General features: G+C 32.5%; 5 protein-coding genes and 2 long non-coding RNA genes across 14 annotated transcripts; 3 read left to right on the forward strand and 4 right to left on the reverse strand.

Moving 5' to 3' along the window:
* Positions 1-344: 344 nt before the first annotated feature.
* LOC127739192 (N-alpha-acetyltransferase 40-like) lies at positions 345-35,813 on the reverse strand. 3 transcript variants are annotated; one of them, XM_052250810.1, is made up of 10 exons: positions 35,706-35,813; positions 34,248-34,292; positions 32,931-32,981; positions 31,568-31,620; positions 30,538-30,633; positions 29,810-29,968; positions 21,326-21,409; positions 16,481-16,558; positions 11,670-11,770; positions 345-464 (listed from the first exon to the last, which is right to left on the reverse strand). In XM_052250810.1, exons 1-10 carry the CDS (start codon positions 35,709-35,711, stop codon positions 391-393), a joined length of 747 nt encoding a protein of 248 aa, XP_052106770.1. In that variant the 5' UTR covers positions 35,712-35,813; the 3' UTR covers positions 345-390. The 3 variants fall into 3 exon arrangements, with proteins under 3 accessions (XP_052106770.1, XP_052106772.1, XP_052106769.1); XM_052250812.1 differs by lacking the exon at positions 11,670-11,770 and having other exon boundaries at positions 345-565; XM_052250809.1 differs by lacking the exon at positions 345-464 and having other exon boundaries at positions 11,410-11,770.
* A 2,397-nt stretch (positions 35,814-38,210) lies between these two features.
* LOC127739190 (uncharacterized) lies at positions 38,211-56,429 on the forward strand. 6 transcript variants are annotated; one of them, XM_052250808.1, is made up of 8 exons: positions 38,211-38,367; positions 47,701-47,848; positions 48,050-48,064; positions 50,327-50,490; positions 51,278-51,369; positions 52,577-52,786; positions 53,902-53,944; positions 56,121-56,429. In XM_052250808.1, exons 1-7 carry the CDS (start codon positions 38,312-38,314, stop codon positions 53,934-53,936), a joined length of 720 nt encoding a protein of 239 aa, XP_052106768.1. In that variant the 5' UTR covers positions 38,211-38,311; the 3' UTR covers positions 53,937-53,944; positions 56,121-56,429. The 6 variants fall into 6 exon arrangements, with proteins under 6 accessions (XP_052106768.1, XP_052106765.1, XP_052106763.1 ...); XM_052250805.1 differs by lacking the exon at positions 53,902-53,944 and adding an exon at positions 54,587-54,639; XM_052250803.1 differs by lacking the exon at positions 53,902-53,944 and adding an exon at positions 54,713-54,803.
* Positions 56,430-63,867: 7,438 nt separating this feature from the next.
* LOC127739215 (uncharacterized) lies at positions 63,868-65,627 on the forward strand. Its single transcript, XR_008000317.1, has 3 exons — positions 63,868-64,196; positions 64,533-64,735; positions 65,204-65,627. It is a non-coding gene; the product is annotated as an uncharacterized LOC127739215 (long non-coding RNA).
* Positions 65,628-72,224: 6,597 nt separating this feature from the next.
* LOC127739216 (uncharacterized) lies at positions 72,225-74,240 on the reverse strand. The gene is made up of 2 exons (XR_008000318.1): positions 73,932-74,240; positions 72,225-72,594 (listed from the first exon to the last, which is right to left on the reverse strand). It is a non-coding gene; the product is annotated as an uncharacterized LOC127739216 (long non-coding RNA).
* Positions 74,241-76,765: 2,525 nt separating this feature from the next.
* On the reverse strand, positions 76,766-84,391 carry LOC127739198 (small nuclear ribonucleoprotein Sm D2). Its single transcript, XM_052250818.1, has 3 exons — positions 84,268-84,391; positions 80,169-80,348; positions 76,766-77,310 (listed from the first exon to the last, which is right to left on the reverse strand). Exons 1-3 carry the CDS (start codon positions 84,270-84,272, stop codon positions 77,136-77,138), a joined length of 360 nt encoding a protein of 119 aa, XP_052106778.1. The 5' UTR covers positions 84,273-84,391; the 3' UTR covers positions 76,766-77,135.
* Positions 84,392-84,439: 48 nt separating this feature from the next.
* LOC127739206 (peptidyl-prolyl cis-trans isomerase FKBP2-like) lies at positions 84,440-91,065 on the forward strand. The gene is made up of 5 exons (XM_052250828.1): positions 84,440-84,572; positions 86,969-87,137; positions 88,403-88,515; positions 89,154-89,236; positions 90,426-91,065. The coding sequence occupies exons 2-5, from the start codon at positions 86,970-86,972 to the stop codon at positions 90,485-90,487; spliced, it is 426 nt and encodes a 141-aa protein (XP_052106788.1). The 5' UTR covers positions 84,440-84,572; position 86,969; the 3' UTR covers positions 90,488-91,065.
* An 11,206-nt stretch (positions 91,066-102,271) lies between these two features.
* On the reverse strand, positions 102,272-117,234 carry LOC127739195 (AN1-type zinc finger protein 3-like). The gene is made up of 6 exons (XM_052250815.1): positions 117,095-117,234; positions 114,502-114,542; positions 109,992-110,054; positions 107,457-107,679; positions 104,835-104,971; positions 102,272-103,815 (listed from the first exon to the last, which is right to left on the reverse strand). Exons 1-6 carry the CDS (start codon positions 117,145-117,147, stop codon positions 103,664-103,666), a joined length of 669 nt encoding a protein of 222 aa, XP_052106775.1. The 5' UTR covers positions 117,148-117,234; the 3' UTR covers positions 102,272-103,663.
* Between the last annotated feature and the right edge of the window lie 26,945 nt (positions 117,235-144,179).

Here is a 144,179-nt window from a genome sequence, read left to right on the forward strand (position 1 = left end):
TAATAGCTAACTCATAAATGTCATAATTCAGCAGTTTTTTTGCTTGTTTTGTTTTGTGTTTTTTTTGGGGGGGGGGGAGGGGGTGTGGGGGGGGGGGGGATTTGTGGTATAGTCATCATTGCACTCTCTAATAGAATCTTGTCAATCAGTAAATTGAAAATACCTTTGTAATGTGATTGACCTATTAACTTCCAAACCATCATGAAAATGTAACAATTTTATTTTTGAAATGTACATGATCAATGAAATACACAGCTCTTACAAAATTGTATCTCAATGTATGTGGAATATCACAACCATCTATAGATGTTAAATATTGAGTGAATTTTGTCTTTTGAATGAATATTCATTCATATTCTTGTCCAATCAGATCAGGCCTTTATGCGTCTGCTATGATGCTTTGACAGGTGACGTCTGCATTGGTTCTACAACAGCTTTATTTGATTGGGCGTTACTGGCATCACCTGTCTTGTTTGGTTTCTGTTTGATTGGTTTACTGAGTATTTTATAATGATAGCCCTCCTCAAACAATGGATCTTCTGGTGAGATTTCATCTATGACGTACCTGTAAAATTGTAACACAATAGATGCATAAAGATGATTTATTTTGTTATGTACTTGCTTAATTATAAATTTTATGAATTTTTATAAGTATACAAATAATTGTTAATTATTAAAATGGAATGTAATTTAATAAAAATTCAAATTCTGTATACATAAAGAAAAATTTCTATGTAAATGAGAGGTACTCTCTCCAATACTTCCAATGAAATCAAACCAGTACTATATAGACATTGTACCAACCAAGTCTGGTCTATTCAGCCAGTCAAGGTTGTTACTAACCATCCTAGTAATACAAATTCATGAAATGATAATAAGTAATAACATTCTCTTCATGCCTATGACTGAATGGAGAAATAATTTCTTTCACTGCAACAATGTAAACAGAACACAGTATAAAACAAAACCAAAAAAAATCAACATTCTGAATATTTCTTCCCTTGTCAAATTTCCTCTTTTTATAACAGTTTTCAAAACTTGCATTTTACATCTACGTTCATTTATTAGCCATCTTGGTTGGCGGGCGGGGTCATCGGACACATATTTTAAAAATTATACCGCAATGATGATTGTGGCAAAGTTTGGTAAAATTTGGTCCAGTAGTTTCAGAGGAGAAGATTTTTGTCAAAGTTAACGGCGACGGACGACGACAGACGACAACAAACGACGGACACCAAGTGATGAGGAAAGCTCACTTGGTCCTTTGGGCCAGGTGAGCTAAAAATGAGACTATTTTCTCTCATATTAATAGTGTTTTATTCTATCCATACACCCTTTACTTTCAAGCTGAAAGTCAATACGATGTTGCAACATGGCTCAGTATTCTCAAACTCAATGTGTAAACAGTTTTTTTCCTAACAGGTAACAGAAAACCATCCATCAAACATAATCATATCAATTTCAGAAAATATCAAATTTTGAGACATAAAATAGTAATTGATTAGATTAACATATTAACTTACTTCATTGAGTTTTCAAAGAAACCCCGAGCCACTTTGTTATATTTAAATGTTGTTACCTTACTTCATTGTGTTTTTAAAGAAACCCTGAGCCTCTTTTTTATGTTTAAAGTATGTACGTACTTAAGTACCCTTTTAAATATTTTGAATGCTTGTTTTGAGGTGTTTAATTTATATAATAAAGAATTTCAAAATTCAGATCAACACCCTTAATGGTAAAAATCCCTATAAATTGTGTAAGTTGGCAGGTCTGTATCATATGATAATGTAACCAGTAAAACATATTAAAAACCATAATAATATTCTATTGTTAAAAAGAGTAAAGACTGCTTCAGGACATTTCAATCATGAAAATTGTCCTTCTCTTATAGTCGTAGCCAGCTGTTACCTATTTCTCACATGAAGAAATATTTCTTGTATCACACTGCATGAAGTATGATATAAAAAAGTCATATGAAAAAATGTGTTAAATAGATTAGCGTATCCAACATCATGAAACAGTATTGAAACATTTCCATTAGTTATTCGTTAGGTCATTGATGAATTTCAAAGGTCAAAACGATGTTCCTTTCCTCCATGACAAGCCAGATAGGTGTTTTCTTCAATAATATACAAAACACACACACCTTTTACTTGAAAATCTTATTTTTGTCAAATTTTATTAAATTCTAAAGTGTACAAAAATTAAGTTATAAAATGTCTGATGTTAAAGTTTGACTCTGGAACATGATATATGACGTTATACTGGTATGTGCAAAACACAAGATCAATGAGTCAAACTTCTATATTTAACACAAAGAGAATGTTTACCATTAGATAAATAGGTTTAACAACTCATGAACATTGTATATTGCTTGACATCAACTATCGTTATTCAATTTAGCTAGTAATATTAAATTTGCATAAGGCTCGTTTATTGTTATATTGAAATTAAATAACTCAAGTTAATATCAAGTGATATCCAATTCTAACTCGTTATGAAACATATAAATAGCAACTAAGTCATAAGATGACATCTAATTATTGCAATTGAATGAGACTGAGGAATGAGATGTCTGATCCAATTATAATTCTTTTGTTCTCTCCTACATATTTCGATATAGCTTGTACTGTGGACTCATTATTATTCATTGGATACAAATTTTCGTAGATTTCGTAGATATAGGTGAAACACAAATTACAAATTTTCTATAGGCTTTGTATGCACAGATTGGCAAAACCACGAAATCAAATATCCATGAATACAAGTTTTCCTCAATTCACTAAAACTGATACCCACGAAAAACAAATGAATCCACAGTATTAGAATGTTTTTACATGTCAAACCTTAACTCCATTGACACCTGGTACTTATGGTTACAAGAGCGCAACTATTTGTTTTCATTTTACCACTGAATTTTTTCTCATCAAAAGCATATCTATTTAGGTTTAAAATATCAAAAAAAATAAATTCAAATTCTACAAAGTGTAGAAAATACATTTATTTTTATGTACGAAGGATCTATTAAAAATGCCTTTACCATTAAGCGAAAAAAATAGACGTTTTTTCAACTACATTTTAAGTTAACTTTTGCTGAATGATCATATATATTGTTTTGGCTGTTATATAACGCTGATAGTTCTAGTAACATGAACAGCTACCCATATTTGTGTAGTTTGTGTAGAAACAAGAAATAAAATATGGAACACCACTGGTGCCCTATAAAAAATGCAATACGAATAATTGTGCCCTTGTAACCTTATAGATGTGTCTATAAGTTATCAACTAATGGGAGACAACTTTTGAAAATTTTGAAAACGAACATATTTTGGTTCTTATATTAACTGACTTAAACAGCTCTTATTTTCATTTTCACATTAGAATATCTATACTTACTGATATGCAATTAATTCTAATATCTGTACATTAAATTTCCCTGTGCCTTTTCTTCTGACATCATCTATAACTTGGATTTCACAGTTAAAAACATGAAAGATTCAATTATTACTATATCATGGTTTTTAAAAAATGTGTTCATGCTCCAAAATGAAACAAAGATGTGCTAGTTTGAGAAAACAATTGTTCCTCCTGATTAAAACCCTGCTGAACTACACATAAGTCATGTATTACTTTTACTATTCGTGTAGTGTCTAGCTGTACGTTTATGAGAAATTGACCTGCATGCAAAACTAAGTTACTTAAAGACAAAACCCCTCTATTGTTTATGAACAACAGTCTAATATATGCCATCAACAGTTTAGGACATTGTGATTTCGACGAAAACTGAAAATGTTTTATAAGAGTTATTTCTGTTTGAAAAGATGAAGAGCAATTACAATCATCTTGAAATGTTGATTTGCCAAGAACAGCATAAAATTTGTCTGCTGATTATTGAAGAATCAGCAGTGTTTCTCAATTTGGAAAAAAGTTTAGGAAAAATAAGAAATAAACATAAAAAAGATGCATACAAGGAAAAAGGAAAAAGGAAAGGGAAGAAATATAAAAAAAGCAAATAAACATCCTAGAGCAGGTGTTTTTTGTCCATAGGAAGAATTATAAAGCAGACAAATGGATGGAAAGGGTCTTCTTTTTATACAAATAAAAGGAAATATGAGGTACATGTTATTTGACATCGACCCAACAACAAAAAAAAACCAAAAGAGAAAGTCAAGTCAAAAAAAAAAAAAGGAAATACGTCAATAAGATGGGTCTTTCAAACTGTTATATTATGGAATAACGTTGATGATTTGCAGATAAGTCATTTCAGAATTTTTGGACTTAAAACCTCAAAAACTTGGCAGTTCTTTTTTTAAAAATTTTTATGATATCACCTAATTGCAGAAATAATAATGTTTTGTCAATACAATGTTACAAAAATTGTTTGTCAATACAAATTCAATTAGTAGTTTTGAAAAAAAAAATGATGTAAGGCAGTGCACTTTAATTCTGATTTTTGCATCATGTGAAGGTCTGTTCCTTATGTAAATGTTATCTGTAAGGTCAAATTTCACCCCATCTCCCCTAATCAGCCTCAAAAACTGAAAACAGATGTGCTTGGAGTATACAACATGTGTGTATTACAAATATCATTATTTTGAAAGTCTTCCGTATGAAAAATTTCTAACATCAGGAAGTAGTGTTAGAATAGGATATAAACACATGGACATGTCTGAGTCGTAATATCCTATTTACAGAACATTCCTCAAAATTTCATTTATTGTTCCCTGTTTGTAAATTATATATGAAAGATTATTTCATTGATAACCATGGTAAATACTTGAATAATCATGTGAGATAGTATTTTCCAGTTATAATGAGAAAGAAAAGCTGAAATTTATAAATTTAGATTCTAATAATGGCACTATCAAAATCTCTTCAGAGGGGACAAGTTCCGTTGTCCTGCCAGATGTGTGAGGAATCTAATGAGATCAAGTGGAAATGTATACAGTGTGACTTTCTTTTGTGTACAAAATGTCAAAAACTTCATAAAAAAGTGAAATCTACCGACCAGCATACAATTGTAGACATTAAAGACATTGCTACATATCAACAAGAAGTCAATGATCAACCAGATATAAATAAGAACCCATGTAGTGTTCATGTTGGACAAAATTGTTGCCTGTTTTGCCAGACATGTGAAGAAGTTATCTGCCCTTTATGTATTCTTAAAGCCCATAATAAACACAACATGACAGGATTAGGTGAAGGCTACAAGTTGACAGTGAAAGCTGTCAAAAATTCGCATACTGAAGTTGAAGAAAACATTTTACAAGTTGAGAAAGGATTATCAAAACTGGGTTTAAAGCAAACTTCTGATGAATCAAAATACGAAACAGAAAGGCAGAAAATTCTGAACAGGGAAAAAGTTTTAAAGAATGAAGTTGAAAAGCATACACACAATCTTTTGATTGACCTTGATCAACGAAGGGATCTTCTAATGAAATCAGTGCATGATGAACAACACCGATCACAGAAGATTAAAAAAGATTTAGAAAATCGTAGAGAGAGCCTAAGTAAATCCCTTAGTCAAAACAATGCAAATAAGGTTTTCAATATATTTAAACAGGAAAGAGCACTTAGAGCAGACAGGAAACAGAAGGTAGAACCAGTAAACACTATGTTTAAGGGATTGCCCCAATATGTACCAGGAAATCAACCAATTTTGAAAACTCAACATGGAGAATTAATTGAGTTTAAAGATGAAAACAAACAGGACAAATTTCGATTTAAAGTGCTACAGCAATTTAAAACTAAACTACCAATTGTAGAAAGTGTAGTATGCTGTGAAGATGGAACACTGTAGATATCCTACTGCTTTACTTATACAGTACAGAAGATGCAACTAAACAAAGGATCGGTACCAGTACAGGTCCTTAAGAAACTAAAAGAAAATTCATTGGACATGGCTTTATTACCAACAGGAGATTTACTGATATCCTCAATGGAACCTGTCCTGTAAATACTTTCCAATGCAACTGGAGAAATAAAACAGGCAACATACAGTTTTACACCTCTTCAAACCACAGCTGTTCATGTAACCAAAGCTAACCAAATCATAGTAGGGGTAAGAGAAAAAGGAGAACCATTTCCAGTCAAGGGTCCTAGACAGGTCATTGTGATGGATATGGACGGGAGGAAAGAAAAAGTGTACCATTTAGACAATGATAGGCAATCCATCTTTACAGTTCCCATAAGAATAATTTCAGACAATGACAATAACATTTTTGTTCTAGATTGTCTCAAGGCAGACGTAAGTGGTAGAATAGTGGCATTAAATAAAACCAATGGAATAAGATGGGTGTATAGTGGTCAGTTAGATATAAAAAAAACAAAAAACATTTCAGCCTGGAGATTTAGTGGTGACCAAATCAGACAATATTATAATTACAGATAGAGATAATCACTTGATTCATATCCTCAATACTTCAGGACAGTGCATTCATTACTTGAACACCAAAGATCAGTTAGGTTTTGAGTTACCATTCTCTTTAGATATTGACAATAAAGGTTCATTATACATAGGCTGTAGTACATACAACAGTAAACCTGAGGCAAAATTATATACTGTTCAAGTTTCAGGATTCTGAAATTGTGAGTGTGGTAATTTGACTATATTTAAAATTAAACAATTTTATAAATACAGAGACTGACATTCACATTAACACTTCAGGACAGTGAATTCATTACCTAAACATTATTTTACTGTAAATTCAGAAATTAATGAGATGTTTTTATTATTGCGAAAAATGCGACAGGGTTGTAATTCCAATAATTTAAGCTCGCATTTTGGATTTTTTTTATATGAATGGAGCCGAATTTTTCCCAGAATTGCAAAAAATGATAATCGCATATTGGTCTAAAATGACAAAAGAGCAATGATGAATGCACGCAATGATTTCTGAATTTACAGTACCATACTCTGCAGACATTGACAATACAGGTACACTGTACATAGCTTTACTGTAGTACTTCAAGACTAATGATGGTTTTCAATGAGAGGGTGTTTCTAAGCTACAATCTCATCCCAAGGCGAGATGTGGCCGAGAAACATTCTCGAGTTTGAAAGACCATTGATAATCTGTTTATCACTATTTTGCCAATTGGAATGACATTGTTGATGTTTACATTGATAACGGCACATGCACCCTTAGTTTCTGACAAAATTTTCCATCTCAAGCGAAAGGCATAATAAAAAAAAGATCACAAAAAACGATGAAAGGAAAAATACACAAAAAAGCGATAAATACAAATATAAAACCTAAACTGTCAGAAAAGGTTAAAATGTGTACTTGTGTTTGGATTCTGATTTTGATTACTCCCTTGTATTAATGTTTTTACTTACAATAAACTGTATTTCATATTCATAAAGTATTATGTGGGTTATTTAAAAGCTGAGTTTAAAAGCTACAACTGAACAACTGAAAAAAGGCTGATCTTATAAAGTGTCTGATGAATCTATTCACAATTTTCCAAGAATTTGGAAAAGTCCGAGATTGACATATTATACAATTGTTTTTTTTAAGACCATGTATAGACCCTTAGATCTTTATTTTTTTGGTTATATTTGGTTGATGTATCTCCCTTCATTCACAGAATAATAAACTGTAATTTAGGAATTGCTATACATACCAATAATGTTATCAGAATTTAAAATGGATCTGTATATTTTGCATTAATAAATTTAGGCAACACAATTTTACCAATGTTTAAAGCTTACAAATCATTTATGAAGACAATTATATATAGTTAAATCAAGACAAAATCTAAGGGAATAAAATGAACTTTAAGAATAGCAAGACTGTGCGCGTCTACAAGGTAGGCATCTTTTGCTATGCATGCATCCCAGGATATGACTCACAGAAACAAAATGTAATGCATGAGAAATATATTAAAAAGCAGGATCTATGAAATGGTTATTTCGGATATAACATCTCAATGCTACTGGCAGAGAATTTCATTCAACCTTCTGCTGCACACATACAAAACTATCAAAATCATTTCATATCTAATGGATTTACATATAACAATAGTGCACACGGTGAAATGTCTCGCCTGCTTTACTGACAATGATTGGTTTTCTGTTGAAAGTCTTAGAAATAAAGTTTCACTACAAACATTCCATAAACGCACATTTATTAATGATCCATGACTATGAGGTCAAGTTCTGATAATCCCTGCCAGACAGACCTATATACCGTACAATCATTCGATACACCAAATATAGTTGACATATTGCTTATATGTTGTTTTGTATACTGATGTTTGTCTTTTAGTCTTTTATTTTTTGCCTTGACAGTTTATTTTCGACTTTATGAGTTAAAATGCCCCTTTGGTATCTTTCGTCTCACTTTTATAGCATCCAAGAAACAGACCAAACCATGAAAACCTAATATTGAGGGTGAATTGAACTATGTCTGACGGACATGTAAACCTTGCAAGGAACCCATATACCAAATATAGTTATTCTATTACTTATAATAAGTGAGAAATTCACATGACAAAAAAAATATATATTTTTTAAACAGTCGCTTAACCATGAAAATAAGGTCAAGTACAATGGACATATGACAGATGAAAACTTCGTAACATTATGCATCTGTATACAAAGTATGAAGCTTCCAGGTATTCTACCCTCTGAAATATAAAGCTTCATACAAATAATTTACGCCGCCGCGGATAGTCACCCTTTTGTTGCTCATTCTGCGCAGGCAAGACAAAAAGCATCCGAAAGTAACGTTATTTGACGAGCAATATTCAATTCCAATGACAACTGCCTGTGCATTTATGATGAATTCATAAACCAAACACGGACCGTATTGTTACTGTGTAGACTTTTTATTGTTTCTTACTTGTAGTACCTATCTGATGAGTCCAGCCATTTTAAACTTACTTTTAATGTTCCTTTTAAGTGCTGATACACAACTGTCCGAAGTCTGAAGGGAGTGTTGGAGGCTCACAAACATACTAAAAACCCTATCACATTCTTTATGAGGCATGCAATCCAATGATTATCATTGGTTTTAATGGCATAATTTTAAGAATCTCTCGAGCTTTTGAATAGTTTAACATTTTTTGTGATCTCAGGGTCTTTTATAATTACTAAACAGCATGATTTTTACTTATTGTTGAAGACCGTACAGTATCCTGTAAGTGTACACTTCATTGTCCTTTGGTCTCTGATTCATAGTGGTTCATTGGCAATCACATATTTCCTTTTTGTTTCACCTGCGACGAAAGCGGCAGATGCGAAACACATGGGTGCTAATCTGGCAGCAATGGCATTAACCTTTTTCTGTAGAAAACTTTATTCTTTAGAAGGTGCAAGACCTGGATATTTCATATTACAATAGAAAAGAATGGATATGGGGTATCCATCCATGTAACACTATATAAGTCAGTCATTTGACTGTGACCTCATTTCATGGTCGGTTCAGTGACTAATTGAAAGCTGTTTGGGTATTTTTTAATCATGCACATTTTCTATATTTGATATAAAGAAGCATTGCAAAGCATATATTTGTGTCTGACAGACTTCATTTGACCTTCTATATTATAAGGTATTAAAGTAGGGTTTGTTTTGATAGTACTTAATCATCATGTCATTTTAATGACCTGAAATGTGTGACTGTTTAAGGCAAAAGGTCGGGTCAAAAAGATCGAACTTCCAATTTTTTTTAAATTCTGTTAAAATGACCGTCTCTTAAGGAAGCCTTAAAAACTAAAAGTAGATGACCGTTTCAGGCTTTTCCCAGACAGACAATGTCCGGTAAATTTATAAATGTCCGGAATATAAGACCGTTTTGAATTAGGTTTGTTTCTCAGAAACTTTAGCAGTAAGTAAACTTTAGTTGGTATAGCGTACTCAATGTCTGTCTGGTGGGATTCATGTAACCATGGCCTTATTTTCATGGTTCATTGTCAATTTTCAGATTTAATGATTAGATACGTTTCTCAGACACTATAAACAATTGGACCACTATATTTGGAATATTCAAGAATGAATGCAAGGTGTATAAAAAAGGCATGTCCGACTGTCTTTGACGTCATCTTCACGGATCATTGATAGTGTAGCTGTTAAGTTCAGCTGAAACTTGTTGTAAGATTTTGTAAGTCCACAAGTTGTATGCAGAAAGAAATGCAACTCAATCCGAACTTACCTGCAAACACCATTTGAACCTGGCTGGGATAAAACCAAAGACCTTCACACTCGAGGTAAGCACACTACCACCAAGGCGGTTCCTTGATTTTAAAAACTTTCACCATACATGTGCACTATTTAATTATACTAGTATTACAAGGTTCTGATTTTTTCGAATATTTTCATTCGAGTATACCTCTTACAAATAAATATTTTGAAATGAATACATTAAAAGTGTGTGTTATGTTTTTTTCAAAGAAAACTCTTAAAATAGCTCGAGAAAACAAGATTTCCCAATTATTGCCTCCTATGTCGCGGGAAAATCATTTTCAAACATTTCGAAAAAGCTTAACAAGGTTTTCCGATTATTTCATATACAGATCAGTTAGAGGTAACAGCTCTGACCAAGTACAAATATTTGTCTTCTGTTTCATTTGCAAAACATAGGTTTTATAACTGATTTGGATTATTTTGGACACTCAAATTGTTACTTCTGCAACAAAATTCCATTATCAGAACATTCAATGGTCAATATCGAGTCCTAAAATTTCCCCCTTGAAAACCGTATCGTATAATGGTTTTGTTTATATATATATATAAATCAAGAATGCACACGCTGAAATGACTCGCATGCTTAGGTCTAATTTTATGCTGAAAGTCTCTATTAAGGTCTTACCACATATATCACAGAAACTTAACATAATCAATGATCCATGAAAATTAAGTCATGCAAGATGGACATGTACAACGTAACGTGATTGTATACAACACATATAGATGACCGCTGTAACTTAAACTGAGCATCTGGTGCAATCAGGAAAACTTGTTTATCAATTACTATTTAAACGAGGTAAATGTAAAGTGAAACCGGCCAGACAGTATGTTGTAAACTCAAATCTGAGGAATTGAGTCATTCAGTGGGCATGAATTTGGCAGCTCATGTCACATTAATATTTGGAATTAAAAAATTAACAAAAAAATTTATTTGTTTTACCAAAGACTATGATACCCCCTTACAAAAAATTAATAGCTAACTCATAAATGTCATAATTCAGCAGTTTTTTTGCTTGTTTTGTTTTGTGTTTTTTTTTTTTTGGGGGGGGGGGGGGGGGGGGGGGGGGGGGGGGAGGGGGGGGGGGAAGGGGGGGGGGGTTGGGGGGGGGGGGATTGGTGGTATAGTCATCATTGCACTCTCTAATAGAATCTTGTCAATCAGTAAATTGAAAATACCTTTGTAATGTGATTGACCTATTAACTTCCAAACCATCATGAAAATGTAACAATTTTATTTTTGAAATGTACATGATCAATGAAATACACAGCTCTTACAAAATTGTATCTCAATGTATGTGGAATATCACAACCATCTATAGATGTTTAATATTGAGTGAATTTTGTTCATGGAATGAATATTCATTCAAATTCTTGTCCAATCAGATCAGGCCTTTATGCGTCTGCTACGATGCTTTGACAGGTGATGTCTGCATTGGTTCTACAACAGCTTTATTTGATTGGGCGTTACTGGCATCACCTGTCTTGTTTGGTTTCTGTTTGATTGGTTTACTGAGTATTTCATAATGATAGCCCTCCTCAAATAATGGATCTTCTGGTGAGATTTCATCTATGACGTACCTGTAAAATTGTAACACAATAGATGCATAAAGATTATTTATTTTGTTATGTACCCGTTTAATTATAACACAATAAGCATTAAGTTAATTACCCTTTTGAGTACCTGTAAAATTATAACACAATATGCATTAAGATGATTTATTTTTCTAATATACCTGTAAAATTATATCACAATACTAAAAATTCATAATTTTTTTGAAATATATTCATTATTGTGAAAATTGTGATGTGCATCTTCATGTTAGGAGCTTGTACAAAGTTTCACGAACATCTGATGAAGCACATAGGATGAATTGTGTCCACAAAGTGCATGGTGAATAGTATAAAAAAATTATAAAGTTCAAATAGGCATAACTCCAGAATGCCATTCTAAATTGTACATGAAAAATGTTACGATCTTACACTGTACAAAGTTTAATGAACATCTAATAAAGCACGCAGGAGATGTTGCATCTACAAAGTGCATACTGAATAGTATAATTAGGCGGCCCAATTCTGGAAGTACTAAAGAGACCAAAAGAATCATTTGTGCTTCAAAGTTGACCATAGTAATCTGTACTTGTACAAAGTTGGTCTAAATTGAAACTAGAGGCTCTCAAGAGCCTGTGTCGCTCACCTGTATTTACTGATGCTTTGGAAATCATGCAAAATAAGGTTAAAATCATAATTAATAGTATTAGATATTAGATATTTTAATGATATCTAAATTAATAACAAAAAACTGTAAAATTTCTGTAAAATTACTAACTCGAGGGCAGCAACCCAACAACGGGTTGGCGGATTCGTCTGAAAATTTCAGGGCAGATAAATCTAAATCTGATGAACATTTTGCCACCTGTCAGATTTGCTCTAAATGCTTTAGTTTCAGAGATATAAACCAAAAACTGCATTTTACCCCTATGTTCTATTTTTAACCAAGTCAGCCATGATGGTTAGAAGGCGGGGTCATCGGACAAATTTTTTAAACTAGATACCCTAATAATGATTATGGCCAAGTATGTTTAAATTTGTCTCAGTAGTTTCAGAGAAGAAGATTTTTGTAAAAGATTACAAACATTTACAAAAAATTGTTAAAAATTGACTATAAAGGGCAATAACTCCTAAAGGGGTCGACTGACAATTTTGGTCATGACAACTTATTTGTAGATCTTACTTTGCTGAACATTATTGCTGTTTACAGTTTATCTCTATCTATAATAATATTCAAGATAATAACCAAAAACGGCAAAATTTCCTTAAAATTACCAATTCAGGGGCAGCAACCCAACAACAGGTTGTCAGATTTGTCTGAAAATTTCAGGGCAGATAGATCTTGACCTGATAATCAGTTTTATCCTATGTCAGATTTACTCTAAATGCTTTGGTTTCAGAGATATAAGCCAAAATCTACATTTTACCCCTATGTTCTATTTTTAGCTATGGCCGCCATCTTGGTTGGTTGGCGGGGTCATCGGACACATTTTTAAAACTAGATACCCTAATGATGATTGTGGCCAAGTTTGGTTAAATTTGGCCCAGTGGTTTCAGAGGAGAAGATTTTTGTAAAAAGCTAACGACGACGGACGCCAAGTGATGAGAAAAGCTCACTTGGCCCTTCGGGCTAGGTGAGCTAAAAAGGGCTCAAAAGTTAGTTTGGACATATACACAGACAGACAGGCTGATTCCTATATACCCCACACAACTTTGCTTGTGGAAGGTATAATTATAAGTTATAAGTTATGTATGAAAGACAAAGATGAAAAGCTGTAAAAAATAAATTATTTATAAGGAATCCAATCATTTTAAAAATGAAACTATTCTCTCCCAAATTAATGGTGTTTTTATTCTATCCACACACCCTTTATTTTCAAACTGAAAATCAATACGATGTTGCAACATGGCTCAGTATGCTCAAACTCAATGTGTAAATAGTTTTTCTCCCAACAGGTAACATACAAGAATGCACATGCTGAAATGTCTCGCCGGCTTTACTGACCATTGATTTTATTTTGAAAGTATCACATAAGCTTAACATTTTTGAAGATCTATGAGATGAGGTCAAGGTCAGATAAATCCAGTCAGACAGACATATACACCTTACAATACAACTTATATATGTCTCTGTTGTTCCAGAATTACTATTGGATGTCTCAAAATTTAATATTTTCTGAAATTGATATGAATATGTTTGATGGATGGTTTTTGTCTCGCCTGCGACAATGGTATTTTTAAAAACCAAATATAGTTGACCTATTGCTTAAGGTAATTGAAAAACAATCCAAAACACAAAAATGAATGTGGTCAAAGAACTGAAAAATTTGAAATTGGACATTTACCTATTATGGTCCAATATCCAAAATCTAAGTACATTGTTAGAATCAGCATATCAAAGAACCCCAAGAATTCAATTTTTGATGAAATCAAACAAAAGTTTAATTTAGAACCCTTTGGACCTCAATGTTGACCAATTTGATAAAGGAGCCCAAAATCCAAAATCTCTAAATACATGGTTAGATTCAGCATTTCAAAAAACCCCATAAATTTAATTTTTGTTGAAATCAAACAAAGTTTAACTTTGGACCCTAATTTGGACCGACTTGAAAACTGGGCCCAAAAATCCAATATTTAAATACAGGTTTAGATTCAGCATTTGAAAGAACCCTATATATATTTAATTTATGTTGAAATGAAAGACAGTTTAATGTTATCCATATACTTATTAATTTTCTAATCAAAGGGAAATAACTCAAACTGAATAAATTATAAACAAATAGTTCTCTAAAATTAGATATGATGTTATATATTTTCAAATTATAATCAAATATATATAGCATTCAGAAAATAAGTTTATACAGAATAACAAACAAACCAACCACAAAATTCTTCAAACAATTTACAAAAGAAAAGAAGAAAAAAATACAAAATGTCATTTATCATCATACAATATCTATTAAAAATCTATAAAACTTATCTGTAATTATCTTCAAAATGTCTTATAATGAACAGTAAATTTCAAACTTTATTTATACAGTCCTACAGATCTTATCATTAACACTAAGGAAACAGAAAATTTTCAAATAAATCTGTCACTCCAATTATAATTGTGTGATAAGATATTTACCAGATGCTTTGTTATCTATTAACAGGTGAAAATTATTTAAAAACACTTAGTGTAAACAAACTTTATATATATAATTAACAGTTCCCAATATTTTTTCTTTCATTTGTCACAAACTAATTAATATAGATCTGCAACTTATCTATCAATGGCAACAATTTTAGCTACACAATGTAATGTAATGAAATATATCCTTTAATAAAAATAGATTATTATCTAACGAAAATGATATTTGCAAATCACAATTTCTGTTCAAAGGGAAATAACTCAATCACATAATAATTATAACTTCTGGATACTAAAAAGTCGACAACTCAAAAACGAGAAAAGCTAAAATTGTGAAAATTGAACTTGACCTTCATTTAGTCACAGGAAACAACATATCAAAATTTGAAAAAAAAATCGTCAAAGGGTTTGAATGATAATTAACGGACACAGTTTGGCAGCCGCCCGCCGGCCGTACATCCCCAAATCAATAACCGATTTTTCCTTCGAAAATCCGGTTAAAAACATAACATTGACCAATGAACCATGAAAATGGGGTCAAGGTCAGATTATACCTGCCAGACATACATGTACACCTTACAGTTATTCCATACAGTAAATATAGTTGACCTATTACTATTATTATTTGAAAAACAGACAGAAACACAAATACTTAACATTGACCAATGAACCATGAAAATGAGGTCAAGGTCAAAGATATCTGCCAGACAGACATCTACAACTTACAATCGTTCCATACACCAAATATAATTGACCTATTGCTTATAGTACTTGAAAAACAGGCCAAAGCAAAAAAACTTAGCAATGGCCAATGAACCATGAAAATGAGGTCAAGGTGAGATGAAACTTGCCAGACTGACATGTACCCACTAAAATCATTCCATACACCACATATAGTTGACCTACTAGTACTGCTTATAGTATTTGAGAAACAGACCTAATCACATAACTTTAACCTTGATGACTGATCCATGAAATGAAGTCAAGGTCAGGTGAACCCTGTCTGGCAGACATGTAGGTGTTGCAAGGAACCCATATACCAAATATAGTTTCATATCCTATTACTCATAATAAATGAGAAATTCACATGACAAAAAAACTATAATTTTTTTTCATACATTCCCTGGACCATAAAAATGAGGTCAAGGACAATGGACATATGACAGATGGAAACTTTGTAACATAAGGTATCTGCATACAAGATATGAAGCATCCAGGTCTTCTACCTTCTGAAATATAAAGCTTTATACAAATAGTTTACGCCGCTGCCGGATAGTAATACCTTAGTCTTGCATACGGAGACAAAAACCATCCATCAAGCATATGATAATGATATCAATTTCAGAAAATATCAAATTTTGAGACATCCAATAGTAATTGATTAGACTAACATGTTAACTTACTTCATTGTGTTTTTAAACTTTTTTAAGTTAAAATTAAAGAAACCCTGAGCCACTTTGTTACGTTTAAATGTTGTTAACTTACTTCATTGTGTTTTTAAAGAAACCCTGAGCCACTTTGTTATGTTTAAATGTTGTTAACTTACTTCATTGTGTTTTTAAAGAAACCCTGAGCCACTTTGTTATGTTTAAATGTTGTTAACTTACTTCATTGTGTTTTTAAAGAAACCCTGAGCAACTTTGTTATGTTTAAATGTTGTTAACATCACCTTTACCATCTCTGTTCTGAAAAAAATAAGAATAAGAAATATCAATATATGAATACCTACCAAATTTTCAAAACCTCCATGGGGGATTTTATGGGAAAGAGGACCTAATACATATTAATCAAAGAGCTGATTGCTCTGAGGTGGAAGAAGATGCATAAAAGGTAACTTGAATTACAATAAAAGCAGCCCCCACCAACCCAGCCTGCTTTGTCCCATTATTGCTTTCGACGTATTTTTTTCTTCCAAAAATAATAATACTCATAACTCAACCAAAACTCACTATACTTAACATAAAAATCTGCAAATACTGTTGATTCAAATTAAATTTTCTATAACTAAATTCCATACATTCGTCTCAGCATGGTCAACTTGATGCAATGCAATTTCGCCAAGCAATTATAACAGTAATTGATTTGGTTTCACTTGAAAGTTTTCTGTCAAAGGCAGATAGTTAACTTGAAAAAAAACTGGCCACCAAGATTTTAGTCAACTTTGCTTAAACTAGGGTTTTTCATTATAAACAAATATTGAAAAATTCTAAATATATCCAATACAGATATGTGTCAGGCCACGGATTGACTGGTCATGTCAGGTGATGACCTTGCTATGTTATAGCGATAATTTAGAGTCAAGCGCACACGTGAATCTGCTGGTGTTTTACACATCAAACGATGCACCGTCAGTTGACAGAATCACGTGTGCGCTTGACTCTTTTAGCATTTCAAACCCCTTCATTTAAAGTGCTTGACCCATATATATGATATTTGTTTTTCGTCTAATATTTTTACACAAAAATATGAGGGTAGGAATGGCATTTTCCGTCAGGAGTCACACAGGCCTTTTCTGAAATTTTTCATGAAAATAAAACTATTGACAGTAACGAATTACTAGTTCCGTACTCGAGCCTCAATAATGTGTGTACCTTAATGACGAATAATGGTAAAGAGCTGGACTATTCAGTTCTTAAATCCCGTTTTTTATCACTTCTAAAACTTTGAAACGTATTAAGGCAATAAAGGCAATCATAGTGGGGACATTCCGACAATGATCGACATGAAAACTACGTACTTTCGAAATGGAATCCGTCAACAGACATTAGTTTGTACATTGATATTTCTGTCAACAGACGGTGCATCGTTTGATGTGTAAAACACCAGCAGATTCACGTGTGCGCTTGACTCTTTATTATCACAATAACATGCTTAAATATTCTAACTTTCGTTTTAAAAAGCACATGTTGTCTAAAACTGGAATATGATTTAATTGATTGCATTAAAGATCTGAACGCAGACGGAACAACTAAATCCGTGTATTTTTTCAAGCATCATTGATTTGAAGTCGTACTCTCCACGTATATACTTGACTTTAACTCAAGATGGATTGTATGAATATATGACAATTCTGTTTATCATTATTTTGAAACTTTCAGATGCACAGTTAAATTTCCCATTTGTGCACATGCGCAGATACGTAACCAACGTGGTTCTGAATTTCGAGAATTTATACCATATAAATATCCGAATAAGTTTATTAAACTTTGATACCCATAATATTATTATTTTTTAATAATTGCAAGAACGTATAAAACGTCCTTGATAAAAGCAGTCAATATAATACTTCCACGATAAAAGTAAGGAGAAGGAACCCAGGGTGAATGTACTCTATGGGGACGAACTCAGGGCGAACGGACCAAGGGCGAACATGTAATCAGGGCGGTTACAGTAAATAAATAACGTTCATGTAAGATCAGATGAAATCTAATAATTTACATAAATAAAAGGGTTGATATTTATACATTAAAACATGAGAAATTATAACACTAACGATAGTGATCGTTTTTCAAGCCTAACTAATAAATTAAATGATGCAGATGCTTAGATCATGTGTAAACATCGGTGTCAAGATATGGCACGGAAGTTATTATGAAATTGTAAAGCACAGAAAGGGACACGGCATACGTCCTGGTGACGGTTCAATGATTTTACAGCCGGCAGTAAAGGCTCTCAGAAGACTTGAAGTCTTCTTCCACCAAAAACCAAAATCATAATAATATCATATTCTATTGTTAAAAGAGTAAAGACTGCTTCAAGACATTTTAATCATGAAAATGTCTTTCTCTTATGGTCGTAGCATGTAACCTATTTCTCACATGAAGAGATATTTCTTGTATCACACTGCACCAAGTGTGATACGAAAGAGTGGTAGGAAAATATGTGTTAATTTGATTGGCATATCCAGCATCATGAAACAAAATTGCAACATTTCCATTTGTTATTCGTTAGGTCATTGATGACTTTCAAAGGTCAAAACGATTTATTTTCCCCCATGGCAACCCAGATAGGTTATTTCTTCAATAATATACAAAACACTCACACCTATCACCAGAAAATCTTATTTTTGTCAAATTTTATTACATTCTAAAGCGTGCAAAAAGTTATAAAATGTCTGAGGTTAAATTTTGATGCCGGAACAGGACATATGACGTCATACTGTTATGTGCAAAAGATCAATGAGTCAGACTTCTCTATTTAACACAAAGACAATGTTCACCATAAGAGAATTGAGAATTGGATATCACTTGATATCAACTATAGTTATTCAATTCAAATAGTAATAATAAACTTGCATTAGGCTCATTTATTATTATATTGAAATTAAATAACTTGAGTTGATATCAATTGATGTTCAATTCCAATTCGTTATGAAACCTTTAAATAAAATAAAAGCTTGACGCTGGAACAGGATATATGACGTCATACTGGTATGTGTAAAAGACAAGATCAGGCAAAAAAAAAAAATATATGTCTGTTTACGGTTACCCAACCGACCCTAAGTCATTTTATTTTCTGTTGTAAAGAGCAAAGTGTTGCCAATAAATTTAATCAATTGCCTGATACATCCCAATCGTGAATATGACAGCCGTTTCCTTAAAGAAACTCGCGACTCGTTTGATGAAATGAACACTTTGTCACCATTTTTTTCCAACCAATAACCAAGGGAATAATAAAATCATTAAAAATATGGGTCAACTCGGGCCATGGACAACTCGATCCACGACAATATGAACCGCACACTCAAAATCATGTCGCAAGAAATAAAATAGAAATACCGATCTACCTACCTATCTTTTTTTATGATGTAACCTCTAAACAGACATATATTTTATTTTGCCTCAATCAGTCAAAGAAAATTTTTTCCATAAGAGAAATAGGTTTAACAAGTCATCAAAATTGGATATCGCTTGACATCTACTATCGTTATTTAATTCAAATAGTAAAAATAAACTTTACTGTAGTATTATTATATTGAAATTAAATAACTTGAGTTCATATCAAGTAATATCCAATTCTAACTCATTATCATGAAACCTATAAATACCAACCAAGTCATAACCATTCTACAATGTCATTTATTGCAATTGAATGAGATGTATGATCCAATAAAAATTCTTTAGTTCTCTCCTACATATTTCAATACAGCTTGTACTAGTATTAAAATTTTTTGATATGTCAAACCTCAACTCCATTGACACTTGGTACTTATGGTTACAACAAGTTGGGGAAGATCCTCATAAATGGGTACTATCCCCATTGATGGGAATTATACTCAAAATCAGGTATCAGTTTACAGTGACAAAATATCAAATTTTGTAGTTCATCATGATAGCTGTCATGGCGCAAATATTTATATGAATGGCAACATTTTTTCCTGTAAGACCATAGTTTAAATGAGAACTGAATACAAGGATAATGGCCTCCAAAAATCCTTATTTTTAAAGGCTGTTAACTTTTATCCTGATGATATTTCAGTCATGGTGTGACTGTCTTGAGGCAAAATGTTGTCCTTTAACTGAAAGTTTGTGCCATGACAGAAAATATCTGTAAATCCAAAGTTTATATTTTTATCACTGAAAATTGATACCCGTTTTGAGGTATAATACCCATAAATGAGGATAGTACCCATTTATGAGGATCCTCCCCATCCTGTACCAGAGCCTATTATTTATTTACATTTTACCAGCAAGTATTCAACCCCAAGATCATGGCAAGATGGTACTTAGAATAAAATCGTGTGCGGCTCCTGAGTGGATGATTCTGGGTTGGAATTACTTCTCATCAAAAACTTATCCATTTAGGTTTAAAAAATAAAAAAAAATCAATTCATATTGTACAAACTGTAGAAAATACATTCAATTTATGTATATATGAAGGAGCCATTAATAAAATGCTTTTCCCATTTAGCAAAAAAAATGCATTTTAAGTAAACTTTTGCCCCATGACCATATATATTTTTTTGGCTCAGTCATTCCAAAGGTCTCCAGACATTTGGCAAAGGCCGATAAAAATTGGTTTGGTCCAGTTAAGTGATATGAATTTATGGATCAAATTTTGTCCAAATCATAAGTGAAAATGTCCTGTAAAAAAGAGTCTGGTCCAGTTAAGACGAATGGTTACTGGACCAAATGTCCAGTTGAATTCTCAAAGCCATGGGAACCACTGATGGCTGTTATATAACGCTGACATTTCTTGTAAAATGAACTGCTTCCCATATTTTTCTAGTTTGTGTGTAGCCTTCAAGAAATAAAATATGGAACACCACTGGTACCCTATGGAAAATGTGTTACGAATAAAGGTGCTCTTGTAACATTATAGATGTGCATATATGGTATTAACTAATGTGAGACAACTTTTGAAAATTTTGAAAACCAATATATTTTGGTTCTTGTTTTAACTGACTCAAACAGCTCTTATTTTCTTGTTCACATCAGAATAGTTATACTTACTGATATGCAATTAATTCTAATATCTGTACAATAAATTTCCCTATGCCTTTTCTTCTGACATCATCTATAACTTGGATTTCATAGCTGAAATGATTAAAGATTCAATTATTACTATATCATGATTAACAAAAAAATGTGTTCATGCTCCAAAAAGGAAAAAAATATGTGCTAGTTACAGAAAACAATTGTCACTTCTGGACAAAACCCTGTTCAATTACACATCATTCATGTATTACTTTTACCATTCAAACTATATTAGTGTCTAGCTGTACGTTAATGACAAATTGACATGCATGCAAAACTTTTAAGTTACTTAGAGACAAATCCCTCTATTGTTTATGCACAACAGTCTTATGCCATTGACCATTTAGGACATTATGATTTCCACAACACTGGATCAGTGTTATGAGAGATATTTGTTTGATGAGATGAATACAATGACAACCATTTTGACAGGTTGATTTTCCAAGAAGAGCATGAAATTTGTCTGCTGATTATTGACGTGTTTCTCAATTGGGAAAAATATTTTGTTTGTTTCCCTTTTCCAAATGTTTTCAGAAAACAACAAAGAAAAAAGTTTTGGAAAAATAAGAAATGAAACATAAAAAGATGTATACAAGGAAATAGCAAGAGCAAAAAACAAATACCCTACAGGAAGTAGATTTTGTCTATAGGAAGGATTAAGCAGACTTATGGATTGAAAGGGTCTTCTTTTTTATATGAATAAAAGGAAATAAGGGGTATAAGTCAATTAGACATCAATCCAACAACAAAAAAGCCCCCAAAAAACAAGAAAAAAAAATTTAATTAGGAAATAGGCATGCGCAGTGCACTTTAATTCTGATTTTTGCATCAAGAGATGGAGGTCTCTTCCTTTTTTAAATGTTATCTGTGAGGTCAAAATCTCCCAAAGTACTGTCAATCAAATGAGTAGGATCAGCCTCATCAACTCCAAACAGATTCGCCTAGGAGTAAAACACATGTGTGTACCAGTTACTAATATCTTTTACTTAAAAGTCTTCTGTATGAGAAAAATCTGACATCAGGAAGATATAGTTAGCACAGGATATAAACACAAGAACATGTCTGAGTAGTAATATCCTATTTACAATACAGTCCTCAAATTTGAATTAATTGTTATCTGTTAGTATATTATATATGAAAGATTATTTCTTTGATAACAATTAATTGTATCAAGGATTCAAATGACACTGTAAATACTTGAACAATCATGTGCCATAGTATTTTCCAGTTATAATGAGAACAAAAAGCAAAAGTTTTATGGACTTAGATCTACATGATGGCATTATCAAAATCTCTTCAGAGTGGACAAGTTCCACTGTCATGCCAAATGTGTGAGGAATCTAATGAGATCAAATGGAAATGTATACAATGTGACTTTCTCTTGTGTACAAAATGTCAGAAACTTCATCAGAAAGTGAAATCTACTGACCAACATACAATCATAGACACAAAGGACATTGCTACATATCAACAAGAAGTCAACGATCAACCAGACATAAGTAATATCCCATGTAGTGTTCATAATGGACAAAACTGTTGTCTGTATTGCCATACATGTGAGGAAGCTATATGTCCCTTATGTATTCTTAAAGCCCATAACAAACACAATATGACAGGATTAGATGAAGGATATAAGTTGACAGTGAAAGCTGTCACTAATTTTCATACTGAAGTTGAAGACAACATTTCACAAATTGAAAAAGGTTTATCTAAACTGGGTTTAAAGGAATCATCTGAAGAATCCAAATATGAAACAGAGAGGCAGAAAATTCTGAACAGGGAAAGAGTATTAAAGAATGAAGTTGAAAAGCATACACAGAATCTTTTGACTGAACTTGATCAACAAAGGGATTTTCTCAGGAAATCAGTACATGATGAAGAAAACCGTTCACAGAAGATAAAAAAAGATTTAGAAAATCGTAGAGAGAGCCTAAGTAATTCCCTTAGTCAGAACAATGCAAATAAAGTTTTCAATATATTTAAACAGGAAAGAGCACTTAGAGCAGACAGGAAACAGAAGGTAGAACCAGTAAACACTATGTTTAAGGGATTGCCACAATATGTACCAGGAAAACAACCAATTTTGGTAGCACAGCATGGAGAAATGGCTGAGCTTGGAGATGATAAGGAACTGGACAAATTTGAATTTCAAGTGCTACAGACATTTAAAACTAAACTACCAATTATAGAAAATTTAGTATGTAATGAAGATGGAACCTTGTGGATAAACAGCTGTTTTACTAAAACATTACAGAAGATACAACTAAACAATGGATCAGTACCAGTACAAGTAATTTACAAACTAAATGCATTATCATTTAACATGGCTTTATTACCAACAGGAGATTTACTGATATCTTTAATGGAACCTATTCTACAAATACTTTCCAATGCATCTGGAGAAATCAAACAGTCAACATACAGCTTTGCACCTCTTCAAACCATAGCTGTTCATGTCACCAAAAGTAACCAAATCATTGTAGGGGTAAGAGAAAAAGGAGAACCATTTCCAGTCAAGGGTCCTAGACAGGTCATTGTGATGGATATGAATGGAAGGAAAGAAAAACTATACCATTTAGACAATAATAGTAAATCTATCTTCACAGTTCCTGCAAGAATAACTACAGACAATGACAATAACATTTTTGTTCTAGATCGTCTCAATGCAGATTTTGATGGTAGGATAGTGGCAATAAACAAAACCAATGGAATGAGATGGGTGTATAGTGGTAATCCGGATCCAGATGTAAACAAACAACAAACATTAACACCTTCAGATTTAGTGGCTACAAAATCTGACAATATCATAGTTACAGATATTGAGCAACACATGATTCATATCCTCAATACTTCAGGACAGTGCATTCATTACCTGAATACTAAGGATCAGTTAGGAATTGTGTTACCAAACTCTGTATACATTGACAATACAGGTACATTGTACATAGGCTGTAGTACATACAAAAGTGAACCGGACAAGGCCAAAATATATACAGTTGAGGTTTCAGGATTCTGAAGTTGTGATTTGGGTAATTTGTCTATAATTAAAATTAAACAATATTGAAATACAAAGGCTGACATTCACATGAACACTTTAGGACAGTGTATTTATTACCTGAACACTAAGTAACCATACTGTGTAGACATTGACAATACTGGTACATTGTACATAGCTTTACTGTAGTACATACAAATACAGAACCAAAACTGACAAGGTCAAAATATATATTACTGTTCTTGTGTCTGGATTCGGATTTGATTACTTCCTAATATTCATGATTTTACTTACAATATACTGTATTTCATATTCATAAATTATTGTTTGGATTATTTTAAAGCCACAACTGAACAACTGAAAATAGGCAGCTCTTATAAAGTGTCTATTGAATCTACTCACAATTTTCCAAGCCTTGTGGAAAGTCTGAGATTGACATATTGCATAGTTGTTTTTTTTAAGACCATGAATTGACCTTTAGATCTTAATTTTATTGTTATGTTTGGTTGGTGTACATCTTATGTCTCCCTTCATTCACAGAATACTGAATTGTAATTTAGGAGTTGCTGCATAAATAAATTAAGGCAACAAAAGTTTACCAGATGTTTAAAGATCACAAATCAATTATGAGGACAAATCAAATCAAGATAAAACAAGAATGTGTCCATAGTACATGGATGCCCCACTCACATTATCATTTTCTATGTTCAGTGGACTGTGAAATTGGGGTCAAAACTCTAATTTGGCATTAAAATTAAAAAGATCATATCATAGGGAACATGTGTACTAAGTTTCAAGTTGATTGGACTTCAACTTCATCAAAAACTACCTTGACCAAAAACTTTAACCTGAAGCGGGACAGACGGAGGAATGAACGGACACACAGACCGAAAAACATAATGCCCCTCTACTATCGTAAATGGGGCATAAAAACAAAAAATAATCTCATGAACTCTTAATAGAGAGATGAGACTACAAGGTAAGCATCTTTTGCTATGCATGCATCATCAGCCATGACTCACAGAAACAAAATCTAATGCAGGAAAAATATATCAAAAAGCAAGGTAAATGAAATGGTAATATATCGGATATACCATCTCCATGTTACTGGCAGAGAATTTCTTTCAACCTTCTTGCTAAACACATAAAAATACTATTAAAATCATTTCATATCTAATGGATTTACAGATAAAAATCATAGCCCTAAAGACATGTACTATGCAACAATAAACAATCACTTTAATTTCCATTTGAAAAACTAAACTAGAGGCTCTAAAGAGCATGTGTCACTCATCTCTATTTATGTGCATCCACCACAAGGGCCACTTTCCAACATTGTAGACTAGAATATAACTCATGACTAAAATCTCAATTTTTGTTGATCTCATTTAAAAAATGTGTCTGATGACCCTGCCTGCCTACCAACATGGCAGATATGACTAACAAGATTGCACATGCTGAAATGTCTCCCCTGCTTTACTGACCATTGATTTTATGTTGAAAGTCTTAAAGAAAAAGGTTTTACTTTAGGTATCACATAAACTCAACATTTTTAAAGATCTATGACAATGAGGTCAAGGTCAGATCAATCCTGTCAGACAGACATGTACGCCTTACAATTATTCCATGCACCAATATAAAACAAGCATTCTGTGAGTATTGCCTGGCAATATGTAGTCCCGGCAATACGTAGTCCCCTACCAGCTAAAAATTCACTGTACTGGAAAAAAATGCTAACTTGATCTATAACTTGCCATGGTGTAAACTATTTAACAAATATCAAGTCAATAACTTCAAGCATGACAAAAAAAATTTGGAAAATTGATTGAGTGAATTTTCTAAGTCCAAAGACCATAACTCTGCACAAAATCATTAGACCGGAACAAAATTCGAACTTAATTTGTAACTTGTCATGATAAAACTATATACATGTACCAATCATCAAATCAATATCTTCAATATCTTCAAGCACGGGATCGAAGAAAAAAAGTGTGGAAAACTGATTTGCCGGATTGACGGATGGACAGACAGACAGACGGACAGAGAGCAAACCTAAAGTCCCCTTCGACTAATAAGGAGATGTGGTATGATTGCCAACGAGACAACTATCCATCAAAGTTCAAATAAAGTGGATGTAAGCAATTATAGGCAACCATACCGCCTTTCAACAATAAGATAAACCAATACAGTATAGTTGGCTATAAAAGGGACCAAATCTAGTAGACCAATTGCTTATGATAATTGAAAAACAGACCAAAACACAAAAACTTAACACTAACCAATGAACCATGAATACTAGGTCAAGGTGAGATGAAACCTGCCAGACTAACATGTACCCTTACAATCATTCCATACACCTGGTCTGCTGTTGTCTGTTCTATGGTCGGGTTGTTGTCTCTTTGACACATTCCCCATTTCCATTCTCAATTTTACCTCATATAGTTGACCTACTGCTTATAGTATCTGAGAAACGAAAACTAATCATGTAACTTTAACCTTGATCACTGATCCATATAATGAGGTCGAGGTCAGGTGAACCCTGTCTGACGGACATGAAGACATTGCGAGGAACCCATATTCCAAATATGATTATCCTATTACTAAAAATAAGTGAGAAGTTCACATGACATAATTTTTTTTCAAGCAGTCACTGAACCATGAAAATGAGGTCATTGACAATGGACATATGACAGACGGAGACTTTGAAACATAAGGTATCTGCATACAAGGTATGAAGCATCAAGGTCTTCAACTTTCTGAAATATAAAACTTTATACAAATAGTTTACACTGCAGCCGCAGCTGGATAGTAATCCCTATGTCTCTCATACTGCGACGAAAGCGAGATAAAAAATAGAACATAGGGGTCAAGTGCAAGGTTTGTCTATTATCTTAAAAACCGCTATAGATAGAGAAAATCTGACAAGGCAGATAAGTTTTGATGTGAATGGACGATAGGTTAATCTCAACATTTTGAACTTTTTAGTCCTGTCAGATTATCTCTATTTATTTCGATTTCCAAGAGATAGACAAAACTTGCATCTTACCCCTATGTTCTATTAATAGCCATGTCTGCTATGTTGGTTGGCAAGCAGGGTTATCAGACACATTTCTTAAACAAGATACCCAAGGATGGTTGCGACCAAGTTTGGTTTAATTTAGCCAAGTAGATTCAGAGTAAAAGACTGTTGTAAAAGTTAACGAACAACAACAGATGACAGCACAAAGTGATGGCAAAAATTCACACCAGGGCCAGGAGAGCTAACAATTTCTTCAAACAAGGTTAACAAAACAAACAACTTTAATGTGATTTGGACTTTTTATAAAATATTACACTGTAAATAACTCAGTCATAATTTCCAAATTATGGGGAAAAGATGGCGGTATAAATTGAAAAAAGAGGTTGTAACCCCATTTTTTTGGCTAATTTCAAAGATTTTACCATGGTAAAAGTAAATCAAATTTAAAGAAGATGTAATTGGTAGATCCGAATCTTTGAGCATAAAATGAAGGTCTCCAGTAACCCAGATGTTGCGAACAGGGTGAATCAGTTTAAAATCTTTCATGGAGGAGTAATGTGCTTCTAAGTGATATCTCAGACTTAAAACATCTTTATTTATATCATTATTGAATGCACAACAATTTTTTAGAGTGAATCATTTAAAATCATCAGCATTCAATGTGAAAAAAATATTTTTTAACAACTGAATCACCTTGTACATACTGTCTGCAATAATGTTTTTAAGCATGAATGAACCCCAATGCAAAGCTAATGCAAGAAATGTAGGGCCAAAACTTAAATTTTGAATAAAATTCATTATTCCAAAGTTCAAAGACTCTTAACTCCTACAAAAATTCAAAGGGGCATAACACCTATAAAAATTGAATCATTATTTCCTGTCGATATGCATATCTCTGTAGTGTGTCCTAATTATCTACAAAGTTTCATGAAATTCTGTTGTGTGGATTTAGAGTAGTTGCAATGACAAACTGTTGCAGTAGTATATTTAGGCCAAAATTCTATGTTCAAAGGGGCATTACTTCTAGAATAAACAGCTGCGCCATGAGCGCATGATACGCCTGTCGTCTTGTGTGTGAATTTTTATGCAATAATCATAAATAGTTTCTGACATACTACGCGACATGGGAAAACCCTCCTTTTTTTTACACGAAAAAATTGAATCAAAACCAAAAAGGATACAGATCTTTAGATTAATATAACTAAGAAGTGTGTAAAATTTTAAGCAATAATCATAAATCGTTTTTGAGATATGGCGCGACTTAAAAATTGAATCATAATTTCCTGTTGATATGCACATTTACATAGTATGTCCTTGTTATCTACAAAGTTTCATGAAATTCTGTTGTTTGGTTTCAGAGGAGTTAAGATGACAAGAATAGGACTGACAGATGGACTGATGGAAGGGTCAAAAACATTATACATAACGGAACTTTGTTCCCCACGTTCCGTGGGGGATAATAAGCAGCTGCAACAAAAGCAAGTGATATTAATGTCTTGTTGCCAGCATAAAATTGAATATTTATGAGGCATCTTTTCACAAGTTGGGAAAATGTTTCTGTAGAAAAACTTGCATGAGGATAGCCATTAGTGTATGAATATTGCCATAAATATTACTGTTAAAAAATCTGATCTCTCTGGAATGACAAAATCAAAAGTAAGCCTGCATTCACCAACCCATTCAACAGTATTAAGTTTATAGTAATTTGATCCAAGTATGATAGAGCTATTGTGTGACATGTAAAAATTGCTTTAAAACAGGGGTTCAATTCCCACAACTCTGGAATGACAAATCATAAAATTTCCAAATCAAAAGGTATCTTACTTTCACAAATTCCAACAACTGCCAGGAAATATATTCATGCATACTCATGTAACAGACAACATGTGAAAAATGTACTTAAATCTGACAATTAAAAGTCATGCAACTCTGGATACAAACCAGAAAATGTTCACAATCAAAAGGTAGTTCCTTTTATCAATTTCATAAATAGTGTAATGTTTTGATGAAATCAGTACAAACATATTGGATTTAATGTACAATGTGTGAAAACGGTTCGACTTTTCATGAATAAGGTCCCATAACTATGGAGTGACAAAAGTAACAATCAAGAAATTTTAAATGGAGTTTTCTTTTAATTGTAGCCTTGTGATAAAATTTCAGGCTAAAGTATCAGAGCAAAGTTGAGTTATTTATAAAACATTGTCCATTTTGCCATGTGTAAAGTCCAATAACTCTAGAAAGACAAAATTTGAAATTGTCAAAATTGAAATGGTGCTTTCTTCCATCAATCCTGATATTGTGTTAAAATTTCACAAGAATTGGTTAAAGCGAATTTGAGTTATTGCACAAAGTGTTGACATATGCATTCAAACTACATTATATCAAATATGTCCCCTCTAAGCAAGGCATATAAAAACAAAAAACTGACAGTATTAACTCTTACCAATATAACACTTCTTCATCAAACTCCATATCAAATCTAAAATGTGTAAATGCTACAGGTTTATTATTTGTGTATCTTGCTATCAGATACAGTGCTTTATCTTCTGTCATTTCTTCTCTCTTGTCCTTATCTTTCCATCCCCATTCACTTTCTTCATATCTGTAAAGTAAGCACTTCAGATTAGCTGGTGGAAATGCCCTCTAATACTTTCAAGATATAATATAAACGATTCTTTTTCAGTATAAGCATTATATACACCAGTAATACTTATTGTAATTTTTTATATCTTTTTCTCAAGCTTCAAGTACTGTTTATTATTTAATAATTGCAAACAACTGTGAAATTTGCTAAAAATTTATATTTCAGGAGCAACAACTCAAAAATGGTTTGCCAGATTTTTTCTTAAAATTTGATGGTAGATGATCATGTTTACCCTAAATAGATTTGCACTTGTTTTTGAGAAAAAAAACAAAAACTGTAGTTCTACCCCTATGCTCTATTCAATTTAACAGTGGCAATGATTGCTGGTCAAGTTATATAATCAAAATAATTTTGAAAGAAGATAACCAGTGGATGCCAAGTGCTGGCAATGGACTGAATGATTTAAACTTTGTAATCAATATTTTTTTTAAATCTGCATTTAAATTTGATTGGACAGTCCTTCGTGGGCAGATAGACAAGACAAAATCTACCCAAGATGTAGTGAAGATGTTCTATTAATGTCTTACAATGTTTGCATATTTTTCTTTGTGAGATCAAATGCCCATTCTATTTCTTCTTCACTCATATCTGCTATACGTTTAAACTCAATGGTCAAACTCAATCTGAAAAAGAATGTATAAAGTAATAAATGACCATAACTACAGTCGAACCCTGTTGTGTTGAAGACTCTGGTGAGTTGAACCTCAGATAAGTCAAATACTTTCATTTGGCCCCTTTGACTTCGGCTTAGCGAGATTTGACTGTATATTATGGTAAAAAAATTCTTAATATCCCTAAAAGTACGCCATACAAAACAAATATTATTAAAAGCTTTCTGTCTTTCAAGTTAACTTTGTTCAAAAGTGAATTGTAGGAAATTCTGTTCATTACTACAGAAAAAAAGGAATATTAGCAGAAATTTTACTTTATCTGTTTTTGTATACACAGGAATGGAAGGATACACAAAGGACAGATGAACACCCGGTATTTCTATATATTCCTCATACAGAATACATACAATTATACCATATATCTTATATAAGTTTCTATGGAACACTGGCAAAAGTTATCTCATTTTCAAAGAAAATGGTTTCAATTAGAATTGGGAGTTTCTGTGGGTTTTTGTATATCTATTTTGTTAGTTTGTGTATTCATGCAGGTCCAACGATTGTATTTTAAAGCAGATCACTTTTTTGTTAAAATTGTTCAAGTAGCCAGTTTTATTTTTCTTGGTACATGTATGAGTAGAATATAATGTATGTAATATTACTTCTTCAGATTTCTGAGTTATGTTAAAAAATTTAAAAAGCAAGTTCAGATCAAAATAAAGACAACAGGTTGTTGGCGGTTCTACAAGACTATGACTGGTAATGAAGCATCAAAATGAGCCTGAAAACTATCTTAATTGTAGAACAGAAATAAGAAAGAAAATTTTACAGACAAAGAAAAACATAAATTGGTAGCTTATAATTAATTAAACAGATCATTTATAAATGTGATGAACAAAGTTAAGTTAGCAAGGGAAATAACACAAATCTTTTAGATTAATTAATTTACCCATTTCTGTCAAATTTTCTGAATGGTTTCACAAAATCCATTGGGTCTGGCACCTGTATTAGAAAAAAAATACAACTATTTTTCTAAATATAAAAACTACTTTAATATATAATGTTAAACAACTGATAATAATGGGTAAATTGACAAAAACACACAATATAACAGGGACTTAACTTAACTGTTTTCCTCCAGGGGCCAGCTGGGCCCCTAAAATATTTTTTTCAGGGGCCCAGTTGAAATTTCAGGAGCCCATCCAATTTTTATACAAATAAAATAAAACTGAAATGTACTTTTCATATACTAATAAAGCCTTATTAGGTGTTCCTACTTCTGAGTCTGGTAAAGATTTTGTGTGATAACTTTATAATATTTGAATTATTGCCACCATAAATATATCATAAGATTTGACAATACTGATTTTAGTACATTTTCTACCAAAATTGTCTCCCTTCAATTTCAACTTCCTGTTGACCTTTTGACAATATGGCTGTTTCTATAATTTTTTAACGCTATTTCAAATCCAAGCCATCCTCTAATAGTGTTGATCAAAATTATTATTCAATTACTTTTTATTGAAGATTGGATATCAAACTAGATATTACGATATTTATTAACGAGATTTTGCGTTTCGTTTTTTCATTGAAGATTTTGTAAATAGCGATTCCTGGACAAGTTACCGTCTAATACAGGCTTGTAATGACTCCCTGGACAACTGGAATGCATCCCTTTCGCGATGCATATTGCACAGTTCAAAAGAAAACACTAAACAATAATGAAATAATTGTAGACGATTTAAAAGAGGGTTAAGAACACCATGAACATGTGCTTAGAGAAGGAGGTATATGTCAAATCGTGACTTCGTATTGAAAACATAGTTGTCCGACCAGGTTTGGTTTATTAAAATGAACTTACTGGTTTTCGGAAATTCTCTCTTTAATTATCCTGCTTTGATTAGACAAGCAGGTTTCCATTTGGGAACAGTTTTTGTTTATATCGCGGGGGAAAGGGTAAAAATGGGATTCACTTCAAAATATTTTAGTCGCCAGCTGGGCGATCAGGATGATAAAATATATTTGCCCAGCCGAAAATCTGGTCGCCTTGGGCGACTGGGCAAGCGTTCAGTTTAGTCCCTGTATAATTGGTAACTTAAAATTGAGTACACTGTCTCAAGAAAACATAAAAAAGGATTTCCAGCCTACTGTTTTACATTCTCATGTGATTTAAAAAACAAATCCAAGAAGAAAGTTAAGATACGACTTACATGTAAACAATGGATCCTAAATTCCCTATACAGTCTTTAAAATTTGTAAATAAATTTAATGGACTATGATCAAAATTCTGTATTATAATCTATATTACTTACTTTATTTGCTTTATCAACTTTTTCCAATGACACTGCCATTTTTGCTGATTCCTAAAACAAGAGTGTACACACTGAAATGTCTCGCCTTTTTTACTAATCATTGATTTTATGTTGATAGTCCTAAATATAAAGCTTTATTACAACTGTCACATAAACTTAACATTAACCAAGTAAACTAAACATTGACCACTGAACCATGAAAATGAGGTCAAGGTCAGATGACACCTGCCAGCTAGACATGTACACCTTACAATCATTCCATACACCAAATATAGTAGACCTATTGTATACAGTAAAAGAAAAATAGACCAAAACACAAAAACTTAACACTGAGCAATGAACCTTGAAAATGAGGTCAAGGTAAAAAAAAACCTGCGTGACTGACAAATAGATCATAAAATATTTCCATACACCCAATATAGTTGAACTATTGCATATAGTATTAGAAAAAAAGACCAAAACTCAAAAACTTAACTTTGACCACTGAACCATGAAAATGAGGTCAAGGTCAGATGACACCTGCCAGTTGGACATGTACACCTTACAGTCCTTCCATACACCGAATATACTAGACCTATTGCTTATAGTATCTGAGATATGGACTTGACCACCAAAACTTAACCTTGTTCACTGATCCATGAAATGAGGTCGAGGTCAAGTGAAAACTGTCTGACGGGCATGAGGACCTTGCAAGGTACGCACATACCAAATATAGTTATCCTATTACTTATAATAAGAGAGAATTTAACATTACAAAAAATCTTAACTTTTTTTTCAAGTAGTCACTGAACCATGAAAATGAGGTCAAGGACATTGGATATGTGACTGACGGAAACTACGTAACATGAGGCATCCATATACAAAGTATGAAGCATCCAGACCTTCCACCTTCTAAAATATAAAGCTTTTAAGAAGTTAGCTAACGCCGCCGCCGCATCACTATCCCTAAGTCGAGCTTTCTGCGACAAAAGTCGCAGGCTCGACAAAAAATCATTATATTACAAGCATATAAAACACAAACAAAAGTTCCTCTACAGATGATACACTTTAACTTAATTGTATTGTGGCTGAAGGCCCTTTTGAAACTCAATTTAACTGCATACCAGTCACAGGTATATATGCATTATCAATGATTTCAGGATTTTTCATAAGAATTCAAGACAAAACAATTTCCTATCAAATCTATGTAAAAAGTACTGGTAAGCATTGAATTTATTGATAAACATAGGACATTACTGTAAAACCACAGATATTTTTTAGCTTCATATAACTAATTCTGCATAATTCTGTAAATAAAAATGTAAATATGAAATTTACCTCTTTTCTCTTCATCTTCTTTTCTTTTGACTTTACTGATTTTCTCTGAAAAATAAAATCTTTACATTAATGACATTGACATCACAAGAAAAATGATTAGAAGAGAGAAATAAAGTTTAAATATATTCAAAAACAAAAGAAATGCACCACCTCCATTAATTTCTTTGAGTAAAAATTTCTATTGCATAGAATTTTTTTTCTCTGTAAACACTGTATTCATCTCAAGGTTATGCTTACAATATAGTATAATTCCACAAATTTGTGGAAAAAACAGAAAATTGTGAAACTATTATATATAATATGTGGTGCATTATTTGGGTTGTTACATGTAATCTAAGTGTTCCTTATTCCTGTTATTAGATAGATCACTTTCAAGAATAAAGTTCACCAATTGCAGTTTACCTTTTATTTTGGGAAATATGGCATGATAGAGTTAGCTACCTTTTGAATAATTACATGTGCTTTATTGTTTTCAAGCAACTTGCAAACATGACTCGAAAATTGTATTTCCAAAGTTAAGTTGTACTTATAAATTGAGTAAAAGTGACACATATCTAAAAATTTTAGTCGTTTATAATGTCAATATACAAAATGATGTAAGCAGTAGTATCTATCAGTTCTCTGATTTTTAATCAGTTTTGGGGAGTTTTTGGGGGTATCATAATACTGGTTGAATTAGTTAATGAGACAAACTAGGTACATGTAGATGCCTTGATAAATGTAACGCGATACAACTACCATTTTGAAAACCCTGCAAAATTACTGTATATCAGAGAATACAATAACAGAATAACACCCCATTAAAGCCAAAATTAAAAATTAATGTGTGGAGGGTTCCCCTACGGCTACCTGCTCTGTATGTTACACCGTGCAGGATCCGATCTAATAGGATTATAGGGCTGCCTTCCGACAGTTGAACTAACCAACCAGCTCTTCTTCTAGTGCACATATATCATGTGCACTAGAAGAAGAGCTGGTTGGTTAGTTCAACTGTCGGAAGGCAGCCCTATATATTTGCTATATGTTAGTCTAAAAAATTATGACATCTTGAAAGGCTATTTTAATTTTTTTTTCCTGTTAAGCCTTCCTTCGTGCAGAAAAAAGCAATTTCAAGACGTTATTATCTGGACTATCCTATGTGTATGCGTAGTCTTTAAAGTTTTATTATGTAAAAGATTTTGATAGTGTATCCCTACAAAAATAGCAGGGGTCCACATATACTAAGGGTTAAATGAATAGAGCAAAGTAAAAAACGATACTACCTACCAGTGCCTATCCTATTTTTCTAAAGGAGGAAACCCTAAACACACGATGAGAAATTATTTTTTTGTTTCACTTTGGCCTGGTGAGTGATGTCTTTAGTTCAATAGCCATAGGGAAGAAGAATGTAATGTTTTCAATGAGGTCAACATTATTTCATCTCAAAAAATTTAAAACAATAATCATAATTAAACTTACACCCATTTTCAATTGTTTAAACGTGTTATTAGTTTAAGTTTGTACACTGGCAAAGTGATTTCCCGCAAATTTTGTTGTAAAAGGGGAGATAATTTCCTAATTTCTAAAACTCGGAACAAAGCTGGAAGTAAAGCAGGGTTTTTCCACGGAATTCGAGGAGCTCATGCCAGAAGCTTTTATACGAAAATTTTACAGATTTTATTCTTTTGAAAGGTCTAGGAAACATAGTTGAGCGCTTATCATACTATGCTATAATATGTCAAATTTTAAATTTTCCCTTGCTTAATTAAGGTGGATCCTTGGTATATATTCCTCAGATAAAATTTTATTATACTTCGCCAAAATGTATATTTTACCATGTTTTTTTCATAAAATTAATAAAAAGCAAGGGTCACGGTGTTATTTATCAAACTTCAAGATGTGCAAAATTGTCAAATTTTCAATGATTATTAATGAAAAAACACACTTTTTCGTGAATAAAAAGAAATCTATGAGATAGAATTTTGTAATAAAATATCAGATGATGTTTTTATAATATGCTTTAAGAAATAAAAAGAAATTATGGTTTCGCAGAATTTGTTTTCTTGCTACAAGTAAATATTAAAAAAATTCTTAAACCTTAAACATTCCTTAGTAAAAAAATTACTGGAAGAGTTATCTCCCCTTAAATGACTTAGTCGAAAAATTGATTCAAACAAACACAAATAACTGATATTTGTTCAAAAAGTCTAAATAATGCAATAAATCACTTATTTTTCTGTATTCAAATAAACAGCCCACACATTAATTGCAAATCTGTCTCAAATTTAAGCAAAGAACTAGACCGATAGTGTACTGCTATTTTACAATCTAAGATGGCGGTATACAGTTAATCTACTTAAATCTTTTGGGTAATAAGGCAAATCGACGTCATGTTCAGTCATTTCAAGTGATTCACAGTTTTAGACGAAGAAAAGATCATTGATTGTCAAAGAGGTGAGGTCAATTTCCCCTGTAGAAGTTGAAGATACTGGAATTGTATATCATAAAGATTCTGGATACTTCATCACATCAAGTTCAACAATTGTACATATTTCCATAAAATTAAAATGTTTTGAAACATTTTAATGGGATATTATTCTGATACATTACTAAAAATTTCACATGTTTTTGTAAAAAATTGCATCTAAGGACAAAACCAAAAATATCTTAACGACGAGATATTCCTGAGTTAATTACTTTCAAAAGTATGGTGGTTTTGGTTAAGGGCGTCCTTTTTGTACGTCTCTGATATTGATGACGATATTGTACTCAAAATTTATCAAAATTTATCAAAATCACAGTTTACAGCTATCTTTATAATTCATAATTTGGGCATATGTTTAGAAATATAAGCCGCAATATTGTTAGAACTTCAAATTAGCGGTACTGTGCGTTTAAATAAAGATTGAAAGATTATCTGAAAATGGCCCTCTTGTGAAATATGTTTAGGGGAACTTGGTCCAATTTCTTTGAACCCGTGAAGGGGAAGAATATACATTACCATTATAAGCGTAAAATGTCATAATCTCGGGAAACTTAAAAAAAAAACATAAACATTTAACACTGTATAAGGTAATTGGCATGGGCAATAAAGAATATATACGCTAAAGGTGGGACTATTATACTGTCAATATAGTATGTCCCGGGATAGAGTAAGTATGATGCATGCAGTATAGTTTGCTAATGGTGGTTCACTTGATATTCAACCTATACAAAAACAAGAGGATAAGATACCAAGGATACAATCAAAAACCGTAAAGTTCAAAATGACAAACAACACCATGTCAAAAAAGACGGACAAGCTACAGCTATCTCGACACAAGCTCACGGCTGGAGTCCTGTAAACTTTCAAAGAGATGTCTACAGTCTTATCAATTAAAACCCATACTTCAAGTTCTTACTTTTAACTAGCTACAATGTGTGAAGAGGAAGTGGAAGCCGTGGTACTACGATATCCCCCATTTACAAACTATAAATATAACAAGACATCAGTACAAACTCATAACGCCAACGGCATCAACCCGAAATAACCTACTCGTCAAAAAGAAAACAAACAGATGAACAACAAAAGGCAACATGTTGGCATGTCTGGCACTATTAGTATTTGGTTTGTGTAACATAATTATTGTTTCAAATGTAGTATTGCTCCATTATTGACCACGATATTAATTTCAGTTTGATAGGGTGACGATTTGCGGAAATCGTTGCTTTATAAAGGTTTTACATACCGGGAAAACATTTCTTTATCAAAACTTTGTTCGATCCAAAAATTAGTGCAACAAATCTTATGAACCGTAAATCAGACTGGTGCGGCTTTATATGCACATCGATTCCAAAGTTACTAATCTACTTTTTGAGCCAAGTTCTGCATTTGGGTAATGTTCAATAAAATTAAGCGTTCCATGCATATCCGATTCAAATTAATCCCTTTAACCGTTTATTAACACTTGTTCATTTAAGTATTTTGTAATTAAGGTGTGCAAGATATAAGATAAAAAGAACAATTCTTTTATCCAGTTGTCATCGCCAGTATTTTAACTGACTTTGTTGGTGGTAACAGCGTTTTTGAGAAATGTGCTATAGCTATGGGGAGGGGAAAAAACCGAATGCAAAGATTAATGGAAACAATGAAATGGTCAAGGTAAGTTGGAAAATATTTGCGAATCTGTTTTTTGCTCAATGTAAAATTTATATGTGTGTCCGCTGAAATCAGCAATTCGCCGAACTGATAAACTGACTGAGATCTCGAAAACTAGTTTAACCCGTCACATTTTTCATGTACCTGTCCAAAGTCTGGAACTTATTCAGTGGCTGTCTTTGTCATGTCTTTATGTTTTTGTCAATTAAAGAACATGGTGTTCATGACAGATCTTTGATATAGTATCTATTTGATGTAATCATAACTTTTTAGACTCGTTGCGGTTTAGTGCTTGACATATTGTATAGATACATGCTTTTCATTGAACTTTGGATGTTTGTTGTTTTTTCGTGCTTTTGGGTTGCTGTCTCATTGACGTATTATCACATTTCGTAATCTAATTAAAATATCGATCAATTGTAACTTACTCATATGAGTATAAAGAAATCAGAGATACATATTTTAATTAGATTGCACATTTCGTTCATTAACGAAAATGCATTTAAATGATTATATATATATATATATACATGTAAATTGTATTTGGATGTTTCTTTTTTTTGTACACTTTTCTTAAGCATCTACTCTGTGTGCTTCTTTTTTCTACGGATTCTTAAATTACATGGGTTAATTAGAATAAAAAAAGTAAATTAAGACCAAGATATACAGTGTTGAAAAAGTAATTCGAAACGTTCATCTTCTTAAAAACGATTTCATATTTTTTTCCTGACGATTAAAAGCACAAAATCCAGACATATAATACCATATTTGTCCAATAGCCTAAAAGTTTGTTTGTCAATAAAAAGGACGTACTTCGAGCTTGATTTCAGAAATTCCAAATGTACCTTACGTTTCCTCCAACATGCACGAGTATACGATAAATTTGTGTAAGAAAAAAACTTCCAATGCACGTGAACTACAATGTCTCATAAATTCAACTTGAAACGAGGTTTAGGAAATTAAAGTGGGACGAAGATTATTAGATTACGAAGAATGCGCTAGTAGGTCATATCCCAAATTTGTATAGTAAATCATGCACGGAATGTCATATTTTGCTCAAGGCAGATAAAAAGAAAGACCGTCAATTTGTCGTTTCATGATGATTCTCAATTTCCGAAATTCCTTATTTCTGCATATCATCGTAAAACGCATGCATAGCTGTTTATTTTTATGTTTTTTTTTTTCTGTCGAATGATCGTTAAAAGTGTAGAATGAATCGCTTCCCAGTCCGGGATATGCATACTTTTTATCGTTGCAGACTGAAATAGTCTGTAGTGTGCCAGGAGACAGCTATATCGTGTATACGAAGTTATATAAATCGCCCGTTTTAAGCATACTATTCCTATATCTATTTAATGTTATAAAATATCAAAAGGGTCCTTATTTTGTGGTGAATCAGCGTAGCACATAGGACTACATTGCCAGTCTCAACCACAATTGCAGGAATAAGGTTTCTGGTGACACTTTCTCATTTAAGCATTCTTACTTTTCTCAAAAGTATTACACGTATTATAAAAAAATGTGGTATGGTTGCCAACTATCCACCAGAGATCACATGAAGCACCTTGATGTATCGTTCATCGTCATTATCTACGTTGTATCTACACAGTTGTACAAGATGAAACTGCTAATAACTCCAGTTTAGAGACAATCAATGAAGTGGTTGTCGTTCTTTGCTGTTTCTCATATTTATTTTTCGTTCATTGTATTTTGTATACTAGTAGTTTGTTCTTGTGTTGTGCCGTTCCACCACTGTCCTAGCTAGTTAGGGGTTTGGCTGGCGCCATCAAATATGTTTAACCTCGCAACATTCTGTATGTGCCTGTCCCAAGTAAGAGGCGTGTAATTTAGTGGTTTTGGTTTGTTGCTGTATATGATATTTGTTTTTCGTTCATTGTTTTTGTACATAAATCAGGCCGTTAGTTTTCTTGTTTGAATTGTTTTACATATGTCCTTTCGGGACCTATTGTCGAGCCTGTGAGATTTATGTCGCGAAAGCGAGACATAGACATTCTAGCTTCCGGCGTCGGCGTCGTCAATATTCAGATTCAGTCTGTGGTGAAAGATTCTTTTAGACACCAATAATTTTACCAAACCTTCATAGAATTTTATGACTAAAATACAGTATCTGGAGGAAAATTTTGAAAATATTTATTTTCATTTTCCCGTATTTTACTGATAATTTTTTTTTTACAGTCAACATTCAGATTCAATCTGAGGTTACAGTTTTATAGTCATCAATTACTTTGTCAAACCTTCATGGAATTATGAAATTTGGACAAAAGCTTGTTTACTACTAGTAACCTAAATACAGTATCCAGAGCAAATTTTTGAAAATATTTTTTTGTTCATTTTCAGTATTTTTCTGATAGATGGACTTAATTTTTTTCAGTTAACATTTACGGACAGTCTGCATGGGATAATTTTTTGTGTAAACCCTCATGGATTGTTTTGAAACTTTGACAAAAGCTAATCCTCAAGACCAAGAAATAATATCTTAAGAAAAAGTATGATTTTTTTAAAATTCTGTATTTTATGGAATCACTTTTTAAGTCAACATTCATTACACTTTTACATTGACAGCAGCAATCGCACGCGAGACACACGGTTCCGCGGAATCCTTTCAAATGACAAATTCTATAGCTGACTATGTGTTATGGGTTTTGCTCATTGAAAGCCGTACGGTGACCTATAGTTGTTAATTTCGATCTATGTCATTTGGTCTCTAGTGGAGAGATGTCTCATTAGCAATCATACCACATATTTTCATTTAGAATTATGATGTTCATTTTATTTTCAAATTTTTGAATATTTGAAGAGTAATAAAAGAAAATGGTCCAGAGAGAATAGAGCATGATGAGGCGCATTAATGTAATGGTTTACAGAATAATTCATAAAAATACACAGTAGAGACAATTAACCCTAAAAGTAAAGAAAAAACACACAATTGAAGAAACCCATGCATTCAGACCCTTTTCTATGACAATAATGGTTGAGTATTCGTACTCTTAAAAATTCAGACTGTTATTGTTTCATCTTAGTCTTAACCCACAATTTTGATACTTACATATAAAAAATTATAAATTCATGTCTTTTTTTTTAATCATTTTTGTGATGTATTATAATGTGTTGTTTTGTTAATTTTCGTGTATGCAATCAACCCCATTGGGGTATAATAGTGCATTATTATTTTCAATAAAAGATATTCATATTGTGTTATTTTTCAGTATATGTATAATTCCCATAACAATCGAACCATACTACCCGTAGCGCTCTCCTTTCCTTTCTGTATTAGCATGAACAGTTTTAATTATTAGACACAAAGAAAGAAGCAGAATTAAAATATGGATAAAAAGACAGTTTAATATGATACTGATTGATCAGATGCACTAAAAGGTGTTTCAAAATTGAAAGTTAAAAATAATAATGCTTGCAAGTGTGCATTCCACGCCTTTTGTCCTATTGGAAAATTTAAGTCTATGTGCAAGACCACCAGACAAATCGACTTAAACATTATTAAAATAAAAATCCCTTTTAATAAAAATTAATCTCCTTTTCATGTTTGCGTTGTGCATATGTATGTTGCACCTAATTAATGACAAGAGGAACGGTCGGAGATTAATCCGTAAAAAGGTTTAAGCTAGCTTTTGTAATACCCGCTTGAATACCTTTCTATAACGGTAGTTAAGATCTATTGAAATTTAATCTAAAGGTAAAATGGAGTCGTATTCAAGTTAAATATTTACTAAATTGAACCAAAAATCAAATTTAAATTTGTCAATTTTTCCTGAAGTCTGTCGTTTATTAAAGAAATATACGCCAATACATCAATAAAGTTATTCTTCTTCGCTTTAATCATTGTCCTAATAACTTTTATCCGGTCTCAAAGCCCCCTAAAATTAATAAACTGGCCCAAATAATCGTATATTTCTACTATAGTATAGAGAACTATGAATAATCTGGGAGGTTTAAATTGTGTTGATAAATTCAACTAAAAATCTACAACAATAAAAGGTATATTTATGATATAAGAAGAAAACTTTCACTGGACAAATGATAAACAACGAAGCGTGAAGATTGATTGAAAACATTGGATATTAATTGAAATTAAACTCGCATTTGACAACACAGAACTTTAACAAGATGCCGGGACAAATTCGACGACCGTATACTTCATATGAAATGAGAGGCTATGACATGTAAGTTCCTTTAACTGTTATAACTTAAGATCATTTTCATCAATCCTATGTACACCTTTTCTATGTGGAACATTTAATGTATGGCAGCTAGAGAACAAATTGGACGGAAAGGGTGTGCTGAGACTACTATAACACATAGTATCTCAGGGGTATGATGGAGTTTTAGATAGTGACTTGGTTTATGGGATAGTGTTTTTGGTAAAATTACAAGTCGATTGGTATATGGGGTGAGATTTTATGTAGGAGTACGAGATAGTTATTTGGTATGTGTAATATTGTTTTTGGTAGAAGTACAAGGTGGTAACTTGGTATATGGGGTGGTGTTTCGGGTAGTAGTGTCAACATATATTTGTTCTGCCTAACAGAAGTTCCCCTGGAAAATAAGTTTGGGAGGAGTTTAAGGTGGTGTGGAATTGGAACGTGGTCCTCCTAAGTTTAAAACTTAAAGGAGAACTGGTAAAAATCTTACGAAGTCTATCCTTAGATTAAAACTTGTGTCTTACACGTTGTCATTTTTCTTGTTTTGACAATAAAATATGTTTAAAGTAAGTAAAGTTAGGAATTTGTCGTACGGGGAAACGAATTGGTAGTAGTACGAGATAGTTATTACGTGGTAAAGCGGTGTGATATGTATGGTGTAGGAGTACGAGGTAGGGACTTGGTGGTTTAGGGAAATATTTGTGGCTGAATAATGACTAAATTGTATTCAATGGAGAGGTTTGTCAGTATGTGACTCGGTTGTATATGGCAGGATGGTCAGAAAATAGATAGTCATTTGGATGTAAGTACGTTTACAAGTCGCCGGCCTAGACTAATTTTACTTGTACAAGACTTCCCCTTTTCTATATCTCAATCAATGGATTAACGAAACTATAGGGATAAAAATGCACTATACAATTTTCAAACATGTTTAAACTAAAAACCGAGGTAATATAAGTATTACAAACGAAAAACACTTGTAAAACAATACTTAATTAAAGAATGATCATGGCAACTGCATGGAAGTCCTTGATCTGTTGCTATAAAAATCATGCCTACAATGTAATGTATGTTCGCATACATTCGACTCATAATAGTCATTTATAAATACAAGTTGTCATACCGTCTGCAATATTTGCACCGTGCATTAATCTGCATTATTGCTATCTGAAAAAAGATCAAGAAAATGAAATTGAAGCTCAGAAAAATATCGTTCATGCTAAATTCGGAAAAGATCAAAGATAAATAAAACTAATTAAAGTTCCAGTGTTATTATACAATATGTTTCACCTTTATTTTTCATGGTACAGCAATTACAAGTATTTTTTTCAAACTTTTTTTAATTCAACACTTGATAGAGTTTAAAGTCTACAAAGCAATTTTAATTTATATAATTCAAATAGAAATGTTTTGAATAAACACTTATCAGACTGTAAGAGTTAATGGATTGGAAGTATTGAATATACTTAAAAAAAAACGTTCGACACTTTTCTTGTACAGTTATGTATGAAAGTAAAATTTACATTCACTGTCTGCATGTTAAGCGCTATATAAACACTTCAAATAAACATATTATTCAACATTTTGTTTCTGATGACGTGTTGAATTGATTGGACAAGTTTATTATTATAAACCATGTTGAGTTCTAAAGATCAATTTCATAACAGACTAAAATATCAATTTTTACATTAAATATTTACACAATGGTTTGCGAATTAGGTTTTTTCCAATTTAAAGCATGCAATATTTGTTTGAACTCGTGAAATACCGTATTCGGTAGGTTCGTTTCAGCCGCCTGCTACAAGGATAACATTGCACTGTCCAAAAAGGGTTTGAAGCAGGAGCAACCAAATGGCTCGTTTAGTAGAATCCGATATGGTACGTTATACTGTCAATGGCGATCGCGATGCTATATCAAAATACCAATTATAGGTATGATACAAACCGATAACACGTCTGTCTGTGTGTGTGGGCGTGCCCGTACGCACGTGTGACACAACGTCTTGCATATGCAGTCCTCTACTGATCGAACACACCAAATAACGGTTCAACAGTCATATAGTACATCTGACATCTAAATTATCAAGAGTTTTAAAGATAAAAGTTTGTGCATACATGTAGATTTTTGACTTACGTCATGAACCTCATCAGAAGTTTTCATACGTCATATCTTAACGCTTTTCATTATTTGCACAATTGGGTGTCGGTGGCAGATCTCAGTTAATTGATTGTTTCTGTTAAATTGATTCATATATTTTTTTATAAATTCGGGACGATTTACAGCTTAATTAGCATATTGTATACATTCCTGTGTTTCATTGAAGACCGTAGGTTGCCCTAGCTCTCGATGCCTTATTTTCGTTAAGCTGTTTTCTCATTGAACTATACCCCACATCTCTTTTTATTCATGTATAAGAAATCAAAAAGTGGTTTATTTCTTTCATAAAAACACCTGTGTGATAAATCAAACAATTAGTTTTATTACTCATTTAAAATTATTTCAATAGTGTATATTAAAGTTCGACTAAAAGTTTATAATGGTTTTAATTTAATTGCATGCCTCGAGTTAAAGATCTAACATAGGTTCAGACTTTGATACGCTATAATTATCGTCATTCCCTAAGCAACGCCATAAATAAAAGACATTTGGTGTTAAAATTGTAGCATATTCAAATTGCCATGTTAATTAATGTTAACAAGTAGGGACCGTGCCTCTGAAAAATATTACAAATATGAAAGGGTAATTTTATACAAGCTTGTATCGGCAACACGTGGGACGCAGTAAAGCTTTGTGTAGATCGAGTCGAAGTTCTTGTATGACTTGTAAAAACACAGACCGAATTTCATATTCTGTATTTGGAATAATTCCGAATTTGGAAGTAGGTGTTGACAGATTTATCAAATCCATATGACTGACTGTCGGTTAGGTAGCCGACCTTCTGTCCTTAAATACAACATGGAAAATCGATCTTTTGTGCTCGTGCCTACCAACTGTACAAACATCATTGAAAATTAATCCGTATTAATGGACACCGTACTGTTATGTCATTGAGGGTTATCTATGTTGTATTTGTACAATCTTACAACTGTGACAATACCATATCTTTTGTAATAATTGTTCCAAAATATTAAAGAATGCGACAATGATATGTTTATATGATAAATTTAAAGTACAAAAACACAGGGCTCCTACTATGTAAATACTCTATAGATTTAATCTCGATCTCTGATTTATAGGGGGTTGTGTGATAAATTCATAAATGTAAATACTTAATAAGATTGTTTATGTATTTAGGCAACAACAATAATATATTTTAGCTGTTTTGTTTTAAAAGGGGGGGGACGATTTTTTTCCTTTTTTGTACAAATAATATGGGATAAAAGCTTTTATATGTGTCCCACATTGGTTTAAGGGATATTTGGGACGAGGGATAGCTTTGAAAACACCAAAATAGTAATCATATGCATGGATCAGGGTTTAAACAAGAGTCTGATTGTAGAATGTTCTCCAAAGAACAATAATCAGTCTTAATGCGTTGCCTCGCCCAAAGAACAAGGAATTAAACTAATGTGGCCCCTGTGAAAAAAAAAACAAAAACAAAAACAAACAAATAAAAAACCACAGGAATCAGATTAATATGGCCTTATTGAAAGTTCTAGTGCTTGGAATGCGAGGCCTTGTCCAATAAACAACATATCCGTCTTTATCCAATGCAACAAGAATCAGATTTGTGTGACCTTATTGAAAGTTCTAGTGCTTGGATTGGCGAGGCCTTGTCCAATAAACAACACATCCGTCTTTATCCAATGTACTAAGAATCAGATTAATGTAGCCTTATTGAAAGTTCTTGTGCTTGGATTGGCGAGGCCTTATCCAATCGGAACAACACATCCGTCTTTATCCAATTCACTAAGAATCAGATTTGTGTGGCCTTGTTTTGAGAACACGAAATTATATTAGTTTGGCCTTGTTAAAGAAGATGTAAAGTTTGTGTGACACTCTTGTGGAATGAATACCTGCTGTGGCGTTACTTATTGTTATTTAAAAAAATATTTATATTGAAAATATCCAAACCGCGAGTTGTCAGGTGAGAAAAAACGATATTTGGTGTTTGAAAATAATCGTCTCTGGGTCCTTTGAGAAAAGAGGGTGGTTGCCTTTTTTGGAATTTCCCAAATTTGCTCACAGCTGATAGCTTCATTCCAACTCTCTATTAAATGAGGTATGTAGCTCATAAAAATGCTTCATGTATCATATCCTTTAAGGACCATAATTGAATAGTAACACACTGTATTATTGTCAAATAAATGAGTTTCTTGATACGAACTTTTCCATTTTAGTCCTATTCTACTAGTATATAAAAACCATATACATAGGTGAAGATATAATAGTTAGTCCAGGTATTCCCTGGTGTATTCCGTATTACAAAACCTAATAATTAACAAGCTTCCAGCATAAATAAGTAATCAGCCATGCTATACAAATCTAACATATTGACAGGGGATATATATCAAAATTACTAACATTTCTTAAATCTGATAGAGATGATGGAATATGACCCAATCCACAGAGCTAGTTCTGTTACCTACCAAACGACTGGTACATTCAGGTAAAGTTTTTACTCTTCATCAAACTACTAGTACGTGCAGGTAAGCTTTTATTCTACGACTGACAGAGATAAAAGGGAGGGGGGGGGGGGGGTTATTATATGGAAAACAAGTTTAAGCCTACCACATGTTTATGTTCCGTTCGGGAATTTTGTCAGTGTTTCTCCTTGTTTTTTCATATTTTATTTCATTGATAACTCCATGTCAGTTGTTTGGTTCGCTATGTTGAATTTATCAGTGGGATATATTAACACCCTGTCTAGACTGTTGGGGCCATTTCGAGCTTTCTTGCGACGGGTTGCTTGTCCATTGTTGACGTTGTAAGTCCAGTTTGGAGTCTATTTTACTAGTAATTTCCTTTAAAATTTGGAATTAGCTAGGATAATTCGCTTACAAGATAAGGAGACCAGAATTGGGCTGAATTCTCGTTCTCAACTGACCACTAGTAGTTGTACTTATCATATCAACTGCATCAATAACCACAAACTCAGATATAAAATTGCATAGCATCAAATGTAGACTGATAAAAGTTTTATATATCTGTCTATAGATATCCATCTGATGTATATGAAGAAGACCAGTATGGAGATGTTAATTGCCCATCACCTCCTCCAGACCCTACAGGCAGATATGGTGCTTATACCCCCGGACGTGTTACGCCAGGGAGGCCGGGATCAAGGATTAACCACGCAACACAGGTAAATATAATTATTTTATGATTGAATGAACGCTTTCAAAGTTTCTGAATGTTTAATTTTCAAATGGGTAATTTCCAATCTGCTGAGTTTACAACTTTAATTCGTGAAATATACGTTACTATATTTAATTTTTTTTTTAATGTTGGAATGTCTATGTTATATATGTGTGTCTGTTTTCCATGAGATTATGTCTTGTTTCAGGATTACCAGGATCAGGTATGTGTCTTGTGCATTTTGGTATTTAGTGGCATAATGTGTGGACTTTAATTTGCAGCTTTTAAAATACATAAGTTAATTTTTTTTCTCTCGAAAAAACCCACACTAGACAATAATAATTGCAATCTGAAAAAGAAAATATAGAACTTAGTGTATATTGTTTCATTTTCTACCCACTCTGTTCTGGTGGAGACATCTTCTCTTTAAATAAGCTTCTATCAGTCATCTGAGGAATTGGTTGTGGTTTCACTATACTTAGCAACCGCATTAAAAATATATTGAATGCATATTGCAGTCAATACATAGATACAAATCTACCATTACAGTAAAAAACTTGGACAAATGGCATGTTATAGGGTGAAAAATGCATAAGTCTTAAGTTGTTTAGATTTGTACACCTAATTACTTATCCACTTCTTCCCGAATGGGACACAATGCCACATCGGATGATAACATTTTTAATGAAAATTAGTCACAAATTTAAGTCCTTCGAATACGGTAAAATACCATTTCGTTTTATTCATGTCATTTAGATGTACAATTTAAACGTTGTCTAAGGAAATGATTAAAGAATTTCTTTGTACTTTTATGCCGAAGATTCAAAGCTATGGCCATATAACGCATTATATACTAAAACTTTAAGCATTTGCTGTGTTCTACATCTCTAAAAATAAATCAAAGTCTTTACAGCATTTTTTCAAGTTTAACTTCAGATGTAACAAATAAAATGAAATATATTCACATATGCATATCAAAGTTTATTTTGTGTCGTTTGGTTGCTGCCTTATTGTCACCTATAATTGGTATTACTCATTAAACATTCATAACGATCTAACACCTATATATGCATGAATTTTTAATATCAACACCATATGAACGATCACAACTATCATAAAAGATTTTTGCTTTAGCAGCTAGTAACAGCTAGGTTCCTTTGTCGTTTAAATGTTTTTTTTTGGTTTCATGCAAACAACGACGTACAACTTTATATGTAACCTATACTTATGTATATGATTTTTCAATGTTATTTGCTAAATATTTTTAGCCTAATTTTCCACACATACACTTGACAATGGTTAGTTTTATTGATGAACAAAATCTGTCAAAACCTCCAAGAACAAATGTAGAAACTTACATGTATAATCGGCGTATCATTCTAAAAACCATTGGGACAATGCTTTAACTGAAGTATATTGCATATCGACATTAATTGGATGAGTCATTAGCTGGAATTAGATCGTTCGTTTTCGGTTTTGTATTGTTATAACATTTTGCAATCCCGAGGCGTTTTGTAGCTTTCTATACGGTATTGGGTTTATTCATAATCATGCCTATACCATCGAACTTAGTATAAAGGATACAACAGATACAGTTAAATCTGTCTCGTATCCTGACTTACATCTAGAAATTGACAATGATGGTTGGTTGAAAACAAAACTTTACGACAAAAGAGATGATTTCAGCTTCCCAATTGTGATTTCTATGTAGCAAAATTTCACGGCAGCACCTGCATACGGATTATATATCTCCCAGTTGATACGATATTCTAGGGGTTGTATTTCCTATCATAATTTCCTTGACAGAGGGTTGCTGCTCACAAGGAAGCTATTAAACCAAGAGTTCCAAGTGGTGAAATCGTCCCTTCGTAATTACGGACGCAATTTTACGGTTGGTTGACCGTTATGGAATATCTGTTTCACAGATGACATCGGATATGTTCCAATTGTCGTAACTACAATCCCGTCCCCTTTCCGCCGAATGTGACCTACCGAATTAGACTTATCACCTGGTTTGTACATACATGAGCAACACGACGGGTGCCATATGTAAAGCAGGATCTGCTTACCCTTCCGAAGCACCTGAGATCACCCCCAATTTTTGGTTGGGTTCGTGTTGCTCAGTCATTAGTTATCTATGTTGTGTTTGCGTACTGTTTTTGTTTGTCTGTCTGTCTGTTTGTCTTTTTTTTTTAGCCATGGCGTTATCAGTTTATTATCGACTTATGAGTTTAAATGTCCCTATGGCATCCTTCTCCTCTCTTTGATTCTGTTGAATAGTTGTCTTACTGTCATTCATACCACATCGCCTTATTTTTTATACAGCGAAAGATCATACTATCGTGTGAATGCTTGACCCGCGAATTAGAGTGTATGGTGGTGGACCCCCCCCCCCCCCCCCCCCTTACGATATCTTATTCTGGTGAACCTTTGTTTTTTTGTTTCTTTCTCATTAACTTAACGTACTTTCTTACTTGTGTTACAGACAGAATCCAGATTAGGATATAATAACGACTTCCGGTATTCCTCCCCACCCCCAATGAGACTACAGAGAGAGATGACCATGCCTGCAAGGACAGAGGAATCCCTAGATCCAATCACAAGACAGTATTATAATCGGCTGTTTCACAGATCACAAAGTCCAGACATGTAATGGCTATTTAACTTATTGCTATATTGTTTTCATTGTCAATATGATCTATTGTGGTATGAGAGATTTCTCAACAAGCAACATAATCTACATTGTATAGTCTATACGTATATAAATTATTATACATACATATAAAATCATCATAATGGAAGAATCGTAAGAGAATGATTTTACCAACAACGAAAAAAGAAATAACAGCGCTTGTAATGTTCGTAATGAGGTTTCTCAAGAGACCTCTTTTAAATGAAATGAACACTCTAAATTTCGTGTGTCCGAAGCGCTTTTCTGGATTTACCTTCATCAGGAAAGTCTAAACTTAAACATTTGAAATCCAGGAATGCATAAATACACTGTAACGATAGGAGCTATATGACCAAAATTATATACAGTGGTGTGGGGGTATGGAAGTGCTGAATTTCCCCCACATTTCTTCTTTTTCAATTAAATGTGTGATAGGTTATATTGCCTATAACCGTCTTTCATCAGTTACTTTGATAAATATTGTGACATCTAAAATATACACAAAATAACCATATATATAGTTTACCGTTGTATTTTTAAGGACGTAACTTTATACTTACAGTATAGTGACTAATTTTTTTGAAAAAAAGAAATTTATTTGTGTTTAGAATATTGTCAAGTCAGATTATAATTGTACTAAAGCTGGACATGGATAGATTAAAAGTCATTTGTTGGTAACACAAGTCAGTGATAAACATACATTTATTTGTGTAGAATTAAGGAAAAACTCGCTCAAGGTTATCGAAAATTGTACTTGTATTTTAGGAATCTAAACCGAATGGGGCGAGCTGGTGGTAGATGGCGTCATATAACATCTTGTTTTGCAAACACAGGATCACATATGGCTTTTGTAGAAGGTAAAATTGTGCTTAATTTATACACAGTACCAACCGTGATTTACCTATTGAAAACATAATCAAATGGGTGTTAGTTTTTTGCAATAAATGTCAGCATTCATTTCTAATGTAAAATGACTGTATAGTTTGATAGTCTTAGAATCGTTGATAACTGTAAAAAGTTAAAACTTAAGTAAAAGTATCTTAATTGAAACTGCTTATTATCAGTCTAAAAATATGATTAGCTTCAAAGGCTCACACCTTTCGACAGAAAAAGAATATTACATACCTTTAAACCTTGAATTTTACAGAACCACCAAGAGCTTTTTTTGTCTATTTTTATTTTAAGAATATAAAAATAAGGAGATGTAGTATGATTGCCAATGAGATAATCCACCAAAGTTCAAATGAAGTGGATGTAAGCAATTATAGGCAACCGTGCAGCTTTCAACAATGAGAAAAATCCATACCGAATAGTCGGCTATAAAAGGCCCGACATGAAATTTAAAATATGAAACAATTCAATTGAGAAAACTAACGGTCTAATTTTTAACAAAACAATTTACGAAAAACAAATATTACAGACATGAACCAACGACAACCACTGAACTACAGGCTCATGACTTGGTACAGACACATAAAGAGTGTGGCGGGGTTAGACATGTTTGTGAGCGCTCAACCTTCCCCTAACCTGGGACAGTGGTGTAACAGCAGAACATAAAAACAAACTATAAAAATCAATTGAAAAAGGCCTAACTCATCAGATCGATGCAAAGCAGAAAATTATCAATCAAAAACACAGACAGGACGTGGCTGGGTATTTATCCATCTTTCATCGCTAGTAACAAAAAGACATAAAGTACAGATCTGAGAGTACTCGCAGTTACTGACAGCTAGTTCATACCAATAACAACTAATAAAAAAATCATATATCGAAGACTGAAATATCAATCAGTACACATCCAACATCCAATGGATTTAGTGTAAAGACGTCATTACTGTCAGAGAAAACATGACCTTGTACAATGCCAAAATATAGGTATCGTACAGATTGTAGTACCGTGACAGTACATATGTGTATAACAATAATATTAAGTATGGTTTTAATTTATTAATAACAAAATCAATATTTATACAAATAAAAACAATATTCAAAGATTTAATTACAGTGTTGAATTGGCAACCTTTTAGAATAAGTTTATTTAAAGGATTGAAAACTATGTTTCAGGTACTGTCAAACAGGTAGACAACAACTTTATGTTACCAAAGAGACAACCAGCTCAAAAAATAAGTTTTTCAAATAGTATGGCTAATCCAAGGACAATGTACAGAGCTCCATCTGCCACGAAACGGAAACCGAAATACAATTCTACTTACTACGATCACGCCAAAAACGGATTTAAATATTGGTACCAAGAGCAAAATAAACCAATGGATCGTAAGTCTCTTTAACTAACAAATCATGTTTCAAAACTCATAATGATACCTTTAAATTGACAAACTAGTGAGTAATTCGTTATAAGAATTTTTTCTCGCCTTCGTTGCGTCAGTGAAGCCCGTTTATGTTTAATGATTGTCGAACGGGTTTTTACTCATTTTAATCATTCAAACCGATTGGTGTATTCTGTTTATGATCAGTTTTTGCTTAAAAATTACGTTAAAATATATACCATTGAAAAGCCATTGTCGTATTGTTGGGTACTTGCTCTCAAGGTCAGATTGAACGGCTACTTGTTCTCAAGGTCAGATTGACGGCTAGTTGCTCTCAAGGTCAGATTGAAAGAACTTTCGTAGCAGTTTGCGAGGGCGCGAATGTTTTCTCTTCCTATTACAATAACATGTTCTCGTCCTGAATATGCATATTATTATTTGCCGCTGGATGTTAAGCAGCCATCCATCATCATCATCTTCCTTCAGTTCCCAAATTTTGATTAAGAAGAGCAATATCATCAAACAGTTATCATTTAATTATAATAAATGTCATTACATGTTTTACCCAGTTAACAACATAGAGTACCAATATGCATATCTTATATCTTAATTATATATTAAACAATATGCACAGTATCATCAAGTTTAATGAGGCCGAAGTTATGTTTGTCTTTGTTTAACGCCCACTTGCGTGAAGGTTTTCAATTTATAAGGGTTTACTTAAACTTTTGTCACATATATGTCTTAAATCATTATTTCGTTCAAAATAAAAACCTTTTATACTAATTTAATGTTTGATAGATCAAATTGTTGAAAGCAATATCTTGATGTTTATAAACTGCGCCAAGCTGAATTTGAATGTTAATTAAGTCAATGACGATATTGTGTTTTTCCCTTGCTTTTCCTGAATTTATATAAATTTGAATTCACGAAAATCATATAAAAAAAAGATAATTTGAACTTCGACGAACCTTTTAGTGGTTACACTGAATTTGTGTATTTGTGTATTTTTATGTTTTTGCACATCCTTTCATTAGATCAAAGGATACATACTACTTCTTTCCTTAATTAAAATCCTGTACAAACTAAATATTTATTTATCATTTTATCATTTTAAAACAGGTCGCACTAGAGCCCCATTATTATATTCCTGTTAAACTGTCAGGTATATCCCACCTTTTAGATACCTGTATATTGTTCACCGTATTTTGTGGGACGTTATCACGGGAAAGGACTGTAGATTAGAACTGGGAGAGGTGTTGATTTCACAGCATGCATTTAATTTATTTGCACCTTCCAATTCTTGTAAAACTGTGTTCTCTGATAAATACACAATATTTAAAATACATGTATATAAAAATTGGAAAAAATGTGATTCCCTAAATTTGTTAAAACAACAATATTTTATTACTGGTCGATTGGTTCGGAAATCACTTTCTTTAAGTTGTACATGACACACAGTATACATTTTTATTCCAATTTTTTATGGCCTCAAATGTCACCATTTATTTAAAGCATTTTAGCATGTATTTTTATAAGTACAAACTAGACTATTGTACACAGTTTCAGACATGATTGATGTACAGAACAGAGATAGCGGGTATATTTTTTTTGAAAAAGGAAATGAATTTGAAAAATGATTTTTAGGGGGAAATAAAACATCAGACATATTTAATACATGTATTACATGTCTCTGTCTCTGGAAACAGAAAAAACTAAAAAAAAAAAAAGAAAACAATATCTGATATTAAGATCTACAGATTGTATTTAATTTTGCAATTTAAAATTTAAAATCTTCAAATTTTAGCGGAAAGTGACGAAACCTTACTAGATAGTTTAGTTAATGATAGATACATAACGGTAGTATTTAGTTAGAGAGGCAATGTTGATTGGTTGTATTTATGGTATAATGCATTTGATTGGCTATTAACAGTTGGATTAAGGAAATCTATTGGAGCCAAAGGTACCTGGCTGGGAGTGGCTGGAACACTCCCAAATCCTCTTTCTGGATTGAACTGATTTTGGTAAAGGGAATGCTTGATGTGTTTTATGAACTAATATATAAACAGTTAAATCTTAATATCCGAGTTTTATATGTATAGATGGAATGTTTTGCTAGCTAACAATGAAATGAATTACGTAAGGAAGAATTTACTTGTAAGAAACTTGACTGCATGGTGTGTTCTATTATATATTGCATGTATAATATCATATTAATGGTCATCCGTCAAGGAAATAACCGATTTTCACATTGAAACTGCTGTTTTTGAAGTTCGCATGCATGTATGCTTTATTGTATAATGCAATTTCCAGCAAAGGTAATTTAACAAGGTTGAATACAAAACAGTAACCACCAGTTGACGAATCATTTTCCATATCTCATTTTATATTTCTGATGGGTTTAAATTAAAAAGAATTTAAAAAAATGTTTTTCACAGAAGATAACATCAATAATCTTGCAGATTTTCAAGCGGCAAGAAGAGTAAGACATCTTCATTGTCAAAGTGTACCCAAATAGTTGCAAAGTTCATTAACCCCCATTTTTGTGAGAAAAAAAAATGATGGAAACAAAAGATCCTGACCATAAGTGCATCTTTTGTATATATATATATATACAAATATGGTGCAAATTAAAATTGTTTTAGCTTGAAAACTTAAGGAGTTAAGCGAATAATCCATAGATCATAAATTCAATTTCACATAAAAGTATAATTTTGTGAAAGAGGTTGAAGATAGAAAAATCCAGACAATATGCGAACGTTTCACATATGAGCAAATATTAAGCAAACAAAGTTTCAAGCTTAAAAAAACAACAAGCTGATCGAGCTGGGTGTGCCGTACATTTGGACGAAAAGACATATAGGCAAAACAATCGCGGAAAGGGCTATACAAATGGAATGTTATACCTTAAATGTATTTTTGTTCATTTCGATATGATTCATCGGCCCTTATATATATATGGTATATATATATATATATATATATATATAAGGGCCGATGAAGCAATCTGAAATATTCCCCCTAGATTTACCTGAGGAGAAAAAAATGTATTAATCCACATTACATTATCATTACAATCTTTTTTTACATCTTGGAAAAAGCAGTATTGAATTGTCAAGAATCATCAAAAGTTGAAAAATGATGTTATTAAATACAGTTTTTAGATAACACTAGTATTTTTTAAGCTGTGCTTGTGTTTATTCATAGTTGCGGATATATAATAAAGGAGATTTAGGTTAAAAACTGAATGCATATACTTACTGTAATTACTTATAATTGTAATTACTTATAAAACTGTTAATGATCTATTTTCACAAATTTATCATTTCAATATTTTTCAGTGGCATCCAGTCTTCGGATAACAGGACGTAACATGGAAGAAATTTATTAAACTACGTAAATAATTGATTTTGAGAAATAAACAACAAGACAATGCAAATTATTGTAAAATTGTCATATTTGCTCAGATGACAGATCTGACCAGATCCATTTTAAAGAACTTTTTGTATATAGTTATGTTATTTATAAAATTATATAGAAGACCCTAGTCAATCTCAAAATATTCTGTGATATTGCTCAGCCCTGTGAAATTAGCTTGTTCAGATCCTAAGTTATTTATACACACTAGTAAATAAAGTATTTAAATGCTATATGTTTTTTTCTCGTTCATTTATTATTGGTATCGTTTCTTCTTAATCACAATATCGGTATGTAAAATGAAATTGAGCACTGTGAACAACTTTCCATTAGCTGTTGTCGATGGAAAGATAGTTTCAAGTCAGGAATTATTGCATCTGAAGTTATCCATTTGTTAATCAGATAATATAAGCGTTTTCGCATTTTCAATGGTGGTTTTGAACCTTCGCATCTGTTATTTTCTTTTTTCACAACCATACTATTAGCCCAAAAATGATCTAACAGGAGAAGGGGAAAAAGGAGACAAGGCATAAATTGTTCCTTCAAGAGTCTATGAGCAACCGTAAAGGGGACAAACATGATTACCTCCACCCCTTCTCTATTTTTAAACTGATTACTATGTATATTAGCCTATTACAGAACGTTTCTTCTCTCATATAAGTGTCTTCTGACGCCTATCGTAAAAATTGGTCCTGTTGTTTCTACTTGATGCAGATACTGACATTTTTCTTTAGTGAAATCTCTCTCTTGAAAAGCTGGCTGAACGAAATATATATTTCATGAACTATTAAGTTTCAAGTAATTACACTCTAGGGATCGATTAGTTCCGGTTCGATTTGAACTGTTGTAGGTCTTTCAACTTCTCAAAGCAGAGATATTTTTCAGTAATACACAAACTCGAACCGGGTCAGTAAATAATCATATCATGAACAAGCGTCACAATCAGGTCAATATCTCTATCCGTTTTAAAAAAAAATCCATGAAATGCAATACTCTTTTAGTTTAAGAGTCATAACTCCGGAAAATCTTCACTTGATGTGATTGCGAGAAAAAATTCGGTAGGGGTGGAGGGGGTGTGGGGGTGGGGGTATCGACAAACTACGTTTGTCGATAATTTGACCTGTTGTATCGTCCTTTTCGACTTCCGTGGCAAAAATGATACACTATCTTTCACTTAGGAGACTATGATGTATATGTAGAAAAAAATCAGTCAAATTCAGAGAGCGAAAAAATGGAAAGATTACTTAAAACCACCATTTACATAATACTGTCTCCGGACATGTGCCAACATTAACAAGAACAAGTAGAAAATGTTAACTGAAGTATAATTCAACCGTTCATTACACAACTGAATACCCCAAAAACATCATATTATCTGAAAAACGTCCAGTCAATTCAGAAAATAGGACGTCAAATTCATATTTTTCTATGATCAACGACCGTTATAATTAGGAAAAAAATATTCAAACAGACGCTAAAATCAAATCTTATAGAAAATATTTTATTATAAACTTTTCACAAAAAAATTAAGTACAGTAACCTGTTATGTTGAAAAAAGTAGTAAATTTAAAAAAAAACATGAAAAATATGTAAGCAATTTCATATATGATCAAATATGCAAAAGACTCATCAATGGGCGCTCGAATCAAAACAGTAAGTGCCGGCAGTCCAAGGTGATTACCGGAATGGTGATACCCACGGGGACGACACTTCTACCAGAAATGGCATGCATCAAGCCATTTGGTTGTAAAAACTAACCAAAGATACCATCATCATTGTCAACTAATTTCTGTAAGAAAAATACAAGTGATTCAAATAAATTTCAAACTCCCTTGGATATTAATAAAAAAAAGTAGTGGTTAAAATCAAAGGGCAGTAACCAAATAAAATCAAAGTACTGAAGAACTGAACATCGGATGACCGCAAGTTCTGGTGAATGGTCTCAGAAAAAAAATCATATCTCTATACCTGAAAGTTAGGTTAAGGTACATATATAGATATATTTTGTTCCTGTGTGGATGATGAATAAATGATAGGGAATTTAACCTCACCGTAATAATTATTATATTGTAGAGATATAATCATTTGTTACCAGTATATTCTGGTTTGTTGTTATATATTATATTAATATCTGTATAACAGTTATATATATATAGCATATCATCTCTCGAGATATTCTTCCGCATGCGTTAACACAAATTTTCGGTATTCATGATTTGTTACTGATTTATATATTTCTCACAACAAAACATTTTCATATCATTTATTTATGTTCTTAACAAATAATTTCATGAGTATTCATTGAAGAAATGAAGTTATAACAAGCGATAAGGAAAGTTATTTTGCACTCGATAATATCCGCGTATTTATACGAAATACGTTCGGCAAGTTATCAGTCAAAGCGCAAGGAAATTTCTGCGGCAACATAACACCGGTATGACCTCTCAAGGTCACATCCGATGTAAAAAGTAACCAAAATACTTCTAGAGGGCATCATATATATAGTCTTCTAACAATATACAGGTGTCTAGTTTAGCATATTTGTTACAACGAATATCAAAGGACCACTGACGCGCCAAGTTGATTTTCACATACTAAGTAAGGTTCAAACCTAGGTGCATATGTGATCCAGTGGTTGATTTAACCTATTCAGTAGAAATACCACCCTTTATTGCATCATTAAATGAACACTGAAAACCCATTTTTGTACAACAAAGCATCGTGATATTTTGTTAGCATAAGGTGAAAATTTCACTTATTGCAAATTCTGTTAAATATTTGTTATATTCTTTCAAGTGTACTATACATGAAATATTTGCCACTGGAAGTAGAGAAAACACCAATTATCGTACGAGATGCGGATAAGAAGTTCGCTATTTAAACAATACTGAAAGTCCAGAAAAATTCCTGTTACAATAGGCAGTATACACCTTTACTTGCTGCAAGAGTTTGTGTGGAGATTTGTTTGGTTTCTAACAATGAGCTAGTCCCACACAATTGCAGATTAAATACCGGCTCATAAGAGCATGATTAAGTAATCTGTCAAAAATTTTTGCTAATAATAGTTTCAACCCTTTTTTTAGTTTTCGAGATGACAGGCAAATAAAATGCTCCGCAGGGCACAGCTTGATACGACCGCAGAGGTCGAACCCTGAACAGTTGGGGCAAGTATGGACACAACATTCAAGCTTGATACAGCTCTGAATTTGGATTGTGATTAAATATTTGACACAGCATAGGTTTCTGACACAGAATGAATGTGGTCTAAGAACTTAAAAATTTTAAATAGGACATTCACCTATTATGGTCCAATATCCAAAATCTAAATACATGGTTAGATTCAGCATATCAAAGAACCCCAAGAATTCAATTTTTGATGAAATCAAACAAAGTTTTATTTTAGACCCTTTTGACCTCAATGTGGACAAAGTTGATAACGGGGCCCAAAAATCAAAAATCTTAATACATGGTTAGATTCAGCATATCAAAGAACCCCATATATTCAATTTTTGTTGAAATCAAACAAAGTTTAATTTTGGACCCCGATTTGGACCAACTTGAAAACTAGGCCCATAATCAAAAATCTAAATACATATTTAGATTCAGCATATCAAAGAACCCTAAAAATTCAATTTTTGTTAAAATCAAACTAAGTTTAATTTTGGACCCTTTGGACCTTAATGTAGACCAATTTGAAAACGGAACCAAAAATTAAGAATCTAAATACACGGTTAGATTCGGCATATCAAAGAACCCTAATAATTCAATTTTTGATGAAATCAAACAAAGTTAAATTTTGGACCCTTTGGACCTCAATGTGGGCCAATTTAAAAACAGGGCCCAAAATCCAAAAACTTAATACACGGTTAGATTCAGCATATTAAAGAACCCCGAGAATTCAAGAATAAAACCCCATTGAAATTGATCAAGAAATAAGCAATTTATACGAAGTATCTTCTTTTGCACAATACTGTGCAATTGAATATTTCTTGCTATTGCGCAATACTGTACAATTGACAATTTCTTGCTATTGCGCAATATTGTGCTATTGGATATTTCTTGCTATTGCGCAATACTGTGCAATTGAAGATTTCTTGCTATTGCGCAATACTGTGCAATTGAAGATTTCTTGCTATTGTGCAATACTGTGGAATTGAAAATTTCTTGCTATTGCACAATACTTATTATATAATAATTTACACATCCTGTTTGGTGTGTATCTCCTACCATATCATTATTATTTGCTTTTAAATATAAATCAGAAATAACCAACTTAAAATGGAAAATTTTAAAAGAAAAAAAAAAGGAAAAAAAGAAAAAAAAAAGAAAAAAAAAATCCCCCCCCCCAAATTTTTTGAACCCCCTTGTGATTCATCACCCCCAAACTCAATCCCAGCCTTCCCTTTGTGGTATGGTACCTTGCAGTACAATTTCAGAGAGATCCATACACTTGAACACAAGTTATAGTCTGGAAACTAGAAAAATGCTTATTTTTGGCCCCTTTTTGGCCCCCAATTCCTAAACGTTTAGGGCAATTACCCCCAAACTCAATTCCAGCTTTCCCTTTGTGATATGGAACCTTGTAGTACAATTTCAGAAATATCCAAACACTTACACACAAGTTATTGTCATGAAACTAGAAAAATGCTTGTTTTTTGCCCCTTTTTTGGCCCCTAATTCCTAAAATTTTGAGGCAATTACCCCCAAAATCAATTACAGCCTTCCCTTTGTGAAATGGAACCTTGTGGTACAATGTCAGAGAGATCCATACACTTACACACAAGTTATTGTCTGGAAGTTACAAAAATGCTTATTTTTGGCCCCTTTTTGGCCCCTAATTCCTTAACTGTTGTTACCATACCCCCAAATTCAATCCCAACCTTCCTTTCGTGGTATTGAACCTTATGGTAAAATTTCATAGAGATCCATTCACTTAAACTAAAGTTAGAGTGCGAAAACCAATGTGTCTTCGGACGACGCAGGACGACGCCGGACGACGACGACAACGACGACGCCAACGTCATACCAATATACGACCAAAAAATTTTCAATTTTTGCGGTCGTATAAAAACTGGAGAGATCTGGAAATAAATCGTCATTAACCTTTATTTGGAGTAACCAATCAAATGATTTCCGTCATTTTTGCATTTAATACATATAAGTTGCTTACTTCTATGTTATTTGTTCTCTGGTGGAGAGTTGTCTCATTGGCAATGATACCAATTTTTATTTATATATCAATTGACTCTTTAGGCCATGTTCACTTATTTCTTTCGTTTCTTACGGGCAAGGGCAATAACTCTTATAACGGATCAATGTGCGATTTTGGATGTTAACTTAGCTGATTATTCTTACAACTAAAATATTATATGTATATGCTTTAGTTTCTGCAAAAAAATGGGTTAAAATCACCCAATAACTCTTATAGGGGTCAATTGATGATTTCGGCAGCAATGTTGAGTAATTGTTGTTAATTTTTACTATTTAAAATGACTATAAGTTTTCAAGATATAACCAAAAACTGCAAAATTTCTAACCAGAGTGTATACGCTGACCATTGATTTTATGTTGAAAGTTTTACTAGAAGTATCACATAAACTTAACATCATTAAATATCCATGACAATGAGGTCAAGGTCGGAAAAATCCTGTCAGACAGACATGCGTACACCCTGCAATTATTCCATACACCAAATATAGTTAACCTAATAGTATTGCTTATGGTAATTGAAAACAGACATTATCACAAAAACTTAAAATTGACTAATGAACCATGAAATTCAGGTCAAGGTCAATCATTACATACACCAAATATAGTTGACCAACTGGTTATAGCAAGAAAAACAGACAAACAAACAAAAAACGTTACATTAACCAATGATACCCGCCAGACTGACATGTACCCCTTACAATCATTCCATACACCAAATATAGTTGACCTACTGCTTATAGTATCTGAGAATTAGACCTAATCATGAAATGAGGTGGAGGTCAGGTGAATTCTGTCTCACGGACATAAGACGTTGCAAGGAACCAATATACCAAATATAGTTATCCTATTACACACAAGTGAGAAATTCACATGACAAAAAAAACCTTTTTCAAGCAGTCCCTGAAATGAGGCCAAGGATAATTGACATATGACAGATGGAAACTTCGTAATATAGGTATCTGCATACAAGGTATGAAGCATCCAGGTCTTCTACCTTCTGAACTATAAAGCTTTATACAGATAGTGTACGCTGCCACCAGATAGTAATCCCTATGTTGCACACTGCGACAAAAGTCTCAGGCGATACAAAAATAGACATTTCAAGGGCAAAATGAGTTGTCCTATTTGTGTGAAATTTTCAAAGGAGATAGACGTTTTGCATATCATTTTTACTCATGTCAGTTTGGATCTAATGGCTCTAGTTTAAAAGATATTCTCCAATCAAAGCACTGTAAGCGCTGTAGTCAGTTAACCAAAAACCAAGGCAAACGTAATTATGAAAACTGTGGCAATGTTGCTTCAAATTTTTTTTAAGATTTGAAAGAACAAACATTAAACATTCGTATATTGTACATTTATGTTCATTAAATGAATTGATTATTAAGGCAAATTAATTAATATTTCATCAAGGTTTTCAAAAGCAACTCGTATATCAATGTAAATGACTCACATCTTCACCCCCAAGTGCATGATGTTACTCCAAGGTTGGAATAAAATGACAGGTGATTATAAAACAGTTGGTCAATTATTCTCGGGCTTTACACTGCTCGAAAGATTTATATGTTTTCTTTAAAATGAGCCATAAATGAAAATTAGTATAGGCCCAGAAATAATTTAATAAACAATTAAAGTAAATTCAATAATCTAGACTCATTTTTTGGATAAAAAAAAATTTATAATTAACAAGAAATAATTGTAACAAGATGCCGTTACGGTCGAAGTCTCCCAAACAAAGCCCCCATAATTCGTCATTCCCATGGTCTCCTGACATTGGGCAAAGTCCAGTTCATATTGGTTTGATCTAGTAAAGTGATATGCATATGTGACACCAAGGAGATTGACCCTGTATGTCATTCAAATCTTTTTGAAATGATGAACAGGAATAAATATGGTTTAGGTGTGGGTATCTCGACCGTTTACAAGTTCTCAAACAGGAGGGGGTGGGTGACCCCAGGGACTCACCCTATATTTCATTTGATTTGTTATATTGTCCCATACATGAATACATATGGTTTAGGGGTGGGGATCTTGACTGTTTACAAGTTCTCAAACAAGAGGGGTTGGGGTGTCCCCATGGACTCCCCCTATATTTGATTTGATTTGTTTTATTGTCCCATACATGAATATATATGGTTTAGGGGTGGGGATGTCGACCATTTCCAAGTTCTCAAACAGGAGGGGTGTGGTGACCCGAGGAACTCCCCATATATTTCATTTGATTTGTGATATTGTCCCATACCTGAATATATATGGTTTAGGGGTGGGGATCTTGACTGTTTACAAGTTCTCAAACAGGAGGGGCGTGGTTGTCCCCAGGGACTCCCCCTATATTTCATTTGATTTGTTTTATTGTCCCATACATGAATATATATGGTTTAGGGGTGGGGATCTCAACCATTTCCAAGTTCTCAAACAGGAGGGGTTGGGGTGACCCCAGGGACTCCCAATATATTTCATGTTGCTTTTTTTTGATAAATTTAATGATATGGTGAATCTATACTTGATTAAATGACTTTGAAATAACCAATAGAATTTCAATAACAACATGTAGTTCATTTCATTTACATTTGATTTAATCATTTATAATCAAATGTAATGTAACCAAGCACAGAATTCTCGAAAAACTGGTGGTCCAAAGATTTGACCACCAAACTTTTTAAAGGACCGTCACAACTTTGGTTATTATTTTGCAACAGAAATTATAGTGAGGACCAACAGGTTTTCTTGTAGGACCACCAGGGAAAAAAAGATTTCGAGAACTCTACAAGCATGCATTCCACAACTCACTGGTTAGTGATATTTTGGTATTCTAGATCATAGAGAGTTGTAAAATATTTATGATGAACTTATCGATTAAAGAAATATTACCGTAGTAATTATGTAATTTTTTTTTTTTTGTTCCAACCACAACCATGATTGACAATGAGTGAATATAATTTCATTTGTTTATAATTACCATCAATATTATGGCTGTGGGCTATTATTCATTATTTTGCCACCATGCAAATTAGAACAGAGACCTTATTCATTGTATACTTATTAAAATTAACCATTTATAATGATAAATTGTGACTCAAAATTCTACATTTTATAACTTGATTATTCCATTACTTGTATTTTTCTAGCACTTCTTTTTAACATGATGGAGTTGCAAAAAGTTACCACAGTTCTATGGACATGATGGGCAACTAAAGGAGAATAGTTTCATTTGTCAAAGGACAACTAAAGGAGAATAATTTCATTTGTCAAAGAACAACTGAAGGAGAATAATTTCATTTGTCAAAGGACAGGAGACTTTCCATGCCCTAAGATTTTAAAAGCTGAAATTGTAAGGCTTTAAGAAATTAATGTATATACATATGGTCCTGTCTTAAGTTTCCATAAAAACATTTAATATAATTTAAGTCTTTAACTTTTTTATTTAGACATATTTTATGAAGAATATAATGTTTTAACTTTGTTCAATGCATTTTGATACACCTCTCTTTAATTGGAAGAAGTAAAGCACTTAATTTATACACAATAACCTTTTTGATTTTAGCTTTTATATGAATCTTTTTGAAGATCATTAAATGGAGCTAACACTGTTTGAAGAGATGTGGGGTCCTATGAGACAGCAACTCAACTACAAAAATAACCAAAGGAACATATCAATATACAGTTTTAACAGTCTAAACCTAATGCTCCATATAGTCAAATTCCAAGCAATTAAAAGAGTAAAAGCATGCAGTAATTCTTCAAATACATAATGTGTGTCTCCAATTAATAAATCTGATCTTGTGTCATATCTTTTTAGGGAAAATAAGATGCAGAGAACCATTCATGAAGTATATATATGATACTGATATTTACAATGTTCTGCAGAGCTAAAACTCCAGCCCTTTAGATTACATTACACTACTATTGCTTGCTAATTCTACCATCAATAGCAGGAGAAGAGAGGAGATTCAGCACTATGAATGATCTTTGCAATTTGCTGTGGATGATGACTAAATCAAATTTGGATGCATTGATGAAATTCATATAGCGATGACAGTTACTTCATTGAACAAGAAAAAGCTGTAAATATTTTCAATGGTGCAAAACAAACAAGTTATAATGAACTATAAAATGATTAAAACTGTGTTGAGTTTTCAATTTGTTTAAAAAGTGACAACATTTACCTAATGAAATATAATGAACACCAAAGATGCTATCATTTGGATTGATTGTAAAGTTTACATGTCTGACTGGCATGTTTTATCTGCCCTTGAACTCATGTTCATGGATCATAAGTCAGTGTAATGTTTCAAATGTTGGATCCTCTTCGAAGATACTATAAACAAAATGTCTATAAATGTCTATTTGGTTTATGGTATGATTGTAAGGTGTACTAGTCTGTCTAGCTTGGTTTATCTGACCTTGACCTCATTGTCATGGATCATTAGTAATATTTAACTTGTAATAAACTTTTATCTTTAAGGCTAATAATGTAAATCATTCAAGCAGGCAACACATTTCAGCTTGTTTTAGACATCAATAACTTGGTGAAACTTTCTTAATTTTTTTTCAAATCTTTAACAGAATTTTTCTACGATCAAAAGAAAGTATTCAGTGCAAAATATTTTATTTAATGTTGCTGTATTTTTCTGATAGGGACTGATTTTTTGGCAATTTTTATATAAACATGATAAAGATTACATTCTTGGGTTTATGCATAAAAAAACAAGTCAAACATTCCTAGAATGTAAAGAAACTTGGGCAGATTTGCTTAAAATTGATGTATGGAAGATATTGTTTGAAGCAAACTTTACATCTGCTTACCCTTCCGGAGCACCTGAGATCACCCCCAGTTTTTGGTGGGGTTCGTGTTGCTTAGTCTTTAGTTTTCTATGTTGTGTCATCTGTACTATTATTTGTCTGTTTGTCTTTTTATTTTTGGCCATGACGTTGTCAGTTTGTTTTCAATCTATGAGTTTGACTGTCCCTCTGGTATCTTTCGTCCCTCTTTTACAAATATATCTTTCCATTGTTCAGTCTTTTCATTTTTGCAGTGAACATTTACATACAATACAGTCTGGACTTACATTCTTTAGACATCAATAAGTTAGTTAATATAAAGATAAAAAGATGTGCTTATAATTGCCAATGAGACAACTTTCCACTAGAGAGCAAATGACATGGAAGTTAACAACTATATGTGACCATATGGCCTTTAACAATGAGCAAAACCTATATTGCATAATGAGTTATTAAAGGCCACAAAATGAGAAATGTAAAACAATTCCAGAGAGAAAACTAACAGCCTGATTTATGTAAAAAAAAAAACACAATTAACGAAATACAAATATGATATACAGCCACTGAATTACAGGCTCTTGACTTGGGACAGGCACATTCAGAATGTGGCGGGCTTAAACATGTTGGTCAGCGCCCAACCCTCCTTCTAACCTGAGACAGCGGTTTAACAGTACAATATATGAACAAACAATGAAAATCAGTTGATTAGGGCTGAACTCATATTGTATTTATACATCCCTACAACAAAAAAGAAACCAAGTACAGATATAATAGTACTGGCAGTTACTGACAGCTAGTTCAAAGCCAATAACAACTTGTAAAAAAATCTGTATCTAAGACGAGGATCAATAAGCACACATCCAACATCCAATGGATTAAGTGTAAAGACGTCATTAACAGTCTAATGTATGGCTGTGCAGCATCAAATATAACAACCATCTATAGGTACACATTAGAGGGGCGGATCCAGCCATTTTAAATAGGTGGGTTCCATATGTACCCATTAAAATGCATTGATCGTCCAAAAAAAAAGAGGTCTGGATCTGCAACTGTATTAAGAGTGTCACCATATACATATTAACATTCTGACCAGTCTCAGTGCCCCATACTTCCATTCATTGATCTTCATCTATAAAAATGACACTGGTGTGGTTTTCTTAATTGTTACAGCAACAATTTTCACTAATTTAATCTTTAGACTTATCAATGATGATATGACTAGCAGAATTTTTATGTATCGTGTCGATCTTAACGAGTTCAGCAATGTCCAACTGATTTCTACATTTTATTCTTACTTTGTGATGCTTCAGCACTTTTAGATAAGCTCTTATATATGTGTGTCTTGCAATCCACAGCACGATTATGTACGCCACTAGCTAATGAAAGCTAGGAACATGTAATTCAGTAGTTGAAGGTTGCTGCCTGTAATTTTTTTCTCGTTTATTATTTTGTCATTCATTATGCCGTTGGGCTTTCCTTTTGAATTTCAAGTTATACATTTGGTTATGTCCGGCATGGTTTAGATGACTATACGGAAATGGTTTTGCTCCGATAGTTCAGTGAAGGCCGTATGGTGGACTACAATTGCTTTAACCCACGTCATTTCATAGGTAATTGGGGACAGGACAATTTTTTAGCCCCCGCCCTTTTTCCAATACCCGTAAATTTTTTCCCTAAAAATATCAAAATTTTCCCGTTTTTCTGTGTCATGAATATACTACAAATAACTTGTATTTGCTATTTACTATCAATTTCAAGTTTACTATCCACAGCAGTCATACTGATTTATTTTGATAAAATTGAGAATAGAAATGGGGAATGTGTCAAAGAGACAACAACCCGACCAAAGAGCATAAAGCAGCCAAAGACCACCAATGTGTCTTGTTTATGACTTCCCTACTCTGTCTCCGTGGTCATCATTGACAAATTTCAGTTACTTTTTCTCTATGTTTTTTTTTTTTTTTTTTGCAAAATAACTACACACATATAAAAACAAATGGACAGCGCTTTTTTCGTTTCAAAACCAGTGACACCGTCAACAAGAAGCAACAAAGGCATGTTTCTTGCGATGGGAAAGCCCCCTCGTTCTTTCCAAAGAAATAGACAGGGGTCTTTACCATCGCATGAAACTATTAGCCGTGTAAAACAGCGAGACAATGTTAGTATTAAAGATTTACAATATTGAGGAGTTATATTAAATCTTTATAATATATATGTTAATGTGAAAAATATGCATTTTCAAATGCAACCAACCTCCCCGGTCGGATTATTTTCACTTGATTATATACAAAAAAGCATCATGTTTAATTTGAGCAGTTATGTCCAATTTCTACCGTGTCAGGATAAGAGCAGAGCTGAAAATTAAATAAAGGTATGATTAAATCTATGAGGTTTAACCAAGGATTTGTATAGTAACTATACAAATCCTTGGTTCAGCGTTCAAATTATACAAATCTAGAAATTTGAAAGAAACAAAATAAATAAATCAAATGTAAAACATTTAATATATGTTTGATACCAATAGTGATCAATCTGTTAATATATATAGCTGCTTGGTATACAGCTTGCAGTCTTCTAGAATATGAATAAACTATTTTTCGAGCAACAAATCAATCAACTTCCCAAACTAAAAAAAAAGAAAAATAGAAAAGGGGGAAGTAAAAGCACTCAGTTCAGTTGTTGTCAAGCTATTAAAACACAATATTCGCTATTGTATTGATCCTGATAAAAGATTCGTGTACCACCCCACCCCACGAAAACCCAATTTTGTTGATAGAATAAACAAAGCGTGTACGTAATTTTACATGAAGTGGCAATGGCGTATCTAGAAATTTTCACTGATTGCCTAAGAGGTGCCCGCTGCAGTCTGCTCTATCGATTCCCTAGTATAATCAGCCCATTTTTTCCCACAAAAAAAATCCGAGAGGGGTGTCAATAAGCTGAAATCAAAACTTGCTATTAATAAATAGTTCGATCATTCATCTTAATTTTTGATAAGGTGGAGAATGGATTCGAGATTTATAATGCTTTTTTTTTTATACCAAAAAACAAAATATATTATTTTTTAACCAAGATTTATATAGAAATATTTTTTAAATCCTAGTTTAAGATTCTTTTATATCTAAAAACAGGAGTTTTACACATTCATTGAAAATATTTTGTTCATCTCCCTTTTAAAACAAATCATTACTAAATGCATCTAAATAAAAGATAAAACTCTCGTCTTTAAAATAAAACAGCACGATACATGTGCTCTTCGACCATGTTGTTGTTATTGAAGTATGGGAGGAGTTTATTATTCAACATGTAAATGCCATCCAATCGCGTATTAGGAAAAAAACCTACAGATCGTAGTAGAGGCTCATGAATATAACATATATCTCAACAATTGCTACCAGACGTTATTGTTCGCAGTAAGAACGATAACTCTGGTGCAGCGAGACTATAAGTAAATCTGACAAACGGTCAAAGTTGTCCTCTTAGACGGTTTGAGTGGATTCGGTCCGACTTGTCTCGGGGACGAGTTGTCCACATTACTTAAAACATCCCATCAACGTCGATTTCTGCATCTGTTTTCATAGTCTCGATTACACAGACGCATATTTAAATATAGCGTCTGGGGTGATTAACCGGACTGGTCAGATATTTATAGGGGGCGTAACAAATAATTAAATATAGAACAATCTATAAATAGCACTTCCGTTATCCCCAATATAATTTTAAAAAAAACCAGTTAATGTAGTAGTATATGTACATGTATATGACATTCTTGTAGCTCACTTTATTGTTGGCCAACTTGCTGATGGGCAATTTTAATACAAACATGATGTCAAATAAATAAAACTGCTTCAAAAACCATTTCACACGTATTCCTGTACTCAGAGTTCTTGTCTGAGTGATTTTATATAAACATGTAAAAAAAGATCTATAGTCAAAATTAATCTTTAATTGGCCGTACTTATAAATATTCAGATTTCGGACATTTTTTTCGTTGATTTAAAGTACTTTTATATAAGTTCTAATCTTTTTTGTCATGATTTTTTATCGAAGTCTTGATCAATAACTACTTTTCTAGTTTAAATTTCTAAAAAAAAAAACGATCAAAAACTGTAATTAACGGTGATCTTTTTTCCTAAATTTTGTCCATGTACATTTTTATTTTAACAGACAAACATGAATTGGTAAAAAAAAAAGTAGCAATCACAAACAATAACTAGGTTCCACTCTGTATAGGCTTTATTTATAAAGTGTTTTTGAAAATTTGTGTTATTTTTAAATGAAACGTTGACCACACACACTTGTCCGGGCTCCCGCTTTTTCTACGTTCAAATGAACCTCTTCTGTAAATGGATACATGTTTGATGGAACAAGATTCTAGGCAAATATCTGTCAGCCTGCTCTGAAAGCAAGCCTAATGCAGTTTTCGTTACAAAAACGGCAAATATGATACAAAAACGGATGTAAAATTATTCGACCCATAATATTACAATTTTCTGTCTGGGGTGTCACCGGCTGTTCCCCATTACCTGGGTACCGCAGACGGCGGCACTTAAACGCCTGCCTCGTTACGGCTGCCTAAATCTTATAGCACTCGTCATAGGCGGATCCAGCCCCCTTTTTTTCGTAGGAAAAATTTAGGTGGATTATATAGGGATACACTGTAGCATGAGTGAGTGTAGTGCCCCCTCCCCCCAAATAACAAGTTCTGGATCCAGCCACTGTTCATGTATAGAGGATACCACGCTCTCTGCGCGCTAAAAGAGGGGTCCGTAGGTGGACCGTTGTACTTAAATCTATATTTCTGCCCCATTACAATATAGCCTTATGTTTTAGTGAGTCATAATTTCTCCGACCTGTATCCCGAACGGGCTATAATTTAGGACCTCCTTTTTCAGTATATTTATTGTTAATTTCTTTTCTGTTCTTAACATTACCATTATTTACCACAAGACGGCGATAAACAAGCAACCCAAAATCAATCTATTCTTATATTATTGCACACTTGTCCACTTTATTCTCTTATCTTCATACTATAAAATACCATTATTCTCTATTTTTCATATTATAGCACACCACTTTTCTCTATTCTTTATATTGTATCACATCGTCCTAACCATGCATGCAATATTTGCCACTGGACATTAAGCAAGCAACCGTCAGTATATTGTATCTCCGCTAGTCTCTATTCTTTATTTGGTTATCCATTTTTCTTAGTTTTATCTCATTATTCTCATTTCTGTAAATTCCTGGTATAATTTATGCTGTCCTTTTTGTATATTCTTTCAGATATCTGATGCACTTACCTTACAAAAAAGCCACACATCAAGTTACGTCTATGTAGAGAAAAACATCTCATACAAATACTAAGATTACAATGTAGAAAAACTTTCTTAACTATAACTGGCAGATCAGTGAGATCACACAATGAGCCAACTCAATTTTCATTTACAGAATTAACTGATCTTAAAACTGCAAACGACAGAATAGTCTGAATGTTTCTTAGCTGTTACACCAATAATCGCCTAATCCGTTCGGAAAGAAAATATTTAGGAACCAACCTTCACACAATACAACTTTGCCAGTGTACCCCGTGTCTATAAGAGAAATACAGGACTTAACTAGTCATTCATGAAACTCAATATATATATATATATATATATATATACTCTTTGAATGCATGTTTGAATCATGCACATGGAAAAGATTGAATGGGATTTATCCCGTATTGCATGGTGACTTGTAAAAAAATAATATAATAACTCAAAGGTGTATTCTTCTTCTCCAACTCTTATAATATCCATCATGTATTAGCATGCAATAAAGGACAGCTTCCCAATAACAATAACTTCTCCTGTGAACCTTTATATAAAAATAAGGAAATTGGTATGATTGCTAACGAGGCAACAACCAAGCAGAGTTTAAATGACATGGATATACGCAAATGTAATCACTGCATGGCATTCAATATTGAGAAAACTCCCTACCATATAGTCAACTATAAAAGGGTGCGACATGAAAATGAGATACAATTCAAACCGTGAAAACTAACTGTTTAATTGTTTACATTGTATATGGTTTTTAATTTGTTAATACAAATCAAATTTTCCTGACATATCTAACAACAATGTGTTTCTCGATTTTTGTTTTATTTACTCAATATACGTCTGTGTAGCTTTTTCACTTGATGGTTGCTGTCAAAATAATGTTTAGCCAACATTTTTGGTACTGTGATTTATTTAAACTGATTGATGCTTCAGTAATTAAAAAAAAAATCTTTCAGTTTAAATCTTGTTCTTATAGAATTGAAGCATGTTTATGATACAATGAAAATCCTGAATATTACATATTTTTTTTAATTCTTCACATTTTTCACATAAAATCTGTGTCCAGAAATCATCATTGGCTTGTCTACAAAAGAAAGTAAATATTAAAATCATATTAATTTTTGGTCACCAGCATAGCATATATGAAAAACAAATTGTTTGAAAAAAAAAACATCATAGAAATATATTGTATAAATAATTGTCCTGGGGCAAGCTGAATCCCGCTTCAGGATGCAAGATTATTTCGCTGCGTTGAAGACACGACCCATTGGTGGCATTGGGTTGTTTCATGCTCTTTTGTTGAGTTGGTGTCTCTTTGACACATTCCCTGTTTGTATTCTCTATCCAAACCATGCATGGATTTTTCTCATTGTTGAGGGCCATACAGTTGCCTATAATTGCTCACATTCACTTCATTTGAACTTCGGTGGATATTTTGTCTCATTGGTATTCATACCGCATCTCCTTATTTGTGTAATGTTGACATTTTGGTACTTTTATCTTCACTTTTTGTTTTAGTCTACATGATAAACTCTTAATCATGATGATGTCTACTTTTGGTAATTTATGTCATTGGGTTCACCGGTTGCTGCCTCATTAACAACTCCTTTCATTGATGCTGAATCTATTGTTTTACTGTCTTTTGTTTTGCAGAAAATTGAATGATCAGTGTTTTTCTCTTGACATGGTTTTGTTCAACATTAACAACAAAGAAACAGGTTAAGATAGCCACTTGGTATCTTCCCTGACAACATTTTTATTCATAAATGAGATTTGTGTGTGACAAAATGCCTTTTGATAGTGCAATAAAAGTGCAAAAAAATTTATTTTTCTATTTTAAGTTGACCAGTTCAGACTTTGTTAACTAACAGTATATATATACATTTTTAGATAGTGTTATATGAGTTAAACGAAATTATTTTTCATAACAACGTGTCCCACTTTTTACTGATCTGTATTGTATAAGCTAAATGCATTTGTTTTTAAAAAAAAAATCGATCATAAATCATTTTGACCGTTTAGTGTACTATGTAAAAAATGGCATCTTCTAGATACACTTTCTTTGAATGTGTACATCATTGTGTATCCCTCCTCTCCTCCCCTTTTTTTCTTTTACGCATATCAAGATGTAAACTCTTATATTTAGATAGATACAACAGTCTTATCTTAAATGAAGGTAATGTTTCGGCGTCATAGCACTTTTCCATCAAGTATTTATAAAGTTAAAGATACTACACATCAACCCCAAAATGTATTTATAGCGTATATGACTGTTCGAGTGGTCCCAGTCAACACACAAATTGACATTTATTGTATAATTATAAACTCGTTCGTAGCACAGACATGCATGAACGAATATAAATACTCAGTGTAGCAGGTTGCATTGAAATATATGTTACAGTGTGTGTTATAAAATCTTACTAAGGTTGGATGTGCTGATTTTTTTCCTTCGCGGCCATGCTGTATGGTGTTTTCCATGAATTGTATGTCGTCACAAAAATATATAAATAGCTTTAAACAACAATCGGTACACTCGGGCTTTTCAATAATATTATCGTAATGTCATTTCTTCCGAAGTCAATAACCAACTTCTTGGTTATTCGTCTTGGACATTATCTCTAACAACAAGCTAAAAAAGCCGATACTATTCCGAATGTCATAAATTACCATTTTTATATCACTTGTCATCCAGACGCTATACTTTGAAAAATAAAGCGGCTGGATGATCGAGACTACTGTTTTCAAGACCTCGTTTCATTCATAAATAACGGCTGTGTTTGGATATACGCCAGAGGTGGCCTATGGCAGAGACATATAATACATTATATGTCTCTGCCTATGGTTATCCATGGGTACCTTTGGTTTGATATTCTATATATCAAAATATCAAACCATGGGTACCCAAAGATACCTATGGGTAACCATAGGCTGCCTTAGGCGTATATCCAAACACAGCCAATAACAACCTTATTTGGCAAGATAAGTTAGAAATTACCACCCACTTATATAACTTTATTTCCTCTATCATAGAGATTTGTTGTACATGAACAATATTCCTGCGCATTTTGCCATTTGGGAAATATAAACGACTTGTAATTACCGATTTTTGGCAATGAAATATTTCATACAATTGTTCTTTGACATCGTAGCCTAAAGCACAGGGGATAATAAACTACGTACGGATTTCTATTGAGCACTACTTCCTATGTGCAACTTCAAAAGTTTTGGGTAGTTCGACGATCATTTAAGGTTTTTCTGGTCATATTTTTTGTATTCCAGAAATAAAAGTATTAAAAAAATGTCCAATTAGTTATAAATAACATAATAGCCAGCTAGATAATAACATTGGCACGTATTTCAGCATTTATTGGGTAGAACACAAATCTAGGGTGCTCGCATAAGGCAGCTTAACTGCCTAAAAACTGCAATTTTACTTATATGTTCTACGTTTAGCAAGTGGTCATGTTTATTGATGGATCAAATCCCTGGATAGTTTTAAAACCAGATTCCCAAAGGAACATTCAATTAAAAGTTAGGCAACATTTGGCCCTATACTTACAGAGGAGAGGACTTTTTAAATCATACTTTCCACCATTTATTGGGATGCACCAATATATAAAGCATTTATTTTCATTATCCAGTTTTAAGAGATGGTACAAGTTTGATTTCAGATACTCCTAAATGGGAATTCACCAGTGTTAACCTGTACATGACAATAAAAATCAAGACTATTCTATGTCAACCACTCTAGACCAGCAATAAGAACTAAATTGTGAACCTTTTTCAATCTAAAATCGAGAAGTGTCGGTTGCTACTTTTTCTTCAGCTGAAATGAATTAAATGAAGAATTACATCATATATTTACTTTTTGAATTCATTTATTAACTTCCAAATTTGAATATAAAAATACTATTACGAAGTGTAAACAGATGAAACTTTCTTAAGAATTGGGCCGATTAAGAATATTGTAGAAACTGTATGTTGACTTCTAGATGTCTTACTAGTGTTTACCTCAAATCTCATTTTTATTCAGACAAATGCCATATGCAGGAAGCAATTTCACGTTGGGCATTGCCACAAGCTTACAAGCTGGGTAATTTTGGAAAAGCAAATCATACCAAAAAGTTGAATTTCAATAATTATCTTCCATGTTGATTATATGCACTGCAAAAACATCTAGCAATCACCAATACCATCACCAAAAGCAACTGAGAATTCATGATTTTGTTTCTGTAGCAACATACTGTGAAAATTTATAAGACGTTATTTTTTTGCTTTAGTTCAAAAGCAGTGTTTATGTATAATTTTTGTGTGCATACATTTAATATTTGTTCATGTCACCTAGTGCAAAGATATCACTCTATATACCTTTGAACTTGTTTCTTTATTTCAATTCAAGTCAGGTGCTTGCCTGAATGCTGATGAGTAGATAAACAAACCACAGTATTTATATTAATTTTCTAAGTAATGTAAAAGTAAATTCATATCTTAAAGGGGTATAACTCTGGTTAAAATTTTTAAAAGTTTTGAGAATGTTAAGTGGATATATAAAATTTTTAATAATTTCCAAAAATTTGTACTCCATTTATCATCCAGAAACGACAAAATTTTGAATTTTTCCAACAATCAATATCATAACTATGGAATGGTGACCGTAGAAATGATGAAATTCAAATTTAAACTGTAATTAGTGGTCCAAAACATTTCATTATACAGGGGTTCTCCATTTATTTTCCAGAAACCACAAAAAATTTTAACAATCATTGAAGTACCAAGACTCAATGGTTCTAGTGAAACTGACGAAAATTAAACTTAACCTGTCTATGGTAGTTCAAAGCATTCCATTTAATTTTAAAAAGCAGTTCTCTATCATCTGGAAACCAAGTGTGACGGACAGACCGACGGACATGAGGATTCCTATATATTCCAGACTCCGTCAAGCAGGGTCATGAAATGTAAAAACTGTGACTAAGATAAAAAAATATTCTAATTACTGTTTTTTGAGAAGGCATAATTTCTGAAAGGCAAGGGCAACCTAGAATACCACCCATAATTTAAGTTTTATAGCATATTATCAGGTTTTTGAAATTCCTGGTTGGCTGGTAGGGTTTCCAAATTTGAAGGCAAAAAAATAAAACCCCAAAAGCACTGCCCATTGAATTCATTTCAAATGGCACCACAAATGAACAGTATACTTCTGTGATGGGTCATTTACGTCAATGGTGTAGATTCTACTGTAAATGTAAATAAAGCAGTCTCATGACAACATGTTTATTAGTATAAAATGAACATTTGCTAATTTACATATAAAATAATGATTTATGATTGAATGAAAATGACAAGTCAAACATAAAATTTATTAATTTTAGATGTTTTAGTTCAGAAAATATAAATCATGATTGAACAAGTGGCTTCTAGTCAGATCTGAGGCAACTGACCAAAACTATAATAAACAAAGATCTTGTTTTGTTTAAGGATGTTAAATTAAGAATTCTAGATTTGGATTTGAAATTATCAACTTATTACAACAAGTCCGATAACATGTAAATATACAATGCTGCATCTTTGCAGTCCTGTTTTTACAATACAAAATATTCTGATTTCACATGGAACACCACTGAACACTTATTTGCTAGTAGCCATAGGATTCCTCAGAACCAAGATAACAGAATCTCCTCGTAAGAACATTTTTGAGATATATCTGTCCTTGTTCACTGGTTTGGATTTCTTCTTTCCTTTTCCTGTTTTAGGGGTCTCTGTCCACATTTCCTTCACATTTTCCAATACCATATTACAATGTCTGAAATGATAATAATAGAAATCAGATGCTAATGTGAGGCAGGTGCTACATGATGAGCTCTTAAGGTTGTTGGTATTTGGATTTTGCATGTTTGTTTTACTCGTTTTTACACATTTTTCTCCAATCAGTTGCATCACTGCAGTATTTAATTTTTTTTTTACCATAGTCAAACAGAACCCTTTTTGGATTAAAATTTTGATGATTTGATCAGACACAGGTTAATTTTAAAACTGAAAAAATGTCCTTCCACACCCTGAACAGTTGGGGCAAAAATGGACACAATATTCGCGCTTGATACAGGTTTGAATTTGGATTGTAAATAAATATTTGACACCTAATAGGTTTCTGACACCAAATACCTGTAGTCAAAGAACTTAGAATTGGTTATATGATTTTAATTTATATTCAATTTTTTGCTTTCGTGCAATACACTATGCTGTTGCGAAATTGAACTCCCCTCCCCCCAAAAAAAATTCCCCCCCTTTTTTTTTGCTTTTGAGAAATACACTATGCTGTTGCGTATTGACCCCCCCCCCCCCCCCCCCCCAAAAAAAAAAAAAAAAATTAATACCCCCCCTTTTTTTTGAAAAAAGAAATAATATTTGAAGAAATTTTCTTTTAATTTCTGAAATCTGAAATGAAAAAAAAAAATTGCCCCCACAATTTCTTTTTTACCCCCCTCCTTCCCCCCCCCCCCCCCCCCAAAAAAAAATTCTTTCCCTCAAGATATGGTCATAATCTCAATTCAAATTTCCAATGGAGTTTGCAACCATAATTACCAATTTAAATACATCATAAAAGTCTTAAAATAGAAAAAAAAATCCCCCCCCCCCCCAAATTTTTTGAACCCCCTTATGATTCATCACCCCCAAACTCAATCCCAGCCTTCCCTTTGTGGTATGGTACTTTGCAGTACAATTTCAGAGAGATCCATACACTTGAACACAAGTTATTGTCTGGAAACTAGAAAAATGCTTGTTTTTTGGCCCCAAATTCCTAAACATTTAAGGCAATTACCCCCAAACTCAAACCCAGCTTTCCCTTTGTGATATGGAACCTTGTAGTACAATTTCATAAAGATCCATACACTTACACATAAGTTATTGTCCTGAAACTAGAAAAATGCTTGTTTTTTGCCCCTAATTCCTAAAATTTTGAGGCAATTACCCCAAAAATCCATCCCAGCCTTTCCTTTGTTGTATGGTACCTTGCAGTAAAATTTCTGAGACATCCATACACTTGAACACAAGTTATTGTCTGGAAGTTACAATAAAACTGCTTCGCTTAGCGCAGCTGAATACGCCCGCAGAGGTCCAACCCTGAACAGTTGGGGCAAAAATGGACACAATATTTAAGCTTGATACAGGTCTGAATTTGGATTGTAATTAAATATTTGACATATTATAGGTTTCTGAATATATGTAGTCAAAGAACTTGAAATTGGTTATATGAATTGAATTTATATTCAATTAAAGATTTCTTGCTGTATGCAATACACTGTGCTGTTGGGCAATACTTAGTAAATCTGTTGTCAGACTATAAACAAATAAAGTTCAATTTCTTCTCAATGTCATATTTGAAATTTATGAAAATCAATAGGGAGATTACATCAATAGCTATAAATAATTCACCAAAGTTTCATGAGAACTGCTGAAATCATTTTTGAGTTATTGTCCAAAAACTGGAAAATCCCCCTTTTTTAATGAATAAAACCCCATAACTCAGAAATGTAAAATCTAAAATTTATAAAATTCTAAAGGGAGTTTACATCAACAGATATAAACAATTCACCAAAATTTCTTGCAAGTTGGTGAAAGCATCCTTGAGTTATTGTCAGAAAACTGGAAAATCCCCCCTTTTTTAATGAATAAAACCCCAAAACTTGGAAATGGTGAATCTGAAATTTATAAAAAACGAAAGGGAGCTCACGTCAATAGATATAAACAATTCACCAAAGTTTCATGCATATTGGTTAAAGCTTTTTTGAGTTAATGTCCGACATGTTGACGACGAATGGACAGACGGTTAACGGTACATGTATACCATAATACATCCCGTAAACGGGCGTATAAAAATGCTTATTTTTTGCCACTTTTTAGCCCCTTATTCCTAAATGTTTTTGGCGATTACTCCCAAACTCAATTCCAGCTTTCCCTTTGTGATATGGAACCTTGTAGTACAATTTTAGAAAGATCCATACACTTACACACAAGTTATTGTCATGAAATTAGAAAAATGCTTGTTTTTTGCCCCTTTTTTGGCCCCTAGTTCCTAAAATTTTGAGGCAATTACCCCCAAAATCATTCCCATTGTGATATGGAACCTTGTGGTACAATGTCAGAGAGATCCATACACTAACACACAAGTTATTGTCTGGAAGTTACAAAAATGCTTATTTTTGGCCCTTAACTGTTGGTTACATAACCCCCAAAATCAATTCCAACCTTCCTTTTGTGGTATTGAACCTTATGGTAAAATTTCATAAAGATCCAGTCACTTAAACTAAAGTTAGAGTGTGAAAACCAATGTCATACCAATATACCACAGCAAATTTTTTTTGCGTTTTTGCGGTTGTATAAAAATAATGTAGATTACTATCATTAATACATATAGTTACACTTTTTGTTATGGTTAAAGAAATGTACCATAGAGAGAATTTTCTTAATGCTACATTTTTTCAACCATTGCAAATAGCTAGTCCCACCTCCATTTTTTTTTATAACAAGTTAATTTTTTTTACTTCTTGAAGATGCTCAGCCCATCACACTCGATTAATTGTTTGTGATGGTTCGGATCAGTTTACAAATGCATGCATTGGGATATATTAATGCAAAGTTCAGTCTTGCTGATATACCCACCTATCAAATGCTTTCACTCTGGCCAATAACTTCTTGTTATTCCTACAGTTTATAAGGACTTGAGTGTTGTTCTTTACTGACTGAGTCAGGACAGACAGGGGACCAGTATTAAACTCTTCTTGTTCCCTCTGGGACAACTCTTCTGGAGTCATCTCACTTTTAGGTTTTTGTAATAATGCACTGAAAAAGTAAAATTTAATATCAATAAACGGTGAATTTTCATGTTGTAAATACTGGTGGTGATACAATCTGCAATATCTATATGCTTATTCAATATAATAATTTATAAAATAGGTACCCCAGCTAATTTCCATCCTTGATACATGATACAATACATATTACATGTATTTAATACATGTAATATGTATTATGTATTGTATCATACATGTATATCAAAGATGGAAATTAGCTGGGGTACCATTTAAATTTAATTTTAATTTCCATACCTATATATGATAGCAGTCTTCACGCTCAACCACAGGCCCAGCAGCCCAGGTTTGTAAAATTGCTTTCAGGCCTGTAAAAATCATCTCTACAGAGCCAACAGAATCTTGAAAAATTGAGCTCCGAGCCTGTAGATTTAAAAGTGTATCGTTAAGACTGTGATAGGGTCATTAATTGTTATCATTCAAAATCCTTGTTTCACCACGATTCACTCAATCACATTAGCTTGAGTATATACTGTACTTGGTAACACATTTCTTCTTAAGGAGACAAAAAACCCTATTAATGAGGTCAGAATGTTCCCAAGAAAAAAATTTAAAAAGTAACATACATTTGCCAGAAGTGAAAGAAAATACTTCATTAAAAGTTGTTTCTTGGAAATAACATACGACCAATCTACAAAGTCAATGCTTTCACTAGGTTTCTAAAGATATACATTGTTTAACCTTTCATCAACTTCATAAAAAAAAATTGCCAATGATGAAAACGACTGTTGTGAATTGCTTTTGGCGGTTGGGAAATAGCAAAGTGATGGACTGGAAAGTGACTTCTTTGCCCCAATTGTCTTTAAGAAAGTTGTTAAAAAAGTTGTGGAACCTTGCCTTTGTTTACTACATTGTAGGCACATACATGTATTGATGAAATATTTCATGCATATTCAGGACAATGACCAACTGACAATTAATCTAAGCTAGAAACTCATGGCAGAGGGGCACTGTCCAATAAAAAGGTCATTTTTGAGTGGATATTATTTTTACATATTCTATTTTGGGCTATCGAGGACTCTAAAGAATACAACTGGTATTTTATTTTGGAAATGCACAATTTCATGCTTTTCTCATGGATTTTATTCTGGGAGAATACGTTTTATCTATTAGTTGAAATTCATGCAGTGCTTTAAACTAGGTTTCAGTAACCAAGTACTATCAAATCTATTCTTTGTGCCTTTTCCTTAGTTGATTTTGTGCTTTAGTACCTATCTGATGAGTCACACCCTTTTCAACTTGAATATTCTCAGTACAATTTAACGGCAAGTCCAGGGGTTTATCTGGGTATTTTGGGAAAAAGGATCCTGGTCAGTTTTGGGAATTTTTTAACGCGATTATCAATGAAATTGGGAAAAACAACCAATATACCAGATGTTAGTTTTAGTGTATTTAGTTCATTAACAATTTTCTTTTTTGGTGAAAATAAAGTAAGAAACTACATGAATGCTATTAATAATTCAATGTTCTTTTTGGTTTTTAAATTTAACAACAAGGCACTCAAGTTTCTTCTAATATCAAAATAACGAGTTCTTAAAGCACACATGTGATAAATATTTACACCCCCTTTTTTATCTTCAAAGACAGTAACAGTAAACATGGTTAATATAATAAATAATTCAGGGAAAGAAATAAGATGTATTTTAACTGGCCAAGCAGGCTAACATTGTTTTTAAATCCATTTGCTCTTCTAGATTTTTACTGGCCCTTCAAATCTAGAAGAAATTACCTCTTGGATCTGTAATTATTTGTTTACCTTATAAAAACATATATTATAATATCAACATTTTTTAGTGATAAAGAAAAAAAAGCATTGTCACATTTAATTTGATTTTGACATGAAAATTTGTGAATATAAATTTGAGTTTCTGTATAATTTAAAATACTTCCTGTTTCTCTTTTCTTTGTCATATATCTTTTAGTTTTAAGCTTTAGTGTTGCTGTTTCATACATCAGTCAGGGGACTTATTTAAGTAGCAAATTCGAAGTTTTGTCACAAAATGTGATTTTGTAGTTTTACCAAAATTTTAAACACATAGCTTTAGATAATATCTTTTCATTAGTAAAATTGAAAAAAATAAACTTTTTGCCTCTTTTAAGCATCAAGGTTTATGCCTTTGATGCAATCATTTAGCTGCAAATTCTATTTTACTTGAAAAAATGCTATAAAAATGGCTTTACATAATGAACTGATACTTTCTCAACAGATTTTTCCCAGCAGTGGGAGTATTTTTCCTGTAAAATTCAAGGTTTCATCTTATAGATTATGTAATAAAATTCTACTGTTCGCGATCAAAATTTCACTGTTCCGGGGGTGTTGAAATTAGTGGGGGTTATTAAAATAATGATACTTTAAGAAGTGATTTTTATGTCATTATCCTAGATTTAGTACAAGGTCATCACCTGACATGACCTGGTCATCCTATCAACACAGATGTTGGTTCTGATAATTTTAGCAACATAATTAGTTCCTGGATCATTAGTATTCTATATTTAAAGCTACAATAAAATTAAATCACTTAGTCTAGTGATTAATTTGTACTACTTAAATAGGTGATTATTAAAGAAAGACAACTCTTACTTCCAACCTTTATGTACATAATGTTACTTGAATCAGTGATTTAGAAAATCACTCATTTAAGTAAGTCCCCTGACTGTACATGTAGCTGTCACATGCTTAGATTTAAAAAAAAAAAATTATTTATTGTATATTTGATCGGCAAACCCGGAATTAGCCTAATCCGTTTCCGGAATCTGGTCCGGTTTTGTAATTTTCTTCACCTCCTGTTTATGGCAGCCATTGTTTGTCAGTCAATTATGTTTTTTCTCGGATTTACACATTAGTTGTTGACGATTTTCGGCATAAAGCTAGCGGTTGAATAAAATGAACATCTCTGTCGTGAATAATAAAGATGAAAATGAATTTTGTGATCGTTTGGGAATTTTGCTCTCAAAATTGGGAAAAATGTAGGGTTTTTGCCGTTGAGAATGGGTCCGAATACTGGACCCTGTGGAATGCTAGAAAAATCCATGAAGTCGTAATGTTGAAAACACTTTTACGGTTTTCTTGAATTGTCTGTATATAAATTATAAAGAAACTAACTTAAGGTTTCAATATCCTCAGTTTTTAAAGTCCTTTTTAGTCATATACTCAATTGTTTCGGTTCTTATACATCCTTGGCTTTCAATTATTCGGCTGTATGAGCATTCCTGATAAAGGAAAATCCAGAAAAAGCACTTTGGATGCTTGAAAAAATTTTAATAAATTTATAAAATGTTGTTTTAATTTTTCTCTACATTTTGTTTCAAGAAAATAATAAATTTATAAATAAAAGGTCAGTGGGTACAATATTTTATATGTAAACACAATAAATGAATGGTGACTACATTAAGATGTTGGCTGCAAAATACGAGATTAATCACATTTCTTGTTTTCATGGAGTTGCCAGTATTATGTCTCTTGACTTCCCAACAGCATAATTGCGTGACTGGTACATTTGGAGAGCCAATTGATGATGGGTAAACTGTGGCCGAAAGTTGTTTACATACTAAGTAACTTATCCGTAGATAGTTGTTTCATTGTCAATCATTACCGGTACCACATCTCATTTTTTTTTACTGAAACAAGGAAGGCCCTTTTCTGTTTACCAGCTATTGTACTTTCTGTTTTTAATTTGTTGACGAAGGCTTAATTTGTATTTCTAAAATAGATTCTCGACAATATTATCTTCAGCATCTATTACAGTGTACGTGCAATTTATAAACAAACACTTGTGGTGGTCAATACAACACCATTATCATGTAATCAAGGATTAGAATAATGCAAATTGTGATACAAACATTAATAAATATACTTAAATAACTGATTAAGGATATTAATCTTTGCTTACGACATGATGATGAATTGATGCAAATAGATTATTTGCAGTAACAAAATATTTGGCTGGTGCCGCCGCTTTAACCGGAAGTTGATTGTTATACGTTTGAAACTGGTCCCCCAAATATAACTGCATGAACTGGTTGAAAAACCACCACGAAACCAGATATCATTTCGGATAATTCGAGTAATCATTTGAGTGTTTTCTTGTTTAGAGTATTTATTGTGATAAAAAAGATCAAATTTTACACTGATCAACCGACCGGCGAACGAAGAAAGATACGACACGTCAGTAATTACACACGACAAACAAGACATGTAAGCTAAATTACCTTCATACATTTGTATATTTAGAAGATTCAAAATTGAGGAAAAATATTCAAGAGTTTGGGGAACGCTTAACTTAAGTGACACTGTTAACAACAGGATGAGACTTCTATAACATCTAGTCATAGTACTATTAGTAGTCTCAGCAACAGGCTAAACTTCAATTTTTGCTAAAGTCTTCACGAAAATCATGTTAACTTTAAAATACTATATAGTCCAAAAATAGCCCCACAAGACCTAATTTATGTATTAATTGTACAAGCCCGAAAATCAGTTTTTCATAAACAACAAAAAAAATTTGTAAAAAGGCTGTTTTTTCAGGAAATAACTGGCCAAGGTATCAGGTCAGTTCGCGCCCAATACACGTTCGCACCCTACACGTTCGCACCCTGGGTCCGTTCGCACCCTTTTTTTTTTAATTCAAAAACCTTATGAATTATTAGATGTTTTTTAGATATTTATATCAAAATATTTTTATTTTCATAAATAGAAATTTGGTAATATTTAAATGAAATATTGTTTTAAATTAATTTGATGATTAATTATTATAATTTTTATATGGTGTTTACACAGCTAAACTTGGTGTTATTGTTATGTTTTTGAAAATCGTGATTGTTGTTTTAACCAGCTTTGATGTAAATTCTGCATGAAGATAGCATGTATTTAGCTTGGTATGAGTAAAAACAATGAAGATTCAAAATGTTATTGTTGTTGAGTTAAATAGCAGTTTAGTATCTTAACATTAAAAAAATATTCAACACAAAAAACCTTTTTAGAAAGTCACTTTATTTTGAAACAATGAAAAAAAAAAAAATAGCAATACACCATGATACACTAACCAAAACACAATTAAAAAATATTCAAAACAAAAAAAACGTCTTTTTTTTTGAAACAATGAAAAAAAACTTATTTATAGCAATACAATAACCAAAACACGATTGAAAAATTATTCAAAACAAAAATCGATTTTGGAAAGTCACTTCATTTTGAAACAATGAACAAAAAAAATTATTTATAGCAATACACTAACCAAAAAACGATTGAAAAATTATTTAACTCAAAACCAATAAAAAGGGTGCGAACCGACTCGGGGTGCTAAAGTGTAGGGTGTGAACGTGAAAGGGGGCGAACGTGAATGGGAGTGAACGTGTTTTTGGGCAAACGAACCCGGATTCACTGACCAACAACATTTTTAGTGGCCTATTGGCCTATGCCGTAGTGCATTGAAGTTATCCATCAAATGTTAAGACTATGTAATGGCAAATTAAAATTTTCCTTATTACTCATTAACTGCATTTGAAGGCATGAAAAAAAATGTGATACATGTTGATTATGTGTCAAAGAACTAAGTCAAAGCTATATAATGTTTTGTCTGTTGTTGTTTGTCCTGTGTTAGTGGTTGGTGTGGTAGAATTCTAGTCATTTTGGCACCTCATGGTTAAATCAGCACCCATTATAGTCAATTCGGCATATAGTCAAATAGGTACTTGGTTAATTCGGCACCAAATGTAGTTATTTCGGAACCCAAAATGAATATTATGTTTTACAAATAAAGTTTTGAAGACTTCAATTTTTATAAAGAAAAAAAATATTTTCACTCGAGGTTTCAATGTATATTTGTTGCGCGAAATAGAAGTTTCAATGGAAACTTAGTTATAAACAATGGAGCCATACTATATGTTCCTATTGGAACTTATATTATAATGGAACCTCTATTTCATGACAACTGCACATGACTTATAAACATGGGCTACAAGATTTATGCCAACGTCATTCATTTATACAAGCTTGAGTAGACAAGAAATGCAAAAAAAAAACAATTTATATTACAATTGGATTAAATTAGTTTTTATCCTCATCTGTGGATTAAACATCTGCTTGGCTAATGGCTTCTTTGTGTAATTTTTTTTTTAATTATAAAAGATCAAAATTTGAAAAACTTCCTGAAAATTGTTAAAACAACAAACAGGTGATTTTTTGTAATTGATATAAGTTTTTAAAGTGATAAACAATCTTAAAAGAGTACTAGTATTGAGAAAAATTTAAACAGAAAGCCAACTGATTATTGTTTATTGTGTATTCTTACTGCTTTTAAAAATTTGAAATACCAAAAGTCCATGACGCCTGCTTCTGACAATACTTATTGTTAGAAGATGATGTCAATGAGACAGGAACCTCTTGACAAAATAAACACCAAAAGACATCTAGAGTTCAGCACACTGCAGTATGTTGAGCTCAAACATAATAAACCCTAGTCAAGATATTAAGGTGTGAAAAAAATTGACAGAGACAATCAAGCATCTTTAAATTTCCCTTTTACAAGATCTGTCAGGATGTGTGACTTTATCATGTCAGAGAGATTGTCAGTAAACATTATATGATTTTAGAATGAAGATAAGCTGGGTTGTAAATGGTCTGTTGGTGCTGTTGATGGTTGTGGAAGCTTGGGCAGGAGAAGAAGAAAAAAAGAAGAAATTACAGATTGGAGTAAAGAAGAGAGTAGACAACTGTAAAATCAAATCTAGAAAGGGAGACACTCTACACATGCATTACACTGTAAGTGTATTATACACATCTAAAAGAAAAGATATTTATACTTATGCATATAGGTGATATACATACATACATTGACATAAGTGTTATCTTAAGTGGAAGGAGAAACACTACATACATGACATATCATACATGTCATATGTATATAACACTGTAAGTGTATTATACATATCTACAACAAAACAACTATTTCTACATATAGTTTTCAGTGTTCTCCCCACACATTTTATATAGCATCCTGGTAAACGGGGAATTTAAAATACCATCTTATTCTAGAAATTTTAGCATCACATCCATAACGACAATCTATAAAATAAAAATCTCAGATAGCATCAAACTCAAGCAGTATAACATCACATTACCATGATGGTAAAAGGCCACGGGGAGAACACTGGTTTTATATATTACATACATATTTATTATTCTGTAAGTGCATAAGTCTAAAAGGAAGTACACTACTTGTACATATACATTTGTAGATACTTAATTAGATATGCATGATCTAAAGTGTAAGAAACCTTAACATTGATATTCACTGTACCTGTAAACTTGTGCATCTAGTAATTAACAAGGTTTTTCTTACAGGTCCTTGAAAACAGTTTGATACACAGTTGAAAGATACCCAATTTATGTTGTGCACTTTATATGCACTTTTCCAAAAAAAAAAATTCCAGCATTTGTCCAGTGGTAATCAAAACAAAATCAATCGATATTTGATTTCAATGGAACTTTTAAGAGCAGTTATGAAAAAAAAAACACCAAAAGTTTCCAAACCAGCTAAGCAAACCTGTACAGTGGCAGAATAAAGTAAAAAATTAAGATTTTTAATCTGTTAACTGAAAAGTCCTCAAGTATTGATATCAAAGTAATATCATTCAAGTATGATCAGGGCCTTGGTGACTGAGTGGTCTAGGTAGTTAATCTACTGTATAAGTTGCGTTAAACACCAGTAATCAATCATTCCAGTATAGAATCACTTGATACCACGCTTTAAACAACAAAATTGTGCTTAGTTTTTTCTGTGAGAACTACACTAAGAAATATCATTCTCTCTTGTGGTTTCACTCAAGATGAAAAATGTTCATTATATTTTGAAATTTACAGACGTTAATGTTGCTTGAAACTGATAAAATACAAAGGTTTCGCATTTTGAAAAAGAAGGTTGTAAAGATGTAGACAATTGTGAAATTATCATATTTTTATATGTTTGTTTTCTGTCTTCATCTAGACATGTCATGCATGTAGATAAATGTTTTGATAAATTTCAGGGCAAATTGGAAGATGGTACAGAATTTGACAGTAGTATACCAAGGAAAGAACCATTTGTTTTTACATTAGGAGCTGGACAAGTTATTAAAGGATGGGATCAAGGTTTACTGGGGTAAGGATTAAAAGATCTGGACTTGGATTAGTTAAAGAAAGGATATTATAAAAGTTTTGCCAGAACTAGTTAAAAGTATGGGGTTGAGGTTCACTGGGATGAGTTTAAATAAGGTGACATGAAGATTTACCTTGGTATTGGTTAAAGGGGTAAAAGGTTATCTAATGACTAAATTTGAGAAAAATTCCTAGTGAAAACCTTGTCATTAGTAATTATTAAAATATCAGCTTTGAAAATTAACTACTAGTTCAGTAATGAATTACTTTTCATTTGATTTCTAAGTGATTTTTATGCCCCCGCTGTAGGCGACAGGGGCATGAAGTGTTACCCTTGTCCTTCCGTCTTTCTGTCCATCGGTCCCATTTTCGTTTGTTTGAAGCTTGAGCGGGGGCATTCGTGTCTTCAGACACACATTCTTCTTTTATCTTTATAGATTTCTTTTGTTATGACTGTCAATTAATTCAGTTCATACAATCAAATTACATCTTAACAGACTTACATATATGTACTAGATTTAAAAGCTAAGTACCTGGGTAACCACTTTTTTTGACAGATGAAATATTGTGTTCCCTTGAATCTATGTGGTTATTCAATATATAGAAAAGATAGAGATATAATTTGTTACTATCTTTTTGCAGCATGTGTGTTGGAGAAAAAAGGAAATTAGTCATTCCTTCAGATATGGGATATGGTGATAGAGGAGCTCCACCAAAAATTCCAGGTAACTTTTTAGACGAAGATAACAATAGTTGAATACAGTGTTGTGTTTTTCCAGTACAAACATTGATTGATTAATTATTGGTTGCTTAACATCCAGTGCAAACATTGAAATGAATAAGTTTATAATTATAATTTTCTTTTACTTTTTCATCTTAATACCATTTACTGTCATGATATAGAAAATGTGACTAGTGGTATAAAGAAACTTTATTTAAAATAAAAAACAACCAAAAATAAAACCACAAAAAGATAGTAAACTGTTGACACAGAGATATGTCTCATCTATTGGCATAAAATTTAGAAAAAGATAATCTAATGGGCAGCAAAATTGCTTATTAATTTAGTTACTGGACCATGATCTAGTGGGCAGGGCCTGAAAATGGTCAACAAACTGAGATGTACAGACAGTAATGTAACTTTATAGAAAATATCATTGTTTATTGTAAATAGTTCCTATCAATAAAACTTAAGCAGAAAAACTTAACATAGAAAATTGCTGATTAATTCAAAGTCACTGGATCCTGACAAAGGTGGCAGGGCCTCGAAATAGTCATCAATCTGATATGAGCTGATAGTAATGCAACTTCATAAAAAATATCAGTGATCTATCACAAGTAGATCCTATCAAATTGACTAAAGCAGAATACTTAATATTGAAAATTGCTAATTAATTCAAAGTCACTGGACCATGTCCTAGGGGGCAGGGCCTCAAAATAGTCGTCAAACTGACAAATACTGATAGTAATGCAACTTCATACAAAATATCATTGATCTATCACAAGTAGATCCTATCAAACTAACTTAAGCAGAAAAAAATAACATTGAAAATTGCTTATTAATTCAAAGTCACTGTCCAGACCATGTCCTAGGGGACAGGGCCCCAAAATAGTCATCAAACTGATATGTACTGATAGTAATGCAACTTCTGAGTAAATATCAATGATCTATCACAAGTAGTTCCTATCAAAAGTGTTCACATTAAATGAGGAGGAATTCAAACAACTACCAGCTGTCTGCTTTACTCATTTTATACCTCTTAAAAAGACCTTGCATGTCAACATTTTGGGCTATCATCTTCTGTCTTTATATATTTTTGCTTTTCACAAAAATTGCATTATTTTACAAATTTTATTTTTATTATTACATGTAGATATACATATATAATGGATGTTTTTTTGGTGTCATTTTAGGTGGAGCAACACTTATATTTGAGGTAGAACTATTGGATATAAAGAGACAAGATGAGCTGTAGTGATATATTTCTAGTCTGAATACTTCTTGTTTCATTTTCATTATGTGAGGAAAAATTAATGTATAGTGCTAAAAAATGAGTATTCGAACATTTTCACTTGGTTGTCTTGATGTTTATGGCATATGCTATATTATGCAGTATATCTCAGAAACAGTGTATCTCAACTTGTTATAGAAAAAATCAAGGCAATTTAAAACTTAAAAAATTATTTGAGAAATGATTTTGTTTCATTGTCATTGACGTTTATTTTCAGAGGAATCATTTCATTGGTCTGACGACCAAATATATGTATTGCCTATTCATGCTTTATTTGTAAATCTACTGATAAAAATTTGTTAAAAATTTATTTTAAGTATGAAATTGAAATGTTGAAAGATAGTGAGTTCATTTAAAAAATATAAAAATCAGGTTGTAATGGCCTTTTTTCATGAAGATAAAGAGTGAATGCAGAATAGGAAATACAAGTAATAATTTGAACTGTTGCAAGTGTATGTCAGTGTTCATACATCATTTTATTGAACTTACAAATTTGCCTTTGTTTATACATAAATTTTTTATGATTAAAGAGATATATGAATCAGGTGTTTTGATCACAATTTCTGCTATACTTAGTATTAAAGTGTCCTCACAAACATGTTAACATTGTATTATGCTTTTCCTTGGAAAGCAATAATTAGATTAAATAATGTATATTGAGAGAATTTTCAATATTTTTGAAACAGCAAAACAGTAAATTTTGTAGCTTTAAGGGTTTACATTTTTGAAAAACTTTTTTCCAGATTATTTGTATCTACATAATTGAACAAAAGTTTTGATATAAAAGCTTATTGAAAACTTTGTAGTATAAAACTAGAGGCTCTCAAGAGCCTGTGTCGCTCACCTGTATTTACTGATGCTTTGGAAATCATGTAAAATAAGGTTAAAATCATAATTAATAGTATTAGATATTAGATATTATAATGATATCTAAGATAATAACAAAAAACTGCAAAAATTCTGTAAAATTACTAACTCAGGGGCAGCAACCCAACAACAGGTTGTCGGATTCGTCTGAAAATTTCAGGATAGATAAATCTAAATCTGATGAACATTTTTGCCACCTTGTCAGATTTGCTCTCAATGCTTTAGTTTCAGAGATATAAACAAAAAAATGCATTTTACCCCTATGTTCTATTTTTAACCAAGTTGGCCATGATGGTTGGAAGGCGGGGTCATCGGACAATTTTTTTAAACTAGATACCCTAATTATGATTATGGCCAAGTATGGTTAAATTTGTCTGAGTAGTTTCAGAGAAGAAGATAACAAAAATTTACGAAAAATTGTTAAAAATTGACTATAAAGGGCAATAACTCCTAAAGGGGTCGACTGACAATTTTGGTCATGTTGCCTTATTTGTAGATCTTACTTTGCTGAACATTATTGCTGTTTACAGTTTATCTCTATCTATAATAATATTCAAGATAATAACCAAAAACTGCAAAATTTCCTTAAAATTACCAATTCAGGGGCAGCAACCCAACAACAGGTTGTCAGATTTGTCTGAAAATTTCAGGGCAGATAGATCTTGACCTGATAATCAGTTTTACCCTATGTCAGATTTACTCTAAATGCTTTGGTTTCAGAGATATAAGCCAAAATCTACATTTTACCCCTATGTTCTATTTTTAGCCATGGCTGCCATCTTGGTTGGTTGGCGGGGTCATCGGACACATTTTTTAAACTAGATACCCTAATGATGATTGTGGCCAAGTTTGGTTAAATTTGGCCCAGTGGTTTCAGAGGAGAAGGTTTTTGTAAAAAGCTAACGACGACGGACGCCAAGTGATGAGAAAAGCTCACTTGGCCCTTCGGGCCAGGTGAGCTAAAAATGTTCCTTAGTATTTAAAGTGATCTTTTATCTTATACAACAGAGAAGTGAAGCAGGAAGTGAATAATGATGATTCTGTCTGATCATTCATCTGTCAGCTTTTTCTGCAAATCCTCTTCTACTGTCTGTAGAAATTTTCAGAGAACCTAGTTCCTTGTGGCATTCTGCACTGCTTTTATTTCAAATTCATTTTGAGTTTTCGAAGGACTAACATGGATTAAATAGAACTACAAAAGTACGAATGCATCTTGGGTCCACAAATCCTCCATATGATTTCAGAAAAAAAAGTTAGAATGCATTTATGTGCTATTTTAGTATTTTTATTACACTTATCTTTTTGCTGTAAAAAATAGGATGAAAGTTCAATGGTACATACATGTATTCGATTTTATCTTCTGATTGCTTTCCAAGGAAAACCATAATACAATAATTTCTTACAAAATATGCTTCGCTCTATGCTTTTACACAATAAAATGACAAAAAGAAAACAGCTCACTCACCTAAAACGACATCTAGGGGTGGGGGTTGGTAGCTGGGGAACTCTTATTTGTGTTTGTTAGCGGAGAAAGCTAGAGTTGTCGGAGAGAACCATCGACCTGCAGTAGAAACAAAACTAGCAATCCCCGTCAATAAAAGTCGAACACTCCTTGCCAAATGGCGGAGTTGGACTCCCCCAACTAGAATCAATAAGAAAGTACAAAAATGTTTACCTTTGCTCACTTTGTCTTTAACAAGAAATAATGTTATATCATGGTTGGTTAGTGCTTTAGAACTTGTAACAGTTCATGACTGCCTCAGTGGTCTAATGCTCGCTTAAAGTGTGAGATGTTGTGGGTTCTATCCCTGAACAGGTCAAATCATAAGATTTGAAAATTGGTATTTGCTGCTTCTCCACTAGGCACGCTATTTAGGAGTAAGAGCAAAGACTGGTTGGATTTGAGTCACAATAATGTATCCAGGTAAGGCTGAATGTTTACCTTGTGACTAGCATGTTAAAAATCAAACTTGGCATGTTGATGTTGTACAAATCAGGGCTCATATTAATATTGAATTAAATGTACACATCCTGACATGCATGTAATAGTTGCCACTGGACCTTAAACACAAATCAAGCAATCTATGTCACAGCTCATTTTGTATCTGATTTGACCAAGCATTCATGCAAATATTCCTTTTTCAATTGTTCTTACCAAGAAGACAAACATTTGACACAATTGAACTTTAGACTGTTTAATGAATGGACATGAGATGCAAGAGTTATATTGATCAATTCCTGGGAACTTGTATGCAAGCCTGTTCGTGGTTTACCTATACTCACGAAACCTTCAGAAGTCGGTATCCCACTAGTAATGATGAAACCACAGTACATGAATAAAAGGTGATGGTGAGTTTGTGTCAATGAGACAGCAACCCAACATGTTACATCACAATTGAGCCATTTCTAGATGACACAAGTTTTATTTTCTTCCTCATTGGTACAGACTAGATTGTATAAATGATATAGCAGAGGAATATTATAGGATTAAACACATTTTTTCTATAAGTTGTTGATAGGTGAACTCACAAACTGAATAAAAGTCTGAAGAACTACAATGTCAAGTTTTTAGCTAAGCGACCTTGTTTACACATCAATAACCTATAGAAAAAATGTGTTTAATCCTTATAATTCTTAACCAAAACATTTGAATTTTTTATTTAACATTTTTTTTTCATTGGCTCTATTTATCATCAAATGTACAATTGGCATTTCATAACTAAGGAATTAACTGCCATATTGACTTTCTGAAATATGAAGCATACAAGTTATGGTATACCCTTCAGCTTGAGAGTTTTCATTTGTATGATGTCATGTTTGCCATTCTTTGGTCTCTGGTGGAAAGTTGTCTCAGTGTGGCAATCATACCAAATCCTACCTTAATATGTATTAACATGTGGCAGCTTTAAAAAATGATTTGGTCTATTTGAGTGTCACTGATGAGTCTTTTGTAGACAAGCGTGTCTGGCTACATAATATGAATCCTGGTATCTATAAGGAGTTTGTTTATGTAAATACATGTACATTTTGTTGATAGAGAATCAGATCTGTATTTAATTATACCCCACACAACGAGTTGCAGAGAGTATAATGTTTTTGACCCATTTCTAGGAGTTACGCCCCTTTGAACTTATTTGCTTCAATATACCTATGCAACAGTTTGCCATCGCAACTCCTCTGAAACCACACAACAGAATTTCATGAAACTTTGTAGATAATAAGGACATACTATGTAGATGTGCATATCGACAGGAAATTATGATTCAATTTTTTTTTCTTATACAATTTTTTTTTCTTACAGTTATTTTATTTCTCCAGTGACAATGTGGGGACGTGGGGTATGTGAGTGTGCTCACTAAGGTTCTTTAATTTTAAATGATGTTTTGTCTAGTTTATAAACATTAAAATTCGGAATTTCTTATCATGTACTTTGCGAGGCCCATATGCTTCTAATGATGTGTGTTACATTACAACAAAGTGGTGTAGGTAACAGTTGAAGGATATTGTCATTAGCATACAAACACAGGTCACAAAGAAATGGACTGAAATCTTAACCAATGGCTCTGGTGTAAAATGAAGGTAAAGACAACCTTCTTGTAATTATTGCTGAACTATTTTGATCTCTCGACATTAACAGCTTGCTTAGAAAATCAACTGAACTGCTGTCAACATCAAAACTGCTTAAAAGACTCCAAATTTTCTAGATTCAAGCTAAATTTAAGGTTTCTAAATAGTTTGATGAGTTTCAAAATTCATAAGCTATATATAAATTTTGATGACTTCCCAGTTTCCATAATGCCTAGACCAAATAAAGTTATCAGACCATAAAAGCATATTTGTATAAAATGGTTTTATTGTTATATGAATGAAAAGTGCAATCAGAAACATGTACAAAGTAAAAGTTGATCAAATTCTATCAAAGGTGTGTTGTACTATGTCTATGGAGGAGGTATGTAATGATCACCCTGTCTGATTATTGTAGTTTAATGTTTCATAAGAAATATTTTCTTCATTATCATAAATTTATGATAATCACAGTTCTAAAATTATCTTTGCACTCAATATATGCAATAAGGAAAAATATTTACCTTAATAATACAAATGCTGTAATATTGAGTTTAATGGTTTTTTTTAATCAAAGCTACATTGTTGGTATCTATCTCAGCAGGTTTGGATTTCAAAAATTATTCATGCCTTATCAAATTGTAGCTAAATTTCTGAAATGGTTATGATGTGGGCTTTATTGTTGTCTTTTTTTCCAGCAAACTATGAAATTAATACTAAGACCACAAGCTAAACTTACATTCTAAAATGAAGAATTCATTTGGCATGTAATTGCTTCCCTCAAAAAGAAAGTTTACATTTCAATAAAATAGTCCATGTCTTCCCTCTAAAAAGAAAGTATAGGTTTCAATGAAATAATTCTGAAAAGTTGAGAACACTGCTGACAATAATTTTAGAAATAAAAATTATTTTATTTATCTTTAAACAGTACCTCCTTCATACACATTTTGTACTCAAATTATTTCAAACGAACTCCTATGTTCTATACTAAATGAAAAACATAAGACTGAAACCAGCTCATTGAATAGTAAGTAGATGTTGTCAATTTTACAACATAAAGAATTATATATTAACAAATTTTCTTGCAACTAATCAATTCAGTTTCCATTTTATCAAGAGATGCTTCATAAAAACCCAGGAAAGGCACTTTCGAAATCTATTGATGGGTGTTTTTGTCCAGTGAAAGTGTCAGAGAAATTATAAAAATGCCTCTAAAGATGGTTACCCTGTTTTGAAAGTGCCTCCTCCCCTTGGTACCATGTATGTTTTAATGAAACAGCACTCAGCCAAGTCATGTATTTTTGACATACCAAATATATATTGAGATCAATTTCGGTTTCATGACCAGACATTTTCAAAAATTTCCTGATGTAAAAAAATATTTCGACCATTTGCAAGACAAATTGGTTAACACAGGTGTAGTTTATGTTGTAACAATTTTCACAATTACTAGAATGATACATATGATATGAAAAAAATATGATTAAAAGGCATGCTTATACAACTGATGAGAAAATATGAAATACGCAAGGTTAATTTAATGATCTGAATGATTATAAACATTTTACAACAGACATTAATTCATATATAAATCAACAAATCATCTGCCAGACATCATGAAAGGTGTCAAAATAGATAACAAGAAAAAAAGACCAGATTTTGGTCTCTTTTTCTTATTCATCAATATAGATGTATATCATATATAAATCTTATCATATATCATAGAATAATTGTAAACTTATTATTCATAAATATCAAATAATTGAAAAGTCTTTACTACTTATCTACTTAAAACCAAAAACTGTGTACTTTTTACAGTATTTTATAAATAGCAATTTTAGGATCTATATACTGTTTATTGTTTCATTTTTAATAACATATTTTATAATATATAAAATGAAAAAAAAAAAATGCCACATGAAAATCAATGTTAAGTAAACAAATGATAATTATTTCAGAGCACACTAATTGGTTTTTCTGGACTAACTTTTATCGGATATGCTGAAGACGAATGACTCATTTCACAAAAAAATCCAACATAAAATTACTCAGGAGTCATAAACTTTCCATTTCAACTTATGGTCAATTTTAATGTCAAATTTTTGTGACAAGATCTGCAGATGTCTGGAAGCCAAAAACATAAAATGTTTGGTAGAGTCAAAGCCAAAGAGGAATGATTAAGCAATTGCATTGAAATGATTAACTGTTATCTATTTTAATACTGGCCACCTTCAATCTTAGATTTTACATTTTCAAATATCTTGAATTCTGGCTCTGTTAGCACGTTGTCAAAAAACTAAGTTTGCAATAGAAAAATCATGGATTAACCTGCAATCTTAGTTTTTAAAAATTTTATCTGCTGACATTTTATGAAAACAATGTAACAGATGATGGGCAATGTTTACATCAGAGGTATATGGTATTACATGTTATAATTCTATGATACTGGTACTCGGAACTATACAAATGGAAACATAAACATGCAAAAACTAAAATAAAAACTCAAACATACATGCGAAAAATGACAAATAAATATATATAGATATGTTAGTACTCTTTTGTATAAAATATCACAAACTCAACAAATAGGTGCTGTAATATTCTTCAGCTTTTTTCTACCCTAAAAATTATGTAAAAGACACAGGCTGTTCAAGAAATAAATTGGTGTGGGATCAGATGGCACTTCTCCCTTTCATACTCTATCGGTAAAAAAATACTTGCTTTTTATCTTTGTTTATATAATCTTCAAAAACAATCACCTAACATTAAATTTCCATTTGAGTGCCTCCCCCTCCTAAGCAATTATTTCTGGAAGAGCCATAATACAAATTAAGTAAGTGTAAGCCCTTGCTCTTAATCTCCTTAAGATAGATTTTAAACGTCAGGAACTTGAAAATGACTATCAGAAATAACTACAGTATAGGTTATGATATAAGTTCAGCTTTTCCAGTTAAAAAACTACACATTTTTTCAGATGAAATATTTGCTGAAATTTGTAAAGGTAAACAAAAGATTTAATGATAATTGTCATTCATGGGAACTTATGATCGGATGGTAAAAGTCTTGATTATTCCTGGTCTCTTGTAAGATAGATTCTGCCATTTTGCTTGAGACTTTGATTACCAGTACATACAGACTTTTTTTAACTACTGGTAAATGAGGTCAAAAATGTATATATAACTTTGAAAAGATCTTTTCTTCTGAAGAATACATGTATAACCAAACAAGTTTACAGTATCTATTTTGACATATAACAAGTTTTTACCTAGCACTATTGAAACTGAAACTGTACAAATAAAACCCCTGTAGGTTTCTTCAATACATTCCGCTATTTAAACAGCCTTAGATAAACTCAAATTGTACTGACAGTTCGCAAGAAAATTGTCGTGCACTTATCAGTTTACAATGCAAGGAATAATTGTTTTAAAATCTTCCTGTTTCTTGTATTTTTCTTTACTAACTACATTCTAGTTAAATAAATGAGTAACAAGCATACATAAAATGCTTCGCTGGGGCGCAGCTTGATACGACCGCAGAGGTCGAACCCTGAACAGTTGGGGCAAGTATGGACACAACATTCAAGCTTGATACAGCTCTGAATTTGGATTGTTATTAAATATTTGACACAGCATAGGTTTCTGACACAGAAAGAATGTGGTCTAAGAACTGGAATTTTTTTAATTTACCTATTATGGTCCAATGTCCAAAATCAAAATACATGGTTAGATTCAGCATATCAAAGAACCCCAAGAATTCAATTTTTGTTAAAATCAAACAAAGTTTAATATTGGACCCTTTGGACCTTAATGTAGACCAATTTAAAAAACGGGACTTAAAATTAAAAATCTAAATACACGGTTAGATTTGGAATATCAAAAAACCCCAATAATTCAATTTTTGATGAAATCAAACAAAGTTTAATTTTGGACCCTTTTGACCTCAATATGAACCAATTTGATAGCGGGGCCCACAAATAAAAAATCTAAGTTCATGGTTAGATTCAGCATATCAAAGAACCCCATATATTCAATTTTTGTTGAAATCAAAAAAAATTTAATTTTGGACCCCAACTTGGACTAACTTGAAAACTGGGCCCATAATCAAAAATCTAAACACATGTTTAGATTCAGCATATCAAAGAACCCCAAGAATTCAATTTTTGTTAAAATCAAACTAAGTTTAATTTTGGACCCTTTGGACCTCAATGAAGACCAATTTAAAAAACGGGACCCAAATTAAAAATCTAAAAACACGGTTAGATTTGGCATATCAAAGAACCCCAATAATTCAATTTTCGATGAAATCAAACAAAGTTTAATTTTGGACCCTTTTGACCTCAATATGAACCAATTTGATAGCGGGGCCTACAAATAAAAAATCTAAATACATGGTTAGATTCAGCATATCAAAGAACCTCATATATTCAATTTTTGTTGAAATCAAACAAAGTTTAATTTTGGACCCCAATTTGGACCAACTTGAAAACTGGGCCCATAATCAAAAATCTAAATACGTGTTTAGATTCAGCATATCAAAGAACCCCATATATTCAATTTTTGTTGAAATCAAACAAAGTTTAAATACTGGAACCTATCTTGGACCAACTTGAAAACTGGGCCCATAATCAAAAATCTAAACACATGTTTAGATTCAGCAAATCAAAGAACCCCAAGAATTCAATTTTTGTTAAAATCAAACTAAGTTTAATTTGGACCCTTTGGACCTCAATGTAGACCAATTTAAAAAACAGGACCCAAAATTAAAAACCTAAATACACGGTTAGATTTGGAATATCAAAGAACCCCAATCATTCAATTTTAGATGAAATCAAACAAAGTTTAATTTTGGACCCTTTTGACCTCAATATGAACCAATTAGATAACGGGGTCCACAAATAAAAAATCTAAATACATGGTTAGATTCAGCATATCAAAGAACCCCATATATTCAATTTTTGTTGAAATCAAACAAAGTTTAATTTTGGACCCCAATTTGGACCAACTTGAAAACTGGGCCAAAAATCAAAAATCTAAATACATGTTTAGATTCAGCATATCAAAGAACCTCATATATTCAATTTTTGCTAAAATCAAACAAAGTTTAATTTTGGACCCTTTGGACATTAATGTAGACCAATTTGAAAACTGGACCCAAAATTAAAAATCTAAATACACTGTTAGATTCGGCATAACAAATAAATAAATGTGATCAAAGATTTTACAAATCTAATGCGCCATACTGTGCAATTAAAGATTACTTCTTGAAATTTTTCAATATTTGAAATTTGAAAAAAAAATAATATTTGAAGAATAATTCTTTTTAATTTCTGAAATCTGAAATGAGAAAAAATTGGCCCCCCACAATTTCTTTTTATCCCCCCCCCTTTTTCCCCAAAAAAAATTCTTTCCCTCAAGATATGGTCATAATCTCAATTCAAATTTCCAATGGAGTTGGCAACCATAATTACCCATTTAAATTTACCATAGTGCTAACTTAATCTATTTTATAATAGAATTAATAAAAATATAGTGTCAAATCTTTCATATGGATTTTTTTGTAAAAAAAAAGATGAAACATTTGCAGATATTTTTACTGGTCTTCCTTTATAAATATGCATTTCTTTAAACATAATTTAAAAGCAGTGTAAGGGAAGTAACCAAAACGTTGTATTTGGATTACCTCCCTTACACTGTTTTAGATTATCTTTATTGTTCATTAACCATTACTTTATACATAATTTAAAAGCAGTGTAAGGGAGATAATTTCAATGATGTATTTGATTTATCTCCCTTACACTGCTTTAAATTATGTTTTGTACTAAAGTATTTGTCCATTAACCAGGACAACCTTGTTTTTCCCCCTTTTTTGCCCCTAATTCCTAAACGGTTTGAGCCATAACCCCCCAAAGCAAATCCTAACCATCCCTTTGTGGTATGGAAACTTGTAGTATAATTTCAGAGAGATCCATACACCGTTCCACAGTTATTGTCTGGAAACTAGAAAATGCTCATTTTTGGCCCCTTTTTGGCCCCTAATTCCTTAACTGTTGGTACCATAACCCCCAAAATCAATCCCAACCTTCCTTTTGTGGTATTTAACCTTATGGTCAAATTTCAAAAAGATCCATTCACTTAAACTAAAGTTACAGTGCGAAAACCAATATGTATTCGGACGACGACTCCGGACGACGACGACGACGACGCCAACGTCATACCAATATACGACCACAAAATTTTTTTGCGGTCGTATAAAAATAAAAATATATCTAATCTACAATACCCGATTTTCAACATACTGATGAAATGACAAAATATGATATTTCTTTTTCTAACTACAGAGAATTTTGATAAAAAATTTATCAAAAGGGTTGAAAACTGTTGTAAACCCAGCCTAGATTTTTAATTACCAAATATAGTTGAATAGTACTCTCTAACAAAATTTGGAACATATTTTATACCTTAAGCTTTTTTCCAATTAGCATGTAAGTTTTAGCATAAAATAAATTTAACACAAACTATATTTCTGAGAATAAAGGATACCAACTGCTGTAACTATACAACAAGTTCAAAAATACCTTTAAAGGTTATTGTCTTGATTAAATGGACTAAATTGTTCTCAGTGTAATATTCAGTAAGTTTTTGTACTCTGTTGATAAATAGATGTAGATTAATTGAGTCATGTGACATAGAGCTGGATTACACCTCTATCAATCATTTGAGTTAACTGAAACTCACTGAATCTTACTATATGTTAACTATGCTGACGTGTAAACAGACATTGAAATTTCAATGCTATTTTTCAACACATTGTAAAACTGCTTTGTTTCTCTGTTGTTTGAAAATACCCGGTCAATGATAATTAAATTCTAAGCATCACATTCACAGATACAATCATTCACATGTAAAAATGTATGCATTTCATTCTGACATATATTTTACAATATTTTCACATGAACAATAAAATATTAAAACATTTATATATTGCTCTGACAAGTGATACTATCTGATGAAGTATATGCATAACTTACACACACAAATGTTTTTATTGAACAGGTATGTACTGTGAATACCTATGCATACATTAAAATATATGGAAGCAATTCCCAGATTTATTGACTTTTTTTTCTTTTAGAAACTAATTTTTATTTTCTAAAACTGTAAGAAATAAGTGAAGATAGGGGATGAAAATCTAAAAGGAATTGAGATGCACAACAACTAGTAATGAAAATCTAATAATGCGATTTTATACCTGATGCTTTTATGAATCAGAGTAAATCTATCAGACACGGATTAGACGGGGCACACTTGGAACCCCTCCTTTTGTTTAAAAAAAAAAAAAAATTCATATGTAAAATTACAGCAATAATTTTTGTGAAAACATGGTACTTGAACTCATAATTCTTAGGAGCCCAGCCCCTCCCCCACTTCCTGGATACCCCACTGTTTATGAATAAATGCTAAATACTAGTATTAACTATAAAAAAAATATCCCAAAAGGTGTTTTTAGCTTGTTTGGTTATACGTAATACCAAAACAATTTAGTTTTACCCTTTTATTTTGGTAAAATTGCCTCCCAACCCTTTCACATTCATTTTTGGAACAGTTCTCAGAGAGTTGTAAAATCAACGAAAAAAAGCACTAAAAAGCATGATTGTCTTTTGAATTTAGCATTTGGGAATTTGACATTAATTGTATGGACACATTGAGGAGTGAATTTCACTATATTGACTTGCAGTGTAATAAATTTTCAGACAATAAATGTCATTTAGTTACTAAAAGCAACCAAACAGTCAAACAAAAAATACAGCGAAAATGGCTGTTTAACGTGTAATTCAATAACCAAATAAAAAGTGGAGTACGACATGTACAATTTAGAATCTGTTTTCCCTCCCTCAACTGTCACATGACTCCTCTATAGGCAGATTGTTTTATATTGGAAGGTGTTTATTTTAGGCAAAAAAATGTAAATCTTGACCAAGAGTGTTGTTGTGAACTAAAGGTTGTATACACAAGTGAAGCATATCAAGTAACAAGAATTCATAGCACCAGAAATAGATACATGAGTCTGATAATCTGTGTATGGTGATTGATATGAATTAACTGGTAACTATAGATGTAATTACACAATACATCATCAGTTCATATAAATAAACAAATACATCAGTGATTCTATTCAATGCTAAAAACGTACATACCGTGTAAAGAACATTTTCATGAATTTCTTTTTATAATTTGCTGCTATGATCTCTGTTTTATTTCTAGGTTCTTGTTCACATTTGTTGTGTAAATTCTTTTATTATCACACACGTGAGATCTCACTTGAATACAATGAAAATATAAAATTCACGAATATTTCCTAGTTAACAATATTTTTAGCAGTCATTGGTCATTGCAATTGGGTTCTTCCTACAACAGACTAAGAAAATCGTATAAATAGTCCAGTGTATTACTACTCTTTCAAATGTTCCCATAAAAAAAATCACACCTCTAGCACATTTTATTATTTTTATTACACAGCATTATCATTTCTACATAAAATGGGTTAAATAGCTGTGCACAAGACCAAAAAAAACTTCAAATTCAAATTTGCATGCATAACGGTAGAAGTAAGTTTCAGACTTCCGTGAAATATAAATTATTGTCTTTATCAATTTTTTGTTGGAAGCAGTTTGCATATCAAGTTGCATCTGTTACAGGTTTTTGCACTCTTTCAGGTATCAGTATCAAGACGTTTGAACGACGTTCCTAGATGTCTGACTGGTTTGACCATTTTTTCTCTTGCCTCTCGTCGGCCATCTTCTTTGTGGTCAAAATCACAATTATGTAACTCTGGAAGTCTATGTAATGCACAGAATACATTGTCTGAAATAGAAATAATCCTGTCATTCTAATTTTAGAACACAATCTGTTGAAACTATTTTCAATTTTGGTGAGAGGTATTCCCCACTTTCATTTGAAATTTTGTTAACTGACAAAAAAAAAACCAACCTGTATTTGAGTTTAGTCTTCTACATCATAAACAATTTTCATTTTTTATTATTCTCTTTATGTCTAAGAGGCAGCAAACACCAATGAAAATAAACATAAAATAGACACAGAAAAGTCTTAAATGATGCACAAAGCAATGGAAGTTCTAAATGCTGAGTTAATAGGTTGCAACATAGCCAAATGCTTAAGTGCAACTGTGATGGGGCTTAAATTTTCAGTTTGGAAGTAACAAGTTTCTACATGGACTACTTAAGTTTCTAATAAAGTTTTTATCTTCAATATCTATTTCTGGCTCTAAGATAGAAGTGTCCCAAGTGTATTATAAATAAAAAATGGAGAATGTGTCCATGGGACACAGATGATGCCCCGTTATCATATAATGTTATAAAGGGGCATAACTCGAGAACGATAAAAGTGACACCACCTAAATACAAAGTTAAACTGAGTTTTGTGGTAATAAGCATTGTGTATAAGTTTCATAACATTTGGTTGAAGCAAACTAAAGTTAGAAAACGGAAACCAATTTCTGGACGTACATGTGTACGTACAAGGGTAACACTTAATGCCGGGGACAACAGCCCTTGAACAAGGGCATAAAAAAGATATGGAGTATACTTCAATGAGACACCAACAGAATAACACAATAAAACCGAGTCATCATATGACAATCAACAAAACAAGTATCTTCACCATATGTAAAGTCGTAAATAGCCCCAAGTCTTGACATTTTGGTAAAGGGAAATAACTCATTAAATCAAGAATCGTTTGTAATAGTCAGTTTCATCAATGCTTTTATTAAAAGTATACATATGAAAGAGAATCAAAATAATCTGTGAAACTATGAAACTATGAATATCACAAACATTCCAGTGATTATTAAGAATGATACTTACCACATTTACATCTTCCAATCTGGCGTTGTGCCAGTTCTAGTTTACATTTACATTGAAAACATCTTTTCTTTACTTTCTGACTCTGTTTTTCTGGTGTTGATTCAGGTGTGGATTCTGCTTCAACATTTGATATATCCCTAAAATAAATAATAATTAGACACTGAAATATACAATCCCAGTGTTGACTCATTTGGTTATGTACACCTTTAGTTTGGGTTGCTGTATCATTAACGGGATACCTGACATCTCCACATTTGATATATCCCTTTATTTTTGTGTGTCCAATACTTCATAGATGTTTAATATCAAAACAGACTTCAAAAATTTTGTGCCCTGACAGATATATCCTGGTTTGTAAGTACCACAAATGTGCTCAACTCTTTTTGCAATGTATAATTAATGGTATGAAGGCTACATCTAGCAGGGTTATATTATAATATGATATAAAGGCTATTAGTAATGTACTTCACCAGTGTTCCAGCTAGGATTTCAAAAGGGCAGGGAGCCAAGCATGAAAAATAAATTGCTTCGCCGAGCGCAGCTGGATACGACCGCAGAGGTCCAACCCTGAACAGTTGGGGCAAAAATGGACACAATATTCGTGCTTGATACAGGTCTGAATTTGGATTGAAATTAAATGTTTGACACATAATAGGTTTCTGACACAGAATAACTGTAGTCAAAGAACTTAGAATTGGTTATATGATTTGAATTTATATTCAATTTTTTGCTATTAGTAACTTCTAAAAATAAATTGACAGCTATCAAGACAATACAAAATTTCTTTATACATAATTTTAAAGCAGTGTAAGGGAGGTAATCCAAATTTAACATTATACTTAAAAGTGATTGTCCATTAACAAGGAAACCCTTGTTCTTCCCCCTTTTTTGCCCCTAATTCCTAAACGGTTTGAGCCATTACTCCCCAAAGCCAATCCTAACCATCCCTTTGTGGTATGGAAACTTGTTGTACAATTTCAGAGAGATCCATACACCGTTCCACAAGTTATTGTCTGAAAACTAGAAAAATGCTTATTTTGGCCCCTAATTCCTAAACTGTTAGGACCATAACCCCCAAAATCAATCCCAACCTTCCTTTTGTGGTTATAAACCTTGTGTTTAAATTTCATAGATTTCTATTTACTAATACTTAAGTTATTGTCCGGAAACCAAGTGTCTTCGGACGAGGACGACGACAACATCAACGACGACATGATACCAATATACGACCACAAAATTTTTTTGCGGTCATATAAAAAGGGCATGTCGAACATTGTCTTTTATTATGTAAACAGCAGGGTTTCAGCTAGGATTCTGAGGGCTTTGGTCACTTTTGCGCGAGATGAAAATCAACCTTATTTTTGGTAACAGCAAGGGACCAAGGACGTATATTACTAGCTATACATATGCCTAAGTCCTTCAAGGACCAGGATAGGCGTGCTACAAATGTAGGCAGTTATTGCATGATTTGACTGATGTGATGCTTAAATATGAAGATTAGAACAAGGATCCGGAAATCTAGTTCACAAATTCACTTCAGTTATTTTCAGGGGACATTCCTGATCAACAAAAGTTGGGTTCCTCTTTTTTAAAACCAGGAATCACAGCATACATGAAATTGTAACGACTATTTCACTGCATAATCATTATCCCTGTAAAAACGTTCAAATCGATTTTTGGAATTTATTTTTATAAACTTGGAACAATTATAATGACTATAGTTTAAATTTATCAAGAATACTTTTTATTTTTAAACGAATGCAAACGGGAAGTGACATGAGGATAATAATTCAGAATGAATCCGGATTCATCTACCGATTGGTTCGTGTTTAACAAAACGGCAGCAAATTATCATTTTTTAAATTAAGTTGCTCAATAAGAAATATATTTGTCTCTCTCGTTTAAATTGATACTAAATTATTTCGTATTTTACGTTTTGGTGTCTATTCAATTTATAAGAATACTTTCACACATACGCAATACATGATAAAGAAAGCACCTGTTTAACTTGTGAAAATATTTTTGAAAGTTTCGAATAAAGTTTTAAGTTTTTAATCGAAATTGTCAGAAGATTTTGATGAAAAGTTATATATAATGTGACAAAAATTATGTCCATATGATGCAACTATGTAAAACGAGCTGCAAATAGTGATCGTTTGAGAAATTTTGAAATTAAAATGCAAACTGTCCGGGGGAAAACAATTTTATTCAATTGACGAAACTACGAAAACATCTATGGATAAACAAACAGCCAATTGTGGTCGTTTGAGAAATAATGAAATTAAAATGCTGACTGACCGATTTTACTTTGAAAAATAATTATAATGGTCAATTATGAGGTTTATAAATTAATTGATTATATATATATATAATTAGTGACCCATCGGATGGCGATAAGCGGATTACATGTAATCACAACTTATAACATCTGCTGTAAATGTTAATTAGCTGAGGGTCATAAACTTGTTATGTTTTTGTGTCTGTTTGTCAACACAGTGCCATTTTGTTGTGTCAACATTTTGCCTTTCTAACTCAGGATATTGTATAGCCTTTAATGTATGGTTTGAAATAACCCTTTTGGAACCTCCTGATTTAAGTCTATGTCACATGACTTCATATTACCTTTTACTCCCTTTCTTTTCTGGTGAAGGTCCTGCATTTTCAGTTGAGGTACTAGGTGAAGGTGAATCACTTCCATTTGTATTATTATCATTTGTGTTAATCACAGTCCCATTTGTACTAGTACTAGTACCACATATATTATTAAATTGTACTTTATCACTTATATCTTCCTTTGAGCTGCTCGCTTCTGGAAATGTGGAACTGACTGAAACACAAGCTGGCTCTGAAAATGAAATCATATCCATCTCAGACATCTGATCTATAGAAAAGTATTTATTTTTGTACTACAGTAGTGTGTTGTAATTTTCCCAATACCTAAATACAGCACAAACAAGGTGATCTGACTAAAATTCTCTCTGGATGATAAATTTTCACAGTGAATGCTGGTGATTGTAGGCGATTCATTTTCACAGTGAATGCTGGTGATTGTAGGCAATTCATTTTCACAGTGAATGCTGGTGATTGTAGTCGATTCATTTTCACAGTGAATGCTGGTGATTGTAGGCGATTCATTCAGAAATATATCTCTGTACATCCATAAGTAATGTTTGTCATGGTGGTAATTCAAAGAGTTATGTTTCAGTGACTCGCTCACCTTCAGCAAGAGAGATATCTGACATAACATCAATATGAGCATCAAAATACATTGAACAACACTAAATCATACTGACATACTGTTTAATTGGTTGATGTTAATTTCTAATGGCTAAAAAATTAAGGATAGATTGTTCTTTGTTTGAAGTCCAATGGCAAATATTTAATGCATATTCAAGGCTCTCGGTCATAAAACTTTACTCAGTACTCTGAGTACAAAATTTGTGCTCGAAACACCAAATCCATGATTTTGATTGGTTGATTTCTGAGTCTGAGTACGAAAATTATGCTCGAAAGTTTTATGACCGCAAGGCCTTGATAACAAATTAACAATAAATCTAACAGATCCATATGTTCTGATGAAGGGCAGGAAATTTGGACTATTATTGGTAAAACAGGGTTTTTGGATAGGGACGGGAATTTTGCCTTGCAGCAGGCCTCCTACCAACTCTCTAAAAGTTGGTGTAGGGAATCTTTAATGTGTCACTTTCTCTACACGAAGCATTGTATTTAACATTCCCATTTCGACCTCCCCTTGGCTATGTATTTATTTACATACCAAACACTGTGCAGCAATACAAATTCCCCTTGCCAGGAGGTACATGTAGGTCTTAAACCTAAGTTGGAGAATTGGGTCCAACTTCTATACCCTGGGGGATATTCAGGATAGAGATTTCCTTCTCAACACATTATATACATGTAACTACTCATTTTTGGCCATGAAGATTTCCACAGTTCTGACAAAATCAATATCAACATAATCAAGGCCTTAACTAGTTATTTAAGTTTTCTGTTTTAAAAAATTCACTACTGTTAAATCAGATTAACTTTACAAAAATGATTTTTAAACTCAGCTCATAAAATCTTGATGCAATTTGGGACTCAGCTGTTTAGAAAATGGTGAGTCCAAACTAATTTTCATGAGTCCAGGACTCATGTAACCTTCTTGTTGAAAACCTAGGGTACTCGGTCATAAATTTTGGCAACAAGTCACATAAGACCATCAGAAGTTTTACATGCAAAGAATGTGACCCTCTCAAAATCCTGGATAATGAATTTAATTAATGTCCCCATTCCGATTCGACTTGACTGTGTATAAAGACAGTCAAGAAGAGGCCCCCTTCGAAGAAAGGTCTTTCTACTGGACTGGGGAAATCCAGGTGGCGATATTTCAATACCCTAGTCACTCTTCCTGGTGTCAGTATAGCGAGTGGTCTCTAAATACCTTTGCTTACCATATTATTTTCCCGTGGCATAGGTCTTTGTTATTTAGAAAACTGTCTTGTATGGTTGTTTGCTAACAAGACCTCATGTTCATTCTAAACCCTAACCAGTCTCCCATCATAAAATTATAAATTCATACTTATATACAATTTTTATAATAATTGCCAATTGGCTTATTTGTTTATTTGTCTGAATGAATATAGTTTTAACTGAAGAAGTTATTCATGGTAGCCTCTGCATAAAAGTAAAACTTATTTCTTTGTCAGGCCAAATAAATATATATGTGTGGTTTCAGTTAGGCTACTTTCCAGTAGGGGGCTGGTATAAAACCAGAACGTGACTTGATGAAAAAAAGATTTTTTCCAAGATTTTAACAATCAATAATAATAAAAAAATGCCTACCCACCTACATGTACCCCTTTTTTACAGGACATAACTGGAACCACACATATAATTTTTTTTGCCTCATGATTTGGGATTTTATCTGTTGATTGAATAAATATTGTTCACAGATAGTAAATTTTTACGGGCAGATTCACTCAACCCAATTTTTTTGGCATAGCATTTTAAATTTAATTCAAGGCAGTTTGGGCTCCATCAATAAGAATATGCAGAAGCTACATTTGTATTTTCTGTTCAATGTGAGAAAATGGACTAAAATCTGTTTTAATATTATCCTGCAATAGCATACGGCTGGATATTAAGGAAAATACAAACCACTTGTTGGAATCATGTGATCTGGTGTACTTTTCATTGCATCTTTTGACTTCTCAAGGTGTGCTGAAAAAGGAATAACTTCAATAAAGTATGTATATCAGGTGAAAGGAACTTATTTTTATTTTGTAAGACCATATCATCATGATTTTTAGATACTCATCAAAAACAACAGTATCCTAAACATGCTAAAGGATAGGCAACAAATTTGATCACACTGATTTTTTTCATCAGAAGAACTTCCTTTTGTATATATGTATCTACTCCCCCAATTTGTCCTGCACCTATATCAGCACAATGAGTATACATGAATAGTGGTTGTAAAAATGTCGTATTATGCGATATAGCCTCTGTTTGTCACAGCTTGTCTATGTGTGAGAATAACAGGATTATTTTAATAAATACTATCTATTAATAATTAAGTGGCAAAAACTAATCAGATGAAAACAAAATTTAACATACACGTATTCATATTAAATAGATATAAGAAGATGTGGTATGAGTGCCAATGAGACAACTCTCCATCCACAGTACGGTCTTCAACACGGAGCCTTGGCTCACACCGAACAGTAAGCTATAAAGGGCCCCAAAAAGTTCATATTGAGCAATTTTTACATTTCACTTAAACAAGGTTGACAAAAAACCTTACTAGTATTGAATGGGCCAGTGGTCAATACTGACTAAAACAGGTCAATACTGGCCAACTGAAATTCTAAGAGGGTTAAGGCCATAAAATGTTACCTTCAAGCAATTAACACAAAAATGTACATTTGCAGGCATAAAAGGGATTCATTTCATTCATGTTTGGTGTTTGTATATATAGAGATTTCCATTGATCAGTACTGATCATGACCACTTGAAAAATATTGATTGAGGTACTGCCCATATCTAAAAGATAAACATGATAAATTCCTCAAACTCTACCATTGTCTACCCATATCTTTTGTGACAGATGGATGAGCACCTACAAATTAATTTGAAGTGGCCTATTAATTATATATAATGATCCAATACTGATAAAGTTTACACAATCTGTCAGTCTTTGTTCAAGGAAATTTGCGTCATAGTTAACAGATAGAATTAACCAGCTTGCCAAGGACTTGCACATTATAATGCATGTACACATGTACACTCTTTCAGTTCAATATTACCAAAGACATTAAGTAAACAATAATCAATCATATTTGTAATTGTACATGCTTTTCTTTAAGAAAACTTGACTGAAACAAAGGAATATCCGTCTGCATGTTAACATATTTGGAAGTAGATTACATGTAGTACGTACACACAAGGTGTTTCAATCTTGACAAAGAGCTGCCCCATGAGGGCATGATGAGCCCATCACCCTTTTAGCTCGTCTTTATGCTTTAAATGACTTTATATGATCAACTAGAAATAATGTGATTTTAAACAATTTTTCATAGAATAAAGTTCCATAATGCTGCAATGTCATATCAGATTTGAGCAATCTATAAAAAAAAAACAAAAGGGAGCTTATTTCAATATATATAAACAAGTCAAAGTTTCATGAAAACTGCTCAAAGCGTTTTTGAATTATTGTCTAAAAACTGGAAAATCCCCCTTTTTTTATGAATAAAGTCCCAATACTCCAAAATTTTCAAAAAATGAAAAGGATCTTATGTCAATATATATAAACAATTCCCCAAAGTTTCATGATAATTGCTCAAAGCATTTTTGAGTTATAGTCAGAAAACTGGAAAACACTCATTTTTTTTATCAATAAAATCTGATAACTCAGAAACTCAAAATTTAAAATTTATAAAAATTGAAAGGGAGCTTATGTTAACAGAAATCGGTGAAAGCTTTTTTTTTGAGTTATTGTCTGAAGGGTTGACGATGGACTGACAGACCGACAAAGGTATACCATAATACGTCCAATCTTAGACAGGCTTATAAAAACATTCTTTCTGGTCTTGACAATTCCCTATTAAATCAGGTGTATCTACACTGTATTACCTTTGTAATAATGTAATGTAGACATATTTTACAAAACAATCACCATCATTTACTGTGTAAAATCATCACTAAGTGCAAGTTTTACCTAAAATATCTTGTGTGTACAAATACATTTGTAGTATAAATATGCCCCTGCAAGTGTATCATTAAAAAAAGAACGTAGTGTATGTAAAATAACTTTTATGAAATTTTCACAATACGTTTCTATTGACTAGAATTGATTGACAAGTGATCTATATAGAGCCATATGTTAAGATTACACATCTGTCAGTGAATAAATGATAACAAAAAGTCCTTGATTTTTTTAGACTACTTTAATGTTTTATGATGACACCAAGAATAAATATCCCAAATTATTTACCCTAAAAAGTAATTTCACTTCGGACTGCGCCCTCAGAGATATAACCTATTACAGTTGACAATTTTGGATATTCACTCTTTCTACAGGCCATAATTGTAAATAATCAAAGAAAAAATACAACATATACAAATGTATATGAATAACAATAACTTTAACATCAAACATGTTGAAATCTAACATTTTGCGTACACACTTCCATTTTCTAACCGTAAGTAAAAATCCTGTATTTGACCTATATTTGATCAGTTAAGTAGTTAAAATTATGTATTAGACCGTTTTTTTCCGTACTGGAAATGTATTAAAGGCCAGTTCTCAGACACAAGGAATTGTAATAAATGTATTTTAAGTCATTGGTCAATTAAGTGATTTATCATCTAAATTTCATGATTTTTACAGTCAAACTGGTTTTGTAAGTTTTTTTTCCACATGTCTATTGTTTGCATTTTGGATTTTCCTTAAAAATAAAATAAAAGTGAACATGGTGAGGCATATATTTCCTTTTGTTCTGATCTTTATGTGAAAATTTTCCCACTTGGCAATATTTTTTCAAGACCATCAGAATTTCAATTGTACATTTTCATGTGAATTTTACATTAAATTCCTATGCATGTTTGTGAATGCTATTTTCATAATATAATAAACAGCTGCGCCATGAGCGCATGATACGCCTGTCGTCTTGTGTGTGAATTTTTATGCAATAAGCATAAATAGTTTCTGACATACGGCGTGACATGCGAAAACCCCCCTTTTTTTTTTTACAAAAAACTCAATATCTCTAAAATAAAATTTTGAATCAAAGCCAAAAAGTATACAGATCTTTAGATTAATATAACTAAGAAGTGTGTAAAATTTTAAGCAATAATCATAAATCGTTTTTGAGATACGGCGCGACATGTGAAAACCCCCCATTTAAAAAAAAAAAATCAATATCTCAAATATAAAATTTTGAATCAAAACCAAAAAGTATACAGATCTTTAGATTAATATAACTAAGAAGTGTGTAAAATTTTAAGCAATAATCATAAATCGTTTTTGAGATACGGCGCGACATGTGAAAAAACCCTCCCCCTTTTTTTACAAAATACTCAATAACTCAAAAATAAAATTTTGAATCATCACCAAAAAGTATACAGATCTTAAGGTTAATATAACTAAGAAGTGTGTAAAGTTTTAAGCAATAATCATAAATTGTTTTTGAGATACGGCGCTACATGTGAAAAAAAAACACACACCTGTTTAAGTTACAAAGTCCCGTAACTCAAAAAGTTTTAATCTTATTTTCACCAAAAAATATACAGATCGTTTGACCATCATAAGAAACAACTATATTAAGTTTCATGAAATTTGGATAAGTCATTCTCAAGTTACGGTGCGACATGTTTACGCCGGACTGACAGACGGACGGACGCCGGACATTTGTATACCATAATACGTCCCGTCAAAAATTTGACAGGCGTATAAAAACCTTATTCACATGAGCAGAAAGGAGTATTGTATGTCATACATGTACATGAATATGGTAACATTTTTGAATATTATTGTTATACCAGAAGATCAAGCAGTCAATGTTGCAAAAGTGTCTTTCTCAGAATATAAATGAAATTAGTGCATCCTCTTTTTTTTTGTAAATGAGTTAGTCATGTGATTTTCAAATATCTAGAATGCAAAACTTTTGAAAAATTTGGAAATATACATTTTTCCTCATATCACCTTAGATGGTTTTCGTTATTTTTTAAGGTCCTTTTTGGTAATATAGCTCTTGAACTGTTTCGGTTCTTATACATCCTAGGCTTTCAAATATTCATTTTTGATTATTCCAGATGAAGGTAAATTCAGAAAGGTGCTTCCGACTTATGAAATTTATAACGTGTTGTTTCAGTTTTTAAAGGTGTATAGAACAAGAAAGACACAAAGGCACTCATTAACAATTGTGAACTTTATACATGTACATGTATGTACATTAAAAAAAAATTTTAATAAAAATTGGAGTTCCTAAGTTAAATTACATTCATCCAAAAAATCTACCTATTCAAAAGGATTTACTGTTCAAATTCTGAAAATTCCATTTGTAACAAGAGTATTATGTAAATGTGCACTGAATCAACTAATCAGCTAATTGCATGTACTCACTACAAATTTGATAGGAATAAGAAGTAATCTGCATGTAAAACTTACCTTTGTAGCATTTTGAACAAAGTCCCATGGTCTTTGCTGATCTATAAGAAGCAAAAAAATATTAAACATACCGGTACATGTTTAACCATTGAAACAGAAAGTATATTGTCTGATTTCAGACAGAAGATGTACAGTGTTGTACCATTTTTCACCACTTGTTTGCAAAGAATGTCTTGTTTGTTTGTGTTTTAGTAAATACTAGTTAATAGATAAAACAACAAAAATTAAATTATATGCCATCCCCCTTTTGACAAATGTTTGATGCAATCAGTAAAAAAGTATTAAAATTTCTGTAATTTGTGATTTTTTTCAGTAATAAATTTTTTTTCTCATAGAATTTAATAATAAACACACTACATACAAGTCATACTAACAATTTGACACACAGTGACATATAAATGACTTCCCTTATTTATGACAAGGAGCCTCGGTGGACGAGTGGTCTAAGTAGTTGAACTACTGTATCACTAGCCAGTCAACACTGAGTTTGTGAGTTCGAACCCTGCACTGGGCAGGTGCACTCGAGTCAAATCCTAATTGACTAGCATTGTCAGAGTTGATGATCAAGTAAGGAACCAACCGTTGCACTGAATGGAATTGGAAGTCTTGTTCACAATATTTGCAAAAGGCATAATCATGATAATGTTCCGGTTTCCAATTTTGTTGTTTGAGTTTGTTTTCTTTCCTTCCTGCAGAAATCCATTGTTCCAGCATACTACGTAAAATTGAAAACAAAGACTTGCTGTGTTTATTAATTATTTGGAATCGAACAGGAAATGGATAGATAACTTTCTACTATAGATAGTCCCGAAAAAACAAAAAACGGAAAGAATTCAATAATCAGAAACACTCAACCGCTAATTGTTACACAATTATACCCAAAGATGAAGCGTCCTGATGATCAAAATGATATCTAAACAGGGAACTGTTCCATGATGGTAATAAAGTAATATCCGTAACAAATAAATGTTAATCGTTAACCATAATTCTGGTCCTAAATTTAGAACAATTACGGAAAAATTGTAACAGTTGACATCTATGTACTAGTAATAGATGTGATCATGTCCCCCATTTTTTACTGGAGAAATGAATCTACATTAGGTTAACATAATACTTTTACCCTCATTCTTACAAAAAACTCATGAGAATGACATTGTCAACATATATTTGTTGTGCCTAACAGAAGGAATTATAGTTATCTCGTACCATTGCAAACTCGTACCACTAAAAACAAACTCGTACCAATGCAAACTCGTACCACTGCTAACTCGTACAACGGTAAATTTGTACCATTGTAACCTCGTACCAACTTATTAAAAGCATCACTAAAGCACTAATTCTCAATGTCTGAGCACTGTCTATGTTCGGTTCTCTCATAATATAATGTTCACTAGTTGTTGCCTTCTGTTGTTAGTGCAGGGCCATTTAAACACATAGTCTGTTTAAGAAGTCTGCAGTTGTGATGGAGGGAGATGTGTACTTTTCCCACAAGGTGAATATCTGTTCCTGAACAGCACGGACCTTCTTGCGTTGGCACCTTTTTAACTTGCCCTCACCAACCAGTTTCACTTAAAGTGGGACCTTCGTAGTTTCAGCATGTAGTAATTCAAGGAGTTCGTAGAATGGTTTGTTGGCCTCGACTGCCTTAATTTAATATATTAATTAACATGGTAATTAAGAAATTACATTCGTATTTTTGTCTAAGTTTTCATTAAAATCTGGTATAAAATTCAAGAAATTCAACTTTTTTTTTATAAAGATTTAAAAAAAAAATCATAAAACATTGGTATATTGAATATATATTTTAATGGTACGAGTTTGCAGTGGTACGAGTTCTGAATGGTACGACTTATCAGTGGTACCAGTTTACGTTGGTACGAGTTGACTTTTAGTGGTACGAGTTGACGTGGTACAAGTTTGCAATGGTACGAGTTAACTTGCTTCCAACAGAAGTTCCCCTCAAAACTTTGTTATAAACATTGATAAACAATGCCATAACATCTGTTCCTGTTGGAACAAATATTCTATACCCTTTACATTTGTATTTCGCTAGGAACAGATTCTGTAATATTGTTCCAGTGGAAATAATATTACAGCATATTTCTTCCGTTTGGAACTTATATTATGAAGGACTTTTCTTTTATGACAACAGCCTATTACAAATTTTTGGCTACCTCCTACATGTCCAAGTGACCATAAATACAAATGTACTTATTCATTGATCCTTAGGTGCTTAAACCAAGCATTATTTATCATGCTGAACCATTTTGCTTGTCACTTCATGCCCCAACATGGGATATTTGTAATCTTATGCTCATAAATAGCTAATCTCAATCATCTATATTAAATTGCAATTTAAAATCACTTTTACGTTTATATTGTCTCTTACAGAGTCCATAGACTTATTACACATAAACGTTACAATGAGAATCAACTGTGTATGTGCAAAAGGGAATGATCATGCTGTTATCTGCTAAAGATTTACAGATGTTGACATGCGATGATGCGTCAACACTTGTCAACAAATGAACTGGTCTGAACAATTAATGAAAGAAAAATCGGTTTATTTCCCACCGATCTTCTTTATTCTTACCCGTAAAACCCACAGGGACATAATAATTGGTCACTACTCTTTGAATCCTCCATTTTTGCAATGAAACTTGAGTTTCCAGGGCAAAATAGATGGTTCCTGGCGACTGACGGATTGACAATCGCCAGCGATTAATTCGACCTGCCAATAGAGGGCGTCTCTAGTGCTTCCGGGGTCAAAAGGCAACATACAAAGTAAACTTTTCGAATAGAGTTATCTTTCTTTGAACCAAACCTATAAATTAATATGAGGAAGGCGCTACCTTGAATGATTGATTGTTGGTTTGCCTAACTCCAGTGGCAAATATTTCAAGCATGTTCAGGACGAATGTCCTACATATAGTTTTTGCCTAAAATAAAATAATAAGTTCAGATGGAAAATGTTAAGGGAACAATCATTGAACTGCCAAATTGATGAAAAAAAGAATATTCTAATCCAGCAGAGGACAAAAAAATATTCTGAATCCAGATTATCCCCATACCATTGCATACCTTCTAGTGTTAATTTTTGACCAAATAATTTTGATTAATAGAGTTGAAGCCCTTTGCATTAAAAAAATCTAACTCAAACAAAAAACCATACCCCCCGCCCTTTTGAAGCTAAATGGTTGCACCCTTCTTGTCCATATTGTTTTCTGCTGAAAATAAATTTATTGTTGATTTATCTAAATGACAATGCTTAAATTCATTATCTTGTGCCATATTCAAATCCATTTTTCTATCTTTGCAAATTTTACAAAATTTAAAACAATAAGACATTTGTTTAATTTCAAAACTATGAATACTGTTATACAATCCATAACTTTATTAAATTAATTTTTTGTTGATTTTCATGAAAAGTTGGAGGATTTGGAATATCTTTTTCATCAATATCTAAAAGTTGTAGCTGTTTTTTTTTATATAGTATTGCATACAACACTTTCTTTTTGTTGAATTATTTTTACTTTCTAAATTAGCTGGATGTTCATATTGTATTCCCAGTTTCCTGTATCTCATATATATGTGATCAGCAAGAGGATCATTCTGATTGTTAACATGTTAAAAGAAGAGTTTGAATATACAGTGAGCCTGTTTAGAATAATGTTTTGATCAGGTTTTTCATTTGATCTAAACATAAGGAACCATAAATAGGATTGTTAAGTTGATAATCTAAAGATTTTACTATTTTCTAGGATGCTATTTAAAATTTGAGGGGAGAACACTGCTCAGCAGTATAAATGTATTCCTGATCATCTTCTGTTTGTGGGTTTCTACATCAATTTCATGTACTAATTCAGAGTCAGTTTTATGTCATTTTTGCATTTTGTTTTATTAGCTTACTTTTCAAGTTTTTATACGACGGCAAAATAAAATTCAGAATGAAAATGGGGAATATGTCAACAATTTGCTTTCGAGTAATGCAATCATGTCGCTGTTGTTGTCCGAAGACACATTTGGTTTCCGGACAATAACTTTAGTTTAAGTAAATGGATCTCTATGACAATGTATGAAATTGTACCAGAAGGTTCAACTTCAATACACAAAAGGAAGGTTAGAATTGATTTTGGGGGTTATCATATCGTACCAACAGTTTAGGAGTCAGTGGTCAAAACAACATTTTTGGGTTGTTTTTTCCATAATTTTTGGGTTTTTTCTCCAAAAATTTACCATTTTTACATTGATTATTTTTCGTTTATATATAAATGCAACAAATATTGATATGGCAGGAGATACACACGAAACAGGGTGTGTAAATTATTTTATCGGTAATTTGTGCTTTTTTTCTATGATGTGTACTTCTTGATAATGTCGACGTCAGTATCAGTGAACTGGTCATGATAAAGAAAATATATTGGGTCAGTTCGCAATTGACATGTGTGAGTGCACCGCAAAAGGATCTTCTTTCCCTTTAATTCACAAAATTGCACTTGATTTTTTTCACAGAAACGCACGAGTCATTTCATGAATGAAACACTTGTCATTGTTTGAAACTTTCAGTAATAAAAAGTAAGTTTAGCCTTTTTGAATGATTCACTGATTGTGTGAAAATTTGAACAGAAAATGTATGATAAACCTAATAAAACTGCATTAAGTGCATAATTATTGATAGCTTTCCTTACTTTTCCCAAGGACATATAACTAACATATAGTCCATGCTAAAAGATGATAATTAGATAACTTCGCAAAGTGACAACACTGACGTTTTCGTAGATTTACTTTTTCCCGGGAATGCTTCATCTGTTGATATATTCTCATATTGAACGATGTGTGTATATTTAAATATATTAACCGATGTTGAAAGACATGTATAATGTCAAATCATAACAATACAAATTGTTTAGTCTCAAAGAAAACTTGTAAGATTTCCACAGTTATTTTTGCTGAATAGGTGCAAATGTGAATGCTCTTTTGTTCCGACGTTGGAAAGTTCCGGGCGGAAAGAACTAACTAGCCGAAAACTTATTTTAAAATAGCAATTCTCTGTAACCACCAACCAAGTTGCGGCACTCATAGTCTCAGATTTTCTTGAAATTTGGTTTGTTGGTAGCTATCGATAAACAAACAAGAATTATGTTGACAAAAAATTTGTTTATGCCCCCGTTGCCATGGTAACGGGTCCCCTTGGATTTTGCCTCAAAAATGCATATTTTGACGAACAAAAATTACCCATTTTAAGCAGTAATCATGCACACATTTCAAGTTTTATGAATATTTTGACTTTTGTTCATTAAAATATAACACTTTATGAGTAAGATGAAAGATAAAAATTATTTCTGACAAAAGGGAAAGAAGGGGACAGCACTGATTTAAATAGTGGAGTTTTCAATGTATTCAAGAAGGCAAATTATAGGCATTTTGCATGACATAATTTTACACTTTTGAATCCACAACCAATTATACTAAGATAATAAATGTAAACTATCACTGTTGCCTAGGAATAATGTATCAATAAAGGCTTAGGAAATTAGTTGCTAGGGTGGTTGCTATGGACACATAAAAGTGTCATTTTTGGTATTTTGAAAAAAGAATTTTGACATTGTTATTAAAATACTTTAAAACAGTGACAGATACAAAATAAAAATCCCTTGGGACATGTTGTGCATTCAATGACCTGAAAATTGTCCTAAGGTCAAAGCTTATTGATGACCTTGACTTTGACCTTCAGTCTTTTTTATTTAATTTTGTTAGGAAATTATAACAAATAAACACAAAAAGTATTTAGAAAAAGAGTTTAGACCAAATTTTGCTTTTATTTGGTAAGAAAGCAAAATGCCAGAGGTCAAGGTCATGTTTTAAGTTCGTAGCAACGACCCTTACTTGATATAAAAGTACCTAGCAACCATACATAGTTGGGTTCAGATTAATACAAACTATGATATAGATCCTAATTAAAAGTTAAGGAGTCAATATTGTCAACATAAACTTTACCAGCCATTCTCATATAATTAGAAAATGAATAGCAACCATCCTTGTATTGGTGCTTTAGGTAAAAATTCTGAAATTTTGAAACTAAAGTTGTAATTCATTCTTCCAATTAGACTCTCAAATTTCTTTTAAGAACAGTAATTGTATTTCTTAGATAATTCACATACATGAGTTTACTCATGTACATTTCAGTTAATCGCCAGCTACTTTGTCGCCTGTTCTTACTTGAATTACAAATGCTGTTTTTTCCAAAGTATTTTATCAATTTCACGAAAAAATACCAGTTGAATCATAATATCGTTTCCCAGGGGCCTCCTGTTTTACTTTTATGTTCTTAATCTTGAAACTGCAATACATGGATAGAAAGTAATATAACAAATCTTTATTTCTATTGAAACTTATATTGATAAATGAACAATTTAATAGCAAAAATTACCAACAAGACTAATCATTAAATCAACATATTCGAAATTTTCAATTTACTCCATATAGGCGTTTTGCCCTTAAATGAATACTTAGGGAGACAAATTCAAAGAACAGCAATTTTTCTTGTTTCCTTATCCCAATTATGTAAGTCTTGTTTATTTACTCTTGTAGCTATACATCGCTTATTCTATATTGATATATTGATGCTAATACTAAATGACGATTGTTACCCCAAATCGTCTTTAAAAGGTATTTACTCTAATTAGGGGTTGTAAAACGAATTTAACCATGTTCAATTATTTGTAATCGTGTCTTGCTGATAATTTTTGAATTTTAAAGTTTCCTCCTGCTATAATATGGTATTTTTGATATTAGGCAAAAACGCACACAAAAAAAAAGTCTTTAAAGGGCAATAACTCCAATAAAAATCAGCTAACGATTTAGACGAAGTAGATCTGGTGCAAATGATAATCTATTAAATTAAATGTTTCTCTTTCTCTTTTATTGTTTTCAAGATAATAGGCAAAAAAGGCAAAAAATAAACGTGGAATGTGTCCGTGGAACACAGATTATGCCCCCGCTTGCATATCATATTTATGAAGTTATAAAGGGACATAACTAAAGAACTGTAACAGTGACGCTAGCCAAATTTGTACTTGATCTGAGTTTTGTGGTAAAAGACATTGTGTATAAGTCTCATAACATTTGGTTGAGGCTAACTTAAGTTAGAGAACAAAAACGAAAAATTCAGCAATTTTTCCATTTGTAAACAAAAATAACTCTAAAACTGTAAAATTGACACCCCCAAATTTCAAACTTAATTTGTATTTTGTGGTAATATTATAAGCATTGTATATAAGTTTGATAACATTTGGTTGAAGCAAACTAAAGTAAGAGAATGAAAAACGTTTATAAAGGGACATAACTCCAAAACTGTACAGTTGATCTCACCCAATTTCGAACTTGATCCGTGTTTTAGGTAATACGCATTGTGTATAAGTTTCATATGATTTGATTGAGGCAAACTAAAGTTAGAGAACGGAAACGAAAAATTCAGCAATTATTATGTTTATAAAGGAACATTAATTTACTTCAAAACGGTAAAAGTGACGCCACCTAATTTCGAAATTGATCTGTATTATAAGGCAATAAGCATTGTTTATAAGTTTCATATCATTTGGTTGAGGCAAACTAAAATGAGAGGACGGAAACGAAAAATTCAGCATTTTTTATGTTTATAAAGGGCATAACTCCTAAACTGTAAAAGTGATGCCACCCAATTTCAAGCTTGATCTGTGTTTTGTGGTAATAAGCATTATGTAAAATTTTATAACGTTTGGTTGAGGCAAACTAAAGTTAGAGAACGGAAACCAACTTTGGAACGTACGGACGAACGTACGGACGTACATACAGATGGACAAGGGTAAAACTTAATGCCGCGTCTGCTTCAGCGGGGCATAAAAAAAGGTTTAAATTCATCATTTCAGGCCAGAAACTCCCCTGTAAATAGATAATAGGTAGAGCCCTTCACTCGGAATATTAGAGATCCTGTCAGGTTTTTCTATTTATAACAATGTTCATGATGAAAGACAATTTAAACTTGCATTTTACTCCTATATTCTATTTTAGCCATGAAAGCCATCATGGGATAAATTTTTAAAGTACATACTCTAATGAAGATTGTGTCCAAATCTGGTTTAAGGAGAAGTCCGGTAAAAAATAATTTTGCCAAAAATGTTACATTTTAGTAACTTAAGTGTGTACTGCACTTGAATCAATCAGTTTGTATTGAAGATTTGAACTGATTTGGTCATTACAAATGCTAAAATTCAAGTTCAAATATGAAAATCTATAAAATTTGCTATTAAATTTCATTTTTAGGATGTTTTTTGTCTCAAATGGAAGTTGCCGAATTCATGTTCAGACTCAACATTTATATATGTAATGCATTTTCATTACATACCATATTGTTATTCTAATATTAAGACTGAACACAAGTGCCACCACTTCCATTTAAGACAAAAACCGTCTTAAAATTAGCACAAATGCTAAAATTTCAGTATTTTTGCATGACATAATAATTCAAGTACCTGACGCGTGTCCATTGTGTTGTCAAAGACGACTCATATTTATCTAACAAACGCATTCCACTTTCTTATAAATAGCGTTAGAGTTGACATTTTAAGCAAATTTGTAATAATTCTATATTTTGGGGCCAAAAAGGGATCCTGATTGGCCTAGTCTGTTCGATAATAAATTTCAGAGGAGAATTTTTTTTAAAGTTAACGACGACTATAGCCCAATGTTATGAGTAAATCTAAATTGGCTCTGTGGCTCTTTTGCTAAACACACAACTTATTTGTTTAATAAATTTTTTTTAATCTTCCACTGTTGAAATACAAACATAGCAATGAGCGGATGCAGGGTAGTTCTATTAGTTAGGAAAGACCATTTTATATTTTGTGATGGGGATAATGGATGTTTAATGAAATGAATGTGATAGTGTCTTGATCTGAAGATCAATAATATTGCACAAAACATGCCGAAAAGGAATTTTCTGTACATTCAGATGCACATCAGCCACAAACGATTTAAAATACAAAAACGGTGTGTATCAATGTTTCTAATCAATAAATTATATCAAAATGTTTGGGATATTGGGTTCTAGTATGGGTGCTATGGAAACAAAAATGTGTCATTGTAAATGAATATTTTGTATATGCTCGAAAGGCCAATCCCAACCAAAGAAATAAACTCGTCGATCTCTTAGCAGTTATATTCCTTTTCTCTTCTTCTTGTAGATTCAAAGAACCTGTCTTAAAAATAACATTTGGTTGTCTTTTGGAGAGTTGTCTCATCGGACGACATCTTTTAAATTTTTGTACTTGAATGTGTAATCAGTCTCATGAAATTGAATTTGCTATATTATTTACTATTCTGGATTAGACATGTGCTCTTAACGAAAACATCATGTTTTATATTATTTTTTTTCTGATTTTTGTCCCAATGAAACCTAAAATATATTGTTGCTGCGCAGTTTTTCTTAATAAATAAATGGTTGCTATGCACTTTTTCAATATAAATAGATGGTTGCTAGGCACTTTCCTAATATAAATAAATGGTTGCTAGGCATTTTTACACTTTAAATGAATGATTGTTTAAAACTTATGTGATGACAACCCCACCACCCCCACCACAACCAGACCTTTTAAGTTAGGTCTATGTAATAGTTTATATAGTCCTGAATGAAATCATGTATGGTTGCTAGGTACTTTTTTTATCAAATAAGGGTGGTTGCTAAGCACTTTTGACATGACCTTGACTCTTTATTTTTCTAATGTTAATAAAATAGTGGCTTAAAACGTCCTGAACATTTTCTCCATGTATAGTATGCCTCTTTCTATTACATTTCCTTTCAAAATTCAATTAATATACACAAGGTCAAAGGTCAAGGTCATCAATGACCTTTGACCTCTGGACATGTTTATGGTAATTTAATTGCCAATAGTTTGCACATCATAGTCATTCAATAATTATTACTTTTTGTGGATTATTTTAATAACATGGCCACATTTTAGAGGTGAAAAGGCAAAAATGACACATTTTTGTTTCCATAGCAACCATCCTAGAACCCAATATCCCAAACATTTTGTTATAATTTATTGATAAGAAACATTGATACTTTTCATTCATAACCACAGCTTAAATGGAGGTGGATGCAAAAATGTCTATTTTGTTCATGCAAAATGTGTGAAATTTGTCTACTCAACTACAATGAAAAATGACCTCTGCTTCTGCGGTTGTGACAATATTCAGCAAAAATATTTTTTATATATGACATTGCTATTTTGTTTGTTAAGTTTCATGTTTCTGAAAAATATTTACAAATATCAATAAATAAAACCTGGTTTTGATTACGAATGACTGCAAAGTAGTTGTTTTATTCGATGCTAAATTCCTCAAAATTTGCGGGAAATCTCATTCACTTGGTTGCCATGGCAACCATGGCCTAGCAATATTTTGATGGGTATTTTTCTTACTTTTTTACATGATCACATGTTTTGGCTAAGTTTCATGAAAATCGGTGACTATGCGTGCCGACCCCCCTATATAAAATGGTTGGTGGTTACAGAGAATTGCTCTTAACTAGTTACTTTGTTCTTCCTCTGGTTTAAAAGTTCCACCGGAACAAAGTGACTAGTTGAAAAGTTCCAACGGAACATATCAACTAGTTAGAAAGTTCCTTTTTGCCAAATTAGTCAAAACCGGAACTAACAAACTAGCCTAAAAGTCCCAACGGAACTTATCAACCAGGCAGAAAGTTCCATTTGGAGAATTGATGCAAAGTAAAAGCGCAACATATTATATTGAACCTTTCAAAGGGAAACCAAGATACTGAATATACCATATTTCGTCCTTTTTGTAGAAAGAGGGGGAAGAATGAGAATCAGTATATATAAGAGCAAATCATTAATTTACAAGAATACTCAACGCACTGAAAGGGGTTTCTTTGGGGACAAATATGCAAAATTTAAGTTGTATTTCATAGCTCACATAAAACGGAATAAGTTGCATTATCATGCAAATTTAGTATTCATAGTACCCTCAAGAGAGGGAAATATACCCCCCTCCTCATGTGGTTCTTTGCATCAATTCTCCAAATGGAACTTTGTGACTGGTTGATAAGTTCCGCTGGAACTTTAAGGCTAGTTTGTTAGTTCCGGTTTTGACTTATTTGCCAAAGAGGAACTTTGTGGCTAGTTGATAAGTTCCTTTTTCCGGAACTTTTCGACTGCACTCGAAATAAAACAACTAGTTGGAAAGTTCCATCGGAACGAAATAACTAGTTGAAAAGTTCCGCCGGAACAAAGTAACTGACGGAACATAGTGGCTGTTACATAAATTGGGTACTCGGTGCAATTTGGGAACTGTGACGTTATAGCCATAAGTGTTTATTGGTTGAAATGTGCATCTGATAAAAGTATTCAGTAGAGGGAAAATGTTTTGATCAGGTTTAAACTGACGCATAAAATATACAGGCGACTACGGGAGGCAATTATTTATATTGCATCCAAATAATGTCATTGTGTCGGCAGCTTGAATTTCAAAGGATGTAAACCACATACTTCCAAGAAACATGCTCTCAAAAGTCATGGTATTATCATAACTCCATCTTCCCATAAAATCCTATTTTGGACAAAATGGGTGCATACAATATATATGTACCTATAAATGTATCACTCAGACTCAAGTTTCCTTTCACAGCTGTTTTATGATTAAACTAAGAGAGTGAAAAAAAAACAGTCTCCATCTCCATCTCCTGGGACTGTTTAAGGTAGATATGTGTCATAATTAATGACAAGTTTGTTGAGAGTTTGTCAAAGGAAGAACAGTCTACAGATAGTATATTTGAATATATTTTTTTTGTTTAAAACTTTTGTTAAGTTTTGAATTTCACCTGCATTTGTCTGTGAGCTACAGGAATAACCGTGATCACATTCAACAGTATAACCAACTTCATTATCACTGTAACTTGATATAGGAAATTCTGTAGCAGATGAATAATAGTAGTCATGGTCAACCAGAGGCAGAGCACCGGATTTTACTACCTCCGGCTACGTTTCTCCCGAAATGTATTGCTTGTGTAACAAAAATTTGTTCTGGCGTGACATTTGTTCGCCGGAACAAATTTCATAGGAAATATGTTCCACCAGACTTTATATCACAGAAAATATGTTCCAGCACTGTAAAATTTGTTCCGGAATTAATTTTATGACCAAATGTGAAATAAGTTCCGGAACAAAAATCATGGCTCCATGAATTTTGTTCCAATTAATATTAATAGTTTTAAAAAGTTAAATAAGTTCCTGTGATATTTGTTTTAAACGAACGTGCACATATTTCATAGAAATCAATGAATAAGTTCCGCTCAAACCTATTTTCACAGAAAATAAGTACCTTTGCAACAAATTGCAAGCCGGCCGCAAAATTAGCGAAACATTTTCTTGTTACATTTAAATTATAATGCAAGCTGAGTGCTGTACTGAGCAGTGGCAGATCCAGGGGGGGGGGGGGTTCCGGGGGTTGGAACCCCCCCTTTTTTGACGATCAATGCATTTGAATGGGGACATATAGTTGGAACAACCCCCCTTTTTTTTGACGATCAATGCATTTGAATGGGGACATATAGTTGGAACCCCCCCTTTATCCTGGGTTAGGAAACCCCCCTTTATAAATGACTGGATCCGCCCCTGCTGAGTGTGCTTGCATGGAATACATTTGCAATTGAAGGCATGACTGTAACTAAAGGATGCAGATAAGAAATAAAAGCGATGGTAATGTATCATAATATGTATTTATGTTTTATGTGGTATTCCTTCTTGGTTTTTGTTAACTGTCATGGCCCCGTGTTCTAGTCATACATGTACTTAGGTCATAGCACAGTTTCAAAAGAGCGTGTCTTGTTTCTACATGTCTTTTGATATAACTGATCAGTCACTTCGTCCTTTTCAAATAAGTACATATGTTCATCTTTAACTATACTTTTTTTTTTCTGAATGATTAATTTTTCTTATTCTACTCTTTTCTGGCTGAAAAGTGTCATTTTGATATTTTTTACATAGTATATTATTAAACATTTGCTATACTCCACAGGATGCGAATTGGATGATTTACACTTTTTACTTTTTTTTATTATTGATATAATACTTATTTTTATAATGCACTTGAATGATAACTTTAAACTCACTGATGACAAATGCTCAGTATATAAGATAACTTGTTTAACCAGTGGAAGATATTTCACAGACAAGGAACTTATTTCACCAGGTGAGGAACAAATCTCACAAACCCAGAACTTATTTCACCAGATATTGAGATTAGGAACAAATCTCATAAACCCGGAACTTATTTCACCAGGTAAGGAACAAATTTCACCAACCCGGTACTTATTTCACCAGGTAAAGTGTGGAACTTATTTTATAGAGATGGAACAAATTATATAGAAATCATCTGTGAAAAAAGTTCTCCCAGAACATATTTTCTGTGATATTACTTCCACTGGTAGTTCTACTGGAACTTTTTTCACAGGAACAAATTTTGGCTCACACTTGCAGAGGGTTTTTCCGTGTTCCCATGGCTGGACGGAACTTTTACACTACAAATGTTATCATAAATTATGATATTGTAACTTTTAAATGAAGTACCTGTGGTTTATTTAGGAAAGTTGTCACTGATAATGGAAAGATGAAGCAGACGATGAAACATGGCGTAAGATGTTGTTGTCCAAACTTCGGTTATTTCCGTGGTACAATAAAATTTAAATAAACTACACAAGTTACTAAAATTTCTAAATTCTTGTTTTTGTAAACAAATAAAAATTCATGTCGTATTTAACATCGAATTTATTCCGTTTTGTCCCGTTTTTTCGCGATCGCGATTAACGACTAATCGTGTATGCATGTTAGCGTGCGTGTCATTGTGTGATAATATAATCAAATCAAATCAAATCAAATATTTTATTGTCGTATAAACTTTACAGTTTGTGACCAACATGTATTAAAACAATAAACATATATACATACATATCAAACAAACACAATAAAAACAGCATCAAAATTTATAAAATCAAACAAGCTGTTAAGAGTCCCCTGCCCTCAGATCTAATGACTTTTTCAAGAAGGATCCTAACTTATTTGTTTGTAAAGGCGTTGATGGATTTAGTAAATAATGATTTTTTTCTTCTTCATTTAAATTATTAAAGTTATTATTTTCAGTACATATGTGTTCAAAAAGGCATTTCTTAGTGTTTTATTATAATCACAATAGAGTAAAACATGTTTCTCATCATCTAGTATTTTACATTTATGACAAAGTCGTTCCTCTCTTGGGATTTTAAAATACCTCCCCTTTTCAATTAAGAGGGAGTGATCACTTAGTCTAAATTTAGTGATCAATCTCCTTAGTTTGGATATTGTCTGATATAGAATATATCTTTGAATATTGTGTGTATTTTGCTTATAACTATTTGCATTGATTGATTGTCTTTTAATTGACCCTTAGATGTCTTAGATTAGTAATAAATAATTTCAATTTTCGTTTCCCGGTCTTCAATGAATAACCATAGATGTATATATATATACATCTATGGAATAACTGAGGTTGTACACACTAATCCTTAATAAAGTATGGTACCTTAAAAAGAATAATTAATGGAACAAATGGGATCATAAAGGGGAAATTTGATTTTTTCCTTATTGAGGAAACATTAAACGATAGAATTGGTTAAAATTCGATGACAGAATTGTTTTTCATTAATATTTTTGAAATATAAAATAAAAATAGGAGGTCTCGGGCCTTATTTTTTGAAAAAAAAAACACAGATTATCTTATCAAATTCAGTATAGTTATCTGCCGGGGCTCGATTTTAAAAGGATTTGTTCTGAAAATTTTAAATACACTCTACGATACTAAATATTTTGATAGCTTAATATTTAAATTTCAAGTTTTAGATATTTGTTTGTTGTATACTAAATGATACTTGGTAAAATATTTTTCAAACAAAAAGTATTTATGCAACATGCCCTGAAGGGATGCTCAGAAAAAAAAACCCGCCCGATCTACCTTAACATGAAACATAATATATTTATAGTATACTATTCCCCGCTATAACACAGTTATCTAAGTCCCATTCTCTGTTAAAGGAGGATAGGATTCATTGTATTCTTTAGTTGAATTAAATAGCTGATTTGTAAATATTTTTTTTTATCAAATGATAATAGGTATGTTGAACATTAATAGTGCAAACGTAGCATTGGCACAAATGAGTTACAGTGAGGCGCAAAAGGACACATTTTGGATATAGCCGGATTTCCATCCGAAAATTCAGGTTCCAAGGCCAGGTAAGTGGTTCATAAATAAAAGTAGGGACACTCAACAGAGACATAATATATACTAGCATGTACTATTCCCAGCTTTTAACAAGTAGATATCCGACTGTGGGTCATATTCGGTAATGTAATGAACAGGGAAGACATGACAGTACGTAAACAACACTTGAACAACCAGATCATATTTGTGGAAATCGGTGACCGATATAATATGACGGACAACAAAGTTTTAATTTGACCATAAAATATGATCTTCCTAGTAAGTGGCAAACACTTTTGTCGTGTTAACTGAGATATGTTTACCGACTATGACTCTAGTGATGGAAAGCTGCTACATATCAATGTAAAGATCACAATTGGAGATTGAAATTATCTTTTTTTTTGTTATATTTTATAATTAGTAGGCCCTAATTGTCATTCTTAATTTATTTATGCGAAAGTCCATAAAACATTTTGAAGATAACTTTCCGACGAATGCCTTTGTGAAGTTGCATTAAAGTTAAAAATATAATAGTTACAATTGTTTTCTTTTATTATTTATCGACTTAAATTTTTTTTAGTCAACTTTTTTTCTTCATCTTTTTGATTAAAATTTTCTTTTTACATGAAGATAAAACAATAATCACAATTTGTTTAAGTTAGAGTTAAGGAGGACTTCATGAGTGAGTGAATTCTTAAAGTTGTCAGTGGTTGCAGGGCCGTTGGAAGGTTTTCTAAAGAAGGGGTGCGAAGGGGGTGGGTGTGGGAGGGGGCTCTCCCCTCCCTCAGTTTAGATATTGTTTTGAAAATGAGTAAGCCAATTTCAGGGTTATATGCGTTTTCAGAACGTCAAATACATGAATATCCATTCTCTTCCAACACGCTTTTAAACGGTTATTTGGCTGATATTTACTTGAGGAAAACGTATAAATCATAGATCCCCCTGAAGGTATCATTTATTTTAACATATTATTGGCATAAATCAATATAACAGTGGTAACGTTCAAAGTCAACTTTACAATTTCATTCATATGATAACGACAGAGACCATGCACACATCACCTTTGTTCCGCAATTATTCCGGATAAAATATAGCAATACATTCTTAAATACTGTTACACATAGACCTACTTGTATTTATCATTCTCTATTTGGAGATTTTAAAGACGACATGGCTTCATATGTCTTTCCAGTTTACTTTTGTTATAAACACATCATGTGTTCATAATAAAAGTAAACTGAATAGACAAATTTTATGAATGAACTACGTGTATCTTATTATAATATAATGGATTATAAGAAACAAGCAGTTAAATTAGCATCTATTAAAAATCCTTGAAAAAAACATAGTTGATTCTCTCTCTGAAAAAATCAATTTTAGATTTTGTCCTTGGACAGATACATGATTAGCTTGGCTAGGGGACGGTACAGATCCTACAAATCTCAGTTTAACCCCATCGCATTTATATACGCCTGTCCCAAGTCAGGAGTGTTTTGGTCATTGGTGTGTCATTTAATTTTTCTAAGTTTTAGAAGAGGAATACCAACGATACAAGAAGCGTATTTAATAAGATTTTGGGGCAGTATGCTGTGCTCTTGGGTTTAATTGTTCTTGTTTTGTTTTTGACCATACAGAGCTGTCTGTCTGTAAGTGGGAAGTTTGAAGAAGTTCATGTTGCCAGTTCTAGATTACTTTTTGTGTTACATTTAGTGAATAGGGGAATGTCTTCGTGCCATTAACCCATATCGGTTCGTTTTCATATTAGCTTGGGACATTGACACCTAAATGACATAGAATCACCAGCAGCATAACTAAGTTACTACATATATTAAACAAATCACTTCTGAAAAATAATGTTTTCCAATTTCATATTTCTTGGATGAAGTTTACAAAATGAGTCGATGATCTTTTCATATGAATGATCAAAACCATAATGAATGTGTATAAATGTAATAGGGGGAATAGGGGCCTAACTTTTTATGAAATTAAATTATACAGCGGTTGTTTTACTAGTCTACTAGTATAATAAGCAGGAAACAATATGAATAGTAATAATAATTCAAACAGAAAGTCAGCCACACTGAGTCAAACTATATTATATGTATACACTATGTTTTTTTCTTAACATGTATGTATGTCTTTTTTTGTAAAGAAAATGTAATGAACTAATCATAACATGTTTAATTGTATGTTCATGCCTTCTGTGAACAATTCTTCCCTGACACTATGAATGTATAGCGTCGTACATTTATCCATTTTATATTTTGACATTTTGCTGTGCCCTTGGGTTCGATTGCTTTTGTGTTTGGGGCCATCCAGATCTAGAGGAGAGCCGTGGTATTTCAGGGACTGAATTATCGGCTCTCCCTTGACACCATTTGGCGAAGATTATGATGGTCTTGAGAAACGATGCTAGTCCGTCAAAAAGGGACGTTAAATGGCTGGTCGTGTTAGGGGAGAGCAATACCACTAATATGCCGCTACAAAGCCATATCTCGCATCCGGACCAGCAACAATCAGTTAAAGAGCTGAACAGAGCTCAAAGTTAACTTACTTACTTACTTGCCAGAGCTGGCTGAATGCAGGAAAGTGGGTTATTACTTCTTTGTTGAAGTTCATGTGGTTATCACTCGATTTCTTTTTGTATTGCATGTAGTGAGTAAGTTGGTGATGTCTTCGTGTCATTGACCCATGTTCGTTCTTTTTCATACGTTATGATAACATTACTAATTGTAAGTTCCGATCAAAACCAGCTGACAGTGCGAGAAAAAGTTGTTGAACATTTCCAAATAAAAAAAAAAAAAAAACAACAAACAATTCCAAGTAGCCAGAAAAATGTAATTTGCCGATTCTATAAATAATAACAAAGATGATCTCTCAAACTGTATCATAGGTGTCCTATTCTGTGGCAGCATGATCACGGTAACACGTGGAAGTGCTCATCCGTGCCTGAAAATTATTATTATATTTTTTTTAATTTTTTTTTTTAAAGAGGGGGTGCGATCGCACCCGACGCCCCCCCCCTTTCCAACGGCCATTCCGGTTGTTTGTTATTTCGGATGGTAGTTTATTGCAATCGTTGATTTTTTTTTGGGCAGAAAAATGAGAATTGAAAACTGTCTTTGTTGCATTGAAGTTGTATGTATGTTTGTTCATGGGTTGATCTTGTTTAAGCTGGCCTTTAGTGAGTATAAATGGTGATGGTATGGCAATTTCATTGTTTATAACTTTATGAAACATCTATTTATTGTTCGTTCAATTAATATTCAATAATTGACTTTTGATGAGGTTGATACAACGAGTGGTTAACCCCAGAAATATGATATTCATCGAGACCAACGACAAAGGGTTGATAAATCATTGTATTAACTGATATCAAAAGTCCAAAATTGTTTTATTATATTACTTTTTTTTTATCCATTTCCAATTCTCTAGTATGAGCTCAGTCATGATATCTAACTCGTCCTTGTTTTTATACTAACTACTAGTATATTGTCGGCTTTGCAGTTGTTAACTTTAATAAGTTGAATTGATAAATACATTTTCTAAAACAAATTAACAACGAAAAAAGAAAGAGAAGAAAGACTAGAATGTGCACACCAGTATAAATCTTCGTTATTGACGTTGCTTAGGAGAACAATTATTTATAGGTAGACTTTAGCTGTCCTCAATCTTAGACGATTGCCACATATGGAACAGGATCTGCTTACCCTTTCGGAGCACCTGAGATCACCCCCAGTTGTGGGTGGGGCTCGTGTTGCTAAGTCTTTAGTTTTCAGTGTTTTGTTTTGTGTACTGTTGTTTGTCTGTTTGTCTTTTTCGTTTTTAGCCATGGCATTGCCAGTTTATTTTCGACTTATGAGTTTGAATGTTCTTTTGGTATCTTTTGCCTCTGTTGATATTAACCCCTCATGATTTTTCCCGCGGTGAATATAATGTTTTATTAAAGAAGATTCACTATGTTGTAGCCAATGCGAAAAGAGAATTTGTACTGTCATATATCGTGCATCTCTTCCTGGCACTTGTTCCTATCTGTTTATATTTTCTGATGTGGGTGGATACCAAACAGTACAACAGTATTATAATTTTGGTCTTACTATCGTTTGGTAAACTCTCTCGTTGACTAATTTGAAGTTGGTTTAATAACATAAACGGTACCATTTTTTTTGCACCAGATGCACATTTCGACAATCAATGTGTCTTCCGTGACGCTTGAGGCCAAAATATTTGAAAATCCAAAGCTTATTAAAAAGATGAAGAGCTATAAACCAAAAAGGACAAAAAAGTAAAGCCAAAGCCGGGCAAGGAATCTGAGCTTTGCATGAGGGAGATACATTCCTTAATTTTAAATAATTTCCAACATGCTGTAACAGCAAACCTAACCTGATGAATGAATGAGATCGATTTGATGTTTCAGAGTTGATATATATATGAATAGTTGATTTTAAAGTGGCTGTTGTAATCGATATATTGTAAAAAAAAACTTGTCAGTAAAAGAATATCATTAATATAGCGAAACTATTATTGATTGATTGTTTCTTGCTTAACATTAATTGGCTTTGAGTAGGGGCAGACAACTTATGGACTATTCAGAGAGTAGTTAGAATGGTTCTTTAAAGTGCAGGGAGAGTGGACATATCCTATACAATGCATCGAATCTAACGTCTAGTACACATTTCCATGAAAATTTCAGACACTTTGTCGATAGACACATATACATACATATATATAGTCAGTCCTCTTTTAAAAATATGCGAGAGATGAAAAAAGACAGCGTGAATATGTCAAAACGCAACAACCATGAGCGTAAATGCTAACTTCAGCAATTCATATGGTTTTAACAAGGCCTAGAATGCATGCACAACGATTTGAAATATATTAACATGGTTGTGTATTTTATTAGCGGACTTTACAAGACAATAATTTATTTGAAATAATCGCAACGGAATCGATTTTATTGACATTTACTTAGTTTGATCGAATATAAAGCTTTCTAAATAGTTATAATCTAAGTTATACAATGATTTAATCTATCTAAATTTTGGTTCCTAGTGGTACCTTATTTGTTGTTTTCGAAATTCATGGTTTTACACGGAACGCGGAACGCTCAGCGCCAAAAGTTTGGAAAGGCAATGTTTTAAATACATGGCAACACATATATACAGTAAAAAGGGGCTAAACAAATTGTGAACATCCTTTAACGCGCACTTTGCCTGAACCAATAGGAATACCTATCACAAACAGGGAGTTTTTTTGATACGATATTATTTAGTACTGTTTCACTTGTGTTTTGTCGTCGATAATAATGATCAGCTGTAGATTTTTCATCTTGTTTGAATTGCTGAAATCGTAGCACATAAAAATGAAAATCATAATATTTTAATTGTTCAAATAAAAATTCAGTTTTTTTCCACATTTTCCGAAGATTTCACATGCCGCAAATTTAAAATCCACTGATCCAATCTATTTACACAACTTTTCTATCCAGGAAAGGATTACCTTGGTTGTATTTAGCAAAACCTTTCGAAATTCTGGGTCCTCAATGCTCTTCAACTTTGTATTTTATTTGGCCCTTTTAGCATTTTTGATTCGAGCGTCACTGACGAGTCTTGTAGACGAAACGCGCGTCTGGTGTAAATTTGTTTAAGCCTATAGTACATGATTAGTTTATTGGAATATAATACTATATTTAATCATCCTTTTCCACTACAATTCTAGCTCAGACAGATTTTGTTACCTTAAGTTGTAGTTTTAAGTTACTTTCTATTTGATATTGAGGCCCCTCATGGAAGTGTCCAAGTGATCACATAACCACAAATGTTTTGCCAATATGATCACATAATCATTAATTATGTTTTTAAACAAGATAATCAAATAATCAAAAATACAGTTCTAGATTATCAAATAATCAAATAATCATGAAATATTGGTCTGGTAATCAAATAATCACTATACAAACGACCAAGTAATCACATAATCAAAAACCCCATCAGCTAGGGGGCTCGATATTGCTTCATCAGTTCGCACACATACATCTACTTATATATTTGAGGAAATTTGTTTTTGTTTTAGGAAGTAAACTGGTTGTTCAATAGTTCGATAGGAGTTATATAAACATACATATAATTGTATACTATATTGAATTGTATAATATGATAAGTAGATATACCAAATTTCTGTCACTCTTCCGAGATTGATATGACGTTTGATAGTTTTTTTGGGTGCTGGTTTGAGCTTTAACATGCTATTTTTGAGAATTAATCCCAGGTCAGAGGAATATCGAACTAGACCAGTATATATAATGGCGTGAGATGGTTCTTCGACATTGGAACATTTTGTTATAAATTCCAATTAAAATCTATAAACTCTTATAAAAGAAACAAGGTGGAAATCGATGAATTACTTTTCTGACTCTTTATTGTATCCTTTTCTCAAATTGCCAATAATCATTTTATATTCGTATTTATCAAAACGAAAAGAAACAGCAGTGTTCAAAACAATTTAGACTGTCAATTGAAATACATTTTTTCATTAGTGTAAAATAATTGTGTGAAGTGCCAATAATGAATACCCTTAATAAATTAATATTATTTAGTGAAAACGATACAAAAGATTAAAAAAAAACCAACAGGATTGAAAATCACATTTAAAAAAGAAGCGGAAACAGATATTGCCTTCTCTGCGTGTGACAAGTATACCAAAGTGAGATTCAATCTTATAAATCGAAGACAAACCGACAACGCCAGGGTAAATAAAAAACACGCCCAAAAAACGAAATGACAAACACTAAACTAAAGACTGAGCAACCCGGGCCCCAAAAACAGGGGTAAACTGCGGTGCTCTGGAAAACGTGTTTATTAGAGGGGAAAATGATTCTGATCAATACTACTAAAACGCACTAGGTTAACCTTGTTTGAAAGAGTTCCTATTAATAGAGTAACTTATAACTAATGAGCTTGAATTTACTGTTAAAATGAATTAAAAAATAAAAAAATAAAAATAAAACGATGCATAGCAAAATAAAAAACAACCATAAAACAAAAGAAATACACACAAGGAACAGAATCGCCAAAAAAATACGAAGAAAATATTGTAACCATAACTTCAACACTGTGACAATAACACAATTTGTTTTTGAACTTGAAATTGAAAGACACAGTATGGCATTCGAACGTGCCAACATCGAATCATTAGCTATAACGTGTTCAAGGTTGTTGCATTTTTACATCGGATGTGACCTTGAGAGGTCATACCGGTGTTATGTTGCCGCCGTTTGACTGATAACCGCGAACGCATTTCGTATAATTACAATGTACGCGGATATTATTGAGTGCAAAATAACATTCCTTATCGCTTTTTATATATTAATTTCATCAATAAATATTCATGAAAATAATTTTCAAGAACATAGATAAATGATATCAAAATGTTTTGTCTTGAGAAATATATATATCAATAACAAATCAGGAATAACGAAATTTTGTGTTAACGCACGCGGAAGAATATCTCAAGAACGTTTTGCAACAAACGCGGGAAAATATGCCCAGTCTATCAGAAAAAACGAATTATTACAGAAGAGTGTCTACCATGCACTTGCACTGCACTAGCATTAGAATAGTAGAATAGAATGATATATAAATGAATGAAAACTTGTCTGTAGAGTTATTAAGATGATCTGCTATATATATATATATAACTGTTATACAAATATTAATATAATATACAACAACAAACCAGAGTATACTGAACAAATGATTATATCACTTCAATATAATAATAATTATTACGGTGAGGTTGAATTCCCTGTCATTTATTCATCATCCACACAAGAACTTGTCTCAGAAAAAAATATATATCTATGTACCTTACCCCAACTTTCAGATATAGAGATATGATTTTTTTCTGAGACAAGTGCTTGTGACCATCCACCACAACTTGTGGTCATCCGATGTTCAGTACTTCCGTACTTTGATTTAAAATGTTATTGTTCCGTTTAACTGGACGAAACGCAATGTTTGTTTTAAAAGTAGACCATTGCTTTTAATTAGTTCTCTTTGTTATAAGTAGATTAAGCAGAATGTCTTCAAAATTATATTCTATTGCCAATACGAGCATTAGAAAATTGTTATAATAGAAAAACAAAGGATATGGGGTAACCATCCATGACACATAATCAGTGGTAAGCAAATATAGATCACCATACGGCCTTCAACAGTTTATTTATTTATTAAAGAAATGCACATTTATACCATGATGGTTTGAAGGCATATGAACAATACAATTATATACACAATGCAAAAATGATAAAATATTCAAACATCATACACAGGTAGTAAAAAAGTAATAATAATTATGCAGGTTTGGGGTCCATTCTCTTCAGGGCAATGAACAAAACCCATAAGGTATAGTAAGCTACGATAGGCCCGTGTATAATAAAATGTAAAACAATTTAAAACAAGAAAGATGGCGGCTTGTTCAATGCTAACACAAATAAACGAAGAACAAATATGACAGACATCAACAAAAACAAGTACTTATTTGGGACAGCCAAATTAAGAACGTGGCGGGGTTCAACATCTTTGCGAGCGCTTTACCATCTCCCTCATCCCAAGAACGTATTAGTTATACATACATAATCTTTGTCAAGACTAAAATATCAACCAGTACATTTAAAAGGACTAAATGTAAAAAGAGATAAACAGTCCGGGAATCATGACCTTGTGTAATGCCAAAATATTAGTATCGACTGGATTATATCAACAGTGTTCTATAACGGTAAAGCAATATATAATTAGTTATGTATCAATTCATCATTATTTACAAAATCAATATCAGAACCAATAAAAACAATATTTAAAGATCATTCTACAGTGTTAGATTGATCACTTTTAAGAAGAAGGATATTTTAAACGGATAAATAAGTTAACATGGATCGAATTTAAAAGCACACGCTCTGTTAATAACATTTTACAAATGTTGATACTATATTCCCGTTTATAAGAGGGTGTTTTCATGTACAGCCAAACTTTCAAACCAAATATGTGTATCTATGAAAGAATTATGTAAATTAAAGAAATTTGTGGTAATGCAACCCCTGATTGCGATGCCAGTTAGAAATATACACACCCTAAAAGGGTTCAAATGTGCACCGAAAAAACAAACATTAACAATAGGCAACCTAAAATCGCCTTGCAGTGGTTAATTTTTGCATGGAGATGTCATTGTGAAACTAAAAAATCCAAATGCCGAAAAAGACACTTTTGTGCTGTTTGTCAGATTTACTTAATTTTTCTATTCAATTGACTTTAGACGTATATTGACTGAGTAAAAATACAGGAACAAGTATAGACAAAAGGGGCATCATTGGTGCCAATAGCATACATATACAACCAAGCGATAAACTTTATTGCAGAAAATGAAGTACATGCATGCTCATACATTGCCATAACATTATAAAATAAGTAGATGATTTCAAATGTTTGCTAATGAGACCACTATCCTTCATTGACCATAGACCAAATGACGTGAATGTTAGCAAATATAGGTCACCGTGCAGGCTTCAACAACGAGAAAACCTATACCGCATAGCTAGCCAGGGACAACATGTACAATAATTCAAACAAGAAAACCTGATAGCCTGATTTATGTACAAATCAACAATCGAAAAACAAATATTATATATAATAACAAACAACAACCCCTTAGAAAAGTAAAATAACAAAAATACCGAAGTCCGAGGAAAATTCTAAACAGAAAGTCCCTAAGCAAATGGCAAAATCAAAGTTCAAACACATCAAACGAATGGATAACAACTGTCATATTCCTGACTTGGTACAGGTATTTTCTTATTTAGAAAATGGTGGGTTAAACCTTGGAACAGTATATCTATATGTCAATATATATGTTCCTGATTAAACCTAGTTTTATAGCTAGCTAAACCTCCCACTTGTAAGACAATTGTTTATTGTACCGTTATATTGACAAAATTAGTAAACATCACAAACAGACATAATTTGTCAACATGACAGTAATTTGTATCCAGCAGCTTAAACTTTGTAAGCATACATTACAGATTAACAACGTACAGGAACGATAAGCAGTTTCTTCCCAACTAGTGGCACCGGACGTTACACATATTACAAATACAATGCTTAAAATAAGTCGAACTCGCAGACAAGAAGAAAATATTGTGGTTAGGAGAAATGGAATATAACCGTGATTATCTATCTTTAGCACATAACAGTCAATAACAGTAAAACAACCATGATGGAATCCGTTAACATGGTTAAAGATTTTCGTGTGCAAGTCTAATTATTTATATGATGTTACAAACCTAAGTTAATTCGATATTAGTAATTAAATACATCATTCGGTTCAATTCCGCTGAAAGAATAAAAAAACAACATTTTAAGTATGTTAATAGGATAACGGGTATACACCATCACTAACATAGGGTTATATGTACCGGTAACAAACATTCAAATACTGTACTGATGTCCCTATTTTAATGCAAAACCCCGTAAGATGTTCAAAATTAGAAAAATACCAGTAAAACCGATTATGGAATGTTGTTGCCAATGATTTCGATGGTCAATCATGTTTATTATTGCAGATGTGATCCAATAAAAAATGGCGTTACAAGACATATTTCATAAGGAATGACATACTGTCAATAATCATGCAACGTCAAAAATGTTCTTTTTTTGGCAATTCTCATCAAATACAACTTCGTGTTCCGATACGATGGAAGGTCTTACTTTTGTTCGATTACCACGAGACATACGCTTTCCACTCTTATATTCTGATAGGAATCATACGCCGTTTATAATAAATCTTTCTCACCAAACCTTTCTTGTTCTATATATTATCTTAAAACAATCATATATGTATCGAGAAAATGTTCACACAAAACAATTCAAACAAAACCAAAAACAAAAATAGGTTTAAAATTTGCAAGCTAAACTATGTTGTTCAGAAATACATGTACTCGGTATTTGCATATATTTCCGAGGCCACACTATGCTTATCCGATCTCAACAAATTGAACTCCGTCTCGAAATGTACGTTAGGGAAAAGGTCATCACATGGGGAGTTTTCTTTCACAAGCCTGTCGTAGTCCTTATTGTGTGTTTTAAACACAACCCATGCACATTCAATGTTAGCAATAAAGTGATCGTATCGCCCTTTCAATACAATTCCTCGGAAAGAATGGAAATAACCCCGTTTTTGTGAGGGAGATGAAGATGACGGATAACCACCATTACCACCATACGGGCCGTATGTACGACCATAATTCGTATCAAAAGATATGCTATCTAAAAGCATACCTGTTCTAAGATTAATGTTTGTTATGACTTCATCCTCATCAAGTTCAAATTTATGCTCCGATAAAATGGAATGTCTAGTCTTTGGTGGGATGCCGTGAAGTACACTCTTTCTACTCTTATACTCCATTCCTATTCCACCAATTGCTATAAATCCTTCCCATCGTGTAACCCATAACCCAACCTTTCTAGGACGGTCATTCATATCTAAAATTTCCTCAAAAAATATCAATTGATCTGGTATTTTGCAATGAGGATTTTTTGCATAAGCTTTTGAATTTTCTAAGCCTTTTAGAATCTTTGAAAATTTTCTATTTGGAAGAACGTTGTTCTTCAAATTTGAAAAAGCGGATTCATCCAAGGTCTGAAAAGAAGGATAATTATTATATAAATCACTCAGATTATTTTTTGGTATTTCTGAAAACCGAATTACACTAATTAAGAATATCTTTCACAGATGATATATCATTGACTTGATTAGCTGTTAATGTCAACAGCATCGAGGATATTGAGTTCAGGATTGTCGACTGGAATACTTTCCGAAAAACGGAAAGATTCCTATTCATAAATAGGAACTTGAGGTCATCATTAGAAAGACTACACAACGCATTTTGATCAACAAATGTTTCAAAATTTTCCGATAAACGCAGGATTATAGGATCGATCAAATTGGTGAGGTCATAACGAATTGCAAGGGAAGAAGAGAAATGACACCGGTGTTGTCAACTTCGTTTATCAAACCGCTTTCACACTCGTACAACATATGTTTGACTTGGAGATATGAAGCTGTTGCAATAACATCTTGTAGTCTGTCAGTACTTATTTCGAGTATTCCAGTATATGCAAAGTTGATGACATCGCTTAACGCATCGGGTGAAACAAATTCTTTAAGAGAAATATTCCGCATTTGCTTGTCGAATTTTAAATTTGCTTTAAAGTAATCAGAAACATTTGACAAAACTTCATTGTGTGCCTTGGTTATAAATTCACCGCACGTTATTTCTATATCACAGTTCTTTTGTTCTTCCCATTCTCTTACTCTTTGACGGTTATATTAAGACGTGTTTTGAAGACATCATTTTTATTACCTGGCTTTCTGTAAGAAAAAAGATGAATAACAATGAATTAATTACTGAAACGTAATACACTTGTATGGATTGATTGATTGATTGATTGATTGATTTTTGCCTGCTGAACGTAAAGCCAAAAATATTTCATAAGTATCCAGCACGAAAACAACGAATACAATAGTGCAGTGGTTTAACATGTACAACCTTGCCACATTCTGTATGTGCCTGTCCTAAGTCAGAAGGCCGTAAAAAGTTAAATCACAAAAATAGTGAACTCCGAGGAAAATTCAAAACGGTAAGTCCCTAATTAAATGGCAAAATCAAAAGCACAAACACATCAAACGAATGGACAACAACTGTCATTTTCCTGACTTGGTACAGGCATTTTCTTATGTAGAAAATGGTGGATTGAACCTGGTTTTATAGCGCTAAACCTCGCACTTGTATGACAGTCGCATCAAATTCCATTATATTGACAACGATGCGTGAATAAAACAAACAGACATAATAGGTAAAAATGTCAAAATAGGGGTACAGCAGTCAACACCGTGTCACAATCTTAATCACAACAAAAACAAACAAATATTTAATTCAGTTGTTGTCGTTGTTTCATGTCTGATATTTGTATATTTGGAATTGTATAAACTAGGCTGTTAGTTTTCTTGTTTGTTTCTAGACTATACGATGTGTTTTTTTCTCATTACTGAAGGAGGTACGGTGACCTATACGCTACATCATTTGACTTCGAGTAGATAGTTGTGTCACTGACAACCATACCACATCCTTTCATTTGCATAGTTAGTATGCAAGCCGCAAAACGTTCTGTAAGCAGAATACACCAAAAACACTCCAAACAGTTAAAGGTTGCACGACTTATGACATTGTAGCATCTTTTTGAAGTCTAAGCATTTATGAGTAAGTAAAAACTTGTAAAGTGTTGCACAAAGCAGGACAAACACATTTCTCATTAAATTACTATCGCGTTGAATAGAATTCACAGCTTGACTTTAAACAGTAACTTAGGAATTCATCAATGAATAAAACCTTCTTAACAAATGAAACCATTAATTGCCTATTTTTAAATCATTGTTAAGATTGAATATAAAAATGAATTCAAAAAGTCATATCACTTATGATATCAATATCATTTTGTCCCACGATTTAGTTTGTATCATATGGAATCATCATACCGAAAACCTTTACAAAGATACCAGACTTATAATTTTATTCGTACCCCGAGAAGCAAAAAAACTCATTAGTAACGCGCGAATAAAAAAAGTTAAAAGGCCAGATAAAAGACGCAGTTGAATAGAATTCAGGATCTAAAATTTTGAAAGGTTTGCCAAATCCACTGAGGTAATCTGTTCCTGTGGTATAAAATCCTTACGAACAATTCAAAGTTTTGTGAACTAATAAAACATTTACACATTGTACATTGCAAATGTTATCGTATAATGAATTTTAGCAGACAATATACCATAATCCATCCGCACAGTCACATTTCTATGTTCAATTTTATCGATAAATTTAGCACAAACCTTACTTTGGTATATGTTCTATAAAGATCATAATAAACGTGTGTATTTAGTTTCAATACAATTTGACCACAACGTCATGGTAGATTTCTTCAAACTAAAGCTTAAACTTACCTGTTGTTTTATTAATAATGAAAGTAATTACTCAAAAACAGCATTGTTTCAAGTTTTACTATTTATTTTTTGATTTTTCGAATGAACCTTTTTTTATACAAAGACAAAACCATTATGCTGGTTAATAACGCGTTCATTTTCGTAATAGCATATACTTGAATGGCAGGTGAGTGAAACTACTTTAATAGATGTCATTTAGAGGAAATACTGGCACTTACATTTCCCTGGTGTTGATCGGTCCACACGGCAACTCTTCGTCGTTGTTTCTTGATGGCGATTCATGCTCCCTCGAATGTTGCCCAAAGAATGCTTGAATAGGAACATAATTTTATCATTTCAGTTTGTAA

The sequence above is a fragment of the Mytilus californianus genome, unplaced genomic scaffold (genome assembly GCF_021869535.1).
Source record: "Mytilus californianus isolate M0D057914Y unplaced genomic scaffold, xbMytCali1.0.p SCAF_4, whole genome shotgun sequence".
NCBI lineage: Eukaryota > Metazoa > Mollusca > Bivalvia > Mytilida > Mytilidae > Mytilus > Mytilus californianus.

Excerpts from the sequence above, each read along its gene's own strand:
- LOC127739206 (XM_052250828.1), top strand. The coding sequence starts at position 86,970 with ATGAAGATAAGCTGGGTTGTAAATGGTCTGTTGGTGCTGTTGATGGTT. Across the intron at positions 88,516-89,153 it reads TGGGATCAAGGTTTACTGGG|CATGTGTGTTGGAGAAAAAA; the intron begins GTAAGGATTAAA and ends ATCTTTTTGCAG. Across the intron at positions 89,237-90,425 it reads AGCTCCACCAAAAATTCCAG|GTGGAGCAACACTTATATTT; the intron begins GTAACTTTTTAG and ends GTGTCATTTTAG.
- LOC127739192 (XM_052250812.1), bottom strand. Across the intron at positions 29,969-30,537 it reads AAGAAAAATATGCAAACATT|ATATGAAGAAAGTGAATGGG; the intron begins GTAAGACATTAA and ends CTTACTTTACAG. Across the intron at positions 16,559-21,325 it reads TTAGAATTAATTGCATATCA|AACAGAGATGGTAAAGGTGA; the intron begins GTAAGTATAACT and ends TATTTTTTTCAG.
- LOC127739195 (XM_052250815.1), bottom strand. The coding sequence starts at position 117,147 with ATGGAGGATTCAAAGAGTAGTGACCAATTATTATGTCCCTGTGGGTTT. Across the intron at positions 114,543-117,094 it reads TGTCCCTGTGGGTTTTACGG|ATCAGCAAAGACCATGGGAC; the intron begins GTAAGAATAAAG and ends TGCTTCTTATAG. Across the intron at positions 103,816-104,834 it reads GATTGGAAGATGTAAATGTG|ACAATGTATTCTGTGCATTA; the intron begins GTAAGTATCATT and ends TTTCTATTTCAG.
- LOC127739190 (XM_052250803.1), top strand. The coding sequence starts at position 38,312 with ATGGGGAGGGGAAAAAACCGAATGCAAAGATTAATGGAAACAATGAAA. Across the intron at positions 50,491-51,277 it reads AGATCACAAAGTCCAGACAT|GAATCTAAACCGAATGGGGC; the intron begins GTAATGGCTATT and ends CTTGTATTTTAG. Across the intron at positions 51,370-52,576 it reads ACATATGGCTTTTGTAGAAG|GTACTGTCAAACAGGTAGAC; the intron begins GTAAAATTGTGC and ends ACTATGTTTCAG.
- LOC127739198 (XM_052250818.1), bottom strand. Across the intron at positions 77,311-80,168 it reads AGAGTGAAAGCATTTGATAG|ACATTGTAATATGGTATTGG; the intron begins GTGGGTATATCA and ends TTATCATTTCAG.